Consider the following 122703-nt stretch of genomic DNA (forward strand, 5'->3'; position numbering starts at 1 on the left):
TTATAAATTAATAATCTTGGAACAATTTTGTTATGATTTGAGTTGGAATTTGAATTGGGATTTTAGGGTTTGAGTGTTTCTTGATTGGATTCTTGTTAAAGTTTTAATCTTAAACATGATCAAGCAAATTCTAAGTAAGGTTTCAAGAAAACAATCAAAATCATCCAAGAATCAAGAATCTTTAGGTACCCAAAACCCTAATTCATTCTTCAAGTTCAAAAAGAAGTGATTTAGCAAGTGGGAATAATTCAAGAAAGCTTGTGAATTCGGATATTTCGGCGCCATTAAACACTAGATTCAATCCGAACGAAACGCATTTTCGCAATGCGGGCCTGTAAGTGTTTCTTATGAATCTTTACCAAGTTTTCGAGATGTACCCACCTCTGAAAAACAGAATTTGTTCGTCAAGAAAGTGATTATGTGCTCGGTAATATTCGATTTCAACGGCCCGACGAAACACCTCAAAGAAAAAGAGATAAAGCGGCAAACTTTATTAGAATTAGTCGATTTTGTGGCGTCTAGCAACGTTAAGTTCACGGAATCCGTTATGCAAGAGTTTGTGAAAATGGTGTCTGCGAATTTGTTCGAGAGCTCACGCCGCAACCGTGTGACTGCAAAGTCTTGGAATCTTATGATGTAGAAGACGAAGAACCGTCAATGGACCCCATCATGGCCACATTTGCAAATCATTTACGAGCTTCTACTTCGGTTTATCGCATCACCCGAAGCCGACGCAAAAGTCGCAAAAAAGTTCATTGATCATTACTTTGTTCTCAAGTTACTAGACTTGTTTGATTCCGAAGATCCTCGAGAACGCGAGTATTTAAAAACGATTCTTCATAGAGTGTACGGTAAATTCATGGTTCACCGTCGTTTATTCGAAAGTCGTATGAACAATATTTTTTACCGATTTGTTTTAGAGACCGAGAAACATAATGGGATCGCTGAGCTTTTGGAGATTTTAGGAAGTATCGTTAACGGGTTCGCTTTGCCTTTAAAAGAAGAACACAAACTGTTTCTTGCTAGGGCGTTGATCCCGTTGCATAAACCGAAATGTTTAGCGATGTATCATCAGCAGTTATCGTATTGTATTACGCAGTTTGTTGAAAAGATTGCAAATTGGCTGATATGGTGATTAGGGGTTTGTTGAAGTATTGGCCGGTGACGAATAGTTCGAAAGAGATTATGTTTTTAGGTGAGTTGGAAGAGTTCTTGAAACAACGCAACAACCGAGTTTCATCGTGTATGGTGCCTTTGTTTAAGCAAATCGCGCGTTGCTTGAACAGTCTGCATTTTCAGGTAATTTTATTAATCTTTGGTACATATTATTGTTCTTTTTATAGGGAGTGTTTCAAAATCATTTTTGTTACTTGAGGATTATATGGTTAGTTGTTTAGAAGAAGGGATATTTTGGTAATTTTACACGTAGCTCAATAATTGGTTTTCGTTTTCTTGCTAAAACTGATATACCCTTTAGACAATAACTGGGCTCCCAATCTTTCCTACATTTGTTGATTCTGGTTTTGAAGATTATAGATTAGTAGGACTGTAAACGAACCGAACGAATACGAACAAGGGCATGTTCATGTTCGTGCATTTAGCTTAAAACGAACACGGACATGAATCTTAATCGAACACATATTTTGTGTCGTGTTCGTTTATTTAAAAAATGAACATGTTTGTGTTGGTTAATGTTCGTTAAACGAACATAACTGAACAAAGATAAACAAATATAAATGAACAAATCTAAATGGACACAAACAAACATGAATGAACATATATGAACACGCTTAAATGTACACATATGAACAAATATAAAACCATTAAGTATATAACTCTTTCGGATAATGTTTAATTACTTGCTATCAATATGTAAACGAACATAAATAAACGTACATAAATGAACATAAATAAATGAACATGAATGAACGTTCACGAACATAAATAAATGAACGAAACATGTGTTCATGTTTGTTCGCTTATTAACTAAACGAACTTTCTGTCGAACAGTTCACCGAACGTTCGGTTCGTTTACAGGCCTATAGATTAGTGATTGGTGGTGAGATCATCATATATCATGAAAAAAGTTGAAACTTTATTAGTGTTGTTGTGTTGCAGGGTAACGTTTGTTTTTTTTAACTTCTGCAAAATTTTTTGTTTAAGTGACTTTAAGATTTCTTGAATGATAGTAATAACTAATAAGTCCTCATTACCACAAATAAACTGTTGACGACTTGACGGTAGTTCTTGAAAAATTATAGAAGCTGACTTGTTGACGTTGTCCGGTTGAAGGGTAAATTTGGTATTTCTTATAGTCACATATAAATTTTTTTCTCAAGCAAATGCCTGTTCTGATTTCCCAAGTCAAGATTTCTTAAATCAATGCTTTTTATCGACTTGTGTTGTTTCTGGTGTTAAAAAATTATAGATTTATAATTGCTAAGAATACGGTCATTTCCCAAAATTTACCATGAGGGTAATTCTTGAAAAAATAAATAATATAAAAAATTAAAACTTTATTATATTGAAGGGTAGATTTGGTATTTCCTCATGACCACATAAATATTCTTGGTCAAATGCGTGTTCGAATGACTCATTTCAAGATTTTTTGATTCTGCCCCTACCCCAAAAATAAAACTGATTTTCGAGTTCAAATAAGTGAATACTTCTTTTTTTTATTTTTTTTTTAATAATTTTCCAGGTGGCAGAAAGAGCTCTTTTCTTTTGGAACAACGATCACATCGAGAGTTTGATCAGGCAAAACCGCAAAGTAATATTTACCATTAATCTTTCCTGCACTTGAAAGAAACGGGAGGCACCATTGGAACCCCGCAGTGCATAGTTTGACTTTAAACGTTCGGAAAATCTTCTTTGACCTTGACCCGGATTTGTTCAACGAGTGTTTACTCAACTTTCAAGAAGACGAAGCGAAGGAAGAAAAAGTCAACGCGAGACGTGAATCCACCTGGAAACGGTTAGAAGAAATCGCTGCAAATAAAGCTTCTAGTAATGAAGCGGTTCTTGTGAATTAGGAGTCGGGTTCGGGCAGAAATTGGGTAAAGATTCAAGCTTTTGTAATTCCAGTTAGAAAAGCTAAACATAGTTTTTGTATATTTATGTTGGTGTTTGTGTTTAGGGTGACAATGTGTTAATTTTAGTATGATGATAAACTAGCTAAAGTTTTTGGCTTTTTTGCTATGTTCAATCAGTCTTTTAATTTGATCATGTTTTTATTATTTTTGTGCGCGCGCGTGTGTGTGTGTTTTTTTTGGTGGGGGGGGGGGATGTAAGCGAGCCGCACCGATTTTTAAGCTCGATTATGTTTGGCTTGTTTAACTTTAAATAATTCAAGTTTAAGCTTAACTCATTTTCAGTCTTTGTATGTAAACTTGGCTTGTGAATTATTTAATGGGCTCAAGCTTGACTTGTTTACGATTAATTTTAAAAGGGTGATTTTATGATACATATTATGTATAATAATATATACTTTTTATCAATATTATGTACATTATTATTTTTCGTATTGTATCATATACGTGTTATTACGTTTACATTAGTAGCAAGTTTGTTTAGATCCGCGAGTCTATCGAATTTACGTTCGTGCTAGATAAATTTCAATTTAGACTAAATTTTATGCTAGGTTGAATTACGTTTTTAACGGGTAAAACTTATTTTTTTTTTAATTTATTCTTTTTAAAGAGTGACAGTTTATAGTTACATAAAAAGTAAAAAAGAAAAAAAAGACATAAAGCTACACATTAATAATACTTGTAGGAAGTTTAAATTTTAATTGATGATGGCTCCTAGATATATAAATAACTAGGTTATTGTCCCGTGGGCGCCACGGTGAAAATATAGAAATCGTCTAACAAACACATATAATTTCAAACGACAATATTTCCCGTCCTCGAAAGTAAGTTAATAGAACTTGTCTAAATTCTAAGGATAGACAAAGTCTATTAAATCGGATATTGGATATAATGAATTGTTAATTAGAAGATCATCGGAATTTGTACATTCATCTGTCGTCATTTGAATCCCCCCCCCAACATTCCCTTCACCTATATCCAATAGTCAATTCGTAAATTATTTTATCTCTTCAACATGTATGGATTGATATCTAACTGTGAGCCTCATGTTTTTTTGATAGTTTACGTACCTTGTGCTTTTACAAGGTGTAGGAAGAACTACTTGAAGTGTAATTTTAAAATAAACATGAAGAAAATTCTATGCAATTTAACTATTTATTTAACAAAAGTATCATAAATTTAGTATCTACAACTCCCTAAATACTTCCTTTTATATAAGGTTAATGCTTTAATTTGTAATTAATCAATTTAAAGGTCAAAATTAAATTAACTACGCAAATGATGAATATAAAGTAAGAAATTACATTGTATTCAAATTCCACTGTCAAGCTCCTGATATGTAATTATAATAAAAAAATAGTGTATAAAGCTTTCGATAAATAAAGTAAAAAACTTTATACAACAAACACCAAATAAATTGAGGTTTTTATCTAATACCCGATTAGAGATTAAGCATGAGATGATAGTTTATATAGCCTTTTGATATCTTATTTTCAATTAGTAAGATACTAATAATGTATTCATTTTTTAATACATACAAAAGATGAATAAAATAATTTTTAGTGGTTCTTAAATATTTAGTAGTAATTGAAGCTTACTATTGTATAATAGTATTATTCCTCCTAATCATTATACCTCCACATGGGGCGTCATCACCATAAAATTGCCTTAAAAAACTTTTAATAATTCTTACAAAAGTCAATATATAAATTTAAGTAAACATAATAAATAAATTAAATATGAAAATATGTTGTTAAGCTTGGTGCCAAATGTTGTGAAACTAAATCTCTTAATTTCTTAAATATAAAAAAACTCAACACATTTTCCCATTTATATAGAAAATAATTAGAGATTTTAATTACAATTAATTCATAAAACCGATGATTTTGCATAGTTATAGTAAATTGAATGATATGTGGTTTTGGTAATTGAATGTGATTTTAATCTGGTTATTCAAATGATTTTGAATTTTGGGATATTTAATGATATTAGAAAAGTTAGTCTCAACATTTTTATTATAGAAAGTAATTAATTTTGATAAATGACTATCATAAAGTAAATTTAGAAAACTATTAAATGATTCATCATAAAGTAAATTATCCCTTCTTTAATAAACATCATTTTAATAAAGAAATATAGTATATACATAGACTTAATTAATTGTATCATATCACGTACAATAAACATCCTTTGAAGTTAGTTTATACATTTATTTTTAATTAGTTGACTCGATTAAAATTTTCAATTTCATATCCCGTCTCTAGTAAAAATTACTTTAATATATAGGCTTAATTAGTATACATTATTTTTTTATAAAGCTAAACAAAGTTATATCCTAGGCTTAATTATTTATGTTATTGTTAACTGTGTCTAATTTTAGATGTATGGGAATAATTCATACCAGTTACCAAAATTCCTTTAATTGATATGATTAATTATATTAATGGTGTCAGTTACTAACTTATCTTGTACATTACTAATTTTATGCACTAGCTTGAAATATGGTGTAGATTTAAACATATCAATTTTAATTATATTGTAATTAATCGTGTTTAAAACATTATATCACCTAACCTAACTAAAACACGTATTATAAGAATCTTTATAAAAACGTGAATACATTAATTAATTAAAAAAAATAATTTATTGATTACGTTAATTAAAACACGATAATTAAAAAAATTATAATAAAGACATATTAAATTGGTCAAATGTATTAAAGATTCTATAATGTATGTGAGCACCGGATTATTAACTACATAACCAATTTTTGTAAGTGGTCAAGAATTCGAATTTCAAAATGATTTAAATAAATAATTTTTATTATTCACTTAAGGAATTTAGTTGAAATTGACATTAAATTCACAATAACTTAAATATTTAGAAGAAACTAATATTTTTTTTATTTAATGCATGAATATTGAATAATTATGAAATGAGTTTATATTTATGGATGGTATTCAAAAAAAATAAAAAGGGTTGAAAAAAATAGTCAAATTAGGAATGAAAATTATGTTTCAATATGTAAATTTTATTTAAACCTATTCAATATAAATGGTCAAATTGAGTCAAATCGTTAATTTATTCAAATTGTTGTTATTTAAACATATTTAATATAATCAAATATGTAAATGTTATTTAAACCTATTCAATATAATTGGACTTTGACCAACAACAACATAAGATTGATTATCTTACTATAGATAATTTAATGTACTATAAAATAATCAACTAAATTTCATTTCGGGATTATATAATAATCAATTAAATTACATAAATTGTGAAAAATAAATAATTACATGAATATAAACATAAAATATAGATCAATATTAAATAAAAATAAAAGACATCTTATCAAACAATTCTCAATCCATGAAATTAGCTATACCAAGTTGGGGACAATAACCTGAAATAATAAAATTAAATATTAATATCACATAATAAATATATTACAAATTATGAAAGATTTGAATCATGTGAAAAAAATGTAAAATTGATGTTATAACTTACAACCGGAAAATTTGAATCGCGTTACCGGAAAAAACGAAATAGTGAATATCTACATTGGATATTCGATTTTGATATATAACCTAAAAAGATTATAAGAAAAAATCATATAAATATTAATATAAATACAAACAAAAACGGAAAATTATCAGTTTAATCTTGGATTTTGATATAAAATCTAAAGATATTATAACAAAGTAATATAAAAATTAAAATAAATATAAAACCTTACCTGAAAACCGTAATAACTTCAACATATTAATTCAATATTGGATTTTGATTTACAACCTAAAGAGATTATAAAAAAATTATATAGCAATTAAAATAAATATAAAACATTACCGGAAATCTTACCGGAAACAATAGAACCTTACTGGAAAAACGTATAACAAAATTGGCCATTACCGGAATATAGGAGACAGTTAAGGAATAAATTGAGAGAGAGAGAGATTAAAATGGTTAGGGATTTGTTAGTGTAAGAAATACCGTATGAATGGACGCTATAAAAACAACACAAAATAAAAACCTTGGCACAAAGCTAATCGTGTTTGCTAAAGAGGGTTTGATGGTGTAAAAATTACCCTATCAAATGTACGTATTTATACGAAAAAAATTAGGGGAGACTAAATTATAGAAGGAATGCATACAGGTAATTGATTAGAAACAAAAATTAAGGAAATTTCAAAAATTTTCAAAAAAGTTATAGTAAGAACGAATAGAAGGGAAATCATAATTAATGCATTTTCAAATTTTGAATTATCTAAAATGCAATTTTACATAATTAGATTAGTATAAATGTAATATTATTTAATTCAAATTTAAATGTTGACTATATTTAAACATACCGAAATAAACTTATTAATGTAAAAATATAAGTTACCAATTAATTTATTTACAATAATATAATTAATCATCAATTATAACACCATATATTATGTAATGTAATTCATATAAGGTGTGAAAATAAAAGTTACTAATTTTGTTTTTATTTATTTACATTAAAAGAATTTGAATACAATGGAATACTAATTATCAAATCCAATATAATCAATTAGAATATTTAAAACCAGCGCCAATTATTTAAAATCAGCACCAATTATTTAAATCAGTCAATAGGTCAACATTTGTATTTATAGTAAATCTTAAGGATGGTTAATCAAATATTTAATCAATTGAGACATTAATGATTTGAATATTGTAATTGATATATATATATATATATATATATAAATATATGTAATTGGTTCCAACTTTATATTTATGTAAAAATTATTGGTTCTAATTTTATATTTATGTAAAAATAATGATTAATGTCTCGATTGATTGATACAACTTTTAAACATTGGATTTGTAACTCAATTGGTAAACAATAATAAGTCAATGTGTCAACATCCGTAATTACAGTAAAAATTAATGATTGTTAATTATAACAAATATAACAAATAATCAAATCAAAGAATATACAATAATTAATTCAAATTTAGAATTTCGTAATTAAACCATTTCTTTAATCAAATGGGTTAGTCTTTCCTAAATTTAACATGAATGGTACAAACCTTTACAATTTTATGAATTTGATAAATTTAAATAAATTTAATATTTAAACATATATACCAAAGTTAAATCGGTAATCTCTCTATATTATATATATTATCCGTAATCTCTATATTAAATCCGTAATCTCTTCTATTGATGAAATATCAAATAATTATCTAAATTATATATTATATACTATCTAAATTAACAAAGGTTGTGAATGAAATCAACCAAAAATAATAAAATATTCAAAATGAAATTTTGAATATTTGATTTTCGAAACTATTACTACGATTATAAAATATTACATTAATTAGAATATTCAAAATGAAGAAAATTAAACATTAAATGAAATATGAAAGAGAATAGTTTAATAGCATTGATGAATCTTATTTTAATATATTATTGATTTATTTTATTAAGATGAAAATTAGAGAAGCCATTGATATACATGGAAAGTATAATAACCAACCAATAGGAAGAGGGGATTTTGACATAAAGCCTATTACTTTAATAGTATAATTAGATAAATAAAGTTAATTAATATACATTCTGGTTTAAAGTATATTTTAGGTATATTTAACATGAAGTCAAACAAATATTTATTATTATTATTATTATTATTATTATTATTATTTATTCTCAAATTGAATTGATAATAACTATTATGAATTTATGATTATAAATATATGTTACATAGGATAACAATTTTTCTATAAAATAAATGCAAATCTTGACTTTTTCATGGTATAGGGATTATCGAGCCATTCAATTTGACATTTTGAAATTCATGTTCCTATGGATTATTAAAATGCATGGTGGTGTTCCAATTTGAGTTTTCTAATTACTATAGGTTCATCCTTGACTTTCTTTATTTTATACTTTTTAATATTGCCACATAATAAATAGGTTGTTTATAGGGTGTTGTTCATACTGGTATGATGTGGTGTATGATTTTGGGTTCACTAGTTGAACAAGTGAATTCGAACACGAGCCATATATTTAATCATGTCAAGAATATTAACTATAACATAGACATACTTCATATCATATCATGACTTGGATTAAACCGTTAAAATTCATATTCAAGTATAAGCAATACTTGGCTTGGTTAGAATTGAACAATTCTGTTTCTTGTATGTAAACTGGTAGTATATGAAAGAAAAATATATTCGATATAGCTGCATGAAGTTAGATATATGTTCATAAAAAATGCAAATCAGATTTTAATTATTCGAACGATCAATAATAATTTTTACTAACAAAGTAACCAAATAAACTCCAGCTTTTATATTGTAATCAAAGTGCCATCTCTAACATCTCTAGACATCAACTGAGCTCAACATGTCTTCCTTTCAGTATTAGTTTACACAACCCGATGATGACACGTGTCCTTATTAATTTATCATGTTGCCTAAACATGAATAGCCAGGCTGCACACTTACCTTGACTAACAAGAACAATACCCAACACGTTTGGCAAGGCACCCCCCTATTCTAAACCAGCCAAAAATCGAGCCAACTGCCCAAAACCGTCTCCAAATACAACAACTTGGCTACGACATTGCCTGGCAAAGCTGGTGTGGCTAAAACATTATCTAACCCCTTAGGCTATGGAGATACTAATAGTAGATGCATAGGCTCAACGAGTGCCCTGTTAGTTAGACAGTTAGTTAGGCTGTAATGTTGCCTGACTGCTATATAATAACTTAAATAAAATGGTAAATTATACGTAAAATTATCTGAAATTATAATTATTAGTTATTACATAAGATAATTTCAAAGTTTGATGATGCAAAGTTCCATCGATTTATTATTTTTCTAGGCAAAATACATGTATTATGTTTTTGTTTTTTAAACGTCGTTTATACTGTAATAATCGTAACTGATACTGATTGAATTTGCGTTGCCACGTCGTCGTAACACTTGGGTTTTACCAAAAAGGTTTGGATTTTACCAACAATGCCCGGTTTTTACTGATGTAACAAATAACCAATACCGACCGAATTCGTTTCAACTTACCGTCACAAAACGAATAAATTCATGGAAATCACTGGTTATAAATTATTACTATCATAGAAATTCAAATAATATTTATTTAGGCCAACAAGTATTCTATGTGGCACATGTTCGATTCCTACCACCAACATTTAGCTTCAGCTACATCAGGGTGATGATGGAAAACTCTGCGAGTATGTGACTTTCATCGGTTAGATTTTAGAACTGAACAAACTTTATCTCACCGCACTATCGTGTTTTCGAATGACTGTTCATGAACATTGCCCTTAGATGAAAGTTTTTCTCCGGATCAAAACACGAGTGTATCCAGATGTATGAATTTCTCCAGGAACCAATTTGAAGGATTTCATTTACCGTAGAGGCGTAAAATAGAAAATAAAAATAATAAGGTGAGCACTTGATGGTGCCACGTGTACAACATTCATTCATCAAAAACATAGTGGATAAGAATCATCCATCACATAGTATTCAGTTCAGATAGCAACTCAAAACTCAAACTCAAACAACAAACAATGGATGTTTGTATGTCTTTGAACTCACACACACTCTTTCCAACTCGAAATCTAAAACCAACCGATGACTCCAATTCAATCAGACAATCGTTGTTTTCTTCGTCGCAAATTCATCGCAAACAACAACCAACCAAGAGACTATTAGTGGCGGTTGAAGCTAAAGGCAAACGCGGCATGCAAAACCGTCAGTTTCAACGGCCCATGACGGCTTTGCCAAAGATTGAAGATGATGGGAATCCTAGATTCGTTATTTTTATCCGTATGGCTAATGTTAGTATTTATTTATTTATTTTTATTATTATAATCTCTTGTTAACTATATTTAATTGTTTCGGGTTGATTTGTTATTCGGGTTCGAGTTAGATTAGCCGTAGGGATGTAAACGAGCCCAGCCCAAGCTCGACCAGGCTTGTTTTTACTTATCCGGGCTCGAGCTTTGGCTCACTTATTATTTATGATTTTAGATGCAAATAAAATTAACATACTAAACATACAAATATTACTGGGGCGATTTTAAAAGCGATATGGGGGATTTTTGGAGTGAGCCACCCCCCCCCCCCCCCCCCCCCCCGACAATAGGGGCATTTGGGGGGGGGGCTTCTTTTTGTCGCCTGTTGTGTTTATGCGTTTATTATTATAATAATAGTATGTGTGTGTAATATATTGGGCTATAACACCATTACACTCCTAAAACAAAAACCCACTATTTGCTGACTGGGCGTCACATGACGCAAATCGCTCCATTTTGTAGCCCCTTCACTACACATAGCCTAAGGCCAAGTGTAGTAATTAAAGTTTTGAAGGAGTGTAATTATGTTATAAAAAATAATATAATATAGTGTAACTAATTATTACTTTAGTTCAAAAGTTATAATGCAATAATAATTACTTTATTTTTAACATAATTACTCTAGTTATTTGTACACTTCTCATGATAAATATCATTTGTATTTGATTCGTACACTATGTTATACGAGTTTAATTAATTTTATATATTTTAAGAAAAACCTTAAATGAGCCTAAACTCGGCTCAAGCCTGTGTAGTGCTTTTAACAAAGTGTTAAAATAATAAATTGATGTTAAAGAGAGGTAAACATTTAAATATACCCAAGGCTTAAGCTCGGGCTCGATAACTAAGTTAGTTTTATTTGAGGCTCGAGCTAAAAGAAGCTCAGCTCGTTTCAAGCTTTGTATCGATCTGATCAATTTGCTCATGAGCAGCTCGGCTCGTTTGCACCCCTTTGGACCCAAATCCAATTTGGTAGGGGTGTAGACGGGACAAGCTGAGCCTGAACTCGGCTTGTTTTGGCTTACAAGAGCTCGAGCTTGGGTCGTGAGATGCCTTTTCTAGCTCGGGCTCGACTCATTTATTATTTATTAATTATTTATATTAATAAATTGATGTACATTTTTAATTATCTTTATATACTTTTAAGGAAAATGTTAATGAGCCCAACCTGGGCTCGAGCTCGTGTACAAGACCTTAAACGAGCCAAAGCTCGGCTCGAGCTCGTATACATAAAAGTTGAAAAGAGTTGAAACCTAAAAACAAATTAGGCTCGTTAACACTTGACGACCCTAAATGATCTTCCCATACAAGACTCGAGCTCGGGCTCAATAACTAAACACGTTTTATTTAAGGTTCAGGCTCTGTTCGTTTCGAGCTTTTTATCAATCCAATCTCGACTAGCTAATTTGTACCCTTACAATTTGGTAGCCATAATATTGGACCTCTAGTTATGCACATATCGAAAAGAACAGAATTATTGTTTATTTAGCTACTATAATCCATTTGTTACCTGTTTGCATGTAATATTTTATCTTCATTTTGTGTAACAAACTTAAATATCACATTTAAACAACATACTTCATGAATGATACTTTTACATAATAAAATGCTCAAAAACATTGAACTTATTATGCAGGTTTATCTATGGTACCCTGTAAGTATTGTAGCAGGTGGCACAACAGCAAAGATCCTGATTTCAGCTAAAGATAATTTTCTTGGGAAATATATATACAAAGACACTCTAGCCAGAAATCTTGCAGGAGTGATTTATAAAGTAAGTTTTATATCTGAAACTTCGGTTTTTGAACTTTTGATAACCACTTGGTTTCGGTTTCAGTTTTTTCATTTTTGCTAGTTGAGCTTGAAAATTTTGAGCCAGAAAAAAAAATTCGGGCCAAAATAAGGAATTTGGGCATAGATAATTTTGGGCTAAAACTTTTGAGTTACATATTTATTAAATATTTATAAATTACATAATAAAAAATAAAAATGAAAATCTATAAATAAGTTTCGGTTTTTATTACATGCAAAACCAAAACCGAACCAAAAATTTGGTTTCTACAAAACATAAAACCAAACCGTCGGTTTTAGTTTAGTTTATGTTCGGTTTTTTCCAGTTTCATGCACTCCTCTAGTATCATAACAAAAATCATCTAAGTTTATGGAAGGTTTATTACATAAAAGCTTCGGTTTTTTAATTGAATTTTGAAAACAATTCGGTTTTAGTTTGGTTCGGTTTTTTTCAGTTTGCCATTTTAGCTTGAAAATTTTGAGCCGAAAAAAATGAAATTGGCCCAAAATAATGAATTCGTGAATAAATCATTTTGTTAGTTGATAACTGATTGATTATTACACACTTGAGCTAAAATATTTGAGTTACATATTTATTAAATCCTTAAATATATAAAAAAATAAAAATTTATAAATTCGGTTATGTTTTTTCGGTTTTTACTACATGCAAAACCTTGGTTTCTACAAAACATAAAACCAAACCATGGGTTTTATTTTAGTTTTGGTTCGGTTTCATGCACGGGATAGTATCATAACAACATGTAAGCTTATGGAAGGTTTATTACATAAAAATCTACTTCCTTAAAATTTGATGGCACTTGACATGTTACAATAGTTGAATAAAATGTAAAAAAAAGTTTCTCTTGATATCAATATATTTAGGACCTTTCTTTTATAGGATGAGAAGGAGGGTCAGAAGACAGCAATTCGACAACATCGTGTGTTGCGGTCAGCTACAGAATTCCGATACGGCTACAAAATCGTGGTACGTTATCGATAAACATATATACACATATATATATAGGGGCAGGTTCAAGAGGGAACTCTAAAAAGGTGGGGAACTGAGAACTCTTCATTTTACATGTAAAAAATAATATAAAGCTCGATTTCACATGTAAAAAAATAGTTTTAACATAAACTTTTTTGGACTTTATGTTTATAAATATATGTAGAAGACATTCCAATAAAAAAAAGTAATGTTGTAATTTTTTTTACCGTTTCTTAACTGAAAATTAAAAAATAAAAATAAAAATTTTGGAAACGGCTTCTACATGTGTTTATATGTAAAAAGGTCTAAAAAGATTATGTAAAAAATGTGTTTTTTACATGAAAAATGAATTTTTTTTAGTAATTTTTACATGTAAAATGAAGAGTTCTCCGGTTCCCCACTTTTTTTGAGTTCCCTCTAGAACATGTTCCTATATATATATATATATATATAGAACTAAAAATCTAACAACCTGTGATTTTTGTGCTTGTTTACCATAATGTGTCATGTTAATTTATATGTGGAATATGCAGGAAGGTACCAACATAAGAGCTGCACTTGCAAGCAATGATGTAATTGAGGTATTTATGATTATAACTCATTAATATTATTTTGTTTAACAAATATTTGTATTAAGTTAAGTTTCCGCCTGTTTAATCGATCTGAGATGTCGAATTCTTATCTTTTTTAAGCTCCCACAAAAAGACGAGCTGAAAACAGTGCTCGATAAAGTGGTGGATTTCTTCGGTGATGCCAAAGAGTCATTCGGAAAATTGACTGATATAAAGACTGAGGCCGAGTCTGAGGAAACTGCGAGTGACAAACCCAAGTGAGTTTCTGGTTAAAACATTTGTGTTCTCTTCTTTAAACACTTCTTTTATATAAATAATACTCCCTCCGTCCCGGTCAAAGTGTCATAGTTCTAAAAACACAAAGTTTAAGGTAGATTAAATTATTGTTTTCGTTGCTTACCAAATGACAATAATGCCCTTGGAAATTGGGTCCATCGATATTGTTTATTAATGTTAGTTGTGTGTGTTTAAGGGTAAACTTGGAAATTGGCTAATAAATTTTGAAAGTGGACATTTGTAATGTGACAGATAAAAAAGGAAATATGGACACTTTTAATGGGACGGAGGGAGTATGTACTATAAAGTATGTTGTATGCGTTAACTTTGACCCGTTTGACTCAAAAACTACTTTTACAAGAGGAAAAAATATCGCTTTTCGTCTTTAAACTAAAGAAATTACAAGAAACATCCTTTATGTTTACGTTTTTGTAGCGGATTTCTATAGACTAACGGGCGTTAAATTTGTTCGTTAAGACTTATCAGAAAAATTTAATGCCCGTTAGTCAAAAGTAGGGGTGCAAACGAGCCGAGATGCTTGCAAGCTACTCAGGCTCGGATCGATAGAAATCTCGAAATGAGCCTAGCTTTTTCGAGCCCGAGCCTCAAATAAAGCTCGCTTAGTTATCGACCCCGAGCTCGAGCTTTGTACGGCCGTATGAGAAGCTTGTTTAGGCTGGTCGGGCCTTAACGAGCGTTGTGTAGTTTTAAGTTTTACCTCTTTTGGACTTCTATATATTAAGTTTACACTGCGCAGTCGAGCTTAGGCCTGTTTTAAGGTTTTTCTCAAAATATATCAATAATAATAGTAGTAGTAGTAATAATAATAATAATAATAATCAGCATCAATTTTTGATGCTGATTATTATTATTATTATTATTATTATTAATAAATAATAACCAAGCCGAGCCCAAGCTAGAAAAGACAACTCACGACCCAAGCTCGAGCTCTCGGAAGTCAAAACCAGACAAGCCCGAGCCTAGGCGAGCTCGGGTTCGGCTTGTTTACACCCCTACTCAAAAAAGACGATATATGTTACAAAACGCAAACATAAAGGAAGTTACTCGTAACTTCTTTAGTTTAAGGACGAAAAGTAAAACTTTCAATATACATAAAGAACGAAAAGTGTAATTTACTCTTCACAAGTAAACGGTCAAAAACGTGTTTTTTTAACCGCCACTCGTTGATACTTGACAGGGTCAAAAGCTGAGTGTCAAAGGAGAAAGAAGGATATATATGGATTCAGTGTACCAGGTTATTAACAAAATATAAAAAAACAGGTTTTGAACCTGAAAATTTTCTGAATATTTTTGTGTTCATTGGACCAATGCTTGCAATTTATGTTCAATAGTACATAATCTTTGTTATGTCGCCGTTAAACGTCAAATCATTATTTCTTTCGTACAAGCGAATGTATACGAGACTAGTAGTTTATTCTTTTTTCTTTATTGCTGGTAAAAGTGGTAAAACTTTTAGGCCCCGAAAGATTGCACGCGCACTGTCATTCTTTTTATATGTTTAGCGGACACTTTACTAGAAAACTCACCGATCCCATCAATAAGGGGTGTGCAAGAAACCAAAAAAACATTCCGAAACCGAAAAAACTGAAACGAAACAAAAACCGACGGTTTGGTTTTATGTTTGTGTAAAAACTGAACTAACGGTTAGGTTTTGGTTTTCCATGTACTAAAAGCCGAAAAAACCGAATTCCTAAAATTTGTTTTTTTTTGTTATTTTAAGTAATTTATAAGAATTTAATAAATATGTAACTCAAATAATTTTGATCAAATGTATAATAGTCTATTAGTTAATAATGAATTTCAAAATTATTTATACTTAAAATTCATTATTTTTTGCTAACTTTTTTTTTCGACCTCAAATTTTCAAGCTCAAATGACAAAAACCGAAAAAACCGAACCGAAACCAAAATGAAAATCGAAAAACCGAAAAAACCGAAGTTTTGGTTTTCGGTTTGGTTTTAGCTTAAAACCGCACCATGCACACCGCTACCATCAGTATCTTACTAATGTTGCTTATTTTGGAGTTGATGTTGTTTATGTTCCTGCTACAAACATGTCATGTACAAACAATGTTGCATAAGGTACTACCTAGGATGCATAATATACAAATAGGCGCGTTTTCACGGTGTGCAGGACGGAAATCTTGAAGAATACTAGTTCGCTTTTGTTTGTTGTGATTTGCGAAGAACTATATTAAGGGGAAACTTAGCGAACACACGGGTTTGGAATTACAACAGAATTAGTAGCAACCGCAACTTATAATTAAACTGGTGTATTACCCAGCGCGTTGCGCTGGGAAAGTTCGGTAAAAAACGGACGACGATAAACCAATCGTTGACGGTCCCATGCATTGAGGCGATGAGTCGACGTGAATTTGGACATTATCGGTTACACTCGTTACGGTATAGACATTGTTAGTAAAACCTGAGCGTTTAAACCCAAAAAAAAAATCGTCAAAGTAACATATAAAAATATTAACATGTAAATAAACAAACTATTTGATGTTTATTTGGTCTGTAAAACCGAGCGGTGGTAAAACCCAAGCGTTGTTGGTTCCGGACATTGAGGCGGTAACTCGACATGAGTTTAGTCAGTTTCGTTTACTGTCGTTATGCAACCGGAGCTAAAAATCGGAAAAAAAAATATAAATTGAGGTGGACTAATGGGTGGTGTCGGTTGGTACACTCTGCCATGGGTAAATTTCGGAGCGATGTCGGTCCTGTGCGTTGAGGTTGTGAGTCTCCAAAAATTCGGTTCCATTATGTTCATTACAGTATTGGAATTCAAAAAACAAAATGACAACGACTAATACGGTGCTGCCAAGTGGCCCAATCGCCACTTAGTGGCACCTTAATTGTTATATATAATTATTTAAATTAATACGATCATCGTCTCTTGAAATCTTTGTACATCAAGCCATGACCACTTCTTTATATTTGTCCAGCGTCGATCGATATTGTCCAGAAATATGAACACCATGGATGGACGTGTTAAATAAAATGTGCCACCGTACTAGCGTACTATGTATGTGTATTTTGAGGATATAAGTGCAGTAAATCAGTAAGACGGCCGGTTCAATGTTTGATTCGGTTATGAAAACATTAGCATGACTAGACAAGGAAAAAGGAAAAGAATAATAATTTGATTATTGCAAGGTGTTACATGAACAACAATTAATATAAATCCACTAGCTAAAAAGTATATATATTAAAATTCAATGAACTAGAGTGGGATTAAACCATGCGCAGCTTGATACATATTTTTATTTTATCAATGATTAGTCTTAATTAAAATAATAACTTGTTTTGCAAATAAATACTCATCTAAAGGAATATTATTATAAAAAATTGATTAAAGTTTACCAAACTAAAAAAAAAATAATTAAAAAAAGGTTGCTCCCCATTCATGAAACTTGACAACTATATAAGGGGGCCTTTCAATTATGGAATCCATCCAATATTTTATTTGGAAAAGTTTATAAAATTGTATTAAATATAATAGAAATTTGGAATGTTACACAAGTCAAATTGAACATTTATATAGGGGTGCAAACAAGCAAAGTCGCTTGCAAGTCACTTAATATTGCATTGATAAAAAGCTTAAAACAAACCGAGTTTTTTTCGTGTCTGAGCCTCAAACAGCCGAGCTCAAACCAAGCTATGGCTCGTCTCGTTTCACGAGCTCGAGTCGAACTTAGGCTCATTTAATTTTTTATTCTTAATATAAAATAAATAGTAAAATTGTATATAAAATAATAAATACATACAATATGAGTCAATATAAAGCCGAACCCAAGCTTGAAAAAATGACTCACAGGCGAAGCTTTAAAAAAAGATGTTCGAAATGATACGAGTGAAGTCTGGTCAAGCTCGGACATGGCTCGTTTACACCTTACATATATGTCATACAGTCAAATAAATTTACTTTGAATGGACCTTATATGTTATGAGTTCTCAATGAGAGTAACCAAACAAATACATGCATAAACTTGTACTTATGTTAGTTTTAAAGATTTATATACTTTGCGTGTTACATTTGATTTTTCAAAATATATTCATATAAGGGGGTGTTTGGTACAGAGAAAAAGAATGGGAAGAAATGGAAATAGAAATGGGAGAGAAATGGAATTGGAGAGAAATAGAAATGGGTGGAGAATTGACAATCATTTCCTTTGTTTGGTACAATAGAGAAATGGGTGGAGAAACGGGAGCAGAGACGTGATTAGGGTTCCGCCTCGGCATCATCATGGTGGAGAAATGGTGGCTCAGAGACGCGTAGCAACACCGCGAACGGAGTAGAGCGTCATCATCATCGCCGCGCAACATCAACACCGCGATTTAGGGTTCCACCTCGCAACACCGCCTCACGATTTAGGGTTTCGTTTTGGCTCAGAGACGCGAACGGACGTGGCTGCGGCGTCGGCCGCCGTGCCGGACGTCGGCATCATCATCACCATCGCCGGTCGGAGCATCATCATCATCATACGCGAACGGAGTAGAGCAGAGACTCGATTTAGAAGCAGAGAGAATTCCATTTCTCTTCCAAATGGAGAGAATTGGATTTCTCTACTTTTTGCCTACACCCAATTCTCAGAGAAAACCAATTCTCCGCCCAATTCTCCGCCTAATTCTCCCAAACAAGAGAAACCTAATTCTCCACCCTCAAATAGAGGTGCACAAATCGGTTTTTTTGAAAAAACCGGTTCGGTTATTAACCGGACCGGTTTTTTTATCCAGAAAAAAACCGGTTCGGTTAATAACCGGACCGGTTATTAACCGGTTTTTGTCAATGAAAACTCAAACCGGCCAAACCGGTTTGGACCGGTTTAGAAACCGGTTAGAACCGGTTATTAAACCGGTTTTTTTACAACCGGTTTTTAATAACCGGTCTAACCGGTTAACCGGTTTTTTTTTTTTTTTTTTTTTTTTTTTTTTTTTTTTTTTTTTTGCTTTAGGGTTTAGGGTTTAGGGTTTCGTTGTTAGCATTCTTTGCTTGGAAGATTAAAAACACATAACTTTCATTTATAGCTTTTACATTAAAAATACAAACATTAAATCGTTATCGCATATTCGTAACTCAAAAATACAAACATTAAAGAATGCTTAGACACGATTACATTAACAAGTTGATGTTTGTTACTCATTTTCTTCGCTACCCGATCCCGAGCTATTCCTTAGGTAATCGTCGTACGCGGCTTCTTCATCGGTCATTGGTTGAGTGTGTCCTTGATTGACCTCGTCTTCATACAAGGCCGCCTCATACTCCATTTCCCCCTCGAGTGAGCGTTGATGTTGTGCCCTATCTAAAGAGTCCAAGTAATCCTTGTAGCAAATCGACATCTCTACAGCTGGTGGAGTGAGTCGAGTCCTCCTAATCGATATAACCCTGCCAGAAACAGAAAAAGCAGACTCCGAAGCTACCGTGGAAGCTTGGACCGTTAGTAAATCTTTGGCCATGGCGGCGAGGATCGGAAACTCATCCTCCTTACCTCTCCACCAAGCCAGCATATCAAGACTTCTAAATTCATCCGGAGTCATGTGTTTCACAAAGTTGGTACCACCATACCTTCCAAGTTCACTGCTTGGGGTGTTTACCCTTTGACGTTTACCGGCGTCTTCCCAAATCATGTAGTACATCCCCATTTCAAGGTCGGTTTGGGATTGGGATTGGGCAACAGCTCTTAACGAGTCATGAATTTGGGAAGACGACCCGTGTTTTGTAAGGTAAACATCATACATGTTTGCCAAGGTGGTGTTGAAAGCATTCTTTAAAGTTTGGTTATAATGGGGGTTTTGATCGTCGTTTAACTCTAGCTCATCACAAATTTTTTCTATTAAAGCTTCAACACCACCAACATTGATGCAAGGGTTTAACGCAGCCGCACAGGTCAAAACAGCGGGTAGTTGTTGAAAATATTTTCTAAATTTTTCTTTCATTTTTGCACCCATATCAAAATAAGGTGCACCCCTACAATGAATTTCAGTCAACTTTGTGCACATGACAGCAATTTTTGGTAAAGCAATGGGGCTTGTTGGATAGTAAACCCCGGATAAACTAGTTGTGCAAGATTTAAAAATTTGAAGAACCTCCGTAACGATCTCAATCAATAACCAGTTTCTAGGATCGTACGGTGCACATTTACCCCTATTTGACAAAATTTGATGAAACGCAATTAACGATTGTTTTTGTTGGATGGCTTTCTCAAACATTTCACAAGTCGAGTTCCATCTTGTTGGACAATCCCAATTAGGCCCCAACCATTGACAGTTAGCTTCTTCACAAAATTTTTTGTATCTTGAAAATGTTGAATTGTTGCTAAAAACATCTCGTAACATTCTTTTAAAATTGTTTCTTTGCGTTTCGATCACGTTTAACCCATCTTGCACGGCCAAGTTGATAATATGTGCAATGCATCGGCTATGAAAAAACGCTCCATCACAGATAGGTTTATACTTTAATTTTAAATGGCCAACCGCGGCCGTATTGTTGGACGCGTTATCAAACGATATTGAAAAGATTTTATCTTCAATCTTGTATTGTCGAATGACTTTATCCAAGAGTTTAAAAATATTTCTACCCGTGTGCGGGTAATCAAACAATTGAAACGCAACGGTTCGTTTCATCATTTGCCACGACCGGGGGTCAACCCAATGAGCCGTCACACAAATGTATGAGTCGGGCGAACCATTAGGTACCGACCACACATCCGTTGTTAAGTTCACACCAGTTTGTAAGTTTGAAAAGTATGAAATTAGTTCGGATTTAGCGTTTTTCCATGCTTTAAGACAATCTCTTCTAAGGGTCGAACGACTTACGTGTTGGTAGCGTGGTTGAACATACTTTTGCATCATCTCCGTGAATTGAGGGTTGTCGAAGTGGTTGAAAGGAAGTGATTGTTGAATCACAAAGTTGCCAAACTGTTGACGTACCGCTTCAAGGTCGTACGTAAACACCGTTCCTTGATTCGTCATCTCCGGCTGCGAACTACTTCCGGATTCGTCCTTCAAGACCTTGCAAGAGGGCTTTTCTACATGAGCTCTTAAACTGGAGTTTGCTTCTTTGTTATAAAACTTCAAACAATGTTTGCATCTAGCTTTTTGGGTTCCGTTAGACATTTCGCATAGGTCGAAATGTTGCCAAATATCTTGGTTTCGTTTCGTGGGGATGACCCGAACGACGGTTTCTCCCGTGTTCGAGGCACCCATGTTGACCGATGAAGCAGCACTTTGGGAGGCCATGATAATCGACTACGAATTAAGAGTGGTATACTCGAGTATGAAATAAACGACTACGAAAGAAGAGCGTTTGGAGTTGTATAATCGCGTATGAAATAAACGTTTAGAGCGTTTGGAGTTGTATAATCAAGTGTGATCTAACCAATACCCAACCTAAACTATATATAGATGTTTGTGGGGGTAAAATGGTAAAAAAACAAAAAAAAAACGGCTAAAAAACGGTCAAAAAAAAAAAAAAACGGCTATAAAGCCGTTTGGTAACGTTCGAAAACCGGTTTAACCGGTTAACCGGTTATTAAAAAACCGGTTAACCGGTTTTTTTTATAACGGTAATAAACCGGTTATTTTAAAAACCGGTTAACCGGTTTTTTAATAACCGGTTATTAAAAAAAACCGGTTATAAAAAAAACCGGTTATAAAACCGGTTTTGGCTCCAAAACGTATAACCGATACGTAAACCGGTTACGTAAACCGGTCAAACCGGTTTTTAAAAAAACCGGTTTTTAAAAAACCGGTTTCCGGTTGAACCGGCCAAACCGGTTCCGTAACCGGTTTTTTTGAACACCTCTACCCTCAAATCTCTCTACCAAACACCCCCTAAGTTTCTTGGTTTAGGACAACTTTAAATATTCTCTCTTAGAATTTTTAGATACCAAATAAATATATGATAGGAGAACTATCTCTATCAAGATTAAACCATGTTATTCGTACTATCATAAAGATCGATTGTAACAAGTCAAACACTCGATCGTGAGGTTTTAACTCGACTCTTAATGCCGGTGCTCGTTCATGAGTAGTTTTTCATGCAAGCTCAGCTAAACTCGTTTATTATCTATTAGTTAACTTATATAAATTTGGTTTATACATATTATTATGTATAACATATAATGTATTATTTAGTTATAATTGTCATAATTGTAACATGCGGTTCATTGCAAGGAGATGCCTGGGTTCAAATACCGACATGATTGGGTGCGGGACGTTCTTTGGGACATCTTAAGGCGGGCTGGGATATCAGCTAAAAAGGAAGCCCCCGTAAACTTCCTTACGGACCCCACGGAAGGGAGATCCACTCTACGACCGGCAGATTTGCTCGTCTTTGGTTGGGCCGGGGGAAAACACGTTTGTGTTGACCTCACATGGGTATCTCCTTTAGCTGGTTTGAGGGATAATGGGTTTGTAGCTGGGCAAGCAATGAAAAGGGCTGAAACAAAGAAGGTGAAGAAACATGCTAAAGCCTGCGAAGAGAACCAGCATGTTTTTGTCCATCAGGCCTTTGATACCTTTGGCTCCTTGGCACCGGAAGCTATCCGTTTCCTAACCAGGGTCCAACGGGTTGTGCATAGCAATGTGTCGACTCCAAAGGGGCAGGCGTATGTCTTTAGCAGGTTAGGGTTTGCAATTCAGAAAGGGGTGGCGGCACAGCTTGTTGCCCGCCTACCTGCTATGTTGATGTAATATCTTTGTTTTTATATAAAAAATCAAGATCAATATAAGCATCTAATAAGACAGAATAATTAATTAATTATTATAACTATATATTTGATATATTAAACACAAATCATATAAATAACATATTCATTTATTCTCACGAGTTTATTTGAGTTCAATAAGTAAAACTTTGGTCGAATCATTTATTAAATAAGTTTATTTTTAGGCCTGGCCCAAGCTCGAGCTCGTTGCTTGGCTCGATTCAAGATTTTTAGCGAGCTGATCTCGACATTTATTCCATGCTTAAATCCTTAGACTCATTGATTAGATAAGGTTTACATATTTTTTTAGTTTTGTTTCTAATGGAATACATAGAATATACATTGTACACATTATTATAGTGTTTTAAGTTAAGTAATGATTAATGGTATTTAATTAATCCAATTAACCCATTGATTTAATTAAGTTCACAAGACTTTTTTTGGGTTATTTGCTAGTAAGTTACTCATATTTTTTTTCTCCTTTGTTGATTACTTTTTAGGACAACAATGATTGATCATTATCAAAAAGATTATGAATCTTTAGTCATAAAGTTTGGTGCTTTCTTACTCAATCATGAGTTATGATAGTTGGCAGAATCATCCCTTTGAAACAAGTATGCAAATGACACAAGTTTCTATCCTCATTTAAATGTGTCTCATATATATATACACACACATACATATACATCACACATTTAACTTGTGTAGTTGTGTCACATTAATAGTTTTTCAAGTTCTTGATGAAATAAAGATGGGAAGACAGCCATGTTGTGAGAAAAATGGATTAAGAAGAGGACCATGGACTCTTGAAGAAGATCATAAACTCATGACTTTCATTCTCAACAATGGCATTCAATGTTGGCGGATTGTCCCGAAGCTCGCAGGTTTGAATTTCGTCTATGTTGTTTTAGAAGAACTTGACTGATTTGCGGCCTGATTTTTTATTTTATTTTTGATTTTATTTTTTTTGGCGGTGTTGCAGGGTTGATGAGATGCGGAAAGAGTTGTAGGCTCAGATGGATTAATTACTTGAGACCGGATCTTAAAAGAGGTGGTTTTACGGAAGCTGAGGAAGATATGATCATCCAACTCCATGCTCGTCTTGGCAATAGGTAATTGCTACAATATGTTCTCTTGACATCTGATTTTTAGGTTAAACTGTGAATCAAATATCCAGTAAAAACCAGACAATTGAAAAATATAATACGTTATTTATAATTAAATAAATTGATAAAGTAACATCAAAATAAAGAAATTATAATGCTCTATAGTTGCAACTTAAAAGACCAACTCACTATGTTGTATTGTTAAGCAAAGTTCAATCATGTGTATATTCCAACTTAAAATAATTAAAGGCGCGTGTAAAATATAAAAAGTTATATAACCCAAAATCTTACTCTTTGGTTTTTTTCTAACCGGTATTAAGTATAAACTATAAATCGAATGTTCAATACAGTTATAAATTTTCTAACCAATGATTTGTTTGGACGATTTCAAACTAAACCATGAACACTCCTAGAAAATATTGCCGTGTGTGTAATTATAAATTATTTCCACTTATAACAATTCTCGTTATATTAGGTGGTCGAAAATTGCGGCTCAATTTCCTGGGAGAACAGATAACGAGATCAAGAACCACTGGAACACTCGGATCAAGAAGAAAATGAAGTTCATGGGGTTAGATCCTCGTACGCACCATCCAGTTGGGCAACATCTTAATCTCGACCCAACTATAAAACAAGAGAGTGTTGAATCAACTTCTTCACATAACACATTTAATAATCACACGATCAAAGAAGAGAAACGCGACATGTTAAACGACAACATTCCGACAATTGAGGACATTGGATTGATGATGATGTCTCATAATAATCAAGTTGAATCTTTAAGCAATTCATTTGAAGAATTTGAGTTCCCACAAAATTGGAATGATAGCCCAGGATTCCAATGGGATGTGTTCAATGATCCAGGATTAGGTTTTAATTAATCCTGGATTAATTTGTATTTCTTTTGTTAAAATAAATATTGTGTTTAACCATGTAAGTTAGTATTTAAAATAAATTTACTTGTGTTAAAATGTTTACATTCTGCAGTTTAATTTGTGTTTTTTTTAATTGACACATTGGATGTTGATGTATAGTTAGCCCAAAGAAAATTATTGATAAATAGACAAGCGAAATCAGTAAAAATATGAATATACTTTTGGCGTAGTTCAGGGGTAGAAAATAAATGAATGTGTGTGTTGCCGTTAGAAAAAACAAAAATACTCTTGGTAGGTAAATACTTTTATGGTTCTGACCTATCTTGAGGGAAAAAAAAATTGATAATCTATGATTGAAATAAGTGCATAAATAAATTTGATGAATCAATAAATTCCAAGATTCATATGCTTTTATACAATAATAATGAAGTAAATGAAAATTGATAATTTTTGGACAAAACCATCATAAGATGTTTCCAAAATATTATCGCATTTGCCATATGATCCGACCCATTAAGATGTTTCCATAATATTATCCATTACTGACGAGTATGTAACTTTTAACATAACTGAATAACAATTAGACCGTTTAAGCTAGATTTTTTTCTCAAACATGTCCCGTTCATACAAGTTGGTTTGTGATGTCGCTCTCTAAATCTCTAATCTCAACCACCCCATGCTACGGACTTTTTCTCAAGCATGTCTCGTTCACTCGGTTCATACAAGTATACGAATAGATCATTTCATAAGATATTAATCGAGTGCAATAGAAAAGAAGAATTCAAACTTCTTTTCCCCAAAGCATCAAAATGGAATAAGCAAATAATCAAACACACAAAGGTAATGATTCATAAAAATGTATATATTAACTTATTAACATAAATAAATGACCTTAGTATTCTAGGATTTTGTATTTTGGTTATGTTGGAATTTGGATAATAAGATGACCAATAGAATTTATGTCAACTATAGTATATCAAATGAGTAAAGAGTTTAGTTAAAATTAAAACATATTAGTTAACATATTCTTATATTGAGGTAGATAAGGAAGAAGGGGTTCAAATTTAGAAATGGCATAACTTGGTCTATAGGTGGAATTACAGGGCCCACTACCAGTCAGTGGAAAGGTCTCGACGAGCCGGACCTTGCGACATTTGTTGCGGTGGGTTGACACAATTGCCAAGCCCAAATTCCATCATCTAGGCAAGACTTTTCCCTAAATTTCGCAGCATTCAGACATTTCCATAATTAATTTGACGTGTTTTCAGTTGATGTTTTTGTTAAATAAAAATTTTAGCAAACGTACCAAATTAGAAGATCCTTATATTATAGTTGTTCGTTTCCACCCTGCCTCATCATACATACTGGCATGTTAAATGTAATCTAAAAATATTTAAAATCTCACAACCTTTTAAATCATCTAATATATATGACTAGAGGTATACAAAAAAACCGGTTTGGGTTTAAAACCGGTTTCACCCAACCCTCCAGTTTCAGGACCGGTTCCCCTTAATATCTACCAAACGGGTTTGAGGAAAACCGGTTTAAAACCAGTCAAACTAGTTTATAAACCGGACCGAAGTGACCAGGCCGACCTATCTTGCTTCTAAACCGAACCGGTTTGAGTCAAACCATTTTTGACCAGCCGTTGACCAAATGGTTCAGTTTATAAACCGGTTCGGTTTAGGTTTCAAACCGGTTTTGTGCACCTCTATATATGACTATAAAATATAAATAACCCGAATTGGACTTTCTTCTTAGTCAATACTCAAAACATTCAATCTTGTTTCTGAGCCATGGGCCAATGGGCCTCCAGATCCTTTCATTTATGAGCCCAAAACTTTGAAGAAACATCTTCTTGTTTCCAGATCCATCGAGACATGCCCAAAAGATTACAAACAAAAAAATATCCAAAAGGATCATGTGGGCCCCATATCCAATTTCTCATCACTTCTAGAAATTTCCATTATTATCCTCTACTTATCTATATATACCAACCACCCCCTACACATTTTCATCAATCATCAAGAGTTTATTGATTGCACTAGAAAGCAAATAATAATAAAAATAAAGCATGGCTCTCTCATTATTCTCTCAAAGAATCATTACTCCTAAATCAAACCCTTCTTCATCTTTAATTTTGGTCCCAAATTCCCACAAAAAGAAGCAAAATTTAAACACCATCAAAGCAGAAAATGGAAATTTGGATCATTTTCAAAGAGCAAGCATCAAGACTCCACAACAAAAACAACCCACCAAGAAAAGAGTTGTCCAATCTTCACCAATTGGTAAGTTTCATTTCACCAAAAAAATAATTTATTTAGTACTTATTTATATATTTTACTTGGTTTTATGAAATGGGCATGCATGATTATTCACATAAGACCAAAACACCAATAAAAAACTAATATTAAATGTGCAAGGTTATGACTAAGTTTTTTTTAGACTGACAACTCACATATCTCTGATTTTACTTTTAAATCTGTACATTTTATCAATTAATGTACTTGAACCCTCACCAGTCAGTTTTTAACAAGTTATAAAACATTATTGTCTTGAATAAATTTGATATTTTTATGTCACACCAATTGCTAATATAGTAGTTTAGATTCAAGATTCAATTCCCATAAGTTTTTTTTTCTAGAATATGGGTATGCATAATTCCTTAATATAAGAACAAAAAAAAACAATCAAGACTCAATCTTTTTGTGTGCAAAGTTAAGTTATGCTACAGTAATACTTTCAGCTTTTTTCTTGAATTTTTTATATGGGTATGCATATTTCTTTGATATAAGATTTTTTTTATAAAAAAAGAAGAATCCAATATTCAATCTTTTTGTGTGCATAATTATGCCACCAATTGTAGTGTTCAATTCAAGATTCAAAATATTCAACTTTTTTCTTAAAATTTTGTGACATGGATATATATAATTCCTGAATATGTGGTGAACAATAAAAAAATATATATAAAAATATAGCCTTCAATTCAAGATATATTTTTCATTTTATCAAGAAAATTTCAATATGAATGTGCATAATTAATTAAGTCTCGTATATTCTTGTATATATAAAAAATATAGCCTATATATTTTTTTCAACCTTTTATCAAGAAAATTTTAATATGAATGTGTATAATTAATTAATTCTTGTATATAAAAAAATATAGCCTTATGTATTTTTTCAACCTTTTATCAAGAAAATTTCAATATGAATGTGCATAATTAATTAATTCTTGTATATAAGATCAAGATACTAATCAACATTCAATCTTTATTATTCCAGTGTTATGGGACAGATTCCCAACAGCAAGAACAGTCCAACAAATGATGGACACAATGGAAAGAATAATGGATGACCCGACACCATACCGCGTGTCACAAGTCGAACCCGCAAGCACCTATAGTAGAGGAAGAACACCATGGGAGATCAAAGAAGGTGAACAAGATTATAAAATGAGGTTTGACATGCCTGGAATGACTAAAGAAGATGTTAAAGTATGGGTTGAAGAAAAAATGTTGGTTTTAAAAGCAGAAAAATTAAAAAAAGATATTAATAATGAGAATATTAATGGTACTGAAATAAATGTGAAAGTAAGTGATGACGTGGAATGGAGTACTGAGAGTTACGGGAAGTATAGTTTTAGGATTGCGTTGCCTGAAAATATACAGTTTGAGAAGATTAAAGCAGAGGTTAAAGATGGAGTGTTGTATGTAACTATACCTAAGGCTCCAGTTGCTTCGAAGATTTTGGATATTAATGTACAATGATGAAACTCTAGGGACTAGAGTTGCAATTTCAAATGTTAAAATGATGTCATATTTCTTATATATTTTTGTTAAATATAGTTTTGTTTTTTTGTTAAAATTTTCAAATATACAAGTTAGAAAATCTGAGTCTAATGCACTATGATATATATTGTATATGACACACAATATTATTATAAGCTTATGTAGTCTTGGGTGTGAAGTAGTGTTTTTTAACGAGTGAGTTAGGTCGATCTAGTATTAACTAAGGCTCGAGCTTGAAGTTAAAAGAATTCGTTTGTGGGGCTGAAATTTGATTTCGAGCTTTGCTTGTAAAAGAACTTGGGTTGGCTTGTGAGTAGTCGAATATTAAAATATTCAGGTTAAAAATTTGGGTTTTGAAAGATGAAGTAACTCAGGCTCGAGCTTGAAGTTAAAAGAATTTGTTTGTGGGGCTGAAATTTGATTTCGAGCTTTACTTGTAAAAGAACTTGGGTTGGCTTGTGAGTAGTCGAATATTAATAATATATATTAAAATATTCAGGTTAAAAATTTGGGTTTTGAAAGACGAAGTAACTCAGGCTCGAGCTTGAAGTTAAAAGAATTCGTTTGTGGGGTTGAAATTTGATTTCGAGCTTTGCTTGTAAAAGAACTTGGGTTGGCTTGTGAGTAGTCGAATATTAAAATATATATTAAAATTTTCAGGTTAAAAATTTGGGTTTTGAAAGACGAAGTACGAAAGATATTTGGGGTTATAAATTATAACTTATAAACATTTAAATTTAAATGTATGCTTAATTTGAAAGAGACAACGACCAAGCTTGACTTGGCTTGCTTATTTTAATGAGCTTAATTTTGGCTAGAATCAGCTCGTGGCTTGACGAGCCACAACTTGTTTAATAATATTAAGGGGGTTGAGTTATAATAAGAAGATTAGTTTTCTCAGGAATGATAGGAAATAATCTTGTCCATTCATTTGAGAATTAAATGGTTGAGATTAGATTAGAGATATCAAGTGTAAAACAAGGGTGATGGCATAATAGGGATAACACATTTGTTGACTTTCTCTCTCCACATGCAAGGCACATGTCAAATTCTCCCGTCATTTTAAAACGTCCATAACTTTTTTATACGACATTTTTTTTTTCAAAACAATTTCACCATAAAAATGAGTATTTTTTTATCTTTTATATGAGTACCATATTGCTTTATAAAAATAAAATAAAAGTTTCGTGGGTTTTTACAAAGTGTGTTTTACCATAATTGTGTTTTACAAAATTTTGTTATACAATTGTGTTTTATTTTTTAATAGTGTTTTTTGCATTGGGTTTTTTATATTGTGTTATTTAATTGTGTTTTTGTCATTGTGTTTTTATTTTCATAGTGTTTTTTCCATTGTGTTTTTTACATTGTGTCTTTTTCATTGTGTTTTTCATAGTGTTTTATTTTCCGGCGAAATTTCCGAAGACTTTTCCGGCAAGGTGGTGGCTGTGGGTGGCGGTGGGCGGTGGTGGTTGTAGGAGATAAGTGAAAATTTAAGTGGGTTTTAATTAAGTGAGTTTTTGAAATTAAATTAAGTGGGTTTTCAATATTAAAGTATTAGACAAAAATACCCTCCTTCCTAGCCTTCTTAGAAAAATCAAACTTTTTATTTGATCTTTTCTCATATTAAGGTATACTTTTTGCATTTTTATACCAAACTTTAGTTCCAAACTATTTCAAACTACATAAACAATAATGACAAAGTATTTAAGATTCCTAAGGAGAATATGTTCGATTGATGTATTCATTTATTTAAGTTCTTTTAAATTAAAACCTTAATGCATAGGTATCTATGAATTTTTTATTTTGTATTATTCACTTTTGTTGAAGCATTCAAGAACTTACAATTATTTTATGTCACCTTTCTAATATTTATATGTGACAGAATTTTAACCGTCCCGATTATTTGACGTTTCAAGTTTCACTCGAAAACTCCTGTAGGCGGAAACCTCAACCACCGATAGATTATCGTTTTGTTGAGAACTTAACTTATTATAATAATGCAAAAAATAAGATGAATTTGATAAATTGTATAAAGATATAACAATATAAAGGATTACAAGATAATTATGTTAAGTTTGTATTAAATATTTATATCATTGATGTTGATGGTATTATTGTTTAATGTTAACAATTAAAATGTTGTTTTTTTAACTAACATTTTTTCTTAGACTATATGTGACAGAATTTTAACCGTCCCGGCTATTTAACGTTTCAGGTTTGACTCAAACCCCCCCCCCCCCCCCCCGTAGGCGGAAACCCCAACGACATATTACCGTTTGTTGAGAACTTAACTTGCTATGATACTAATGTAAAAAATAAGATGAATTTGATAAATTGTATAAAGATATAACAATATGAAGAAATAAAAGATATTTATGCTAAGTTTGGTATTATATATTAGTATCATTGAGGTTGATGGTATTATTGTTTAATGTTAATAATTAAAATGTAGGTGAAGGGCTATAAAACGCCACAAATCATGAGTTTATATCGTTGAACCATCCAAATAATGATTTATTCCAACTGCCCATATTTGTTTATTTCTATAATAATATTTTAAATATTTATTTTTAACAACCTATCATATTATTATTTATGTATATACACACACATTTGTGTAATGGAAATAGTAACTCTAACCGTCCAAATCGGTTCACGTTATGAAAATAGTAAAAAGATTGAATCGGGCAGTCTATACGATTCACGTTAAATTCTTCCAAACCCGTTATATTACAGGTAAGTCATGTTTATCGACGGGTTTGGTTAGACATTTGTTCAATCAAATTGATCATGCGATGCACACAAATAGAATTTATAATATTGAGAACAAACCGAGACTTCTCAAACTATTTTTGAAACCAGCTTGTTACATGTCGAAAGCGTGCACACCCGTTATATATAGTTGGTTAAAAGATTACAAGACAATTTGGTACTTCATCTCAAATTCGTTATGGGATTATTATAATTTGATATGGCAAATTAAGTCATTAACAATATTTGCAATGGATTGAACTAAATTGATCAACATGTCAAAAGGAATATGATAAATAAGCGGTAAAAATTAAATAAATAGATAATAATGATATTTTACCCACCCACCCAAATTGTTTGTTTCTTTATTCCTTAATTGTTTATTGGTATATATTTATTTCCCAACCTTATAATTATTTTTGTTAAAAGTATCAACTTGCAATAGTAAGCATCTTGACCTCCGTTTATGCGTTTAGACATACGTTTATGCATGCTAACGTTTGTTTATGTGTTTTGACTTTTGTTTATGCGTTTGATATCGCTTATGTGTTTTGACCCCTCGTTTATGTGATAAAATGCCGTTTATGCGTTTTGACCTCCTTTATGGGGTTTGACCTCCGTTTATGCGTTTTGACATTCGTTTATGCGTTTTGACATTCGTTTATGTGTTTTGACATTCGTTTTTGTGTTTTGACCTCCTTTATGGGCTTTGACCTCCGTTTATGCGTTTTGTCCTCCGTTTATGCGTTTTGAACTCCTTTATGTGTTTTGACCCCCGTTTATGTGATAAAATGCCCCGTTTATGCGTTTTGACCTCCTTTGTGATATTTGACCTCAGTTTATGCGTTTTGACTTCCGTTTATGCGTTTTGACCTTCGTATATGCGTTTTGACCTCCTTTATGCGCTTTGACATCCATTAATACGTTTGACCCTTGTTTATGCGTTTTGACCTTCTTTTATGCGTTTTGACATCCTTTATAGGTTTTGACCTTCCTTTATGGGTTTTGTCCTACGTTTATTTGTTTTGACCTCCGTTTATGCGTTTTGAGTTCTCAAATTGTCTATAAAACTAGCTCGCTACATGTCAAAAGCGTGCACGCCCATTATGTATAGTTGGTTAAAGGATTACAAGACAATTTGGTACTTCATCTCAATTTCGTTATGGGATTATTTTAATTTGACATGGCAAATTAAGTGACTAACACAACTTGCAATGGATTTGAGTAAATTGACCAACATGTCAAGAGGAATGTGATAAATGAGTGGTAAAAAATTAAAATAAATAGTAATAATAATAATAATAATAATAATAATAATAATAATAATTTTACCCACCCACCCAACTTGCTTGTTTATTGGTATAGATTTAGTTCCTAACCTTATATTTATTTTTGTTAATAGTACCAGCTTGCAACAGTAAGATATGTTCAGTGGTCAACTTAATTTGCTCGGTCTTTTTTATTTATCAAATAAAATCTGTAATAACAATGATATATCTTAGTATCTAGCTTTTCTTTATTGTTTTGAGAATAGGCTATAGCAAAACTTACGGAAATCTATATGAAGAAACGTGGATCTACTCACTGGTAGCAGATCTACTTTCCTCGGGTGTGATTATACTATTTCACCGATGGTTCTTCTGGATCAGTGTTCCTCCACCTACAAAATGAACAGCGCCGTTACTTACCCCTCAGAAAGGGACAGAGGGGTCCTCTTTGGGGTAACCCTCCGGCGTGAGAATAAGTATGTGTAGGAGAAGATAATAATGTGAGAGTAAGGGGATTGGGAGAGTATTGCTTAATAGCTGAATACTGTATGTTGCTCTGTATGATTATTCTGATTGTCTCTCTGTGTATGAGAAAGTAACTGACTAGGGCTGCCTGTCAGTGAATATAATTGAATATGCTTCAATGTGAATCAATGTGTCTGTAACTGTGTACGTTATGATGTATTTATAGTGCTAGGGTTTCCACTGATTGAGCTAAAACCAAATTAGGGTTTCGTTGGCCTCCTCCAATCGGTTTGCGCCACGTGTCCTTTGGGACACCTGGCGCTTTCTCGTTGGTTGAAATCACGTGGTAGCACATGTGTCATGCTGAGTTGTCGACCTTTCATTTGGCAGCTGTCAACATCAGCATATTCTCATTCCTTAAAAAGATACCTTCTGGAAGGTTGTCTGACGTGCACAATCAAAGTTGCCCTAATCCTGATTTGGATAAGGATGAGGTTGACTATGTGCATGTGTGATATGCACCCATCCTGAGGATGCGCGAGGTCTTCTCTTTATTCTCACGCGCAGATATTTCATGCGCAGATGCGATACGCACAAGCATGTAATACGCGTCACGCGCGGATGCCCCACGCGCAGCTGCGCCATGCTCAACTGTGATATGGGTGGGCATGTATGATGCGCGAGCATGTGATATGCGCCGCGCGCGGATGCGCCACGCACGATGTGATATGCATAAGCATATATTGTGACATCTGCCCCGATCCGACCCGACCCAGGTACCCGTTTCTCTGACCCGATCTCTTTCTTTTATGATTTAATATTTATTTATACTTACTTTATTTTTAATAATAATAATATACTTTTCCTTCCCGCCTCTTTCTCTCTCTTTCTTTCCGCCGTCCCGTCCCTCTCCTTCTCTCTTTCCGCCTTCTTTTCCCTCTTGTCGCCGTCCCGCCCTTACGCCTTGTTTCCCTCTTTTTCTTCTAACTCTTTGCTTGTCCTTTGTTCCTTCCCGCCTAAGGTTGTCTGCGCAGCTCCACGCGCCAGACTCCTTACAAGGAATCCTGCGTAAAGACCACCTGTTTCAGCGATACGCGAGACGAACTCTTCTCGCAGCGCGTTAAGAATTGTAATTCTTCTCGCAGTGCGCGAAGGACGGAAGTTCTTCCCGCGACGCGCTAAGGATTTGTAGTTCTTCTCGCAGCGCGCTAAGAATCGTAGTTCATCCCTCGACGCGCGAAGAATTATAGTTCTTCCCGCGGCGCGCTAGGAATTTTAGTTCCTCCCGCGGCGCGCTAAGAAATGTGACTCTTCCCGCGGCACGCTTAGAAATGTAGTTCTTTCCGCGACGCGTTAAGGTTAGTTCTGTCTGCCTTCGCGCTCGCGCTCTCTTGACCTTCTGTGTCTGCCTTCGCGCCTTAGCCTTCTCGCGCTGAATCCTTCGAGTTTTCTTCTGTTTAAGCTAGCCGTTGCTTTTGAGTTGTCTATCTTTTGAGCTGTTGACCTAATCTGCTTTATGTCTGAAAAGTTACTTTCGGCGCAGCATGCGCACCAACCCCATTGGTTGACAGAAAAAGTGACTGACATAATCTTTTGAGAATCTGCTTTTGCCATGCTTGACCAGTACTTTATCTGTCCTCTCCCATGCCTTTTTCTGAATCCTGTCAGCCTTTTTCTCTTTTTCCCTGCTACCATATCTTTTGATATCTTTGCTTTTCAGAACTTTTTACTGTTGATATCTTTTCTTTTACTTTTTGAGATCTTTTCCCCTTTTTCTAGGGTTTGTGTCCCCTAGGGTTTGCCTATATATAGTACTATTTTCTTAAACACTTCACACACTACACTTACTCTCTCCTGTTTTCCTTGCTCTCTGCCGCCTCCCTCTCTTGCCTCCGTCTTCCTCCCTGTTCTGCCCTGCTTTTCCGGTAATATATATTATATATAATAATTTACTTATTAATTATGCTAACTTATAATCAAGACTTGAAACAAATCATTAAAACAATAATCTTAATTATAGGTTAACTTGTGCTTGTTTAAAGTTGGTTCTTGCTTTATCTTACACCGCATCGTTTATCAAGTGAGTAATCTCGTACCTAATCCCTTTTTGCTTTTGATGTTTTGGGATGTTCATGTGTTCATACAAACTTAGAGTCTTAAACTTGTTTATGAACTTTAGTCGCGCAGTATCCCATGTGTTGAGGACGTAGACTTGGCTGTTTATTTGTATGTGTGGATCATTAACCGTCTTGTCGGTCTATTCCGCAGTTTTCATGGTACCATTAGATGAACACGGGAGAACTATCGTTTATGATTTTCTCTTTTGTTTACACATGCACAGTTAGTCTTGTTTGTGAGCTCAATTGTGAGCACTGGCAGTCTTATGAATCTTAGAGTTGGTCCCGATCAGATTACACCCTTGTTGAAAACCAGACATACACATGTTGCGCGCAGATTTTATTGTTATCTATGTATTGTATTAAACTTGATTTCTCACCAACACGCAAGTGTTTGACGTTTATTTTAACACATGTTCAGGTTTGCAGTAGCTGTTTTGGAGCTTGTGGACACATAGGAAGTTTTCTTTATTTTGGACCTAGATTAAAATGTATCAAGACAAGTTATTGCTGTTCGAATATTATGATTTATAATATATTGATTTATGATGATTTATGTTATCTACTTTTACCCTGCGCGTGCGCGAATGAATGTATTTATTAAATAATGACACCCAATAGTGTCACGAGTAATGAAACAATATGTGGCGCCCCGATGTATAATCCGCCTTTGGTCGGGGTGTTACAGATTGGTATCAGAGCTCGTTGACTTTAGGATAGGTGGTTAGACGTAACGGCCTAGAATACCTAAGAGTCCCTTCTCGCGCATGAGAGAAATCTCATGTTTGCGCGCTTATTGTTAATTACTCGTTATTTATGAATATGCTCGCGCTTGCGCAGTATATGATTTTATGTTTTATTTCGCGATATTTCGATTTTTGTTGAATTTCGATTTTTATTGATTTTACTTACATATTCGTTTGTGGGATTTGAAAATCCGAAAAGTCATGGTGATACATGAATAGTTGATTTTCAATTTCCATTTACGATTATGTTCTGAGGTTGGAGACTTGAAAAGTCATGGTGATACATGAATCGTCAACCTCCAATACTCGTTTACTCGTATATTTTAAATTGGGAATTCGGAAAGTCATGGTGATACATGAATTGTCGATTTCTGATTCGAATTTGTTACCTTTATTAAGTCTGCAATTAGGGTCATTCATTTTACTTTTAACTTTTGATAGCATCTAACCCCGTGAAACAAAGCTTTATAAGATTAAAACTTTGCGCTAAAACCAAGATATTAACTAAAATTAAAAATTTTTATAGAATGCCTCCGCTATCTCGCCGATTTCAGAGAAGAGAAGCCTCGCGCATGCGTAGACAGCAACGTTCCCAGGAAATGGCCGCCGCGATAGCCCAAGCCTTGAGCCAAAACAATACCAACACCTCTGGTTACAACATTAAATCCTTTAACGCGGGTAACCCTCCAAAGTTCACAGGTCTTGAAGGAGCCACCGTGATGCTCCAGTGGCTTGAGAAAATAGAAAACGCTTTCCTCCACACCCAATGCCCCTCAGACAGACGAACCCTATATGCTTCCAGTGTCCTGGAATCCAGAGCGCTTACATGGTGGAATGGAGTAGCTCATGCGCGTGGCGCAGAGGCTGCTTCTAGCATGACATGGGAGGAATTCAAGGAAATTCTTGCGCGAGAATTCTGCCCTCCCAACGAAGTTAAGCGCCTGGAGGAAGAATTTTGGAACCTGAAGCAATACAGTGGAGAAGCGCGCGAGTACGCGACGCGTTTCCACGAGCTAAGCTTACTGGTCCCTCACCTTGTTACCCCTTCACGCCGAGCCATAGAGAAATTCCTTGGGGGTCTCCCCATGGAAATTCAAGATTCTGTATGGGCCAGAAACCCAGTTACCCTCTCTGACGCCATTGAGTTGGCCGCTGTGCTCAGCGACAACCATGTCAGAGCAGGAACCCTGTTCCTGCGGGGAACTGAGAAGACCAAACTCACCAAGACTGCCCCTGAACCAACAGAAACCAAACCTGAACCCTCAAACCGTAACAACCTCAAGCGCAGGCGCAAGGCCTATGCGCTTACCAACACGCCCATTGTCCAGCAACCCATCTACCAACCCCCAGTTTACGCGCCTAACCCTCTGTCAGCCTACCCAACACCTCCTGTAGTCCACAACTATGCCTTAACCAATCCAGCACTCCCTGCCCCGCCAACTAAGAAACCTTACACAGGAAACCATCCCTTTTGCCCAACCTGTAGATTTCACCACCCAACCCAAACCCCGTGTCGACTTTGTACCCGATGTGGCCGTACTGGTCACACTGCTGAGAACTGTAGAGTCCTTCCCGCCAACCCAATTGCGCAAACACCACCAGTCTACCCGCAGAATCCACAACTAACCTACCAAAACCCACGACCCAGATCGTGCTTTAACTGCGGTGATCCCAGTCATTTCCGGAACGCGTGCCCAAGGCTACAAGTTCAGATTACACAAGCGAATCCGGTGAACCAGATTTCAAACCAAGTGACGCGTGGACGAGCTTTTAACATAACCGCGCACCAAGCGCAAGCGAATAATGACGTAGTTAATGGTACATTTTTGCTTAACGGATTTTATGCTTCTATACTTTTTGATACTGGCGCCGATCGAAGTTTTATCTCTCGCGCCTTCGAGCAGAAGCTTGCGCGACCGCGCGATAACTTAAAAGAAGATTTTTCAGTTGAATTGGCTAACGGTGAAACTGTTTTAATTAACTCGGTGATTAAAGATTGCACGCTTAACCTTAACGAAAACGATTTTCTGATCGACCTCATCCCTATGCCTCTTGGAAGCTTTGATGTTATCATTGGTATGGACTGGCTCTCGCATAATCGCGCCGAAGTTATTTGCGCCAAGAAGATGATTCGCATACCTCGAGAAAATGGTGATCTTCGTATTTACGGCGAAAAACCCTCCAGTGGTCTTAAACTTATGTCTTGCGCCGAAGCCCAAAGACTCATGCGGAAGAGGTGTATTGCATTCTTAGCTCATGTGGTTAAACCTGCTGAAGAAAAGAAGCTTCGCGATATCCCTGTTGTGCGTGATTTCCCTGAAGTTTTTCCTGATGATCTTCCTGGTATCCCTCCCGCTCGTGAAGTCGAGTTTCGTGTTGATCTTGTCCCTGGTGCTTCCCCCGTAGCTAAATCTCCTTACCGTCTTGCGCCCGCTGAGATGCAAGAATTGGCAAGCCAACTTCAAGAGTTGACTGCTAAAGGATTCATCCGCCCTAGCTCTTCGCCCTGGGGTGCTCCGGTGTTGTTCGTTAAAAAGAAAGATGGATCGTTTCGCATGTGTATAGATTACCGCGAGTTGAACAAACTCACCATTAAAAACCGGTATCCCTTACCGCGTATTGACGACCTCTTTGATCAACTCCAAGGTGCCTCTTGTTTTTCCAAGATTGATCTCCGCTCTGGTTATCACCAGTTGCGCATCCGCGATGAAGATGTTCCGAAAACTGCTTTTCGAACTCGTTATGGCCATTTTGAATTCTTGGTCATGTCCTTCGGTCTAACCAACGCACCCGCCGTTTTCATGGATCTAATGAATCGGGTGTGTAGGCCTTTCTTGGATAAATTCGTGATCGTGTTTATCGATGATGTTCTGGTGTATTCTAAGACCAAGGCCGAGCATGAGCAACATCTCCGATTGGTGTTGCAAAAGCTTCGAACCGAGCAACTCTATGCTAAGCTTTCCAAGTGTGAATTCTGGTCTGATGAAGTACAGTTTCTTGGTCATGTTGTAAACAAGATGGGTATTCATGTCGACCCATCCAAGATTGAAGCAATCAAGAACTGGATTACGCCATCCTCTCCTTCTGAGATCCGTTCCTTTCTGGGCTTAGCTGGTTACTACCGGCGTTTCATTTCGAACTTCTCGAAGATCGCTTTGCCTTTAACAGCTCTGACGCACAAAGGTAAACCGTATATTTGGGGCTCGAAGCAAGAAGAAGCCTTTCTAACGCTCAAGCGATTGTTGTGTGAAGCTCCTGTTCTTGCGCTACCTGAGGGTAATGATGATTTTGTCGTGTATTGCGATGCATCCAACCAAGGTCTCGGTTGTGTTCTTATGCAACGAGGCAAGGTTATCGCTTACGCATCAAGGCAACTTAAGGTTCATGAAAAGAATTATACAACTCACGACCTCGAACTTGGTGCAGTTGTTTTTGCCTTGAAGATCTGGAGACACTACCTTTATGGTACTAAGTGTATCCTCTACACTGACCATAAAAGCCTTCAGCATATCTTTGATCAAAAGGAACTTAACATGAGGCAACGCCGATGGAACGAACTCATCAGCGATTACGATTGTGAGATCCGGTATCATCCTGGTAAGGCTAATGTGGTAGCCGATGCGCTCAGCCGAAAACCCTGCCAACTCAACTGTATCTTGCCGCGCACCCAGCTTCACTTCGCGCCGATTCAAAGCAACCTTGAATCGCGTATTCGTGACGCGCAGCGCGCATCCATCAGTAATGGTAATCTTCGCGCCGAGTTAGCGTGTGGCGCGGAAGCACATTTTGTCCCTAATCTGAGTGGAATTCTCTGCTATCTCAATCGCATCTGGATTCCCTTTGATGAGAATCTTCGCGCTGATATCCTGAGTGAAGCGCACAAATCTCGATATTCCGTTCATCCTGGCGCTGATAAGATGTACAAGGATTTGCGCATTACTTATTGGTGGCCCGGTATGAAAAAGGATATTGCTGTGTTCGTAGCTAGATGTCTGACTTGTTCTAAAGTAAAAGCTGAACACCAACGCCCATCTGGTTTGCTCGAACAACCTGAAATTCCTACGTGGAAATGGGAATGTGTAGCGATGGACTTTATTACCAAGTTACCTTTGACAGCAAGCAAACATGATAGCATTTGGGTAATAGTGGATCGATTGACTAAGTCTGCTCACTTTCTGCCCATTCGTGAAAACTACCGTGTTGAGCAGCTCGCGCAGCTTTATGTCAAGGAAATTGTCTGCCGCCATGGTACTCCTTTGAGCATCATATCCGATCGCGATGGCCGTTTTATATCTCGCTTTTGGAAATCTCTCCAATCTGCGCTAGGAACTCGCTTGGACATGAGTACGGCATATCATCCTCAGACTGACGGTCAGTCTGAGCGAACTATTCAAACTCTTGAGGATATGCTCCGATCTTGTGTTCTTGATTTTGGAGGTAATTGGGATTCACACCTGCCTTTGATTGAGTTCTCTTATAATAACAGCTATCATTCCAGTATCGGTATGGCCCCATTTGAAGCACTTTACGGTCGTAAGTGCCGCTCCCCGATCTGTTGGAGCGAAGTGGGTGAAACTCAAATCACAGGACCCGAACTTGTTCAAGAGACAACCGATAAAATCGCCAAGATCCGTGATCATCTGCTGACTGCCAGAAGCCGACAGAAGAGTTACGCAGATCGCAGGCGAAAGCCTCTCGAATTTCAAGTTGGTGATCTTGTTCTCCTCAAAGTGTCGCCTTGGAAAGGTGTTGTCCGCTTTGGGAAGAAGGGTAAGCTTGCTCCTCGATATGTTGGACCATTTAAGATTCTCGCGCGTGTGGGAAAAGTTGCCTACAGACTTGACCTGCCGCCCGCGCTCAGTAATGTGCATCCAACGTTCCATGTATCCAATCTTAAGAAGTGTTTAGCTGACGAGAACCTTCACATCCCACTTGATGAAGTTCAAGTTGATGAATCTATGCATTTCGTTGAGAAGCCTGTTGAGATTATGGATCGCGAGGTTAAGCAAACCAAGCGCAGTCGTATCCCTATCGTGAAAGTTCGCTGGGAGTCCAAGCGCGGAGCCGAGTTTACATGGGAAAGGGAAGATCAAATGAAGATCAAGTACCCGCACCTGTTCTCTGCGCAACCTACTTCGAGATAAATTTCGGGACGAAATTTCTTAAAGTAGGGGAGACTGTGACATCTGCCCCGATCCGACCCGACCCAGGTACCCGTTTCTCTGACCCGATCTCTTTCTTTTATGATTTAATATTTATTTATACTTACTTTATTTTTAATAATAATAATATACTTTTCCTTCCCGCCTCTTTCTCTCTCTTTCTTTCCGCCGTCCCGTCCCTCTCCTTCTCTCTTTCCGCCTTCTTTTCCCTCTTGTCGCCGTCCCGCCCTTACGCCTTGTTTCCCTCTTTTTCTTCTAACTCTTTGCTTGTCCTTTGTTCCTTCCCGCCTAAGGTTGTCTGCGCAGCTCCACGCGCCAGACTCCTTACAAGGAATCCTGCGTAAAGACCACCTGTTTCAGCGATACGCGAGACGAACTCTTCTCGCAGCGCGTTAAGAATTGTAATTCTTCTCGCAGTGCGCGAAGGACGGAAGTTCTTCCCGCGACGCGCTAAGGATTTGTAGTTCTTCTCGCAGCGTGCTAAGAATCGTAGTTCATCCCTCGACGCGCGAAGAATTATAGTTCTTCCCGCGGCGCGCTAGGAATTTTAGTTCCTCCCGCGGCGCGCTAAGAAATGTGACTCTTCCCGCGGCACGCTTAGAAATGTAGTTCTTTCCGCGACGCGTTAAGGTTAGTTCTGTCTGCCTTCGCGCTCGCGCTCTCTTGACCTTCTGTGTCTGCCTTCGCGCCTTAGCCTTCTCGCGCTGAATCCTTCGAGTTTTCTTCTGTTTAAGCTAGCCGTTGCTTTTGAGTTGTCTATCTTTTGAGCTGTTGACCTAATCTGCTTTATGTCTGAAAAGTTACTTTCGGCGCAGCATGCGCACCAACCCCATTGGTTGACAGAAAAAGTGACTGACATAATCTTTTGAGAATCTGCTTTTGCCATGCTTGACCAGTACTTTATCTGTCCTCTCCCATGCCTTTTTCTGAATCCTGTCAGCCTTTTTCTCTTTTTCCCTGCTACCATATCTTTTGATATCTTTGCTTTTCAGAACTTTTTACTGTTGATATCTTTTCTTTTACTTTTTGAGATCTTTTCCCCTTTTTCTAGGGTTTGTGTCCCCTAGGGTTTGCCTATATATAGTACTATTTTCTTAAACACTTCACACACTACACTTACTCTCTCCTGTTTTCCTTGCTCTCTGCCGCCTCCCTCTCTTGCCTCCGTCTTCCTCCCTGTTCTGCCCTGCTTTTCCGGTAATATATATTATATATAAAAATTTACTTATTAATTATGCTAACTTATAATCAAGACTTGAAACAAATCATTAAAACAATAATCTTAATTATAGGTTAACTTGTGCTTGTTTAAAGTTGGTTCTTGCTTTATCTTACACCGCATCGTTTATCAAGTGAGTAATCTCGTACCTAATCCCTTTTTGCTTTTGATGTTTTGGGATGTTCATGTGTTCATACAAACTTAGAGTCTTAAACTTGTTTATGAACTTTAGTCGCGCAGTATCCCATGTGTTGAGGACGTAGACTTGGCTGTTTATTTGTATGTGTGGATCATTAACCGTCTTGTCGGTCTATTCCGCAGTTTTCATGGTACCATTAGATGAACACGGGAGAACTATCGTTTATGATTTTCTCTTTTGTTTACACATGCACAGTTAGTCTTGTTTGTGAGCTCAATTGTGAGCACTGGCAGTCTTATGAATCTTAGAGTTGGTCCCGATCAGATTACACCCTTGTTGAAAACCAGACATACACATGTTGCGCGCAGATTTTATTGTTATCTATGTATTGTATTAAACTTGATTTCTCACCAACACGCAAGTGTTTGACGTTTATTTTAACACATGTTCAGGTTTGCAGTAGCTGTTTTGGAGCTTGTGGACACATAGGAACTTTTCTTTATTTTGGACCTAGATTAAAATGTATCAAGACAAGTTATTGCTGTTCGAATATTATGATTTATAATATATTGATTTATGATGATTTATGTTATCTACTTTTACCCTGCGCGTGCGCGAATGAATGTATTTATTAAATAATGACACCCAATAGTGTCACGAGTAATGAAACAATATGTGGCGCCCCGATGTATAATCCGCCTTTGGTCGGGGTGTTACAGATTGGTATCAGAGCTCGTTGACTTTAGGATAGGTGGTTAGACGTAACGGCCTAGAATACCTAAGAGTCCCTTCTCGCGCATGAGAGAAATCTCATGTTTGCGCGCTTATTGTTAATTACTCGTTATTTATGAATATGCTCGCGCTTGCGCAGTATATGATTTTATGTTTTATTTCGCGATATTTCGATTTTTGTTGAATTTCGATTTTTATTGATTTTACTTACATATTCGTTTGTGGGATTTGAAAATCCGAAAAGTCATGGTGATACATGAATAGTTGATTTTCAATTTCCATTTACGATTATGTTCTGAGGTTGGAGACTTGAAAAGTCATGGTGATACATGAATCGTCAACCTCCAATACTCGTTTACTCGTATATTTTAAATTGGGAATTCGGAAAGTCATGGTGATACATGAATTGTCGATTTCTGATTCGAATTTGTTACCTTTATTAAGTCTGCAATTAGGGTCATTCATTTTACTTTTAACTTTTGATAGCATCTAACCCCGTGAAACAAAGCTTTATAAGATTAAAACTTTGCGCTAAAACCAAGATATTAACTAAAATTAAAAATTTTTATAGAATGCCTCCGCTATCTCGCCGATTTCAGAGAAGAGAAGCCTCGCGCATGCGTAGACAGCAACGTTCCCAGGAAATGGCCGCCGCGATAGCCCAAGCCTTGAGCCAAAACAATACCAACACCTCTGGTTACAACATTAAATCCTTTAACGCGGGTAACCCTCCAAAGTTCACAGGTCTTGAAGGAGCCACCGTGATGCTCCAGTGGCTTGAGAAAATAGAAAACGCTTTCCTCCACACCCAATGCCCCTCAGACAGACGAACCCTATATGCTTCCAGTGTCCTGGAATCCAGAGCGCTTACATGGTGGAATGGAGTAGCTCATGCGCGTGGCGCAGAGGCTGCTTCTAGCATGACATGGGAGGAATTCAAGGAAATTCTTGCGCGAGAATTCTGCCCTCCCAACGAAGTTAAGCGCCTGGAGGAAGAATTTTGGAACCTGAAGCAATACAGTGGAGAAGCGCGCGAGTACGCGACGCGTTTCCACGAGCTAAGCTTACTGGTCCCTCACCTTGTTACCCCTTCACGCCGAGCCATAGAGAAATTCCTTGGGGGTCTCCCCATGGAAATTCAAGATTCTGTATGGGCCAGAAACCCAGTTACCCTCTCTGACGCCATTGAGTTGGCCGCTGTGCTCAGCGACAACCATGTCAGAGCAGGAACCCTGTTCCTGCGGGGAACTGAGAAGACCAAACTCACCAAGACTGCCCCTGAACCAACAGAAACCAAACCTGAACCCTCAAACCGTAACAACCTCAAGCGCAGGCGCAAGGCCTATGCGCTTACCAACACGCCCATTGTCCAGCAACCCATCTACCAACCCCCAGTTTACGCGCCTAACCCTCTGTCAGCCTACCCAACACCTCCTGTAGTCCACAACTATGCCTTAACCAATCCAGCACTCCCTGCCCCGCCAACTAAGAAACCTTACACAGGAAACCATCCCTTTTGCCCAACCTGTAGATTTCACCACCCAACCCAAACCCCGTGTCGACTTTGTACCCGATGTGGCCGTACTGGTCACACTGCTGAGAACTGTAGAGTCCTTCCCGCCAACCCAATTGCGCAAACACCACCAGTCTACCCGCAGAATCCACAACTAACCTACCAAAACCCACGACCCAGATCGTGCTTTAACTGCGGTGATCCCAGTCATTTCCGGAACGCGTGCCCAAGGCTACAAGTTCAGATTACACAAGCGAATCCGGTGAACCAGATTTCAAACCAAGTGACGCGTGGACGAGCTTTTAACATAACCGCGCACCAAGCGCAAGCGAATAATGACGTAGTTAATGGTACATTTTTGCTTAACGGATTTTATGCTTCTATACTTTTTGATACTGGCGCCGATCGAAGTTTTATCTCTCGCGCCTTCGAGCAGAAGCTTGCGCGACCGCGCGATAACTTAAAAGAAGATTTTTCAGTTGAATTGGCTAACGGTGAAACTGTTTTAATTAACTCGGTGATTAAAGATTGCACGCTTAACCTTAACGAAAACGATTTTCTGATCGACCTCATCCCTATGCCTCTTGGAAGCTTTGATGTTATCATTGGTATGGACTGGCTCTCGCATAATCGCGCCGAAGTTATTTGCGCCAAGAAGATGATTCGCATACCTCGAGAAAATGGTGATCTTCGTATTTACGGCGAAAAACCCTCCAGTGGTCTTAAACTTATGTCTTGCGCCGAAGCCCAAAGACTCATGCGGAAGAGGTGTATTGCATTCTTAGCTCATGTGGTTAAACCTGCTGAAGAAAAGAAGCTTCGCGATATCCCTGTTGTGCGTGATTTCCCTGAAGTTTTTCCTGATGATCTTCCTGGTATCCCTCCCGCTCGTGAAGTCGAGTTTCGTGTTGATCTTGTCCCTGGTGCTTCCCCCGTAGCTAAATCTCCTTACCGTCTTGCGCCCGCTGAGATGCAAGAATTGGCAAGCCAACTTCAAGAGTTGACTGCTAAAGGATTCATCCGCCCTAGCTCTTCGCCCTGGGGTGCTCCGGTGTTGTTCGTTAAAAAGAAAGATGGATCGTTTCGCATGTGTATAGATTACCGCGAGTTGAACAAACTCACCATTAAAAACCGGTATCCCTTACCGCGTATTGACGACCTCTTTGATCAACTCCAAGGTGCCTCTTGTTTTTCCAAGATTGATCTCCGCTCTGGTTATCACCAGTTGCGCATCCGCGATGAAGATGTTCCGAAAACTGCTTTTCGAACTCGTTATGGCCATTTTGAATTCTTGGTCATGTCCTTCGGTCTAACCAACGCACCCGCCGTTTTCATGGATCTAATGAATCGGGTGTGTAGGCCTTTCTTGGATAAATTCGTGATCGTGTTTATCGATGATGTTCTGGTGTATTCTAAGACCAAGGCCGAGCATGAGCAACATCTCCGATTGGTGTTGCAAAAGCTTCGAACCGAGCAACTCTATGCTAAGCTTTCCAAGTGTGAATTCTGGTCTGATGAAGTACAGTTTCTTGGTCATGTTGTAAACAAGATGGGTATTCATGTCGACCCATCCAAGATTGAAGCAATCAAGAACTGGATTACGCCATCCTCTCCTTCTGAGATCCGTTCCTTTCTGGGCTTAGCTGGTTACTACCGGCGTTTCATTTCGAACTTCTCGAAGATCGCTTTGCCTTTAACAGCTCTGACGCACAAAGGTAAACCGTATATTTGGGGCTCGAAGCAAGAAGAAGCCTTTCTAACGCTCAAGCGATTGTTGTGTGAAGCTCCTGTTCTTGCGCTACCTGAGGGTAATGATGATTTTGTCGTGTATTGCGATGCATCCAACCAAGGTCTCGGTTGTGTTCTTATGCAACGAGGCAAGGTTATCGCTTACGCATCAAGGCAACTTAAGGTTCATGAAAAGAATTATACAACTCACGACCTCGAACTTGGTGCAGTTGTTTTTGCCTTGAAGATCTGGAGACACTACCTTTATGGTACTAAGTGTATCCTCTACACTGACCATAAAAGCCTTCAGCATATCTTTGATCAAAAGGAACTTAACATGAGGCAACGCCGATGGAACGAACTCATCAGCGATTACGATTGTGAGATCCGGTATCATCCTGGTAAGGCTAATGTGGTAGCCGATGCGCTCAGCCGAAAACCCTGCCAACTCAACTGTATCTTGCCGCGCACCCAGCTTCACTTCGCGCCGATTCAAAGCAACCTTGAATCGCGTATTCGTGACGCGCAGCGCGCATCCATCAGTAATGGTAATCTTCGCGCCGAGTTAGCGTGTGGCGCGGAAGCACATTTTGTCCCTAATCTGAGTGGAATTCTCTGCTATCTCAATCGCATCTGGATTCCCTTTGATGAGAATCTTCGCGCTGATATCCTGAGTGAAGCGCACAAATCTCGATATTCCGTTCATCCTGGCGCTGATAAGATGTACAAGGATTTGCGCATTACTTATTGGTGGCCGGTATGAAAAAGGATATTGCTGTGTTCGTAGCTAGATGTCTGACTTGTTCTAAAGTAAAAGCTGAACACCAACGCCCATCTGGTTTGCTCGAACAACCTGAAATTCCTACGTGGAAATGGGAATGTGTAGCGATGGACTTTATTACCAAGTTACCTTTGACAGCAAGCAAACATGATAGCATTTGGGTAATAGTGGATCGATTGACTAAGTCTGCTCACTTTCTGCCCATTCGTGAAAACTACCGTGTTGAGCAGCTCGCGCAGCTTTATGTCAAGGAAATTGTCTGCCGCCATGGTACTCCTTTGAGCATCATATCCGATCGCGATGGCCGTTTTATATCTCGCTTTTGGAAATCTCTCCAATCTGCGCTAGGAACTCGCTTGGACATGAGTACGGCATATCATCCTCAGACTGACGGTCAGTCTGAGCGAACTATTCAAACTCTTGAGGATATGCTCCGATCTTGTGTTCTTGATTTTGGAGGTAATTGGGATTCACACCTGCCTTTGATTGAGTTCTCTTATAATAACAGCTATCATTCCAGTATCGTCACGCGCGGATGCCCCACGCGCAGCTGCGCCATGCGCAACTGTGATATGGGTGGGCATGTATGATGCGCGAGCATATGATATGCGCCGCGCGCGGATGCGCCACGCACGATGTGATATGCATAAGCATATATGATGCGTGAGCATGTGAAACGCGCGAGCATATGTGATGCATGAGCACATGTGATGCGTGAGCATATGTGATGCTTGAGCATATGTGATATGTGCAAGCATGTGATGCTTGAGCATAAGTTTTGGCTTTGTGCCTTGATAATATCTTTGATTTCTAATGTCTTGTATATATCTTATGGGTTGACCCGCCCCGCTCGATGTTGAGGCGGGTACATACCTCTTCACTATATATACTTTACTAACAAATAAGATTAGATAAATAAAGTTTGCATTAAACACGTAATTTTCAAAAATACATAAATAAAAAAAAAACTATTGTAATTTGGATTTAATGATTTACTACCTTCTAGTGTGGATCCTTCGAAGGTTTCTCGTTGTCTAGTTTTATATGCACAAATTTTTATATCCATAAATATAATTATGTTAGTTGTTTAAACAAGTATTTAAAAATGGATAGCGACACAATTTATTGTCTGCTTACCTACCATTCTATTGTAATTGAATATTTTATTTAGTATTAAAAAAAGTTATAAACAACTTAACAAATCAAACCAATAATTAACTAAAAAATTGCTAATGTATTATAAGCAAAGTAATCATATTAAAAAAAAGGTGCATGCCAAATATGATTGCATTATTTATGGTTTGGATAATTTGGTGACTTGTATTCTTATTTTTAATCATTAAAAATTGAATAAAAAAATAGGTCACCCAAATACACCAACCGATTCTTTAGACTTTTAGATGCTATTTATTTTTATGTATTACAATATAAAAAAAACTCACAAGATTCTTGTATTATTTTTATTTATTGTTGTGTTAAAACCCGTTTGATTTGGTTGATATAAATACAAGATGAACCACTTGGTTAGGTGCTAAATTATTAAAGAATCTAATATCCAATAGTTATTAAATTAAATAACCAGTTTTAACTAACTAATAATCAATGAAAATAATTAAATTTCTCTCATTTTTTGTGTTTAATTTTAATTTATTGGATTTCACTCATTTTATGCTCATATTTTTTAAATTGAATTTGTAACATCCAACTTTTATGCCAACTCATATTTTCGAAATGGAAACATTTCAATTGATCACTAATCATGAGTTAACTAGTGTTTACTTAAACACGATTTAACCTGTAGTTTTACTTTCATCTACAAATACAATCGATACATAAAAAATAACATGATTTTTTTTAAATTCGTTATTCGTGTCTCCGATAATGTGGACCAATTTAGTTTTTTTTACCCTGTATAGGATTTTTGTAATAATAATTTTTCAATTTATATAATAAGTTTTATTTTTTTAATTAACAACAAATAAAAGGTCCGGCTACCCTAGATAACCCAATGACAAAATATGCCATGTACGTCAGCGACCGTAGACAACGTCGGTTAGCCCGTGCCCATCATCTTTTGTTCTACGCACCTGAAATATTATTCGAACTTAAGACCTTGCGATCTATGGATGAGCTCAGGACGGTATTGGTACCGATCCCAAAATCCCGATCTCAAAATTTTAATATATTTGGTACCGGTATCAGGTACGAAATGTTCGATTCAGATTATGTAGCGGCATTTCGTAAATTCGAGAAATACCAGTATAGTACCGTACCATACCAGTACTGAAAGAACTCAAAACTTGACACTAACAATACCAAATTCGGTACCAATACGGCGATACCGATATCAATCAACACCGCTACCGAAAACGCTCATCTCTGCTTTAATCTTCAGCCCAAATTTTCTCTTCCTCTAATTGCATAAATAAAACCTAAATGTAATAATAATAATAATAATAATAATAATAATAATAAACATTTAAAGATTAAGAATCTTTTTAACAAACCCAATCCCCAACCAACACCACCTAACCTCATTTTCAAGTCTTCAATTTTCAATTTGACCCCCAAATAATAATAATAATAATATTATACTTTTATCATCAACAACATATCAAACAAAGCAAAGGATAAGAACCCTTCTTTCTCTACCTTTTCTTCCACACTTTTATCACCATTTTCATCTATCAAATTAAATAAATAAATTGTTGCAAAAGATGGAGATGATGACGTATTACCCACTTGGAAGGTCTTCTTATGAAGACTCTTTGAAGGTTATTGAAGCTGATATACAACATGCTAATGCTTTGTAAGTTTAAAGTTTTAGTTTTTTTTTTCCAAGTTTTCGATTTTTTTTCATGGGTTTTAATTAAAAGATGAAAAATTAAATAAATTAATTTTTGTGGGTTTGGTTTGAGTTAAAATTTTTAGTTTTTTTTTTTATTTTTTTATCAAGTTTTGATTTTTTTTTTCATGGGGTTTTAATTAAAAGATGAAAATAAAATAAGTTAATTTTTGTGGGTTTGGTTTAAGTTACATTTTTTAAGCTTTTTTGATCAAGTTTTGACTTTTTTTAATTTAATGGGTTTTAATTAAAAGATGAAGATCAAATGAGTTAATTTTTGTGGGTTTGGTTAAGGTAATTATTTATTAGCTTTTTTGATCAAGTTTTGATTTTTTTTTATTTCATGAGTTAATTTTGTGGGTTTGGTTTAAGTTAAAAAATTTAGCTTATAATTTTTTTTTCATTGGTTTTAGTTTGAAGATGAAAATTAAATAAGTTAATTTTTGTGGGGTTGGTTAAGCTAATTTTTTTTAGCTTTTTTGATCAAGTTTTGTTTTTTATTTCATGGGTTTTGATGAGAAGATGAAAATCAAATAAGTTAATTTTTGTGGGTTTGGTTTAAGTTAAATCTTTTAGCTTTTTTGATCAAGTTTTGATTTTTTTTTCATGGGTTTTTAATAAGAAAATGAAAATTGAATAACTTGGTTTTTAAAGGGTTTGGGTTAAGTTTAATTTTTTAGCTTTTTTTGATCTTCTGGTTTGAAATCAAGTGTTGATTTTTTTTTCATGTGGTTTAAATAAGATGAATCTTGCAGAAAAGGACGATGAAAAACAAATAATTTGATTTTTGAGAGTTTGGTTTAAGTTAAATTTTTGAGTTTTTTTTTATCTTTTAGCATAAAGTTTTTATTTTTTCCATGGGGTTTTAATAAGAAGATGAATCTTGCAGAAAAAGATGATGAAAATGAAAAAAAATAAAAATGATTTTTTTGGGATTTGGTTCTTATCAAGATGCTAATGTTGGTTACTTGTTATAAATTCATGTGGAAATTTTGAATTTTTGTTGGCCTACTGAAATTGCTGCTTATTGTTTTTATTAAATAAGGTTTGAAATTTTGAGTCCAAGCTGTTGAACTCCTATGTTGTTCTTGGTTCAACTTTGACTTTTGACTTTTCATAGCTAAGTATTGTTAATAACTTAATATGTATAATGGGACTTAGAAAGACCGAGCCCTCCTTATGTATCTCTCAGTTAAAGCAAAAATTGGTTATGTATTGAACGACCCCTGTATATATGCGAGAATCACATAGACAATTATACTTATTGTTGTAGATTCGATACATAAGATGGTTTTTTGACCGACTCTTTCTCTTTCCATCAATGTTAGCCTTTTCAAAATACAGCATCTTTTTTTTTTTTTTTTTTTGTATTTCTGATTTTATGGTAGAACAATGTTAGTTTACAATGAAATGACAAGTATGATCCCCCCCCCCCCCCCCCCCGGTTGTCTTAGTCCAAGCTTCGCCACTGAATGTTCGGTCAAAAAGGAAGTTTAATCGGTTATCTTAAGCGGGACCAAGAAATGCAGGAAAATGACATAAACCAATGTCAAAATTTTAATTTTTTCTAAATTTTTATTTAATATTCTGATTATTTTTTCTGGTACTTCTTTAATTTGCAGGGCTGCTGCAATTCCTAGAGCCAAAGATGGCGCGCGGTTTCAAATGAAACTGGTACAAGATTCATTGACACCTTTAATTATGTTCTTGTTACAATGGATAGATTCTTCTTGCGCGTGTCTCCTGCCTAGATACTTAAATCTTTTCCATGTTATTGTTTACAAGGTTGGTTTTCGACTGAATCCCGTTTTACTAGTTATGTGAGCGCAGCACCTTATAACGCAAAAAAGTTGCCGTTTTTTTGAAGAAGTTATATTCATATATAATTTGTCAAATAAGCAAATGCCTTGCCTTATATAGGTATATACTGATGGGAGACCGAAGATTTCTAGACATGCACGGAAGGCAACTGTGAACGACTTTTATGGTTAGTAATTCTATCTCTATGGGCCAAATAGAAAATGGTTTGACCATGGTCAAACAGGCTATAAGTTGGCCAGAAAGTGTTTATAAAGCAAACCGTCTTAATGTCTAAAGATTTAAATTAATGTTGTAATAAGATTGCATTTTAGTCATAATTAAATAAAATTTGTCTTGACCAAAAAAAGTGTTTGCGGGTCAACTCAACATCGTATATCATCGTATTCAAAAATTTAGATTCTTATTGGAATAATACTGCTTTTTATAGACATAATAAACTCAACAAATCTTAATTTTTTTTTATTTGACCGAAAAAATGTGTTTGTGCTAACTACTTTGTTTAAATTAAATACGAGCAGCCGTCATACTACCTTCTCTTAGAAGGCTACATTATGACTTGGTGGAGCTCGATAACGGGCCTAAAGAAGAAAGAACAGAAATGCAGATATCGGGCCCGAAAAAACTAGACAAAGACGAAAAGTTCACGAATATTGATTTGGAACGAGAAGATGAATGTGGGATTTGCTTAGAACCTTGCACCAAAATCGTCTTGCCTAATTGCTGCCACGCAATGTGCATCAACTGCTACCGCGACTGGTAATATTATTATACATAAGTAACATAACATCATGCATCATTGATAGGGGTGTAAACGAGCCAAGCCGAGCTCATTTATGATCGAGCTCGGCTCATTTAGAGCTCTACTTTAAAAGCTCGAGCCCGGCTCATGCGTCATTTTTCATGCTCAGGCTCGGCTCATATATTAATTATTTAATTTGTACATTTTTCCAATTACTTTTTACATATATGTATAATTATAATTTTTGTATATAATGTAATACATATTATTTAATTATCTTTATCATAATTTAAGTATAATAATAATTTTATATAATAAATGCGTATTAAATGAATTAAATAAAAATTGTATAAATAAAAGGCTCGTTTAAGATTGTGATTTTGATCGAGCTCGATATTATGAATTAAATAAAAATTGTATAAATAAAAGGCTTGTTTAAGATCGTTATTTTGATTGAGCCTCAATAATCAACTTATTTAAGCTCGGCTCCGTTCGAGTTTTTATAGTACAACACTACAACACCACGTTCATCATTTAAATATCTTTCCAAATTTGCAGGAACTCGAGGTCAGCATCATGCCCGTTTTGTCGGGGAAATATTAAGAGAGTAAAGTCACGAGATTTATGGGTTCTCACGTGCAACGATGAAGTCATCGACGCGGATCTTGTTTCAAAAGAAGATTTGGTTCGTTTCTATTTATACATCAATAATCTCCCTAAAGATTCTTCGGACGCCTTTTTCTTCATGTTTTACGAGTATTTAATATAATTTCAACAAACTAGAGAGTTTGATGTATAGAGGGCAAAATGGTCAAAACACCACAAAAAAGCCGACCCTGAAAAAATGTAAATAGCGGTCGGTTTTAATTGCAAGTGTATATTTCTTCCAAATTGTTAACAGAAATAAATACAAACTTGTTCAATGCTATTTTACTCTATATCTTTGTACTGTGCAACTGTTCGGTCCGGGTCGGGTTGGGCCGGGCTGGGCCATATTGGGCCGGTCCGGTACGGGCTATGACGGTTTTTTTTTGTTTTTTGTGATCTCTTCAAATGGTGGATGACTAACACCATTTGAGGGCAAAATGGTCAAAACACCACAAAAAAGCCGACCCTTAAAAAATGTAAACACCATTTGAGGGCAAAATGGTCAAAACACCACAAAAAGCCCACCCTTATAAAATGTAAATAGCGGTCGGTTTTAATTATATTTCTTCCAAATTGTTAACATAAATAAATACAAACTTTTTAATGCTATTTTACTCTACATCTTTGTACTGTGCAACTATTCGGCCGGGCCTGGCCCGGCCCAATATGGCCCGGTCCGGGCTAGGCTATGACGGGCTTTTTTTGTTTTTCGTGATCTCGTCAAACGGAGGATGACAACACCCTTTATTAATAAACTGATCTGTCATGTGAGAGTTCATAGATTCGGTCGGATGAATTCCGTCCCAACTGATGTATAAACTCTGGTCATCGCATATTGAAGTACCCGACGACCCACACAACGACTGAATATTAAAGTTCATGTCTTCGGGCTTGATGCCGTACCCGCAACAAGTTTTATGAGTTTCTTGGATTTTGTATTTTTTCGGGTCGTTAACGATCGTGTAGTACGCTTTCCAAGAATCCGCGTATATGATTGTAACGTCCGGATGTGATTTCCGGTACATGTCTAGTTTGGCTTGCAGGATCTGGTTGTGGATCATTACTGCACCGTTCACGATTGCTGAACAGCCCGATTTGTCACGGATGTTTAATGGTGTCACCGAGATGTCGAGTGGAAGACAACCGACAGGCGGTAAACCTTGAACGACTACGTGCTTCGCACCGTTTTGTATTACTGTCTGTGTTGCAAGATATGTTTAGTTTTAAATAGTAGTAACCAAATAAAGTCGCTCAACTTTCATTAGTTAATCCGATCCTATATAACTTTATAAGTGAGACGTATTAAATACGCCTGTAAAAATGAATTGAACGTTCAGTGAAACGATCGTGAGCTGTTCCCCGTGAAGTTCGTTTAGTTAATAGACGAACACGAACAAAAAAATTTTGTTCGTTTAATTAAATGAACGAACATGAACACGTGTTTTGTTCGTTAATTTATATTTTATGTTCGTTTATTTATGTTTGTTTACATATTAATAGTAAATAATTAAACATTGTCTGAAAGTTTCCCAAATGTTTCACAAAAGTCGCTCAACTTTCATTAGTTATTCTGATCCTATATGACTTTATAAGTGAGACATATAAATATTAAATAGGCGAACTGAACGTTCAGTGAAGCGTTCGTGAACTGTTTGACGGGAAGTTCGTTTAATTAAATGAACGAACATGAACACATGTTTCGTTTGTTCATTTATGTTCGTGAGCGTTCGTTTATTTACGTCCATTTATTTATGTTTGTTTACTTATTAATAGCATATAATTAAATATTATCTGGAAGAGTTATCTACTTAGGTGTTCTATATTTGTTCATTGTGTTCATTTAAGTGTGTTCATATATGTTTGTTCATATTTGTTCGTGCTCGTTTACATTTGTTTATATATGTTAATTTAGGTTTGTTTATCTTTATCCAATTATGTTCATTTATGTTCGTGAAATGTTTGTTTAGATTTTAAACAAACGAACATAAACAAACACGAACATGTTCATTTTTTTAAATAAACAAACACGAACACAAAATATGTGTTCGATTAAATATTCGGATTCGTTCAGTTCGTTTGCAGGCCAGCGTATAAAACATACTTGCATATTATTTTTCTTTTCAAATAACTTGAAATATGATCCACTAAATAATAATCATAGTCAAGTTTCATAATTGTTAAGTTTTAGTTAAAATAGGAAAAAAGAAAAATAATCACTAAATAATAACCAAGATTCATTTATGTTTCATTTAACTCGCTTATTATTTAAAAAGTTTTATAAAATAGTTATATATGATTGGAACACCTAATGAAAGTCGAACAACTTTAGTGAAACATTTTTTGTAGGAACATTATTCCAATGCATACCTTCACGAGTTCCATCGTATGCGCGACCGCTGACTTGGCTATCAAGGGAAGTTGGATTGCCGATCCAACCGCACGCGAGTAATCGTTGATCCCGATTTCTCCGATCCAAAACAAAGCGGTTTTATGTTTATCCGCGCATGCTTTTTGATCCAACCCTTTACATAAATGTTCCGTTTGAAACTTTTTGTACCAATCCAACTGAGTCATAACTCCAATGGGCGTACCCTTCCATAAAAAAGCTCGAGCCAGCTTCGACAAAAGGTCGTTGCCTAGAGCCGTAGCTCCGGCTATAGCGAAGTTCACACCAAACGTGAAGTTAGCCGTGGTGGATTGGTAAGGTGATAAGATTGGTAAACCAAGGTAGTCGGTTATGTAATCGATAACCAACCGACCGTCACTTAACCGGTTGGAGCTTTTACCGAACGTGGTCGAGCCGTAGGGCGAGCTTAAAGAGCCCGAGAATGATGGGGTGAGACTACCCATGTATTGAGCGTTTCCGGTGTCGGTGTACGAGTCTCCGAAAGCGTAGACCGCTGTGAAATGGCCTTTGAATCGGTTATGGAATTGTGTCGGTGGCTGTAGTTCGTCTGGCGGTGGGGTTAGTATCAGGCTAGGAGAGGTTAGTTTCGGGTTTTGTGGTAGGTTGTGTTTCGGGAGTGGTGGCGGGCTTAGTTTCGGGTTTTGTGGTAGGTTGTGTTTGGGCAATGGTGGTGGATCTGTGGGACCCTTTTGCTCAGGGTCCTGCGACGGTGGGTCAGCCGGACCCTTTTTCTCTGGTTCCTGTGGCGGTGGATCCTTTTGTTTTGGGTCCTCTGGCGTTTGATTTGAATTATTTTCCGGAGGTTTTCTATTTGCAAATGTAGGGTAAAGAATTGAAAGCGACGAGAGGGAGAGAGACGCGTCTGGATTTCGTCATTGTTCGAGAATTTATAAATTTAAATCTAAAATCTTTATATGATGAAATCTTGTATTCTTTTTAAAGGAGTTAGTTTCTTGCTTTTAGGAAGAATAAAAGGTTAACATTGATTTGTTTAAAAATGGTTGATTGTTAATTACTTTAAATTTTACCAAATAGGTGGTGTGCATTATATATTGCTTACTATTATTGAAGATTTGGGTGATCATTCACTCTCCGTGACTCCGAATGTTTCACTGAGGCGTACTACTATTTCAGTCGTTTTACTGGTTTCAAAATCGGATGATATAATTAATTATTAAGAATGTAAATATATAGATTGGATAGTCATTCTTTCTTTCTATATATGGATTACTATTTATTTCATATATTGTTTTGTGATTTGAAAAAAAAAAGAGAAAACATAATAAATAATTATTTAATTAAATACAAATAAATATGAATAACCAGATGCATGAAGTAGAAAACCGATCCAAAAGTGAAAAAATCAAATAGAAATATAAACGACAATTTGATTTTATGTTTTTGTAAAAATCATAACTTAAGGTTCGGTTTTGATCTTATGTGCTATAAAAACCAAAAGAAACAGAGCCAAACTGTTTTATAGGTTTTTTCTTTTAAATATATTTTATAAAAATTTAATAAATACGTTACTTTGTGCAAAATTCTCTAGGTCAAAAATTTCCAATCTCAAATTTAAATGAAATATGTAAAAGCCGAAACTAACACGAACCGATATAAAAAACCGAAACAAAATGAATTGCTAAGACCGAAATTAACCCTTTGTTTATATATAAAAATATTTATTTATGTTTTTTTCCTTTTGAACGGGTAATGAATCCTCCAAATAGACTTTTGGTTAAATCCACCACATCGTGATACAATCGTCTTTCGATCTCGGGTAAAACTCTCACCTATGGCTGTTCAAAAAGCTCACAGCTCGTGACTCGCTCGATAAAAAAACTTGAATAAAACCAGCTAAAAAACCTTGATTTGAAACAACATGAACCGAGCTGACTCATTTCTGTAACCGACCCAAACTCGTCCCACGCCCAACCCGTCTCATAGCTCGATCTTAAACTCGTTTAACTTCAAAACCGAGCTCAAGCATAACTAAGCTTCCTCGTTTAATTTCCAGCTCGACTTGCTAACATGTACAATCTTACTCTTACCTAAACCAACACCGGTATACACTCGCTCAAAAACACAACAATATAGTAAAATAAAACCCGTTCAGTCCAAACAAATGACGATGATAATAATAATAATAATAACCATTTTTCAAATATCTTTTTCTATTAAGTGGGAAACCAACCCTTTTAAAACCCTACAAACAGTCAGTTACAAAATTGAGCAGCCAAATATTAATATTAATACAATAAGCCGGAAACTATGGCTCCGGCTGCCGGAAAAAAACGACGGAGATGCCAATCCGACCGCCGTCTTCATCGCCACCAGCCTCGATACTCGTTTTGCTACCACAGTTTCCTGTTCTCATACTGTATCCGATTTCAAAAGTAATAATAATATTCTTATATAGTTATATATATATATATATATATATATATATATATGTATTATTATGTATGTATCACTAATTAATTGATATTATTAATATACGTCGTCGTTTGATATATTCATTAATATGTTCATTTCCACTTTAGTTTTTAGCGCTTAAACTAAAAGTTTATATTAATTTATTTAATGTGTTTGTTTATGTTCGTTAATGTTTAGTTGTGTTTGTGAACATTCGATAATGTGTTCGTTCACGTTCATTTATGTTCGTCGATGTTTGTTTGTTTATGTTCGTGGGTTGTTCGGTGGGAAGTTTGTTTATGTTTGTTTGATTAAGTAAATGAACGAGCATGAACAGTGGCCGTGTTTCTTCGATTGTGTTTGTGGACGTTCGATAATGTGTTTGTTTACGTTCGTTTATGTTTGTTTATGACTTTATGTTTGTGAGTTGTTCGGAGGAGGTTCGTTTGTGTTTGCTTGATTAAGCAAATGTATGAACCTGAACAGATGCCTTGTTTGTTTAGTTGTGTGTGTGAATGTTTTATAATATGTTCGTTTACGTTCATTAATGTTTGCTTGTTTATGTTTCCTGAACTGTTTGGTAGAAAGTTTGTTCACGCTCGTTTGATTTAGTAAAGGAACGAACACGGACAGAGGCCGTGCTTGCTCAATTGTGTTTGTGGACGTTCGATAATGTGTTCCTTTATGTTTGTTAATGTTTTCTTTGTTTATGCTTTGTGAACTGTTTGGTAGGAAGTTTGTTTATGTTCGTTTGATTAAGTAAATGAACTGACACAAACAGAGGCCGTGTTTGTTCAATTGTGTCTGTGAACGATAATGTGTTCGTTTATGTTAATTAATGCTTGTTTGTTTGTGTTTGGTGATTGTTTAGCGCAACTTTGTTAATGTTCGTTTGATTAAGTAACAGAGGCTGTGTTCATTCAATTGTGTTCGTGAATGTAGTTTGATATGTATATCGCTATATAAGGTTTTTTTAGCGTAGCCTAAGAATGTATATGGATCTAACATTTTCGAGAAACAATTATTGAATAGGTTGAATTCCTTCACTGGTTAAAGGAACTAGTAATGGATTTTGCATTTGTAATGCCTAACTGTGGCATTATATCAAATTAGATTATATGTGTGCTATTTTAGGGTTGTAAACGAACTGAACGTTTGCCATCATTTCGTTAATCGAACGAAATTCTTTGTTAATGTTCGTTCATTTATTAAAAAAACGGACTTCTGCCAAACAGTTTACAAACATTCGTCTACAGCCGTAATAGTTTTGAAGTAAGCATCCGCTATTACATTTTCTAAAATATCACTGTGGTTTCTTTTTGCAGAGAAAATAATGGCAGAGCATCTCCAGTGTTTTCCTGCTATTGGAAATATAATAGTCCATAGTTTAAAGGTATATACATTCTATATTATTGGTTAAAAATATCATCTTTTTTTTTTCTTTTCGTGTACCTTTAACTATATTAATGTGGCAGGTTAAACGAAGAGGAATCTTATATCACTTATCAGACTCTATGCCTGTTAAGAGTGCGTTTGGGACGAAAAAAGGAAACTGGTTTGTGTCTGCAGATGCTTCTAGTGTAGAGCAAGATAATAATATTCTTCATGTTGATAAACATAAGGTTGAGAATGAATTAGCCTTACCTTGTGTAACACAAAAAATTTTACCATTTGAAAATCAGATTGTTTCTAACGTCAATGGTGATTCGTGTAAAGATGCTTCAAAAAGCCTTGAGGAAGATAAGTTATCTGGTGATAAACCGTTGGCTATCAGTAAGGATTTGAATTCCAAGAAACGAACGCGTGATGTGAGTGACGAGAATTTACTAAACGACCCGTCAGAGTGTGGACTTCCTGCGAAGAAAAAAAGGAAGACTCAAAGCGTAAAAAGCAATGTAAAAGCTTCAGAAGAAAAAATAGTTTTAACAAATGTCGATGATAATGTAAAAGACAGGGGAGTTAGCATGAACAATGAGAATACTTTTGAACTTAAGTCAAAAGATAACGGTGTGGTTGGTGAAAAAAGTTTTGATCAAGTAGCTGCTGCTGTTCCTTTAAGTCTTGAAGATGCTGGAAGAGAAACTGTTGCTGATGTGGCAATGGTAGCGGAAACGAATATTGAGCATGGAGTGTGTGAGAAAGAGAACGGAAATGAATCGGTTCAAAAGGCAGTTATGGAGAATGAAATACCTGCTTCATTAACAAGTAAGTAATCAAAGTATTTTTTAACCTGTATTTAGTGAACCGTTCGACGGGAAGTTCGTTTAACTAAACTGAATGAACATGAACACATGTCTGGTTGATTCATCTATGTTCGTGAACGTTCTTATATGTTTGTTCGTTTACATTTATTTATGTTCGTTAGGTTATATTCAAGCTTGTATTTAAATTTTTATGTTTTTTTGATTTTTGACATTAATCTGAAATTCATATAGGGACATCTGATTATGAACCTGATGCTGCTGTATTAACTGTTGTGGCTTCTCTGAAACGTGGTTCCAAACGTTCTGCCAAACATAAAGCCGCTAAAAAGGAAGTTTCTTCTGCATCTTTAATCAAAGAACTTCATAACATAAACACGGATGCTATTGACTCGTCACGACAAGACGTGGGATTCAACGGTCAGGATTTACGAGGTGACCAGATTGATAAACACGAGAAAGACGGTGAATTCTCACTGAAACAGGAACCTGAAGTGAAGCTTTCCGAGAGGAGAAAAAGGGTCAAGAAGTCTGCTGCGAAAATAAAAAATGAAACACTAGTGACACAGACGCGTGTTGATGATAATCCTGTAGGTGATGTTACTTCAACAGTTCTTGATCCAATTTTAGATGAGAATTTAGTTGTCAAAAATGAAGTTTTGGAGACAACATTAGTAGATGATGTTAAGAAAAACGATGAAATGATTGTGAAGATGGAAGTTTCAGAACCGACTAAGAGTCGTAGAAATCGGACGCGCGTGGAAAATATGGAGGAAAATTCAAAAAACAATTTAAAAGATAGAAGTAGAAGAAGGAAAAAAGATGTTGAGGAGACTGGTTTGAAAATTCACGAGGCGGTTGTGAAGCAACCCGATGATGTTGCAACATCAGTGGATGAGTGTGCTAGAAATGATGATATATTGATGAACCATGATGTTGAATTGTTAAGAACCTAGAATAAATTAATTGAAGTAAAGGTAGAAGACATTGATGATATTAAAACAGAAAAGGAGAATGAGAAGACGGATGTCGTAAAGAAAAACACAAGGAAAAAGAAAACCAAAAAATCTGTATCAAGAAACGAGGATGAGTCGATAACAAAGCGTGTTAAAGTTGAGATTTCTGATAATGTTAAGGAGGGTCCACAAGATCGCTTAAGTAAGCATCAATCTGCTGAAGTTGAGTTAGAATCGAAGAAAAGTCAAAGCATTGACCATGAAGACATCTCCAAGAATGTGACTGTACCTGAAGTTTCAAAGGGTGATAATAAAGTGGGAGATGAGGAGGAGAAGAAGTCGCTAACGGGCCCACAAGATCAGTTAAGTAAGCTTCAATCTACTGAAGTTGAGTTAGAGTCAAAGAAAAGTCAAAGTATTGACCATGGTGATCATTTGGAAGATACCTCCAAGAATGTGACTGTAGCTGAGGTTTCTAAGGTTAATGATGAAGTTGATATCACAAATGACGAATCTCGTGAACTTAACTTCGTGGACCATTTTGCCCCTGGTGACCAACTGAATAAAACTGCATCTATTGACAATCGGAAAGACACAAAGAAACCGAAGAAGAAAGCAAAAGATGATTCCAGGAATGATGGTGAGAAAATAATTTCAACAAATGAACGATTAGTCGGAAAGGCGAAGAAGAATAATAAATCTTTACTGACGGGCCCGCAAAATCGGTTAAGTAAGCTTCAATCTACTGAAGCTGAGTTGGAAATAAATAAAAGTCAAAGTTTCGATCACCATCATGATCCGGAAGATACCTCCCAGAATAAAGCTGGATCTCATGAAATAAACTTTATGGACTATTTCGCCCCTGGCCACCAACCGAATAATACTGCTTCTATTGACAACCAGAAAGACACAAAGAAACCAAAGAAAATAACTTCAAAAAATAAAAACAACAAAGTTGTAACAAGTCCAAAAACGACAAGAAACATTGATGCTGAATCGAGTTCAAGCTCACAAAGTTTTCGCATATCTTTTCACCATCAGAAGAACAACAAACAGCAGTCGGTTGTGGGGCCCGTGAAGAAAATTTTACCTGTTGTGCACAATTGGTTGAAAACACCTGCAAAAATATTTGGAGATTATGACAGTGACAAAAGTTCTGCTGATGATAATGCAACTGTAAATTCAGATTCCAGCACACGAACGCCGTCAAGAAATCCATCATCGTCGTCATCATCAGGGGATAGTGCTACTAGCATATACTTAAAAAGAAACAGTAAATTTTTTTAATATTTTTTTTGTAGTTTTTTTATATAGATATTTTGTCTAATGATTTATTATAAGGTTATAATAATTAATCTGAATATATCTCAGGGTCTAATGCCATGAAAAGAAAGGAAGATGGTGGAAAGAACAGTATGATGTCACAGTAAGTTTTCTGACACACAACTTTTTATTTTTGGCCATTTTTGTATTTCTTTTAACTGGTTAGTTATTTAAGAGTAAACTGCGGTTTTTGTCCCTATGGCTTGGTCAAATTGCTTTTTCAGTACAATAGTTTAAAATTTGTTTTTTCAGTCTCTAATCTTTCATTTTCGTTGCAATCTAACTCCATCCACTCGTTCCATTAAATTTGTATGAAATGACCATTTCACACAGAACTAACAGAATAAGTGGATGGAGTTTGATGGTTTGGAGTTACTCGCAACAAAAATGAGAGATCAGGGACTAAAAAGCAAACTTTAAACTATTAGACTGAAATAGCAATTTTGATCAAAGACGTGGACGGAATCGCAATTTAGGGGTGAGCAATAACTGAATAGTAACCGACATCGAACTGAAAGTCGGTTATTGGTTATTTTTTGTATCCTCGGTTAACTGAACTATTCATATATTTCATGTTTTATACAATCATTTCATGTATTTATACCTCTATTTCATATATTTATATGTATCCATTTCACGTAATGTCTAAGCAAAAACTTAGGTAAAGGTTGATTTTGATTATTAACCGAACCGAAAACAGCAAAACTAACCGAACCGAACCGAACCGAACCATGCACACCCCTGCTAATGTATTAATTGTTAGTTCTTGATTTACTGATAAACTGTTGACAGAAACAAGTTGAAGAAAAGCATGTCAATGTCTGACCTTTTAAGGAGTTCAAGTAGATTCAAGAAAGCTAAATTCACTGCATCACAAACGGAAGATACCGAAAGTCAACCTGTTGACTTTGTTCCAGATAGTCAACCTTTGGCTTAAAGATAAGTTTAACTTATAATGTTATACAATTATTATTCTTTTGGCTCCCCTTAAGTATTAATAGTATAGTATTTGGTTTGGAAGACTTTATTTTTACAAATGAATTTAGGGGGGCAATTTTGGGCGAGTTTGACCGGTTTTTGGTCACTTATTTTTGGAGCGTTATGTCGAGAGATACGTTCGGTTTTGATCTTGTTATTGTCAAGTAATGCCAATGATCAACAGTTTTAAGTTTTTGACTTTATTTTTCTTTCATAATATTATTTCACAAGAAGTTATATTTATGTGTTATATCATACGAGTTGAAATCTTGTCTTATTTCGTGTGAATTTTTAAAATAATACAACACTCTATATTGTACGTTATAAGTCTTTTTTATAAATGTGGGATGATTGTTAGATAAATTGATACGATTAATGAAAGTTAGATGGTACTTTTTTTGGTTAATGTTAGGTAGGGATGTCAATCGTGTTGATATGTGCAACCCAGATCGCACCTATTACACATATTATTGTTCGTGTAAAAGATTTCAACCCTAATCTGCAGGCACTTGAAATCGGGTTGACCTGAAAACGACTTGCTTAACCCATTAATCAAAAAAAAAAATAGAAGACATTTTTAAAAATAAAATGGATACAATTTAGAGTCGTTAGAGCAAATAATTTGAGTTTATTTTTATAGAAATACTAAAAATCTTGAAACTGGATTCCAATTCGGAAATTGCAAGAGTATATTTAGAAAGTCTGTCATATGTCGGCTTTTCAAAGTGTTTTATTGCTAAGTATAGTCGTGTTTTTTTCTATAAATATGTCTGTTAACAAATAAATGAAAAACAAAATAAAAAGTTTTTCTTTAAAATACTTAAAGGGGTAATTACAGGTCAACCCTTGAGTTGTGTTTCAGGTCGAATCAACAGTTGTCGCCCGTAATGTTAGGTATAACATTCAAGAGAGTTGTAATTTGTGAACCTGTCCTCAAGTGTGGTTCATCTAGTAAACAGTTTTATGACATGTTTTAATTGCTACTATATTATTATAAAAGTACCTACTAAATCTTTTTAGTAGTAAGATGCATGATACTCAATTTTTATCCCTTCTAATCTTCTTCCTTGATTCTAACACGTCTTAATCTTGTAGTTATGCAATTGCACAACATGACAACAATGACTCATAATGTGAAATAATATTATGGTGCACAAATCACCTTCTAAATAAACCATACAACATAATATCACAAATCAACTACAAGATTATGTGTAGTGAAGAATAGTGAAGAAAATATGGGCATCAAGAGAGTGCCACTCACTCTTTAACCTATTGAACACCCTTACATTACATATACGTCAAAGATTTAATCTCTAAAGCTTTCACAAAAACAAAATTGAGGATGTGGGCCAACTCAAAACCAACTATTCAAACTTTTTATTTATATTTATATTGTTTTCTTTAATTTACTTATTTTGTTAAAATTACTACACCTGAAATAATAGTTTAGTTAAAGTCTAGACTTTAACAATGGTGAAAACATCAGTATGACACTATAATAACATATTGTAAAAGAGTCAAACGTACTGACCGGCCCATTATTTTCTCAACCTATTCCCCTCCAACCGGTCGTAACCGAAGTTCTAGGATTCATCATTGTTGACAATGTTTTGGGCAAAATATTGAGCTTGTTTATTATTTTTTTTATTTAATTATATTTTCTTTTTGTATTTTTAATGAGTATATTGTTAGCTAGTTTAAACTTTAAACAAGTTTTAGTTAAGCAATGATGATGTCTTGAATTTGTGCTTAATATGTGAAGTATAGTATAATAGTCAAATTGATATATTATCTTTATATAATATAGTTTTTCGGTTACACAACACACACTTGGTCACTTTATAAGGATTTGCTGCCATCGTATCCAATTTTTAATACCATTTTTTCAAAGTGGTTTCTTTCGGTAATATTGGTATGGGTTTTGAAATACATTTAATCAAAAAGCATAAACAACTTAAAAATATATGTTTGTTTAATATGGTGTAATGGTAGGAAGTTTGAGTTTTTTTAACAGAGATTCGGTTTAATCTTCAAATACAACACTTTGGGAGTGTATAGGTTGCTCAATGAAGGAAGACTTAAATATTTTGATCTCTAGTTCGATACTAAGGGCGTCCAGATTTTTCACAAGTGGACATTTAGGCGGATGAGTTTTCCCAGAACTGGAGATAACTTGGAGGCGCTTAATTGCTCCGTATAGCTAGTTTGGACCCACTGACGGTGACCTTGTCTCCCCGTATGAAGTACCTAGACATTCTACGTTTGTTTGCCATTAAAAAAAAACAAAAGGGGAAAAAATCAACCATGAAATCAAACATATAACCGGTTTTACAGTTTCAAACCGAACAATAAACATCATTAAACTTGCTACATGATTAAGGCCTGCGTTTCCGCCGTATCGCGTAGACACCCTCTTAACTAGGGGTGCAAACGAGCCGAGCCCGAGCTCGACCAGGCTCGAGCTCGGCTCGTTTAACTTACACAGAGCTCGAGCTCGGCTCGTTTCGAGCTCTATTTCCAAAGCTCGAGCTCGGCTCGTGAGTAGATTTTCAAGCTCGAGCTCGGCTCGGGCTCGGCTCGTTTACCATTTATTTGTTATTTTTAAATGATATAATTATTTTTATATATTATTTTCTATTATAATTTTCTGTATAAAATAATATATATATATATATATATTATGGGGATGGATCTTGCGAGAAGTAGGCTTAGAACGAGAACTGCGAGAAGTAAATCACAACCATTGATTACAAAGATCAATGGTGTATGTTAGAAGATGGCATTCTAGTAAATAAAAAGAACTTGTAACTAGATTATAATGGCTTGAGAGGGCATACTAGTAATATTTGTGTAGCTATTAAAAAGGAATTGGTTTTATGATCCCTTATTTCACTCTGTAACTGATACACAATAAACGATGCGTGAACTATTCCACCCAATTTCAACATATACAATCTGTTGAATTGTATTATGCCTACACATATATCGATGCACCAAATCATCTTGTATATCGAAGTTATTTTCACAATCCAGTTACACATTACTCGAGCCAGGAAATCCTCTTCGATATCAAATCGAGTTACACAATCGATTGAATTAAAGGTTTGGATTCCAATCGTGTTAGTATAAGAAGCGACCTGTTCATCAGTTGTTTGCTCTTGTAGTTGAAGTCAGATTGGGGTTTATCAGATGCTATTCGGATCAAAACCTACACAAGGTGTCGAAGGTATGTTCATCAATTTTTGATGTAGTTGTTGGTGTTTTAATGTGGTTAGATGTAGCTTATGAGATTGATGATGTATGCTCTGTTAATGAAATATCATTGGATTTTCCGTATATGAGAAATTCACAACTCTACTTTCAGTCGTATTCTACCTTAATAAAAGAAAGATGATTACATCTACATTGACTAGTAAATTTAGTTGTTGTGAGCAATTAAAGCCTTTGTTAACCGTTTATATGGATTATGCTTGTTATGAATTATTAGGTGTTGTGCAAATGGGTGTACGATGTAGTTATGTTTGTTGTATTGCGTTGTCGGTACTTTTTTTTAAGTTTGTGTAGTTACAATTTAGTGGTGGTCAGACACGGTGTACATAAATTTTTACTGTGTAGATACAAGTTAGTGGGAGAAACATGTTGGTATCCTTAGGAAAACCTCAAGTTCATAATGAGTAGTTACTCCTGAATATTCTGTGTAGATGTGTATGGTAGTGCAGTCTATGGTTTGTGGTGCATTTGACAATGCAACTTTGCAGTTTGTGTCATATGATATCTTGTGTGTAGTTACTGGTAATATTTGACTTGGTAGTGTTGTGTATGTGTATCAAATTACCGTGCAGGTGATAAAAATCTAAAAAATAAAATTGACAGTAGGTTATGTGTTGCAGGTGATAAGCGGAAAAAATTGAGTTTAACGATGTCGACAAGTAAGTTGTGGATGTTCATGGGTGGGGTGAATTGTTGTTGTGGAATAGGGGATGTGTCGATGAAAAATAAAAAGGTGTTACTCGGCTTAAGGGTAAAGTACATAGCCAAGATCCTACTTTCTGCCATAAACAAGCATAAAGGGATTATCGATGAAGCGCTGATTAATGAAGAATGAATGTCAACCTGAAGGCTAGTACCACAGTTTTAATGGTTTTATGTTTTATGATTTTATGTTTTATGGTTTTATGTCATTAGTTCCTTTTGGTTAAACAGTTAAACTATGCTTTGTTTGAGCTAGATAAACAGATGTGATATGATGTGTAGTCGTTTATGATGTTTCAGCCATTTATCAAGGCTGGGTTTTGTGTTTGGGTAATGTAATGGGATTTAAGTAACCTTATGAAGTTAGTATGTTAGCAACAGTTTTATGTTTTGTCAAATGTAGTTGCAAAGTGGTTAAACTAATTTTCGCATATGGTTTTTACTTGCCAGCAATAGATAATTACGGGTCATGTGTTCGGAATTTAATGGAAGCATGTCAAAAACTAGTGGATATAACGGTTAGATGGGAAAATGAATTTGATGTAGATAGTTAGAAATTCGTTAAATCTAGATTAGCTGTTGTGTGTTAAAACAAAGTTGAATGCGTATATCATATGGATCATCGGTATGAAAAAAAACTTGGCATTAATGTGTAGGCACCGACGTACGTACATAATAAGATAGTAAAGTTAAGACATAGTATAAATCCATAATTATGCTAATGACAACACACCAACTCACAAATCTCAAATAGCAATATGTAAGAAATAATTGATAGTAGTAAAACTGATCTTACGAGTGTGTGAACTTGGATGTGTGTTTATGTTTAAAAATCGGTGCATGCGCGTGTTGTATCATAACATATGCGCCTATGAACATACAAAACCTACACAGACACCACTCCAACATATGTGCCTACATAACGAGCCGCTTGCACATGTGTTAGTAGATACCTGCTAGCCCATGTTAGTGGCCACACGAATACATGTACACCCCAATAGATACATGTTAAACGTGACTGCGTAACAAATGTGTGTTGATTCGCGTGCTTACAAAGTCGGACCAGCATACATAGAGACACGTGCGTGCCTGAATGATTGAAGTACTTCCAAAAGTCAAATGATATGAGCTAACACACAAGCAATACCATGATGCATACAAACAAAGATATGTGTGTACGTTGATAGCTACTGACATATCTGCGTACGAGCATGAACGTTATTATATGGACGTACGTACCCACGAATGTAAGTGCATGAATGTGAGGATACAGGCATACTCGCGTACGAAGAGACTGAGAACACGCGTATGGATAAGTATGTATGTACATGTTCATAGAGTTACCGACAAACGTAGGCACGGGTGTACATATGGACGTACGTACACACGAGAGTTAGTGCAGGAGTATTTTGTGTATGTTCGTGAACACGTGTGTTCATATGTGCATACAACCATATGTACAAAAAGACCTATATAAGAACATACACAATATGCCCGCAACTGAAATCCAGCTATACTATATGTTATGTGAATGCATTTGTTGGCGCCTACCGCTGACGTGGCCTGATATACATGCAGAATTGAATATATATTGCGACGTACATACGATTATAAGAGCATACATGAAGTTTATATAAATTGTTTATCATATATACACAACTAGCTATACACGTACACACATAAAAATTCAAAAGCAAAGTATATAGACATTGTTAAACACACTGTTCCTTGGTTCATACATTCATTGTTAACAACAGGTGTTCATGAAGCAATAGGAATCGAGACACATGCGAGTTATAAGCATTTGTGAACCTTTTGATTGATTAGTTATGCACATATCCTTAAGATGAATCCGTTTCAGATGTGTAAACGGTCTCGTCGCTTTCCACATATTCCCTACCTTGTTTGTCCATCATTGCTACTTTATCTTTTCTCATTTGGTCCCTTTCTTTTCGCCTTTGCTCTCTATCTTTTTCCTCAAATACATCAAAACCAACTTTAGTAGCATATGCCTTGTACATATCAAAATCATCTTCCCGGGTTTTAAAATGTAGCCCGACAAAAGCTTTCTCATCAGCTGCAACATTTGGAATCCAATTTTTGGTCCCGTCAGATGTGTATAAAAATTTAAGATGCACATCATGCTCGTATTCTGTATCTAATATAAATTGAAAAATCAAATTAAAAACTAATAAATTGAGTATGATAACAAAATTTTAATTAAAGAAACTAGGAATACATTACACTTTATTAAATATTACATACATGGTTGATAATCTGTCAAACACTCGACTGCCCGAATAATGTCTATGGTTTGTATATCAGGAACATCGTTAGTTTTAATTTATGGGACCACGGTTTCATTCTCTGTGAACATGGTATCTTTCTCAGGAGCATGACTATTTGTTGTTAACATAGGAGTAAACGCATGTAAAAAAAATTATACACAAAAAAATTAACAAAAATAAGGAAGCTAATGTAGCAAGAAAAACAAAAATACCATATACATGCGTACATATATATAGACATACAAACAAATATATATAGATACATACCGACAAACAAACGATGCCTCACATGAATACAAACGTAAATAAACACATACACACATACATACGCACATACACACATAAATGCAAACATACGAAAATACAGAACATTCATAAATAGACATACATACATGAAAACGTACAGACAATCGTACATAAATACGTATATAATAACAAACTTATGTACATCTAATTATAAGAAACGACATACACACAGAATGGGAAAAATCCTCCCACCATATCCTCACAATGGGAAAAATTAATACAACAAAGTCCGATGGATGTTTAAGATAATAAAATGAATATGTCTATAATCATGATAAGAATAAGCTGTCGAGAAACTTACCGACATGATCATCAACACGTACACTGCTTGAGTGAGCATCGTGTGTATTTGATCCAATTTCCATTGCACCTATTTTAATATTAAATTTGAGAAAACCAGAGAAATAAAACATTCAAATTAGAGGAACAATTATACTAGGATATTATTTACCTGTTTTGTGGAATACAAAGTGAACAATGAAGATGTGGGGATGATAAGTTAAGGAAAATCAAAAGTTTTATAATGATATATGGTTGTAGTATATTCAGTTAATCATCTAAAAGTTAATTAATTTGATCTTTCACAAATAAAAACAAAAATTCAAACACATATTGATATACATAAACCAATGAAAAAAAAATCAACACTAAAATTAAATAGAAATCACGTTAATTTTTTAGTAATTGAAAATCATTACATAAAATCAGAATATGTTTGGGAATAATATCCAATCTGTTTGATGGAACCCTAATAAATAAAATCATCCTACTTCACATAATGGGGAAAATAATGAATGTTCAAAATTGAAATTGATATAAAGATCTTGAGTTAAACCTGATCTTGCTGATAGAGAATAGATTTATCCTCATGTTGACCTTCAATCGATCTTGATTTATGGCTGAATAATAATCGAGAATAGATTTATGGATCTCATAATTGAAATTGACGTAATCTTTAACAAAAAATCTGTAGTAGATATATGATTAGGTTAATGTGTAGCTATTTGTCTAGAATTTGAATGTCGTGATATTGATGAACGATGGTGAAGATAATATTTAATTAAAGCTGGTAATATTTAATAAAAATGGTTGCATATTATAAGTTGTTACCATTAATAAAAGAAGAATAAAATGACCACTATAACCCTGCATATAATTAAATCAAAATAATAAAAGAAAAAATATGATTGGTTAATATTACTCCTCGCACTTCTCGCTGTAAATTTACTTCTGAAAAGAACCAATACCTGTATATTATTTAGTTATTTTTATTTATTTTTTTATAAAAATATATATTAACTATATATATATTAATTAATAATTATTAAATATATAATTTAAAAAATTATATAAATTGCAGGCTCGTTTAGGTTCGCGAGCCGGCTCGAGCTCGATAGGTGAAGCTCGGGCTCGGGCTCGTTTATTAAACGAGCTTACTTTTAGGCTTGAGCTCGGGCTCGGGCTCGATTAAGCTCGGCTCGTTCGAGCTTTTTAACGAGCCGATCCCGAGTAGCTCGTGAGCAGCTCGGCTCGTTTGCACCCCTACTCTTAACCGACCATATGATAAAATTAAAAATTAAAAATAGAATTTAAATATCATCCACCTAATTTTAAGGAAACAAAAAATGGATATTATTTAAACCTTGCACTCAACTTCCACATGAACAACAAACAACAAACACATCCTCCATTTCTTCATCAAAAATCCTAATAATAATAACAATAATAATAATAATCCCTTGTTTCTAAATCCCAAAACTAAACACACCCATCAATCATTCAATCCCAGTTTCCCAAACCAAAAATCTTGAAAAAAAAACCCCTAATTTTCAAGATTTTCAATAAAAATGCCCAATTCAATATCTTTCGGGTCAAGTTCCATACTTTACCCGTTTCCGGATCCTACCAGATCAAGACCCACAAACCCTTTAATCCAAAGACCCCAATTTGGTCATTTTTGCAAGAATCATAAACTCTATGGAACCCTAGCACTGACCCGGGTCGGGTCGGGTCAGGTCCAGTTTCCTGACCCGGAGAGTTTTAAGGAGTTGGTTGGTAGAGCTGAAGGGTTGTTGTATACTATTGCTGATGCTGTTGTGGCTGCTAGTAATGAGTCTGGTGTTAGTGATAATGTTGGGACTAAACAGAGTAGTGATTGGTTGTCTGGGATTACTAATTACATGGAAACTGTTTTGAAGGTTTGGTGGTTTTTTAATTTTTTTTTTATAATTATTGTTATTTTTGTTAGTGTTGGGGTGGTTAATTACATGGAAACTGTTTTGAAGGGTTTTATTATTATTGTTATTATTATGTTAGTGTTGGGGAGGTAAATTACAAGGAAACTGTTTTGAAGGGTTTATATATATATATATATATATAATTATTGGGGGTGTTTGGCCTAGCTTTTATTTTTTGGGTTATGCTTATATTTTAAAGTAGCTTATAGCTTGTTTTCTATTATTTGATAAGCTGTTTTTAAGTGATTGGATTAGCTTATATTCTACAAGTTGATTATGCGTCTTAATAAGTTGTTAAATCCACCATTCTTTAATTTGTTATAGTAATAAGTTGCTTCAGTAATTATTAATCCATCACCATTTGAGGGCAACTGAGTAACTTACACCCTTACACAAATAAACTTCTTCAAATAAGCTAAAAAACCATCTTCAGATAAGCTTCTTCAAATTAGCTTATAAGCATAAGCTTAAAAAGCTAAACCAAACACCAAATTAAGCTTATTTTGTAAAGAAAAGCTATGAGCTTTATTGTTTTTGTTAGTGTTGGGGAGGTAAATTACATGGAAACTGTTTTGAAGGTTTAATTTTTTTTTTTATTTTGTTAGTGTTGGGGTGATTAATTACATGGAAACGGTTTAGAAGGTTTGTATTTAAAAAAAATAATAAAAAATTGTGTTTTAATTTGGGGATAATTGTTTTTAAAGATTATCATGTTTGTTAATAGGGATATATGTGAGAATAGGAATGTAAAAGAACCGAACCGAACAATGCCTTGTTCATGTCCATCTGTTAAGTTTTTATTGAACATGTGGATGGTTCATGAACAGCTAAGCGAACGAAAATTTTTGATCATGTTCGTTCATTAAGGAAATGAACTTGTTTATTAGCAGTTCAGGAACAAGAATTAACGTACTCAAACACCGGCTACCGAGTCTGTGTTGGTGTTTCTTTTTAACATTTATACTCATGTTAATTTTACCTACAAATTATCACATAATACTCATATATAATTTAGCTTTGTTAATAATTCTTTTTGAATACTATATGATAAGATTAGAAAATTATTAAAAATCTTTAATGAACAAGCATTGACAAACAAACAACATAAACAGACATAAAGAACTAGGAAGCGTGTGTTAATTTGGGAGAAAGTTTTTTTTGTCATATTTCAATTGTGAATATATATTTACTTTTTGTTTCAGTTTTTGAAAAATGGGCTCTCTACACTCCATGTTCCGTATGCATACGGCTTTGCGATTATACTTTTGACGGTTCTTGTGAAGGCTGCAACATTTCCTTTGTCAAAGAAGCAGGTTTGTTTTGATTCAACATAGCATGATGATACGGTGCTATACACTCATAGTTTATAATTTAAAAAGATGCTTGCATTAATTTTTTGGAATTATAAATCTGTAATCCCAGGTGGAATCTGCAATGGCTATGCGGTCTTTGCAGCCACAAATAAAAGCTATTCAGGAACGGTATGCTGGTGATCAGGTTACATATTTTTCTTATCCTTTAGAACTAATTCTTCAAATTTTAGAAAAAGTATATTGGTTACATTAGATTCATTCACATATACTATTATAAGGAAAATACGGAATAATTAGAAAATATTTCCACCTTATTCTTGAATATTGAATATTGAAAGAAGTATATTTCGTCTCTGATTAACTTTAATAGTTTTTTCATTATTACTTATTGAACAGGGAATAAAATTTCGTTTTAAATATTCGTTTTACTTTAATATATTTTTCATTGTTTGCAGGAGCGGCTTCAGCTTGAAACTGCAAGATTATACAAATTGGCGGGAATAAATCCTTTGGCAGGTACTTAATAGATATATGTGTGTATTGACATCTATATATATATATACACACACACACTTTTACATTAGGTCTATTAATAGATATTCAAATTTGTGATTTAACAAAATTGTTCATAATTATAATCGATATATTTCTTTTAACAGGATGCCTGCCTACCCTAGCCACAATACCTGTGTGGATCGGTCTTTATAGAGCCCTTTCAAATGTTGCGGATGAGGTAATTTTTATGATGTTTTTTCTTTTTAATTTTATACTATATATGTTAATAAAATCATATAGTATAATGGCGTTTTTTTAATGATATTCACAGGGACTTTTGGCTGAAGGGTTCTTCTGGATACCATCTCTTGCGGGTCCCACAACGATTGCAGCTCGCCAGAGTGGCAGTGGAATATCTTGGCTCTTTCCTTTTGTAGTAAGCATTATTATTAATATTATTATTATTATTATTTGTTTATTTGAACCATTTCGTAGATCGTGTACTGGACTTTAAATGACAATTATGCCCTTTACAGGACGGTCAACCTCCACTCGGATGGTCAGACACATTTGCGTATCTCGTGTTGCCCGTTCTCCTTGTGGTTTCTCAGTACATATCGGTTCAGATCATGCAGTCATCGCAGCCACAGGTTAGTTCTTTAATTATTTTATGAATTATAAGTATTGCGTTAATGATGTAAAAATAACAACTTTATCATTACATTGTTAATCTTAATCTTTTATAAGGTCGTAATAGTAAGTTGTATACTCATACGCTTAAATTTTCAGAGCAACGATCCAAATATGAAGACTTCTCAAACGATAACCAAATTCCTGCCATTGATGATTGGTTATTTTGCACTTTCGGTACCTTCTGGGCTAAGTCTTTACTGGTAAGTCAACTTTGACTAGACTTATTATTACTTGTCTTCTTTGACTTTGAATGCCAAACTTTAATAATCCAAATTTGAGATCACTACATATTTCAGTAATACTTTTACCATTGTTTTTTTTACGCAAGTAGTTCTTTTTCATGTGGTTATCAATCTTCCTCGAAAATATAAAAAATGAATAAATAATAAAATAAACACGACTGTCCTAGTTTTAAAGTAGTTAGTTTGACAGTCAGGGACGGGTGGTCCACGGACCCCGGCCCGACACCCCGATAGGCCCGCTTTTTAAAAAAAGAACTATATATTTTTCGAAAAAAAAAATTTATTGTTAATGTTAAACCCAATCACTTAACTAATTTAAGGCCCAAATTTTTTTTCGCGTTCGAACCAAATTTTTTTCACGATTCTTGGAGACGGCCCTGTTGACAGTTAAAGTCAAAAGGGATAGTTAGGGTCAAAATACATGATTTTTTTTTCTTATAAATACATATACATGTCTTGCAGGCTGACAAACAATATATTAAGTTCAGCACAACAAATATGGCTTCAAAAGATGGGTGGTGCTAATAATCCCGCAAAGAAAATTAACTTTGAAATGCTTAAGGAAGATCAACCCAAAGCTAAGGAATCTGTGTTTAAAACTACAGCGGTTAAAGAACCACCTAAAATTGAAAAACCGGACGCACAAGGGTATCGTCCTGGTGAGAGGTCAGTAATAAATATTTTCCTAAAGCTGAGATATGATATTAGGTGGAGGTAGTGGTGCACAAACCGGTTAACCTGTTAGTTGAAAACCGGTTAGTGGTCAACGGTCAAATAAGTGGTTAGACCGGTTAATCGGGTCGGGTACCAACCGGTTTTGAGACAAGAAACCCCTAACCGTTATAACCTGTTTCTGCTATAACCGATCCGGTTAACAGGAAAAATACCGGTTTTAAAAAATAAAAAATAAATAATCGGTTTGTAACCGGTTTCAGAGATCAATAATATAAACCGGTTAGTGGTGGACCGGTTACTAACCGGTTAGGATTTGGAACCGGTTAACCGGATTGGCTGTGCACCTCTAGGTGGAGGTGATAAAATGGATGGTCAGTTGGGTAATGGGTCAAACGGGTCAGTTTGTATGGATTGATATGGGCTCGACCGGGTCGACCCAAAATCCTTTTTGTCAATAGAGTTTAAAATTTTTAAATAAATAAATTGTTTGCCATATATAATTACTAAAATTATATTGGTTCAATATTTAATCTTTTTGAATAAATTTATTTAGGAGGTTTTGCGCATCAACTTGTTTGTCCCGTTTAACCTGTTTACTTTTATGTTAGTTTTTATTACCAACCCGTTTATTTTTCTTAAGAGTCAGAATTAATAGCGGTAACAATATTGAATGTCTTGTTTGTTTTTTTTAAATATTATTTTCATGGCTTTCAGATTTAAACAACTAAAAGAACAAGAAGCTAAGAGGAAACAGCAAAAAGCGACAGAAGAAGCTAAAAAGATTTCGTTAACAAATGAAGCAGACATTAAAGTTGACCATAAACTTGATACTGATTCCGTGAATTCTGTTAACGGAGATCCGTCATCTTCAGATTCCAGTCAAGTGGATAAAACTTTGAATTCCAAAATGGAAAATGGCGAAGATTCGGTTCGGTATAATAACCGAATAGATCTGCAGCAGAGTCTTGATGAAAATCTTGAGAAGGTATTTTTTAAACCTTTTAACAATGCGTTTTTTTAAACATATTCCATGTTCTCTAGAAGTGGCAAAAATGAGCGGGTTGGGTAACATATTTTTGTATTAACAAATGAAACAAAACACCTTTCAAATAATTAATGTGCAAATATGGTTACAATTTAAAACGCTAGTACGCTAGGGGCTCAATATGATTTAAAAAGTTGCATCGTTACAATAATGTACTATTTCTCTGAGTTTCTAGTAACGGGCCTACGTCTACTTGGCAGGAAAAAACCACGGTACCCACAGCGAAAGATGAAAACCAAGAAGAATGAACATGGATAAACAAGCGGAAAAAAACAATGTGGGAGTACAAAAAAGAACATGTTTTGAGGCTTATGAACACAAGGACATACGCGCATGCGTACTGTCAAGTTCAGTTTGATTATACAAAGATGCAGTGTAGATACATTTTCTATTCACAAGTATGATGATAAGCTTTGGTGAGAGGGTATATACAATATGTGTAGGTTACCAGAACTTAGTTTTCGGGTTTCGAAATATGTTCCGAAATTTGCTTAGACTTTTATAATACCTTCTTTTTGTGTTCATCTCTGTTTTAAGTCAATTACCTTAGTGGCAAAAGCCTTATTTTGTGAACCAGACAGCATATAAATATAGTCTATTATATAAATAAAAATGATATTTTCAACTAATTTACTTACATAAGATTAGCTTATAATATAATGTTAAGACTGGCCTATGTGGTGGGGAGCATCGAAGGTGGGGAGCATCGAAGCCCCTCTACCGTGTCACGTCAGGGCCAAATGAGCACTGGGACCATCGAAGCCCTTCTTTATAACGCCCCGTTGTGGTTTAAACTTTAAAGCCTTTTGGGCGACCCAATATATATACATATATATGTATGTGTGTGTATGAGAGGGAGGCCCACACATGGCCCCACCACCACTACTTTAGGCGCCCATTGTCCAGAGTCCGGACCATGCTCCCTCACCGTGCCCCCATCAAAGGCACCTCTTGACGGTGTTCAGCGCCCCAAAAAGCAATCCCTTCCGCGCCCATAGCGAAGAGTCTAAATGGCCAAAGTAGTAGAAAGTTGTACAAAACGAGCTTGAGCCAGACGCACATCTGTGGATTAACCTTGTGAAAGTTGAAGACTCACGGACGTTTGAAAGAGAACGACGAGGTTTAGATACAAATTACAAAGTGTGTACCTATTTTTTCTCTTTCGACCCATTACCCGAACCGTCTCTTTTGTCCCTTCTAACTGAAAGCACACGGTATAAGTCTATAAACGCTGCATGAACTGATGCAGATAAAAGTGTGTGTAAAACATTTCCTTGGTAGTGTACAAAAATCTGAGCAAAATGTGCGTGTAAAACATTTCTTTGGTAGTGTACAATTATGACGATTTCGCACAACAAATACAAAAAATGGTGCCGGAGAATGAGCTGTTTGCCAAACAATTGATTTGGATTTAAATACAAAACACTCACTTAAGAATAAGATTTCAAAATTTCACATGACCCGTAGTTCATATTCGCCTGCCATTGTTATGTATCTCACCCACGGTAGAGCCTGGTAACCGCTTTTCTCAATGATTTTTAGGTAACGGACCTATAAAACCCAAAAAGAATGTAAACTTTAGACTGTTTTGGATTATGTTTTATCTCTAACGGGTCAAACAAGTTAAACTAAACGATTCAAAACCCAACCCGTTTACCCGTGTCGAGATGCGCTTGAAAATCACAAGACATGAAGATATACAAGTAAAAGGATTACCTGAATTCCTGAAATTGTAAAATATGGTATTTCGAATTTCACACGAATAGGAGCTTTTCTCTCGGGAACCGCTTCTTCGGCAGTGATACTGGGAAGTTTGAACTCTGCTCTCAACATGTATTCCTAAAAATCAAAACACGCGCCAGAATTTTGACTTTGACTTGGTCAACGCATGAAATTGCCAATTAAAGATGGATGTGATATAAATTATAAAGAACCTTACCTTGCCACCTGGAAATGATTTTATTTTCCAACTAAGGCCGTCGCTTTCGGGTGTATAGGCAGCTGAACCCATGGATGTACGAATATTCGGATTAGTTGCGTCAGCAGGTACAGGCAATTCAATCTCAACATTTGTTGCAGTGCTAGTAAGTCACACAGTCAAACCATAAGTTCATACTCATGAGTCAAAGTCAATGTTCCTATTATGGGTGTAAACGAGCCGAGCCGCTCGTGAGCTACTCAAGATTGGCCCGTTATCAGCTTGACTCAAGCCGAGCTTAAACGCGTTCGAGCCCTGGCTGGCTGGCTCGAGCCTGATCTTGAGCTTCATATACCAAACTCGGCTAGGCTCGCGAGCCTATTATTTATACAATATAATAAGTTTTATATACCTGCGCTCCTTAAATTGGCTCCGAGCTTTCACGGTTATTTCCATGCGGCTTCTAGAATGCCTTTCAATTTGAGCTTCTACCCAAATCAGAGGCTTTACCTAAAAGATTTCATCGAATTTCAAAGTATTCAGAAATCAGGGAGAAAATTATTTGTTTGGATATCCGACGATGGCACTACAATTACCTGAGTACTAAGTCGGTAGGTCATAAGATCAAAAGCTCCGTCTGGAGGTACGAAGGATATCGTCCGATCATTTTCAAAACGAGCCAAACGCACACACCTGAACCAAAATCACGCATTGGTTGAAAACTAGCAGCATATACTTATTATTTATAAACGAAACCAAAAGAAAACCATGTGCAGAAAAACGAGTAGTATTTTATCCATGGGGCGAGTTTATCTTAGGAAGATTTGAGAAACTTACTGATGAAACTTGATGTCATCCAAGTCTATAGCTTTTCCCTTAGATGATCGACCTTGTGCTTCCAACAACACTCTATCATTCAGCCCGAGTTTACACTCAGGCATGCCACTGAAAGTAACAAACATCATTTATTAGTTGCCAAAGATTTACATGTTTCTCTTTCATGTTTAAGTGGTCATGTAAGAGTACAAGATATATAGTGTGCAAAAATTAGTCCACACCAACAAAATTGAGAAACCGAACCAGGATAGAGAGACTGTTTGGTTCGATTAGGTTAGGTTGAGTCTAAAACCAGAAGCAAATCGGTCTTATATTATAAAATCCCAAATTTGTATTCGCTTCATAAAGAGCTGCTCTTTTATATTTGCATGATTCAAAATATCATACAGCATGCATTGCTTATTATTCTAAGTATTACACCATCAAAGAACAAGAAAGCCAAGCTCCCTTTGGCTGGATTAGGTAGATGTTTGGTATTTTCCACTGGTCAATTACTAATTTGACACGGCTTGATGCTTATTATTAGAGTTATTTAAGGGGAAATTAATGGAACACGTCATGGGATGATAAGTTCATCCGTGATATACAACATTGATGATTATGAAGAGTGTGACTCATACCAAAAAGAGGGTGTTAGAAGTGGTAGTGGCAGACAATAGTCCAATTTAATACAAGTAGTGAAAATGGAATTGACTGTGGTTATCAATACACGGTTTTTGACGAGATGCTAAAGTACTAACCAAGAAACAAAACAACCTAGACCTAACTATACATTTGAATGGAAGTTACAACGTATAATTGTAAACAAAACAAAAAACATGAATTAGTTACAGATTAACAGCTAGTAAAATGATAGGATAGCATAATTTATCTAGCAAAAGAACAAATATTAATCAATTTACCTCAAATAAGTCCTCATTTTCAACGCCCCAACAACCTCTGACCTAACTATTTGACCATTACTGTTGACGAGTATATTCACACTCTCCACAACATCCAAAAACACCTGAAAATGGCTTCCAAGTTTTATTTTACTTTCTGTAATTTCATAATCACAGTTACCTACTTCAAACAAGAACACTTACCTCATTCTTCTTGTATCTTATCCCTTCACTACGCCACGATACTGCATTTGTGACAGCCATGGGAGGCCTCTGTGTAACTTCCATCCTGTAAGCATCGGTCTTGATAAACTCACTGAGAATTTTAGCTTCAGTGAATTGAGGGTAACCAAAGTCCATCATTTCATCAAGCAATTCATACTGCAAAACATCATGCGGATTCCATGTTTTATCCCTCTTATAGTTGCATGTTTAGTAATATATACATAGTAAAACAGACATACCACTACAACAAAGTTATCTCTAAGTGATTCTTCCTCTAGCTCCTCAAAGTAATGCTTAAATACCTGTTGCCATAAACACGAACCAGATGAAATTTTACATCTTCTACAAGTCATATTAAAATTTCCAGCTAAAAGAAAGATTTTCTGGAAGGTTTGTAAAAGGGGAACAATTTTTTATTTATTTTTTAATTATGTTTGAAAAGTTCATGGGACGAAATGTGACATTATCATTATTAAGTTGCATACAAAGAAATGTAAGCTGTTTCATCAAATTACCAAATAGTTCTTACATCAACTACACGGTGGAGAAACAGGAGGAGGCTAGCTGCATTACAGTTCTGCCTTGATGCAATCATTAGATATATATTGTTGTGTTGCACGAACATATAGGTGACACCATTATCATATACAACAGGATCTTGTGCCACTTCATCACCCTGGGGTTCATGAGTTCATCAACACATCATAAACAGAGATCTACTCATATACATATACACTCATTTTCAATTTCATGCATACAAATGATACAATATTAAAACCTGAAGGTGCACGGTCACTTGGATACAGACATACAGTACTTCAAATTTACTGTTCTTCTAGCTGTTACTACACTGTATACAGTACTAAAATTAGGGGCGCAAATTAGCCGAGCCGGCTCGTGAGCTACTCAAGATCGGCTCGTTAAAAGCTCGAACTGAGCCGAGCATTAAAATAAGCTTGTTTCATAAACGAGCCCGAGGCCAAGCTTCACCTATCAAGCTCGAGCCGGCTTGCGAGCCTATTATTTACATAACTCCTATTCAATCTATTAAATATATATTAATATAATAATGTTTATTATATATAAAATATGATAAAAAAAATAACAGAATAGTGTGTGTGTTATGATATATATAAAAACTATAATTAAAAAATATATAAAAATAACTAAAGATGTTTATAAACGAATTACAAAAGAATAAATGAGCCAAGCGCAAGCCTAGTCGAGCTCAGGCTCGGCTCATTTGCACCACTAAATAAAATGCAGCAACATACAATCAAATATAAGCGGAATAAACTTGAAGAAACATGTTGTAATTTGCACAACTTCCTATACATATTAAGCAACCTAATTAAACATAATTCAGCTCAACAATCTGCAAAATTTATCTTAGCAATCAATATTAACTGATTTCATTCCTTAAAACCTAACAATTCACACATAACATAACATATCAAATTACTGAATTTAACCTCTTTCTCTAAGAGCATAGTGAAAAACCGTTTGGCCTGAACTGCAGATACATATAATAAAAATAAATAAATAGTATACATATTAAATATATGTTATATATAAAAATTACAAAAAATATTATACAAAATAATTAAAAATATTTATAGAATAATTAAAAATAAATAAACAAGCCGATCTCAAGCTTGAAAACATGTCTCACGAGCTTGAAAAAACGTCTCACGAGCTGAGCTCGAGCTTGGAAAAAGTCTCACGGCCGCGTACGAGCTCGAGAAAACGTCTCACGAGCTTGAAAAAACGTCTCACGGCCGCGCACGAGCAAGAGAAAACGTCTCACGAGCTTGAAAAAACGTCTCACGGCCGCCCACGAACTCGAAAAAACGTCTCACGAGATTGAAAAAAGTCTCACGGCCACGCACGAGCTTGAAAAAACATCTCACGAGCCGATCTCAAGCTTGAAAAAACGTCTCACGAGCCAATCTCAAGCTTGAAAACACGTTTCATGAACCGAGCTCGAGCTCTCGTAACTAACTTAATTTCTTAAACCACTAATCATCACCTCAAACAAACTCAAAACCTAACAATTCACACATAACATAACAATAACATAACATAACATAAATTATAAAATTACTGAATTAACCTCTTTCTCTAAGAGCTTAGTGAAAAACCGTTCAGCCTGAACTGCAGACACGTCACCACGGTAGTCACGCCACACCAGAACACGGCCTTTGATGTCCAGAAGAAACAGTGCTGAGGCCGCTCCGGCCATTAATTACTTGAACCGGTGGATCCGAATTCAGATCCGTATATATATATATATGTGTGTGTGTGTGTGTAATTTTGATTCGGTTTGAGATCTGGTTTCTGATTGATGTAAGTGTGTAAACCTAATGCTGAATTGATGAATCTGTGGAAATGAATAGTGAAATTGATGTGTGATTATTATTATTATTATGATTATGTTTTGAGATCTGGTTTCTGATTGGTGTCATTGTAATGCTGAATTGATGAATTTGTGAACATGATTATATGAATGAACATCAAAGTGACTAAATGAATGAATGTATGATTTTGTTCTGGTTACGTGCGTGTAGTAATGATTCGATTTAGGGGTTGTTGGGATTCCATATTTTTAGCTTCCTTATTTTTAGCTTCTTATAACTTACTAATTTTTGTAAGTTAAAATAATATTTGGGTAATGGGACTTTTTTGAGGATTTAAAGAAGAAAAAAGGAGTTTTGATAATATCAAAAACTCCTTTTATAAGTGAAAGTGAGGTGTATATAAGGAATCCCAAACATAGCCTTAGTCTCCACAACGAGGTGTAAGACCAAATTAGCTGATTTCGACAAGATTCCGGCCAAAATGAATGGGTGTATATAAAACTTAAAATTACATATAAAAATATGTGTGTGTAAAACTAAAAATTATGTATTAAAATCCTATCCGATTAATCTCAATTAATCCTGACTAATCGCTAATCTTCACCCTACCGCCCGACTAGCGATTTCTACAACACTGGTTATGTGTTACGGTATGGTCTGTGGCTCGCTCGATAAAAGCTCAAATAAAACTAACTAAAATAATTTGATTTGAAACAACTTGAGTTGAATTTATTATTTTTTTGTAATCGACTCAAACCCATCCCAAGCTCCGCTTGGGTCATGGCTCGTTCTTAGGCTCGTTTAACTTCAAATCGAGCCCAAGCTTAATTGAGTAGCCTAGTTTAGTTTTGAGTTCGAGCCACCCAAGCTTGATTCGGGCTTGACTCATGAACAACCCTATTCGGTATTAATAGTGTAGGATTCTATTTGTAATTTATGGATAGTCAAGGGTTCTATTTGTAATTGATGAATTATTAAGGGTTATTGTGCAATAATTAGATATCATAGTTGTACCTAAACGAACTGATGATTGAGATATGGGTAGCGAATTGATTTGAAATTTTTTTTCTCCGGTGTTATTCAAGGGTGAACACGGTTATTGCAGTCATTTCACTTAGTATGGTAAAATTTCGAGATTTTGTCAGAAAATTTGTATAGGTATTGTCATTGAGCACGGTCATCTTCAAGGTATTAGATCCGTAACTTCAATAATCACTGTGAGTATGGGACTAAGCCCAAGTTTCGCCACTAGTGTTCTTCTTCTCTTAATCTTTTTCACTCACTAAGCTTGATTAACATTTTTGTTCGTAACATTATGAAGTCATTACTTTTCCAATGCCTTGTTCGTAGTGGGCTGCCAGTTATTGGGTTTGGGTAGCTTTATGAAAAAAATGCTTTACAAAAATCACAAACATATTTTCTTGTTATGTTCACAAACATATTTTCTTGTTATGTTCATGTATTAAGAAATTTTGTTGTCAGTGTTTGTTTATGTCTGTTCTGTTCCATTAGGCTATATTTAATTAACTCATATACTGCCCAAAGCAACGTTCCACACCATGTGAAAGGGTTCACTAGCATTACCTCACACTCTTATTTAAATTTTCGAGCCAATCACAAGCAATCACATTCCACCTTCAAAAAAGCCTTCAAAAAAGGAAAGATTATTTATTATTATTTTTTTTTAATTTAACGACATTACAATTTACACACTTTAACGTTAGTGAGTGTGAAACAGAAGCTCATTTAGCCTACGTCACATTGACGCGACAACACTTTTTACTCACTTAAATTGTCTTCAACGCTTTCCAACGTGGCCTAATGAGTTGGACAAAAGAGAGAGCTTTCGGCATGTAGATGAGAGAGATTGTGATAAAGACATGAATATGTGGGCCATGGCTTCAACGTAAGTTGTAGAGAATGAGAAGTATAGACAGGTGATCTGAGATAACACCAAACATAATTTTTACCTGTTAAAAACAACATTATTTTAACCATTACATGTAGCCTTCAAATAACAAAAGCAGCCGTAAACAAATAAAAATATACTCATGTTCATCATTTGATTATGTAAAAAATTATCATCACTATTCATTTTTTTACTAAGTAAACCAACTTTTCATCCAACAATAATCACACGTCACTATCTCGTTATCTTTTTTTACATTTTATATAACGGCAATAATAAGTCACTATCAATAATATATCCGCATATTGAAAAGTATCTATATTAAAAAAAACAAAAAGAGTAAATTATGCAAATAGTGCACAATTTGCATACACAATATCCCATCATCTTCTTTGCTTGCATAACATTGACATGCCCGCCTTAATTATTCCAATTTCAATTGATTTTCGCATTGGCAATCTCAAATTCCAAAAAAAAATAAATAAAATAAACGAACCTTAAGTTCGGTTTTTATAAAACATAAAACCAAATCGTTGGTTTTTGTTTTGATTCAACCTTTTCGGTTAATACTACATGCAAAATCAAAATCAAACTGTAATTTCGATTATTGTAAAAACATAAATCGAAACCGTCGGTTTTATACATATCTCTTAAAGCTTGCACATTAAGTAAAAAATATATGCATATCCCTAAACTAATGGAAAAAATGGATAAACTAATTGATTGATTACAAATAGCGTGCTTTAAAAACATTAAACATGCGAATCGCCAAGCAAGGAAAAAAAAGAAATTTGAATGAAAATGATGAGACTGGGCAAGCCTAATAGACGAAAATGATAATTTATTAATAATATTTAGCTTAGTTCAAAATGCTTGTCGCCCGCTCAAAAAATGGCCAAAATATCTCATTCGATTTCGGCTCAGTTTGATTTGCAAATGATCAAAGCATGACCAAAAGTACGGTTGCTTCATTTAAATTGACTTGAATTATATGATATAAAAATTCTCAAAGCAAAAAACATAAAAAGTAACGCTCAAAACCCGTTCGATTTCAATCAAAAAAATTTTTATTCGATTTTGACTTGCTCAGTAAATGAGCCGATCAGCTCATGTCAGTTTATAACCGAACCAAAAACGAGCAACCCTTCGGTTTGATTCGGCACGTAAACCAAGTTTTCACCCCCACTATCCATAACTCCAAACAATAAATAATAATAATAATAATAATAATAATAATAATAATATTCAGTCATCTTCTTTGCTTAACAATAACATTGACATATCCATCTCAGTTAAATCTTCAAATATTCAACTGATTTTCATGCAATTTCAACAAACTTTCAAATCTCACAATGAAATCAATACTCCACAACACATCAATCTCAATTCACCACTCAAATCACCTCAAAACCTCACTAACGGTTACAATTAACCGTCAGAATATTCAATTTCCACCTAATTACGCTCAAAACCGGCAGTTAAAAGTAGTAAAATCGGTGTTAGATTCAGCTGCAATCGATCAGTATTTCGGACTGACGGAATCAGACGCACGTAATCCGACTCTGTCAACTTCGTTTCGGACTCCGAGGCTTCGGAAACCGAACCAGACGGTGTTGGAAGCTCAGGCTAGGGTTTGTACTGGTCCTACGCAGACGAAGCCGCTTACGGAAGAACAGGCGTTGAAGGTTTTGGATACGATACTCAGATCTGGTAGTATATTATTATTATTATTATTCACTGTTTTAATTGATTTGAGGATGTGTATATTATTATTATTATTATTATCATTATAATTACTACTATTAGATTAGATTATAGCAATTAGTTTCCAGCTGATAGCTAGTTTTTACTTTTATTATTATTATTATTATTATTATTATTATTATTATTATTATTATTATTATTATTAACTGTTTTAATTGATTTGAGGATGTGTATATTGTAGTTCCTGGAGGTTTTTAGATTAGATAAGTTCAAATTAAGCGAGTAGTTTCCGGCTGATAGCTAGGTTATTATTATTATTCACTGTTTTAATTGATTTGATGAGATGATGTGCATATTGTTATTATTATTGTTATTGTTATTGTTATTGTTATTGTTATTGTTAGATTAAATTATAGCAATTAGTTTGCAGCTGATAGCTAGTTTTCACTTTAGAGTCTAGTATACATACATGCCAAATATCAAAGTATCATAAGTTTACTAATAGTTCTAACAAAATAGTGAAATACTTGATTATCAAATTATTATTATTGTTATTATTATTATTATTATTATTATTCACTGTTTTAATTGATTTGACGATGTGTATATTGTAGTTCCTGTAGGTTTTTAGTGTAGTTTAGATTAAATTATAGCAAATAGTTTCATGATGATAGCTAGTTTTCATTTTAGAGTCGATTATATTACATAATACGTATATTATACATAATACGTATATGTCAGATATCATAAGTTTACTGATAGTTCTAACAAAATATGTGAATATCAAATTATTATTATTATTATTGATGCTGATCACAAGTCTAGGAGTAACACTTCTGCATTATAACCTGTTGAAAGGTTCAGTACGTTGTGTTAAGTAATGCATTTAATTTGTTTAATTAGTTGTAAAATGTGTTGGTGAATTAGCATATTATGATATAACACCTAAGCAAACCCGAGTCGATCAGTTAGCAATTAAGATGCAAAAGTTGCTTTTGTTACATTTAGCTACTACTCTACTAGTTCTAACTGTTACATAGAATATATTAGGTAGGTTTAGACAGAGTATATCATTTAAGATTTATTATGTAGAATTGTAGATAAGGTTTATTGTAATTATGAGTCATTGTTATGAGTCACAGTTGATTAGGTTTCCTTTGTAATCATCCTTATGTAATCCCATAAATAGTTGACCAATAATACACAATATCTTAAGGGGTTTTTACTTAGAAGAAATGAAGATTTTAATAGTATATGAGTCATGTCACTCTCATTTATAGAACAATTCCTTCATAACTGATTAAAAGTTTTGATGTTGATCAGTCTGAAAAGAAGCAAACGTTTTTGTGTTCGTTAAATAATTTTTTGAATTGTTTTGTTTTCACCAGTTAGACGAGTGATTGGCTTTTTGAATCATTGCACTTGACTTTTTATTGTAAAGTAACAATATATTTGCAATAATGCCAAAAAACACCAGAGTTTTCAAATATGTGACAATTTTTGATAATATTTAATTTCAGCCAAAGGAGAACTGAAAGATGAAGAAGAGGTATCAAAGGCGCAACTTGGAGCATTTTTTGCAGCTATGACAATCCGTGCGAATGCATTTCCAGAACCAACTCAATGGAGTGAAGGTGAAAGGCGCGCAATAGATGCATACTGGCCACATTTAATTCGGGCCCTACCTTCTGATATAATCTTTTTAGCTGATCCGGAAGGTTCTATAATGAGACTTGGGAATTCAATTGGCCCACAATATGTTGGTAATGGGAGTTATGAAATGAGACTCGTGGGTGCCTTGAGGGAAATTTTAGCCGGTGGTCATCTTGGTTATGAAGAAGTTCAAGGTGTATTGAAAGATGTTCTTCCTTTGAAACCGGAACAGGGTACAGGTGGCACTGTAAGCGAGTCACTGTTGTCAGCATTTTTGATTGGTCAACGAATGAACCGGGAAACAGACCGTGAGCTAAAAGCATATTGCCTTGCATTTGACGATGAGCTTGGTACTGGTTAATAAAGTGCGTAACTGAAAAAATATTAGAAGTAGAGGTGGCAAAAAGGCGGGTTGGGTGCGTCCGGGATTGGGTCAACTGGTTCTGGTCAGAATGGATAGTGTTTTGTGTTGGTCGGTTAGGATTGGGTTGATTGCCTTTCAAATATAAATGCAAAATAAAGTATTATTTTAAAAATAATGTACTCTTATTTTTTTTTAAATTATTATTAATTGGCGGTTCATGCATTTTAAGCTAATATTTTCGATTGATTTCCTAAAACATAACCTAAATTGACCGATAGTAAGTTAATGGGTCGAAATTGCCAACTCTAATTGGAAATGTATATTTTTTTTATCTTTGATTTTGTGATTTCATGTATAATTAGGTCCTCTGCCGGTAGCTGATGTTAGATCATTGACTCATTATGGTGAACCTTATGATGGAAACACACGATTCTTCAGAAGCATGCTGTTTGTTGCTGCTGTTAGATCCTGTTACAATGAGGCATGCCTTCTCCATGGTGTTGATTGGATGCCACCGAAGGTATTTTCTGAATTACAAATATAATGTAAAATTAACCATTACTATAGTTATGGCATCCGTTAAAATAACAAATTAATAAGAATAAGTTATAGACACACAAGTATACTTTTTATTTAATCTATACACAATGAGAAGACGGTTTCTATAGTCAAGGGATTAAAGAAACTAGATTATCAAGAATGGCAATTATTGTAATTTTCTTGATTATAGATTACAATTTAAGAATACATGTTTACACTATTTTAAATTCTTATTTTAAGAAAAAAGATTCCCATTTGATCACTTTTAGCAGTGGCGGACGCGACACGCAAATTGACTACCTTTTGATGAGATAAGGAGACAGACGTTGGTGGAAAGACTGCAAAGTCATACCTGGGAATTCAATAAGCTAATTGTTCGAGAGAAGAAAGGTACACCTAGAATTCGATGGGGAAGCTTGAAGGATGAAAATCTCTTACTGTTTAGGGATAAAACTAATAAGGCAGACACGAGCTAGACTAAATGAGGACTCAACTAATATATGGGAAGCTATGGCAACAAACATTATCCAAGTAGCAAAGGAGACTCTCGGGGTAACAACAGGAAAGGCAGGTGGGCATAAGGAGTCTTGGTGGTGCAATGAGGCCGTACAAGACAAGATAAGGGACAAACAACAATGTTTTAGGGAGCTTATGAGGTGCACGAATGAGGAGCGAGTGGAATTGAGGGAGTCCTACAAAACGACCAAGAGAGAGGCGAAGAAGGCAGTGGCGGAAGCAAAGAACGCGACCTATAGACGGATGTATGAAAGTTTAGAAACAAAAAAGGGGGAACATGCTATGTTTAAGATTGCCAAAGCTAGGGAGCGTAGAAGGCAAGATCTAGGACCTGTGAAGTTCATAAAGGATACAGATGGACATGTACTGGTCAAGGAGCAGGACATCAAGCAAAGATGGCAAACCTACTTCCACAATCTTTTTAACAATGGGAGAGCTTACCAAGAACATGACAACACAACCTTCCAAAGACAACAACCGAATTACTGTTACTGCCGACGGATAACACAAGAAGAGGTGCAGACTGCACCTAGGAAGATGGGAAGGGCTAAGGCGGTTGGCCCAGATAACATACCCATCGAGGTGTGGAAGTGTCTGGGAGAGGAAGGAGTCATGTGGTTAACTAATCTCTTCAATATTTTTCTCAAATCTGGTAAGATGCCAGACCAGTGGAGGAGCAGCGTCGTAGTTCCTATCTATAAGAACAAAGGAGATGCCCAATGTTGTGGTAACTACCGAGGAATCAAATTACTAAGCCATACTATGAAGCTATGGGAAAGAGTGATTGAGGTTAGACTTAGACGGGAAACCCAGGTTACAGTGAACCAATTTGGCTTCATGCCGGGGCGCTCCACCACAGAGGCAATACACCTCATAAGAAGATTGATGGAAAAGTATAGGGAGAAGAAACGTCACCTGCATATGGTGTTTATTGACCTTGAAAAGGCATACGACAGTGTGCCAAGACAGGTGCTTTGGGAGTGCTTGGAGGGTAGAGGAGTACCGAGGAAATATATAGAGATAATTATGGATATGTATACCAGGAGCGCAACAAGTGTGCGTGCGCCCATGGGGGATACTGAGTTCTTTCCCGTAGAGGTAGGACTTCACCAGGGGTCAGCGTTGAGTCCGTTTCTTTTTGCAGTAGTCTTGGATGAGTTGTCAAAGTCGATTCAGGGGACGCTATCATGGTGCATGATGTTCGCAGACGATATTGTGTTACTCGCGTAGACAAAACAAGATCTAAACATGAGGTTAGAGGAGTGGCGATCAGAGACAAAAGGTTTAAGGATTAGTCGCTCTAAGAGGGAGTACCTCCACTGTGATTTTGGGGGAGTAAATGACAATGATGACACACAGATCACCATTGAAGGGCAGGTGGTACCGCAGGTAACGAAGTTCAAGTATTTAGGATCTTTTGTTCATAGCGATGGGGAATTAGACAGTGATGTGACCCATCGAGTCCAGGTAGGATGGTGTAGATGGAAAGCAGCCACAGGTATATTATGCGACAAGAGTTTCCCAACTAAACTAAAGGGAAAATTTTATAGGGTTGCAGTTAGACCTGCAATACTATATGGAACAGATTGCTGGGCCATCAAGAAGGCACAAGTGCGGAAGATGGAGGTAGCAGAAATGAGAATGCTACGAGGGATGTGTGGGCACACAAGGTTAGACCGAATACGAAATGTTGTGTTTCGGAAGAGATTAGGGGTAGCGAACATATCAGACAAGATAAGAGAGTGGAGATTGAGATGGTTTGGACATGTGAAGAGAAGACATTCGACGAATCCTGTTAGATCCGTAGAAAACATGACTATAGAGGGGAGGAGGGGTAGAGGACGACCTAAATTGACTTGGGATGAGAGGATTAGGCGTGATTTGATAGACCTAAACCTCTCCGAGGACATGGTTGGAGATAGGAATTCTTGGAGAAGTAGGATTAAAGTTAAAGATTTTTAGGGAGAAATGAGCACCTTAAGGCTTCTATTTACCTTAATTTAGTATGTGTATTATTACTATTTTATTATTACTATTATTGTTTTTATTATTATTATTATTATTATTATGTCATTTACTTTATATTGCATCATACATATGTATTACAGAGCTGAGGGTCTCTCTGGAAGCCACCTCTTTATCCCGTTGGATAGAGGTACGGTGTGCCTACATCCCACCCTCCCCAGACCCTGCCTCTTAATCCCGTTGGATAGAGGTACGGTGTGCCTACATCCCACCCTCCCCAGACCCTACTTATTGCTTTGTTGTTGGTGGGACTTAACTGGGTATGATTAATTGATTGATTGATGTTTACACTATTTTGGTATGGTACTATGGTGTATGCCTTTAAGATTTCAGTTTATATCAGCTAAAGTCCACAGGAAGTTGTCAACAATTTCCCTTTAAAGACTAAACATGCCGTTTTTCACAACTTTGTGCAAATGATTGGACCGGGCTTTGTACAGGGTGGCATAACTGAGGAGCAGATGCTAAAATTCATGGGAGCAAATACCAACATAACACCATTACAGGCTAAAACGCTTCTTGAGGTCATTTTTATGTCCATTTTATTTTCAGTGTCACTCTTTCTCTATTTTTCATGATTTAATACTTTAAAGTAATTTTCTTTCAGGATGAAGCAGTTGGTTTTGCTTATGTGAGTCAACGGGAAGCTCGCCCCTCTTTGTAAGTAGACATTTTGTTTACTATATAACATGGCAAATCATTGAATTTAACATACTTATGTGAAGTTTTTTTTATAATGTCAATCATCTATATGATTTTTACAGATATTCATTGATTGAGATGCGAGAACATATAAAGAAACGCCCGCCATTAGCAACATCCGAAAAGGTTCAGCAATATGTGAGGGTAAGCTTGCATTTAGTTTAATGCTTAAATGTTGTAAAATCATGTAGAAAAACAGATATATGTACATTTGATGCTGTAATATTTTGTAAAAACACACTGTGTTATAAATTGTATACAGGCCACGGGTAAAGAAGCAATTGTTGCAGGATTCTACCATGAAGGTTACGAAGAACCACTTCTAATGCTCATGAAACGTAGAGGAGTTCATGCTGGTTTGGTGGTTAAGGTATGAACATTTTGGTAGTTATCTAAAGGCGGAAATTTTTGCCCATTATTTTAAAATGAGAATCGGGTCAATTTGGGTTATATTGTGTCTCCAACGAGTCAGATGGGCAATAAACTTATTTAAAACTAAAAGTTGATTACATTATTAAATGTAGGGCGAAGAAGGAGCACTTTCAATGACAATTAAATCAAAATCCGTAAGTGCATCAAAAGAACTGCCTGTTAACTACTGTTCTGGTTTTCGCTCGCTCAACACCTCACCCGCTTATGATGTTGGCGGTGCGTACAGTGAGAACCACTTCACCAGCTTATGTTGATGAGAATTTTTTACTTTATAAACTTTTTACTTACTATTCTATGGTATTTACAGGAGTGTCGCATGAGAACTTTTCATTTGTAGTGGATGCAAAAGAATACGGTTTTGAACCCTCCGACACTCCAAGAACTGATAAATCGGTATGTTTTTTTGGCTTTTGTTATGATCTTTTTACAAAGCACTATCCAATTGGTGGAAATTTTGACCCGTTTACTTATCAATGGGTCAATTCGGGGTTTGTTTTTTCCTAACTTTTTAAACTTTAAACAGATCATAAAAAGGTTTTCCAACGTTTATTCGTATTACATAAAACAAACCTTCTGTATCATTTTAGAGTATTTACTTATCTTCTTATTTTTAGTGTAAATGATTTATTTTAAACTGTTTTTATGTGTTACTGTTTTAAAGTTCATAATTGAGCTTCGATACTATAACGGAAAAAATTTCAATTGAAACAAAAGGAAAAAAACTACATTGATAACCGACAGTTAGCCGTACGGGTGTGCATGGTGTGGTTCGGTGCGGTTTTGGTTAAAACCGAACCGAAAACCAAAACTTCGGTGTTTGGAGTATTTGAAACCGTTCGATTTCGGTTTTTTCGGTTTCGGTTTTCATTTTTTTTTCAGTTCGGTTTTTTCGGTTTTTGCCATTTGATCTTGAAAATTTTAGGTCAAAAGAAAGTTTTCAAAAAATAATTAATTTATGTATAAATAATTTTGTTAAATGTAAAATAATAGACTATTAAACATTTTACCAAAAATATATTTGAGTTACATATTTATTAAATTCTTATAAATTACTTAATATAAAATATAAAATAACAAAAATTTAGGAATTCGGTTCGGTAAAACCAAATTCGGTTTTTACAAAAACATAAAACCAAACCGTCGGGTTTTGTTTCGGTTCGGTTTTTTCGGTTTGGATTTTTCGGTTTTTTTGGTTCTGGATTGGTTTGAACCGAAACTGACCCATAGCCGACAGTTAACCGAAAGCGGCCCATAACCGACAGTTAACCATATGGTTAAGCAATCTTCCATAACCGAAGCTTGGTTATAGCTATGGTTATGGTTAAGCCCCCATAACTGAGCCACCTTTGCACACCTCTAGTCAAACTTGACCGAAAATAAAACCTGTTACCCAACTCGACCATTTGTTACGTGTATAATGCTTTTGGAATTTTCAGGTTTCAAAGAACATAGAACTCGGCTTAGCAGCTCTACAGGGAGAAAAGGGCCCCGCATATGACCGGATCGTATTAAACGCTGGGATGGCTGATCACTTACTCGGATGTACATGTGCAGAAGATGTATCAACCGCACTTGATCGGGCTCGGGAAGCCATCGACAGCGGGGCCGCATTGAACCGACTCTTGAATTACATAAAGATTTCACATAAAGTCAAATGAACATGTAAGTATTCTGGTGTGACACTTTAGTTTTTGCCAAAATGAATTTTTTTTTGTACTACATGTTAAAAAGTTAGGATACTGTAAAAACATAAATACACCTTTTTGTTTTTTTAATTCTCATATAATCGGCAAACACTGCTACGCTACGCTCTCTGCTATGCTATGCCTAAATGGAATTAAGTAAAAAAAATTCTATTACCGGAGACAAAGATTTAACTAACGTACTTGAAAAAATGGAGAAAGGTTCTGGAGCTCGACTCTCTTTTTAGCCATTCATCTGAAAGGCTTACGCTTTCTCCATAAAAGGCGTTCAGTTCAATGCCACTACGTTTCCTGGTACTAATGGATTTGTGCGTTGCATCTTGAAATAGACGACTTATTTGATGGATTGCGTGCATCTGGTGATTGTGTTGTTTCAGACGATAATAAAAATTATACTTAAATTGTTATAATAAATAATTATTTGTTTGTGTCATGTTTGTCAACTACAATTTTCTCAAACCTCGAACTTTAATACATGGAAATTGGTTTTTAAACCTAAGAATACAATTATTAATAGAAATCACACCCAAAGAATGTAAGAAATACATAAAATGAAATTTAAATTAGCTAAGGAAACCCTTCGTCGATGGTGTCAAAGTCGTCCAAATGTTGAAATTCAGATAACATTTGTGAAGGTCCATTTGTTTTCTTAGGTTGTGGTGTGAGTTCTATGTAGTTGGTATTGCTGTTGAATGGTCTCTTCACATATTTGATTATTTTGAAATAAAACGGGTTCTAGACTTCCGAGAAGTAGGTTCCATTCGTCGCTTGAACTGCAACAGTGGGTTTGCCGTGCGAAAATCCATGACCGCGGGTGGTACTAGTAAATATAGAACAACCACATATAAGACGAAGTTGTGTTCTTGGAGCTATATTTTTCTTATTTTTGGCTTTATAAACCTTGTATATCTTCTTCTGGTTGGGTGAAGAATAGTGGTTCGTATATTGATCACTTTCATTTGCCCACTCTGAGTCCCTCGTTCCCCTCTTTACGTAGTGCAAGTATGAGGTCCCTACACCTGGGTTACATAAAATGATAGTTGGTATTAGCCGGTTCACCATATTTCATATTGGCAATCCAGTTTTTCTATGCCCCAATTAATTGCTTAAAATGCTAAGTGATTGTAGTGGGACGTCATCTATGACATTATAATCTGCGTCATTATAGAAAAAAACAATGATTAAAATCCATATGACCCATTATATAATTATGTTTCTCTAATGATCTTGCCCAATATGTCAACGATTATGAAAAATTTAGTTAAAATTATTTTTAGCAATGAATATTTTTTTATATAAAGCTTTATAAAAACTACAAAAATTACTAACAAACATTATAAATGAGCCAAAAATAACTCATACATTGATTATATAAAAAAAACTCAAAACTATTCATAAAATGGATGAGTAAGCCCAACCCAGTTAACATCTTTAATTAAACAAAATACCTAAATAAGAAAAAAAAAATCAAAAAGAACGATGATCAATTTATGTTTCTATCAACCAGAGTCGAGATGTCATCTACTTGTCTTCAAATCTTCGCCAGTTCGCCTTAAGGCTTCAACCATCGCCTACGCTATGTGAAGATCGCTAACAACACTCGGATTGTTTGAGAGTAATACTGTAAGAAAAACAAGCAGAAATAATACGCTACGCTACACAATGCTTAATGGTTTCACAGAAATAGGTTTTTATTAACATGAAACGGCAATAAATAATGTAAAATTCAGGTCGCTTTGGAGCCAAATCTCTCTATAAATCCAAAATCAAAAAAATAAATAAACTTTCGGTCGTTATATTTGCAGGGTAGCTGCTATGGAACTAGCAAGACTCAGGACTTCAAATGGAGCTTTATTCTTCACTTCCTTCACCGTCAGAGGACACGAGTCCGTTATCCAAAAGAACGTCAACCCGTTATCTGGTTGTCCTGTAATGTTATTAAAATAAAACTCTTTCAGTTGAATCCTTTATAAATGTAAATTAAAGAAAATAATAATATGTACCTCCTGTATCATGTTTAAACCGCTCCCATGACCGCTTAGGAAAAACACCATGGGTCACATATGCACTCACTTTTTTTGCTCCATGTTTGGCCAACATTTTCTACAAGAAACAGATAAAAATATTATTAGTTATGGGTGTGCAAGAAACTAAAAAAACCGATCCAAAACCGAAAACAACGAAAAAACCGAACCGAAACCGAAATCGATGGTTTGGTTGCATGTAATAAAAACCAAAAAAACCGAACCGAATTCCTAGATTTTTATTTTTTATTCAAGTAATATAAATTTAATAAATATGTAACTCACATATTTTTTGTCAAATATATAATAGTCGAACAACATTTTTTTTTCGGTCTAAAATTCTCAAGCTCAAATCGCAAAAACCTAAGAAACCGAAACCGAACCGTAACAAAAAGAAAACGAAACAGAACGGTTTCAAAATATTCAAAAACTGAATTTTTGGTTTTCGGTTTGGTATTAACCCAAAACCGCACCGAACCGAACCGAACCGCACCACACATACCCCTATTATTAGTATTATTGAAATAAAAGAATAAATTTTAAATTAATTTCTTGTTGATTTTGTTGTCCTCACCTGGCATTCAATCAGAGTTCCACCTGACTGAACAAGATCATCAACTATCACAACGTGACGGCCTTTAGGGTCTCCCTCTTTTATGCGTACAATTCGTTGGTCGCCTTCCCTAACTTTTGCACAAATGATCTGCACATAAAAATAATATTATTTCAATAAGATACATAAAATTGATATAATAATTTAATTGAGTTTTATGCATTAAAATACTTTTTGGTGACTTTCGATCCGTTCGAAATGTTTCCTTTTTAGCTATCTTCTACATTTTTATCGGTTTGATTAGTAATATTCAATATGAGAACATATATTTTGAGTTATTATAGTGTTGTAATAACATTATTCTATTTCATACAACATTTAGTTTTGATTAGAATATATATTCTATCAATTCACAATACTTATCAAGCAAATGATACTTACTCAGTACTAGACCATAAAGAAGGTTAAAACGGTAATTTTCTATCATTCAGATGGTTCATTGAGAACATTTATTATGTGTGATCAAACACGCCTTACGAAATATACGAAACATAAGTAAAGGAAAACATAAGAATGTATCACATACCACTGGAAAGTGCTGTAGCTGTTTGTGAAACCGTTTCCAAGCCCCATCATCCGGAAAAGCAATCGATATCTATTTTTCCATGACGTTGAAGAAATAAAAGTGTTCTTAGACTCTTAGTAATTAGTATGGTGATTCTAAAAAACATCAAGCTTCAACAAATAAAACAAGAAATAATATGCAGCTTACACTTTATAATCGCAGAGACACAGTTGAAAGAGGAAGAATGGTATCAAACTCGGTAATTCATAATTGACTACTTTACTATCTTAAACCGCAGTTGCTTGGAATTAATGTTAAGTTAGGCTCAAGAGTGTATCAAGTTCAACTTTATAAAAATCTTGCATTTCACATTGATTAATATAGTTCCTTTTGCATTTCTCACGAAGCAAATATAAATAAAAGAACACTGGAGAATTGGACACCTACCTAGGCCAATAAACGAACCCAACGTTTGGTGAACTGTTCGTCGGGAAGTTCGTTTATGTTTGTTTATTTAAACATAGATATGCTCAAGAATATACAAGCATCGAACCAAACAGTAAAATAAAATGTTAAATATGGAAAGTAACATTACATTGTCAGAGTCAGGAAGCTGTTGAAGCCTGCTTTTCAGCAAAGGGATCCCACTCTCGAAACATGGTAATACATTATCATCAAAGTAGAATCTTTCCTGCAGGAATCCATTAATGGCAAAAGGTTATATAACTAACAAAATCTTACATCCAAATGGATGATGTAGAATACAAAGAAACAAATTGTTTATCTCTAACGGGTCAAACAGTTAAATATAAAAAGAATAGCTTAAAAAAGGATAATGAAACAATATTATATGGCACCAACCTGCAAGGCATGGATATCATAAATTACCACACTAGTAGGTCCACCCCTTGATATTGGAATGTTGGACAAGAATCTTGCAAGAGTGAAAGCGGTTGCAATGTCCCCTTCGTCTTCCATGCGCTCAGAAGTCCCGGTCGGGAAGAACGGAAGGACTAAAGTGAAAGATGAAATGAAGAGTTTTGGTAATGCATAACTGATTGATAGTTGCTCAAAGATAACTCCAGGAGAACTAAATGATGCAAGGAAAGCAACATGTTCTCCTCTTATTCCATGTGCATTAGGTATTGACAAGTTTGGAAATCCATCCTCAAATTTCCTGAAATTCCAATTATTTTAATTTGCTTCAGTTCAATAATACATTATAATCACAAACTCACAATAGTCACATAATCAGGTCTGTAAACGAACCAGACACGTTTAACTTTAGCTGAATGCGGACACTTAAACAAACCAAACTCGTTTAACTTTATGTTCTAAACGAACACTTCACAAACACAAATGGACATAATTGAACATAAACTTTATGTTCTAAATGAACGCTTCACAAACACAAATGGACATAATTGAACATAAATTAACGAAAATAGACCAACACGAATTAAAAGTAAATGTGAATATCAAATTAAAATGTATAATACCATCACCATTCACATTATCAAATTAAAATGTATAATACCATCACCATCACATCAAACATTTCAAAAGCCCTTGCACAAAATTGTGATAGGAACTGGAAATCTAAATTACTAAAACTAACATAACTAGCCAAATTCGAGATAGGCTTGATCTCCGATTAGCCAATTCGAGATGGCAATTCTCCAAATACAAGGTTAAGAAACCCTAATTTTATAATAATAAACATCGACATTGATTACAAGGAAAAGTGAAACTATTAATACTTATTTTCTACAGTTACTAAAATAACTGACCCACTATTCTACTTCCTACAAATTAGCCTCAACTAAAAGGACAGGTTCGTATCAATACTTCCAGCCCGGAAAATCGACTTGTCCTCAAGTCGGAAAGAAGGGAATTGTAGCGCCAAGCAATGAGCCATTCTATCTTGGATTGACGGTGTTCCTGCAACCCTTGATTGTCTTGAACTGAATAGAACTGAAGATCACTTTTCCCATCTTTAATAATAGGCAGGAGACTTTTCTGGACCCATCGGTTGACGTGACCTGGATTCGTAACAGCAAAAGTCAATTTACTTTGCTTTAAGTAGGCCTGGATTTGGATGGGATTCTGGGCGCTTCCCAAATCTACAATACCCTCTCCAACCTGCAATTTAGCACCCTCTCCAATCTGCAATTGAACACCATTGTCAATCTTCAAATGACTACCCAAGACATGCTCAAGTCGATCTTCATCATCATTACTATTAGGGCAATCATCTGGGTCTTCCTCTTTAGCCAGATGCGGTTGTGGGTTGTGATGTTCTTCATGAGATTCTTTGTCATTCCACATAAGCTTGATCTCTGCAATATCCTCTTTTAGTGCTTCCAATTGGGTTACAATAATTGCTAATTGAGCAGCTAGATCAACCGAGTAATTTGGTAACGGTGGAATCAGAGTGGTTTTCGTGGTTAATTGGGTAGACATTTGGACATAGGTAGTGTCGCTACCCTTAATTTCATTCTTCATGGACTCCAATGATTCCAAATTTCCATCCAAAGAAGCTGATTGTGTGGCAATCAGATCTGATGGGTTACCCCCATGGTAACTACCAGAGCCTTCCTCATAACGTCCTCTTCTAAAGATAGATTTATCATCTTCTGTTGAACTGCTCCGAGTCTTTACATAAAAACAAACATAAACTATAGTACACAAATTTGACTAGAAGTTGGTTCGTTTACAGGCCTACACATAATCACTTCTAAATAAAACCTAAACTACCATACAGACTCCAAACCTAAACAACAATCACATCAAATAACAGTATAATTCACCTCCAACTAAACAAATATAACCAAACGTAAACGTATCATACACAGACTTAACTAAACGTTCGGTTCGTTTACATGCCTAAACATAATCACTTCTAAAATTAAACCTAAAACACCACACACGCTCAATTCACGCACATTAATCAACAATCACATCAAACAAAACCATAATTTACCTCCAATTGATACTCCTCAGCTCAATCGCATTGAATAAGCATAATTCACCATTTCACTTCCAACTGAACAAATATACATGAACATAAACGAACTGACACATTCGTTCATGCTCATACACAGATTTGACTGAAAGTTCTGCTCGTTAACAGGCCTACACATAATCACCTCCAAATTAAACCTAAAATTATAATCATATTAAATAAGAGTATAATTAACCTTCAATTGAACAAATCTATATCAAACCTAAACGTATCATACACAAATTCGACTCAACTTTCGGTTCATTTACATGCCTAAACACAATCACTTCTAAATTAAACCTAAAACTCCATAAACACTCAATTCACACACATTAAACAATAATCACATCAAATAAAAGCATAATTCACCTCCAACTGAACAAATATAACCAAACAAAAACCTATAATAAATAAATTTAACTAAACATTCGGTTCGTTTACAGGCCTAAACATAATCACTTCTAAATAATTAAACCTAAAACTACATATTCGTGTTGTATAAGAGTATAATTCACCTCTGATTGAACAAATATAAACGAACAAACCGAGACATTCGTTCATGCTCTCTTCTAAATTAAACCTAAAATTCCATATACAGTCCGAACCTAAATCAAACCTAAACAATAATCACAGGCCTGCACATAATCACTTCTAAATCAAACCTAAAACTCCCTAGTCCCTACACACTCAATTCACACACATTAAACAACAATCACATCAATTAAAACACCATACACGCTCAATTCACATCAAATTCACACATATTAAACACTAATCACATCAAATAACATCATAATTCACCTCCAATTAATACTCCTCGGCTCAATCGCATCCGACTGCGCCACAATGAAACAAATATAAACAAAAGTAAACGTATAATACACGAATTCAACTAAACATTCGGTTCATTTACAGACCTAAACATAATCACCACTAAAACAAACCTAAAACACCATAAACACTCAATCACATCAAATAACAGCATATTTCACATCCAATCGATACTCCTCAACTCAATCACATCAAATAAAAGCATAATTCACCTCCAATTGAACAGATATAAATGAACATAAACATACGTAAACTATAATACACAAAAATAACATGCCTAAACATAATCACTTCTATACTAAACCTAAAATTCACAGAAATTAAACTCATAATTCACCTCCAATTAATACGCCTCAGCTCTATCGCATCCGACTGCGCCACAATTAAACAAATATAAACAAACGTAAACGTATAATACACAAATTTAACTAAACGTTCGGTTCATTTACAGGCCTAAACATAATCACCACTAAATCAAACCTAAAACACCATACACACTCAATCAAATCAAATAACAGCATAATTCACCTCCAGTTGATACTCCTCAACTCAATCACATTAAAAAAACACAATTCACCTCCAATTGAACAAATATAAATGAACATAAACATACTTAAACTATAATACACAAAAATAACATGCCTAAACATAATCACTTCTAAATCAAACCTAAAATTCACACACATTAAACACTAATCACATCAAATAACATCATAATTCACCTCCAATTAATACTCCTGAGCTCAATCGCATCCAACTACACGGCAATTGAATGAATATAAAACACCATACACACTCAATTCACATCAAATTCACATTCATTAAACACTAATCACATCAAATAAGAGCATAAATCACCCCCAGTTAATACTCCTGAGCTCAATCGCATCCGACTGCGCAGCAATCCGCTTCGCTAGAGCTTCCATTTCCGCCGCGTAGAACAAACACACCTTCTTCGAGCTTTTCAATCCGGAACTCATCGAAGCAGTTGTTGCCGTTGCCGTCGTCATCACCGGCGGCTTAAGTATAATGTGAATCGGATCACTTCCTGCCACGCAGTCCACCGTCCACTGCTGCTTCTGTTGCTGTGGATGAGTGCCGTTGTCGTGTTGACAGTAGACACGGTGACGGTTGATGTTGTTAATGGATCGGCGAGTGAGAAGAGATGAAGGAGTAAATGTAGGTGTGAGTTTGTTAGGGTTTGGTGATGTGTACGGATGTGGTGGTTGTTGAGTGGTGGCCATGTGGTGGTGGTGATATGACGGAGTGAGTTTGTTGGTGGCGAATAATTCGGTTGGGATATCGGTGGGTTAGTTGTTGGAACGGTTTTTGGGATAGAGTTTGTGTGGGTGTACGTTGTGCATTGGAATGTGTACTTTATTATTGTATAAAGTAGGATTAGAGTGTTCACACAGCCTTTGACTTGATATTATGTCACGTTTATTATTATTTTTTTTTAAACGAACAACTAAGTAACGTCGGGTACTCCGTAGGTCGGCCTCATTGGTTAAAGGTAACCCGAGCTGGTCACGATTCCGGACGAACGAAGCCCCTAGCGGTCCACCTATTGAGGGATTTCTTGGATAAAACTCGACTCTCACTCACACGACAACGAGGAGTCGGTAAAACCGGGTGAGATCAGAACTCGAACCCTGACAAGCCATGGTCATTCCTCATATCTCTCATATAAATTGGTGAAATTAAAAAGTTGTTAATACACTTTAACAAAAAAACATTCTCAACCAATTAATCAAATTTTATGAGAGAGTGAGAAAATATTGTAATTTTTTTGTATTTAAAAAGTTTCTATAGCATCCTAACATTTTTTAATTTGTTTAAAGTGGTTGTGGGTAAATGAGATAGAAAATGTACTGATAAAGTTATCGAAAAACATTATTTAATTGAATAATAGAGAGAAATAAAGTAATTTTAGTTTAGTTTTAAATTTAGAGATAAATGATTGGATATGAATGTTATGATAGATGATACTGAAATAATATTATCCTCGCGTTTTGGATGATAAAAGTAGAAATGAAGAAAAAATAAAAGTAATACATGGTAAAAAAATGAATTCCTTTATTATAAAAAAAATGCGTGGCATGTTTGGTAGGCTATTAATAGGCTATCTTTTAATAGTTTATAACATTTTAATGGTTAAGAGGTAGCCATAAGTCTAAATGAATAAGAGGTAATCATTAAGACAAGGTTGTTTGATAGCATTTTATTGGTCATTAAGAGGCTATCTCTTAATAATTCATAACCTCTTAATAAACAGACATAAACGAACGTTCATGAACATAAATGAACACAAATTTTTTGTTCACGTCCGTTCGTTTATTAAGTAAAGTAAACGAATTTCTCGCCGAATAATCACCGAACGTTCAGTTCGTTTACAAGTCTAGTCTTGAGGTTTCAATTTTGTAATAAGTTTAAGGAAAATACCAAAATACTCTTTTGACTTTTTTATAAGGTGACTATTTTGTGTAATTAACTATATCTAAAGACTGTATTTGTGTGATTAACTATATCTAAACGTGACATAAAACACAAAAAATATAAAACCAACAACCCATATTTTGAGTCTGACGATCACCCGAAAAAACCTCAATCACATTTGTCAATCACTAGACGACCAGGCAACTCACCCAAACCCTTCACTATTATCTTATCTCCAATGGCGACATCGTCTCTTATCTGATCTTATCCCTTCGTCCTCACCGCACAACAACCAAACCTATGTATGTGTTTTTAAAGTAAGGGGTATCTTGGTCATTTTTCCCATAAATACATATAATAGTTAAATGAAAGTCAGTCTTAGACCATTGTTACAAAGTTGAAACCTCATATCTTAAAGTTATTAATTTTAGACTTTAGACCCAACAAGTGTTACTCTGCTCAAATATCACTTTGCGTAACCAACTCCTTTAGGTAAGGGTAGAATATCAAAATGACGGTAATATAATACGTAAAAAAATAACTCATTTAACACCTGACATAAATTGTGACTTATAACATATTTAGTAAGAGGCCAGGCGAACCCCCTTAAAGGCAATGGAGTCAGGTGACCGTTTTTGTGACAAGATTTTAACACTATACCTATGCTAAAACGTTCAAACATTTTGTTTTAAGACATGTTAACAAAAAGATACGTTAAAACGTTCAAACATTTTGTTTATATTTTGCTCATGAACAGAACACATGAATGTTTTGGGTTACAAACTTACAATAGATTAATATAACGGCCCATAAGTTTGAGCCCATATCTCCACCCAATCCAATTATGTTCAAATTCAATCCTATTCCTAGGAATAATTCAGGCCCATGTGATGGTAGATTTTCACAAGGCCCATAATGTATTGATGTTCCACTCTTATAACAGTCGGTCATAGCCGGATCTTAAACACGTAATATAGGTGGACCGGAAGGTCTTGAATAATAATTTGGGTGAGCCGGACTCAACCTATATATATATATATATATATCTTTTTTAATTTTTCACAAAAAATTACATTGCTGAGCGAAAAAAAACTAGGTGGGCCACAGCCCGGCCTGATCAACACAAAGATCCACCCCTGAGTCTTAACACATCTAAACAGCCCGATATTACAAAAAATCGAGTAGGTGTATATGCCAATTATAGATGTATACATCTGGAAACACAAATCATTCGTTGAAAATTGAAATTGAACCAAACCAAATTATTACTATACTGGTTTTCGATATCAGGTTTTCATAACATCTACCAAGAACGAGAAGTTATGATTTGTGAAATTCAATTATGAAATTAGACAAATTAATTTTCGTATACATGTATCTAATAGACAAAGGCTAGAGTGAAAAAGTCGCAATATTACATAAACAGTTACGAAAACTTGGGTGTAACTGTTGTAGTTCCATTCGGTATCAAAACCTATAATCCAGTAGCAATCCCAAAAACTACCGAAGTTCCAAATCTCTACCGACCTTCAATTCATTAATGAAGTTCAAAATCACTATCTATATTCAACCTGACTACCTACCTTTAGTTTACTACCGAATGGCATTAACTTTCAAAGATCATTTCCAGCGTGACACTGTCCTAGAGTTACATGTTAAACCCCACAAAGAATCAACCTGAGGGCGTTGCCTCGAACTTGCCCTTTAAAAGTCTGAACCCATCATGATAACAAAGCCTTAAAGATCCTCTAGTATCAATATATATATCATTTAGTTTATAAGTAAATTCCAATCATCATCCATATAGTCTAGTAAGATTAAAATGACCTAACAAGAACCACTCACTCATAACTTGATAAACACATGACTCCACTCCAATTCATTCCATTCCACTTTTATGTTTGATAATAATCTCTTGTCTCTCATCTAAAAAGTATACACATCTTTGTCCACTTACCATTATTAGACAATGGCAATATTTGCTACAAAACTTCAAAGTAAACGACAATGTAACAAGATTGAAGATGGTGAGAACCAATATGAACCATATTTTCATACTTTCAACTCACACCACAGTATTATAGTTATCTTATCATTTATCCCAAAACAAGTAAACCCCCAAATAATAATCCATCCAACTTACTCCCATTCAGTGGCTCACACTCTTCTTGTTATAATATTTTGCCACGTCACCACACTCCATCATCTTTTTATTATTATACGTATACTCATTTCACACTCGTTCAGTTCAGTTCATCTCCTAGGGTTTCATCAGAACCCGAATTCGTCAATCGGACTCAATCTATTGCTTCAATTGAGGTACTGTAGATCTTAAATTGATGATAAATTGATGATCATGATGATCGTAACACTATGATTGTGTAATCGTTATGAGTTGCGGTTGCTTATATTACTTCAATTTGTTTCAGATGCGTTGAGTTTGTCGTGTAGTGTAAGTGTGTAATGACTATGTGTTTTTAGCTTCGTGAATACTATCGGTTTAGGTAGAATATAATATAATCGAATTTGAGCTAATTGAGTATTGATCATCGGTTTGTTGTAATAGTCAATTAGTCAAACATAATAAGTTTTCTGATACAGTGCTGATATTAGCTTTTAAATTTCGTTGCAAAGCGGAACGTTAACGTGCAAATTAAAAAAGCGGCGTGCTAACTGTTCGAATCAAGTAGTGTAATTGTATATACAACATAGTGTAATTATAGTGTAGTGTAATTACACTACGATGTAATTACATAGTTACACTACTTGTATATATAATTACACTACTTGATTCGAACAGTTAGCACGCTCCTTTTTTAATTTGTACGTTAAAGTTCCACTCTGCAACAAAATTTAAAAGCTAATATCAATACTGTGTCAGAAACTTATTATGTTTGATTGTGTAATCGTTATGAGTTGCCGTTGTTTATATTGCTTCAATTGAATTCAGACGCGTGAATATTGTCGTGTAGTGTAACGACTCTGTGTTTTTAGCTTCGTGAATCTGATCGGTTTACGAAACTTTTGTTGTGTTGTTTAGAGGTTGAATTAAGGCAAATTGTGATTGAATTTGGGCTAATTGAGTATTAATCGTCGATTTGTTGTAACAGTGAAACACACTTCGTGTTTTGAAGTCAAACTTAGTAGTTTTTAGATACAAGCAGTGTTGTAGAACTCGCTAGGCGCTAGTAGAGCGGTAATTAATAGGAATTAATCGGATTGGAATTTATATGTAAATTTTCAAAGTTATACACACAAGTTTTCAAAATTTTATATATTATTTTCCAAGCTTATAAATCGGATTGGATTAATATGAATTTTACTGATTTTGGCCAATTTTGACTGAATTGGACCAGATATCGGTAGCATAGCGATTAATCAATGATTAATCGGTGACTAATTGTGATTTTTACAACACACTGCTATTTTCTGAAATTGAAAGTTGAAAATTAGGCTGACTGACTGAATTAATGAAAAGTCAAGGTGTATCTATCTAAGTATACTAAAAGTCAAAGTTGAGAACTATGATGTATTTCTATGTAACGTGGATACTTCTGGATTCGTGTTGGACACTTGTCAGTCGAGTATTATTCGGTATGCCATAAATTGGTTGATGATGAAATATGCGTGCTTATGTAACTTCTAACATACGTGCACCAACTGATTTTTAAACAATTTCAGACTAACAACTGGTTTATAATCACTAGTGATTTAACCAAGAATCATGTCGCGCAAGGCATTGGACTATGATCAGATTAATGAAAATGTGAAGAAAGCCCAGTATGCTGTAAGGGGTGAGCTGTATCTTCGTGCTTCTGAGCTTCAAAAGGAAGGCAAGAAGGTTAGTTAGTTAGTTAGTTAGTTATTAGTTTTATTCATTTAGCTTAAGTATTTGTCTGCGCGTTAGTTATTGACAATCATTTGTTGGCCCTTTAGTTGCAAGAAACAAGAAAACAAAATCAAACACAAAGCATTTTCTTGGCTCAGCAATTTGCCTATAAAAATTACTATTTACTATGAATAGTGTAACTGATGGGAAGAAGGTATTTACTTTCTAAATCAACCCAAATTACAACTTTTGGGGGCTTTTATGCTGTATATGGAGTATATGTTATTGTTTAATATGTGATAAAGCAAGTTATTATACCAGTTAAACTTTTAGGGGCCTTTATGTTCTTTGTTGATGATGCTTACTTCAATTTGTATTCTTATATTTTGTGGGCCTCATACTCTCATTCAGTCCTCACATTAAGTGAAATGGGCCCCACAATTATCTTCTTTCTCCTCACACCATGTAATATAAGGACTATTTCAAATATAAACTTCTAAAAGTTCAAAGTTTCATATATATTCTTCTAAATATTATAATATTAATTTTACCCTTTAAAAACACTAAAAATATCACATTTTACTCATTCTACAGTAAATAACACAGTTACTTATAACCTGAAATGTAATAAAATGTTAGGATATTTAATGTTCTACCTGAAATGTCGATAAAACCATTTTTTTTAAATAGCTTAATATTTTTTTACAGATTATCTTCACCAATGTGGGCAATCCTCATGCTTTGGGACAGAAACCTCTAACATTCCCTCGTCAGGTTTGTGATACTTAAAGTTTTCTGGTAAATTTTTATATTGCTAATTAAAATATATTTTTTGACACAAATTTCATATATCTAATAAATCAAAAATATACATTGTTGCAGGTGGTTGCTCTTTGCCAGGCTCCATTTCTTCTTGATGATCCAAATGTCGGGCTCATATTCCCAGCTGATGCAATTGCAAAAGCAAAACTATACCTTTCTTACACATCAGGGGGTCTAGGTATTTTTTAAACACACCCTTTTAATAACTTATAGATGTTCTATTTTTCTTATAACCTTTTGTATTAGAAAAGTTATTAATAAACGATGTCTTATTGATTCGTTAGGTGCTTATAGTGATTCCCGTGGTCTTCCTGGAATAAGGAAAGAAGTTGCTGAATTCATTGGCAGGCGTGATGGATATCCAAGGTCATAAACATATAATTTTAAAAAACTTTGTACCTTTTTTAAGCTTTTTATTTTAAATTATGAATTCGTGTTTTGCACCAAAACTAAGATTCATTTGTGTAATTGGTGACAGTGATCCAGAACTCATATATCTCACTGATGGTGCTAGTAAAGGAGTGATGCAGATCTTGCAAACAGTTATCCGTGGTCAAGGTGATGGGGTATGTAGTTTCATGTCCAAAAATGCTATCTTTTGCTAAAAAAACTAAGAGTTATTTTAATATGTAAATAACCACAAGGAGGCCTGAGTTCGAACACCGGCTCAACCCTTTTCTAGGCGTTTACTATGAGTGGGATTTTATTGGGTACGTTTGTTTATGTAAATAACCACATAATTGTTATTAGCAATCACAACTTACAATGCATTTACAATACATAAATATCTTATATCCTCCTTTCTTGACTACACATTCTAAAAGAATATGTTAGGATTGAATGAAACTCGTTAGGTAGCTAAACTTGATGAGTTTGAGAAAAGACTCAAAAGAGTTATCAATAAAGAAAAACCATATGGTTGTAGTTGATTTTTTCAATTAGAAGTCTGATACGGGAGAATGTGTCTCCTTATGTCTATTCTATTTTGTTTTTCTTCATATCATATTCATTAGAAGTCTAAAAAGAGTCATGATTAGGTATATCTGCTTAACTTTGTATATATGCTTTTACATAGCTCCAATTTTCATGTTTTAAAATTTTAGTTCTTTGTCTTTTTTTTTTAGATTCTGGTTCCAGTCCCTCAGTATCCACTATACTCAGCTGCAATCTCTCTGTTTGGTGGTTCACTTGTACCATATTTCCTTGAAGAAAATGCTAATTGGGGTCTAGATATCAACAACCTACGCCAATCAGTCGCAGAAGCACGTTACAAAGGAATAACCGTAAGTTTTCAGTTATTTACCCAATTTATTACATTTGTCATTAGGGATTAGAATGTGTTTTGATGTTTTAAGTTTATAATTAATTCATTATGATTAGGTAAGGGCAATGGTGATTATAAACCCTGGAAACCCAACCGGACAATGTCTTAGCATCGATAATCTGAAGGAAATACTGAGATTTTGTTACCAAGAGAATTTGGTCTTGCTTGGAGATGAAGTTTATCAGCAAAACGTTTATCAGGATGAACGCCCGTTTATCAGTTCCCGAAAGGTAATTATTATTAATTCCTGTTAGTTTTTGATATTTGGATTTTTTTAATCTTAATATATGTTGCACTTTGAAGGTGTTGCTGGACATGGGCGGACCAATTAGCAAAGAACTCCAGCTTGTTTCGTTCCACACCGTGTCAAAAGGTTTCTTAGGTGAATGCGGACAACGTGGTGGTTACTTTGAGATGACAAACATTCCTCCGGAGGTTTAGTTCTTAAATTAAATATTTATTTTCAAATAAAATACTGATTAGCGTAAGACAAATAGACAATATGAGTATCTTACTGAATGTTTAATCTGATGTTACAGTCGGTTGATGAGATATACAAAGTTGCATCGATTTCACTCAGTCCCAATGTTCCCGGGCAGATATTTGTAAGTTGAATTTTAATAATATAATTGATAAGTTTTAATATTATTCCTAAATTAATCATTTTTAAACTCATTATAGATGGGATGCATGGTTAGCCCTCCACAACCTGGTGATATCTCATATGCCCAGTATATTAGAGAGAGGTATGAACTGATCATTTATATTTTGATCTATATAATCACTTTTTTGTCATCCTTAAAGGTTATATTAGTCATTCCATAGTTAAATAATACTCTGGATACAACATTATGTTGTCAATATCAAAGGGTATGTTAGAGATTTAGTTGTCTTAAAGTTTGCAACAATTACTTTTATACCCCATTGGCGTTACTTTGGTTTGGAATTAATCTATTATTGTCGTTGGAGGGTATTTTAGTCATTTTTTTTTGGTAAATTAATGCAGCACGGGCATCCTTGAATCGTTAAGGAAGAGAGCTCACATGATGACAGATGGATTCAACAGTTGCAAAAATATTGTTTGTAATTTCACAGAAGGTAAGCCATTTTCTTAAATAACTACCCATCTTATCTTTCTACGGTTGCAAGCGAGTCGAGCCACTCGAGACTGGATCAATAAAAAGCTCGAAACGAGCCGGGCCTCAAATAAAACTCTTTTGGTTATCGAGCCCGAGCTTGAGCCTTGTGTATAATTATGTGATAACTCTTTTGGGCTCCTACGTATTAAGTTCACACTGCACACACAGAGCTTTGGCTCGTTGAGCCAAGCTTAGGCTCGTTTGAGGTTTTTCTCAACATATAAAATTATTAAAAATGTATATGGATTAATTATAAAACAACGAGCCGAGCTGAGATCGAGCTTAAAAAACGACTCACGAACCGAGCTCTAGCTCTCGTAAATCCAAACAAGCCTAGTGGAGTTCGGGCTCGACTCGGCTCTTTATACCCATATATTTTTCTTAAATCAATCTTTTTTAAATTTTAAAAAAATTATTTTTTTTGGTTATGTGAAATTGTGAATTAGGTGCTATGTATTCATTTCCACAAGTTAAATTGCCTCCAAAAGCAATCGAAGCTGCAAAACAAGCCGGAAAGGTTCCCGATGTTTTCTACTGCCTGAAGCTCCTAGAAGCCACCGGCATTTCAACCGTCCCCGGTTCAGGGTTTGGTCAAAAGGAAGGGTAAGCTACTTTTTGTTAGGGGTGTGCAATAACCCGAAAAAAACCGATCCGAAACCGAAAAGACCGAAAAAACCAAACCGAAACATAAACCGACGGTTTGGTTTTATGTTTTTGTAAATACCGCACTAATGGTTCGGTTTTGGTTTTGCATGTAATAAAAACCGAAAAAACCGAACCGAACCGAACCAAATTCCTAATTTTTTATTAAGTAATTTATAAGAATTTAATAAATATGTAACTCCAATATTTTTTATCAAATGTATAATAGTCAATTATTTTACAATTAACAAAATTATTTATACCTAAGTTCATTATTTTTTGCCAACTTTTTTTTCGGCCTAAAACTTTCAAGCTCAAATGACAAAAACCGAAAAAACCGAAACCAAAACGAAAACCGAAAAAACCGAAGCCGAACGGTTTCAAAAACTCTAAAAACCGAAGTTTTTGGTTTTCGGTTTGGTTTTAGCCAAAAACCGCACTGAACTGCACCACGCACACCCCTGCTTTTTGTAACTGTTAATCCATTCATTATGAATTTATGATTATTAAACTATGTTGTTACAATAATAATAATAATAATAATAATAATAATATTTATTAAAAAATTAGGGTTTTCCACTTGAGGACAACTATCTTGCCAGCTGAGGAGGACATGCCTGCAATTATGGACAGTTTCAAGAAATTCAATGATGCATTCATGGATCAATATGAAGGCTATTCAGGGTACTCGAGGATGTAAGTTGTGCATGTTTTATCGGTATATTATATATATGCGTGTATAGCTCACCCGAACTTGTTATCGGCTACTTGTTATTATTGTTACTCAACTTTCAACGTTTCGTATTATCTGTTGATGTGTACTCCCTCAAGTATGTTATTCACATCCTTTATTAACCAAGTTCTGGTTTCTTTATCGTGTATTAATCACTTTTTATGGCATTAATTTGGTAGTTTTACACTTGTACCGTTATACTCGATACTTGGTTTATTAAAAAGTAGTGTTTATATCGGAAAGTGGGTTTCAATGGTGTCTTGGCTCGTTAAATATACTTTTTGAAATGGGCTACTTGGTAAATTAGTTTTGGTATTTTAGTCGTAATCTACCTCATTAACAGGAGCTTGACCAAACGCGGCTTGTTTTGACTTACAAGAGCTGGAGCATGAGCTCTGCTTGTTTCAAGCTCTTTTTATAAAGCTAAAGCTTGCCTTGTGAGTCGTTTTTTGAAGCTCGAGCTTTGCTCAGGCTCGGCTTGTTTAGTAACATTTTTATCATCTTTATATATTATGAGAAAAATCTTTACGCGCCTTAGCTCAGCTTGAGCTCGTGTTCAGGGCCTTAAACAAGCCAAATAAGCTTTGGCTAAAGCTCTGCTGTGTTGTGTGAAGTTAGTACATAGAAGTTGAAAATAGATATATTAGGCACGTTAAAGCTCAATGAGGCTAAACAATCTTCCCATACAAGGCTCGAGCTCTAGATTGATAACCACATGTGCTTTATTTGAGGCTCGGGCTTAATAAGGTTTGGCTTTTCTCGAGCCTTTTATCGATATGATCTCGAGTAGCTCATGAGCGGCTCGACTCATTTGCACTCGTACGTATTAGAAAGAAATGACACGTAAGCAAGAAATTGGTCATCGGATGACTTATAATTTGTTATTAAGACTTAAATATTTTTTTTCTGTTGGACGACTTGTAGAGGCGGATAAGGGTCCTTACTCCGTCCCACACAATGTATTATTGTATTACTATCGGCCCGGCCCTACAAGAGAACATCTAAATAGAAAACTAAGGAGGTACTAAACTACAAACAAGAGTACATCAACTACAAATTAGATATGATAAACTATATGTGGTTAGGTAAAACTTCACATTTTAAGCTATAGTTTATTGTGTGTATATATACTTTAATTGGTTTTAAATCTATATGTTGAATAGCTATTAGCTTCCAAAGTACTTCAAAATTTGTTTTTTTTAATGGCATTCTTTGAATATTATGATGTACTATATAGTATTGTGGAGGCTAATTTCATAAAGAAGAAGAAAATTAGATTTTCCAAGTATGAAAATTCCATAAAAATAACATAAGATGGTAAAAACTTTAAAATAAACATTGAATTTCAACTCCCATCAGATAAACTTTTATTTTTTCCTTTTCGTGCATGAATGTCGGCCACCTGACGATGTTTGTATGAAACCATTAGTGTGATGCAACGTGTCAATTTGGAATTAAAATGTCTCTTCGTGGTACAAAATGTTCTGACAACTGTTGACAGACTTGTAAATATTTCAGTAACCGCTAATGATTTATATAAAAAACTTTAAGAAAATGAAAACAAAAGGGGAATTCTTGAGGGTGTTCATATGGAAACCACATATGCTTCTCATCGCATAAAAAAGTATAAAATAAATATAGAAATAAAAACAATATTTAAAAATTATGAAAAGACAAACGTACTGGTTTAAAAAAATAATCCACAAATATGAAATCGATCTTTTATGATTCCTGTTGCTTTTATGTGTTATGAAAATGGTGAAAACACTATAAGCTGATTTAGTTGTACACTGAAATAGCAAGCATTCGACATAGACGTCCCATAACTTCATCAAGAAACCACCGAAAACCATATTATCTACATAGGTCGAAAAGGTTTATGAAACAAACTATTTTTTCTTAATAACAAAGACCCGAACTCTTGGAATCACTCTTTTCTTCCCAAAGAACAGATCATGGTGAGTTGGTGACAACCCATAATCTAACCTTAAGCAAATTGTTTTAGACGAGACTCAAACTCATAAACACATATAACATATAAAGAAAGATATGAAACTATCATAAGACAAGTTTGCTTTTGGTATAAAACAAAATGTCTAATTATTAAAGTAAAAGCATTATCAAGGGTTTGGGAATATTACGTCAAGCTAATAAAAGTCAAATATTAATAGTGTAACTAGACAATAATATAGCATAAACTTATGATAACGACATTACTATTTACTAATATTCTTTCTCTTGAAACAGTATAATATATTCTCTTGACTAATCAAAATATTAAATTAATCAGTTAAGGGAAAATTCGTGGAAGGTCTCTTTTACGTTAATAAGATTCCATCTATGTCCTTACAAATCAAGAGTATTAAAAACATCCCTTTCAAACACGTCGTTATCGACATATTTTTAAGACGAACCAACGGGTTTGTTTATATGACCAATAATAAGTACAATGTGTTATCAATAACTCAATGGACTACCTATTTTTTCAACAAAATTCATATAAATGACTTGTTTCTTCAACAAACTCGTTTGGACAACCTGTTTTGTTCACCAAACTTGTTTGTGACAACCTGTTTGAGGCCAGCTTTTAGTTAGACGACGACGAGGATGGCTACATGGCATTTCTGGAACTCTTGATTTATGAGCACTGTTGCAAAAATCCCGATTAATCCCCGATTAATCGCTAGTCTCCACTTCACTGATTAATTTTAGGCTAATATGTACTGGTCAAATCCGGCCAAAATCAAGATTAGTTGGGCTTAATCGGTTTTTGTGACGCGCGTATGGCCAAAATTTGTGGTTTCTAGCGAGACTTCACCTAAAATCAGTGGTTTTTAGCAGTGTTGTAAAACTCGCTAGTCGGGCGGTGGGGTGGGATGAGGACTAGCGATTAATCAGAATTAATCGAATCTGACTTTAATGTATATTTTTCAGGTTTATATATACACGCACACATTTTTATATGTAATTTTCAGTTTTATATATACACAAACATATTTTAGCCGGAAATTGACTGTAATCTCGCATGAAACCGCTGATTTTAATCGGAATCTCGTGGGAAAGCGCTGATTTTGGTTGGAATCTCACCGAAAAACGTTGATTTGGTCGAAACCGATTAATTGGCTGACTAGCCCAAAATTAATTACGGAAATGAGGACTAGCGATTAAGTAATGCCTAGTCATGACACTGGTTTTCAGTGAGATTCTAACCAATTTTTGGTCAAAATACGTGTGTACGTACAAAACTAAAAATTATATATAAAAATATGTATGTGTACAACGTATATATAAAACAAAAAATTATTCGTTTAACTATGATCCGATTAATCCACCCTAATCACTAGTTTTCATCCCACCGCCCGATTAACTTTTATATCACACATTTTAAGAACTTCCCCAAACATTTAAACCCCCCTTTGTCCAATTGTCCCTCCCATCACGCATCACTCCCTCACCCACTTATTATTATTATTATTATTATTATTATTATTATTATTATTACAACCGTCTCCTCCGTAACCGTCAACTCTTTCTCCCAGCTACCACCACCTCACGCCACCACAAATTAGGGTTCCACCAACCATGACCACCGACCGGACCTGGCCGCACCGGTCGGAAACCTCTCACTTCTCCACCATCCCGTTTCCGGTAAAAATTCCGTCTCGAAAACCTTCAAACCGTCAATTCCGCACACCGTCATCGATGACGTCATCATCATCCTCACGTCGTACGGACAGTCACTACCGCGACTTCGCGGCGTTACCGAACGACGTGCTGACGAAGATAGCTGCGAACTTCAGCTTACCGAATTTGCAAACGGCGTCGTTAGTGTGTAAGGCGTGGAGAGATGGATTACGGCCGTTGCGTGAGGCGATGTTGTTTTTAAGGTGGGGGAAGAGGTTTAAGCATGGGCGTGGTGGAGTGAAGGTGAGTTTAGAGAAGGCGTTGGACTCGTTTTTGAAAGGCGCGGCGCGTGGATCGACGCTTGCGATGGTGGATGCAGGTAGTGGTTTGTTTAGTGAATTGAATTGAATTATTTGATATTTTGAAGTTGGATTAGAATTTAATTAGAATTAGAATTAGAAATATGATTTAAATCATTAGAAGCCTGTTTCACACACACATAATCTACGCTCGCTATGGTGGATGCATGTAGTGGTGTTTAGTGAATTGAGTTTCGAATATCGGAATTGAGTTATTTGAATTTTGAGTTTTTGATGCTGGTGTTTAGATGTATATGTATATATGTGTGTGTGTGTGTATGTGAAGGTGAGCTTACAGAAGGCATTGGATTCGTTTTTGAAAGGTATCACGCGTGGATCTACGCTCGCCATGGTGGATGCAGGTAGTGGTTGTTTGGCAAATCGATTCGAATATCGGAATTGAGTTATTTGAATTTTGATATTTTGAAGTTGGATTCGAATTCAATTTGAATTAGATTAGGTTTGGATTCAAACTAGAAATATGATTAAATCATTAGAGCATGTTTCATATATATATGCGTGCGTATGTGTTTGTGTATGTGGGTGCTTCCATCTTCACTTCATATATTTAAAATCTGGTTAGTAAATTGAGCTTCGAGTTTTTTGAGTCTGTATACTGAACACTGCTAGATGCAGGGCTGGTGTATTGGGAGATGGGGAAGAAAGAGGAAGGTGTGGCTTTGTATAGGAGAGCTGCTGAGCTTGGGGATCCGGCTGGACAGTGCAATTTGGGGATTTCATATCTTCAAGGTAACGATAATGAGGCTTGTGTATTTTTAAGTTGACTTCTATCTATTAATTTCACACCACACAACCAGCTTAAACCGAGCTTTGGCTCATTTTAAGTTTTTTTTTTTCTTAAAATTATAAAAATAATTATAAATGTATATAAATTCGTTAATGAATAATAAACGAGCTGAGCTCGTGCTTGAAAATAGGACTCACGACCTCGAGCTTCAGAAAAGAATATTGAAATGAGCTGAGATCGAGCCCTTGTAAATCTAAACGAGATGTACAAAGCTGGAGCTCCGGCTCAATAACTAAATGCGTTTTATCTGAGGCTCAAGCTCAGATAAACCACTGTGTATGCAATTAGGTTAATTGTATTAAATTTCATGAGATATCATCAGTATTATATGGGTTTTCTAATGGCAATTTGTGGATAACCATGCAAATAGACAAATTATTACACACACACACACACACAACTAATAACACAAACATCAAGGTGCTTAATAGGCTTTGCTCATGGGTTGGTTGTTATATTCTTGTGTATTATGGATTAGTCTTTTGGCAATCATAAGAAGTAAGGGGTTTAAATTCACATGTATATGCTTAGATTAGTTGTACTGTAATATTTGCTATCTTGAAGCTACTACTTGGGTTTTCTAGTTGTTGAGCTTGTGGATAACAAAATGTAATGATTAATGATACATGATCACACACGCAACAAATAATAGCATATGAGTGTTCATGTGCCTATTCTGCTTTGTTCATGGCTTCATGATTTGATTTCTATATTCTTCTGTATTAGGGATTAGGGTCTGGGAAATCATAAGAAATTAGGGTGTTTTAGTAGCAGTGCATATGCAATTAAAATGGACCTGGCTTTCTGCTATCCCATAATTATCACTTGGTTTTCTAGTAGTTGAGCTAGAGGATAACCAACAAAAATATAATTGATCACACACGCACAACAATGCCACAAGTCTTTGTGTTTTTTCCATTATTTTCAAATAGTTATCTTCATTTTCTATCAAAGGGTTAAATTTTAGAGCTATAAATTTTGACATGTTTCATTTCAACAAATGCAGCTGAACCGCCAAACGTGAAGGAGGCAGTTAAATGGTTATATCAAGCTTCTGTTGCTGGCTATGTTCGTGGACAGTACCAGCTTGCCCTTTGTTTGCATAGGGGGATCGGAACAGACCAGAATCTGTCAGAAGCGGTAAGATGCTATATGGTAATACTGTATACTTCATATGTATGCATGATCAATACTGTATACTTAATATATTTGCATGATCAATGTCTTTGTTATAAAAAAAGTCTAATTTCTCTGGCTTGAAAACTGACATGTTCTTAATTTCTAGAAGGAAGTTGAATTTATATTGTTTTGTATGTTTTTAACAGGCGAAATGGTATTTACGGGCTGCAGGGGGTGGATATGTGCGCGCTATGTATAATGTATCATTATGTTACTCTTTAGGCAAGGGTTTTATGCAAAACCACAGACAATCAAGAAAATGGATGAAGCTTGCTGCTGATCATGGACATAATAAAGCTCAGTTTGAGCATGGGCTCACCCTTTTTTCGGTAATTACTACTACAAATAAATAATACTTCAATATTTTATATTACTTTGGAAAAAAGTCAACACTGCCTTTGTAAAGTACTATACATTCTCCTACGCCATGAGGTTAAAAAAATGTTTGACAATTCTTTAAATGCAAAACTCATAAAAAGGTAAAAGACTTTTGTCTGATTTGTGTTCTAGCTAGGGGTGTTATCGAGCCAAGCCAAGCATGAGCTCAACTAGGCTCGAGCTCGGCTCGTTTTGACTTACAAGAGATCGAGCATGACTCATTTCGAGCTCTTTTTCCAAATCTCGAGTTCGGCTCGTGAACCGTTATTTAAGCTTGGGCTCAGATCTTTATTATTTGTTAGTTAATTTATATACGTTTTTAATTATTTTTATATATTTAGAGAGAAATCTTAAACTAGCCCATGCTTGAGTCAAGCTTGTGTAGTATCTTAAACCAAGCCAAAGTTCAGCTCGAGCTCGGCTCGTTTTGACTTACAAGAGATCGAGCATGGCTCGTTTCAAGCTCTTTTTCCAAATATCGAGCTCGGCTCGTGAGTTGTTGTTTAAGCTTGGGCTCGGATTTTTATTATTTGTTAGTTAATTTATATACGTTTTTAATTATTTTTATATTTTTAGAGAGAAATCTTAAACGAGCCCAAGCTCGAGTCAAGCTTGTGTAATACCTTAAAGCAAGCCAAAGTTAGGCTCGAGCTCGGCTGTGTAGTGTGAAGCTAATACATTAAAATCCAAAAGAGGTAAAACTTAAAAATACACAAGGCTCGACAAGCCTAAACGAGCTTTATTTGAGGCCTGGACTTGGCTCGAACTCGAAAAAGCTCGGCTTTTTTCAAGCTTTTATCATTCCGATCTCGAGTAGCTTGCTAGCAGCTCGTTTTACAGTTCTGACCGTTTTGCGTGTTTTTGAAACTGTTTTTTTTACAGGCTAATAATGAGACTGTTGTACTTGATTAACAGGAAGGGCAGATGATGAAGGCTGTAGTGTACTTGGAACTTGCGGGTCGTGGTGGTGAGACAGGGGCTGTTCATGTGAAGAATGTTATACTTCAACAACTCTCACCATCTTCTCGAGAACGTGCTCTCACTCTCGCTGACAACTGGCGCGCTCTTCCGTCATCCCGTTGACCGGCATTATCCGTCTGTATGCTTGGAGAAACTATCTTATATACAAAAACCATACCTTTTACATTAAAATGTATCTTTGTGGTGTTGAACTTCATCAACACGAGAACAGACGAGAGCAGTTGAATGGTGTTTTAAGATCTACGCAAGTAGATGATGCGGCCACCATGGTCAAGGTTTGTTCTTTCTGTTTTTATGTTGCGTTTTTATGATACGCGAGTCTGTATATTGTATTATTGTGTTAAGTTTTTATCTTTTTCGTCTATAAATCAAATCAAGAACTCTTGTTATTCTAGCCACTTACAACCTATGGCCGTCGTCTCAAATATACAGCCGCATCCAGGGGCGGACCCACATAGTGTGGATCGGGGTCCCGGGACACCAATGTTTTTTAAAAATTTATTAGAAGCGGTATATTAAATTTTTTGAGGACCCCATAAGATTTAATACTTGGAACCCATACTATTAATGTTGATGTGGTCTGGTGGAAAGTCCCTTAGTTTATCTTTGAAAGGTCATGGGTTCAAGTCTTACAAGGCTCAGTTTTTGGTTTTTTGTGTTAATTTTTAGTGTTAATCAATCATTTGATTGCTAATGTTGCAATGATAACTTTGGAAACATTCAAACACCTCTAAAATACATATCATTGTTTTCAACTTTATGCATGGTTTTCTTTAGAAACATTCAAACACTTTAAAATATCAGTTTTATTTTTCACTAGTTTAAGTTAATGGTTTTCAACACATGCTTATGAAAGGGTGGATCTAGGTTCTATCTCAAAAATGTTTAAGAAAGGGAAAACAAAGTGTTTATGTGTCAACCCGGCCCATTTTGACCCGTTCAGGTAGTGATGATTGAAAAGAAAGTTTTATTATGATATTGTTTTTTATTATGTTCTTCGCCTCGACCCGACCTGAACAACGACCGACCCGAAAAATTTGAACACCGAAAATATGGGACCCAATTGGCAAAAAATCCTGGGTCCGCCACTGGCCGCATCCAGCTAGAGGTGTGCGAGTCATGCGACATTTTTAGACTGAACCGAACGGGAATTTCTAGAAAAGCAAAACCAAGAACCGAACCGTATGGGGCGGGCCAAATTGTCTTTTCGAGTTGGGCCTGGTCTCGGACTGGTCCATGACTAAATACAAATTAAGACGGGAATCAAATCGAATTATTACTCGGATTAGTCTTATGCCGGGTATCTGGGTCACTTGGCCCGACCCATGAAAGGGATAACGTATTGACATGCATATATCTCATTTAAGTTGGACCAGTCTCTTTCGGGGTTCAGCGTTTACATACCTTGAAACTGCATACTGCAACAAACCGAGTTATAGAGCAAAATCTAAAAAGTAATAGTTAAAACAGTTTTGAGATTCATTTATCATTTATCAACGTAATTTTTCTTCCGTTTATATTTATTTTAATAATTTGTTTAGTTGCGTTAATCGTCACGATTGTTTAACACATCCACTTCATGTTCTGAGAAATATTTATCATCTGAAAAGAGGAATTAAACAAAGTCTTTGTCTATATAAATGTGTTAACTTGTTAACAAGATGGTGCTCATTCAACTATCTTAAAATTGGAACTTGTACCATTTCATAACCAAGGCATCTTGATGTTGAAAGTGAATCGCATTCCATGAAGATAATAATTAATAAATGTCTAGTATGATGCATGGAATACCATAGCTTTGAAGTATTTCTATTGATCGGTCATGTCATATTTGCGTCAATTAAATATTATGTTGCTTCAATTTGAATTATGTCTAGACGATGTAGAATATTTGCACTTGTAAATTTAATTGCATGGTTAGTTGATGATGACAATGTCAAGAATCTCGAAAAGAGTTCACCCGAATAAATTTTCACTTACGTGGGGCTTATTTTTGAACCTATTTACTTGTGTTTGTTTTATTCATACCCAAAAACCTTGTCTTGATTGTGCATTTGGTTATATATTCATGTGTTGCGATAAAACTTATATATCTTTTGTCATCTTCTACAAGTTCGTCTTCAAGCCAATTGCATGTCTTGACACAAACAACGACTTGGAAGCGCAGAAAGTGGTCCAACAAGACACGAACAACAATCGTTCTTGAGTTAGTTACTTATGAGTTTCGGGTTTTTATTTTAGGGCGCAGTTTAGAAGTTCATCGTTTGGATACTTTAGACCATTACATGGTCATTGGTTTTGGTTAATCATTATTATCTACAAATTTAATCCCATAAACTCTAATGTATTTTATAATTTTATTAATGTGTCTATTGTTTCTGGTTGCTATGGAATTTTGTAAAAGGTGATATC

At 35.0% G+C, this 122703-nt stretch overlaps 11 protein-coding genes and 2 pseudogenes across 18 annotated transcripts; 10 read left to right on the plus strand and 3 right to left on the minus strand.

Annotated features, from left to right (window-relative positions):
• The first annotated feature begins 115 nt into the window (after positions 1–115).
• Positions 116–3174, plus strand: LOC143573061 (serine/threonine protein phosphatase 2A 57 kDa regulatory subunit B' theta isoform-like; annotated as a pseudogene). Its single transcript, XR_013142361.1, has 2 exons — positions 116–1299; positions 2702–3174. The product of XR_013142361.1 is annotated as a serine/threonine protein phosphatase 2A 57 kDa regulatory subunit B' theta isoform-like (transcript).
• A 7488-nt stretch (positions 3175–10662) lies between these two features.
• Positions 10663–15884, plus strand: LOC143573062 (protein HHL1, chloroplastic-like). Of its 2 annotated transcripts, none has more exons than XM_077058039.1 (6): positions 10663–10932; positions 12587–12724; positions 13640–13726; positions 14263–14310; positions 14422–14583; positions 15805–15884. In XM_077058039.1, the coding sequence occupies exons 1-5, from the start codon at positions 10663–10665 to the stop codon at positions 14560–14562; spliced, it is 684 nt and encodes a 227-aa protein (XP_076914154.1). In that variant the 3' UTR covers positions 14563–14583; positions 15805–15884. The 2 variants fall into 2 exon arrangements, with proteins under 2 accessions (XP_076914154.1, XP_076914155.1); XM_077058040.1 differs by having other exon boundaries at positions 10665–10932; positions 14422–14558; positions 15776–15823.
• Positions 15885–24006: 8122 nt separating this feature from the next.
• LOC143573054 (MYB-like transcription factor ODO1) lies at positions 24007–25388 on the plus strand. The gene is made up of 3 exons (XM_077058034.1): positions 24007–24189; positions 24288–24417; positions 24887–25388. Exons 1-3 carry the CDS (start codon positions 24057–24059, stop codon positions 25290–25292), a joined length of 669 nt encoding a protein of 222 aa, XP_076914149.1. The 5' UTR covers positions 24007–24056; the 3' UTR covers positions 25293–25388.
• Positions 25389–27196: 1808 nt separating this feature from the next.
• On the plus strand, positions 27197–29066 carry LOC143573068 (small heat shock protein, chloroplastic-like). Its single transcript, XM_077058048.1, has 2 exons — positions 27197–27574; positions 28569–29066. The coding sequence occupies exons 1-2, from the start codon at positions 27361–27363 to the stop codon at positions 29051–29053; spliced, it is 699 nt and encodes a 232-aa protein (XP_076914163.1). The 5' UTR covers positions 27197–27360; the 3' UTR covers positions 29054–29066.
• Positions 28752–83647, minus strand: LOC143573067 (AP-1 complex subunit mu-2-like). The gene is made up of 12 exons (XM_077058047.1): positions 83269–83647; positions 81685–81831; positions 81395–81457; positions 81135–81311; positions 80952–81055; positions 80050–80157; positions 79809–79905; positions 79625–79722; positions 79234–79375; positions 79011–79133; positions 78741–78845; positions 28752–28761 (listed from the first exon to the last, which is right to left on the minus strand). Exons 1-11 carry the CDS (start codon positions 83395–83397, stop codon positions 78747–78749), a joined length of 1287 nt encoding a protein of 428 aa, XP_076914162.1. The 5' UTR covers positions 83398–83647; the 3' UTR covers positions 28752–28761; positions 78741–78746.
• LOC143573064 (E3 ubiquitin-protein ligase AIRP2-like) lies at positions 50315–54059 on the plus strand. The gene is made up of 5 exons (XM_077058041.1): positions 50315–50504; positions 52163–52325; positions 52461–52527; positions 52880–53117; positions 53659–54059. Exons 1-5 carry the CDS (start codon positions 50413–50415, stop codon positions 53867–53869), a joined length of 771 nt encoding a protein of 256 aa, XP_076914156.1. The 5' UTR covers positions 50315–50412; the 3' UTR covers positions 53870–54059.
• Positions 54435–54809, minus strand: LOC143573060 (GDSL esterase/lipase At3g48460 pseudogene; annotated as a pseudogene).
• Positions 58301–61731, plus strand: LOC143573065 (uncharacterized). The gene is made up of 4 exons (XM_077058042.1): positions 58301–58548; positions 59893–59960; positions 60043–60772; positions 61003–61731. Exons 2-4 carry the CDS (start codon positions 59901–59903, stop codon positions 61722–61724), a joined length of 1512 nt encoding a protein of 503 aa, XP_076914157.1. The 5' UTR covers positions 58301–58548; positions 59893–59900; the 3' UTR covers positions 61725–61731.
• On the plus strand, positions 72174–77802 carry LOC143573066 (ALBINO3-like protein 1, chloroplastic). Of its 3 annotated transcripts, none has more exons than XM_077058043.1 (11): positions 72184–72792; positions 74034–74144; positions 74254–74328; positions 74600–74660; positions 74804–74877; positions 74971–75075; positions 75176–75289; positions 75429–75532; positions 76037–76240; positions 76964–77234; positions 77495–77802. In XM_077058043.1, the coding sequence occupies exons 1-11, from the start codon at positions 72442–72444 to the stop codon at positions 77540–77542; spliced, it is 1518 nt and encodes a 505-aa protein (XP_076914158.1). In that variant the 5' UTR covers positions 72184–72441; the 3' UTR covers positions 77543–77802. The 3 variants fall into 3 exon arrangements, with proteins under 3 accessions (XP_076914159.1, XP_076914158.1, XP_076914161.1); XM_077058046.1 differs by lacking the exon at positions 72184–72792 and adding an exon at positions 73343–73409 and having other exon boundaries at positions 77495–77801; XM_077058044.1 differs by lacking the exons at positions 76964–77234; positions 77495–77802 and adding an exon at positions 76600–76687 and having other exon boundaries at positions 72174–72792; positions 76037–76282.
• A 2996-nt stretch (positions 83648–86643) lies between the features above and the next one.
• LOC143573069 (uncharacterized) lies at positions 86644–97045 on the plus strand. Its single transcript, XM_077058049.1, has 11 exons — positions 86644–87131; positions 88646–89128; positions 89505–89662; positions 92664–92747; positions 92831–92883; positions 92988–93069; positions 93188–93295; positions 93450–93573; positions 93665–93750; positions 94794–95019; positions 96866–97045. Exons 1-10 carry the CDS (start codon positions 86774–86776, stop codon positions 95013–95015), a joined length of 1758 nt encoding a protein of 585 aa, XP_076914164.1. The 5' UTR covers positions 86644–86773; the 3' UTR covers positions 95016–95019; positions 96866–97045.
• LOC143573070 (ribose-phosphate pyrophosphokinase 4-like) lies at positions 96720–103281 on the minus strand. The gene is made up of 7 exons (XM_077058050.1): positions 102896–103281; positions 99064–99379; positions 98798–98893; positions 98224–98292; positions 97659–97787; positions 97064–97163; positions 96720–96987 (listed from the first exon to the last, which is right to left on the minus strand). Exons 1-7 carry the CDS (start codon positions 103279–103281, stop codon positions 96854–96856), a joined length of 1230 nt encoding a protein of 409 aa, XP_076914165.1. The 3' UTR covers positions 96720–96853.
• A 3301-nt stretch (positions 103282–106582) lies between these two features.
• Positions 106583–113103, plus strand: LOC143573071 (glutamate--glyoxylate aminotransferase 2). Of its 4 annotated transcripts, none has more exons than XM_077058053.1 (14): positions 106583–106792; positions 108155–108314; positions 109011–109076; positions 109185–109302; positions 109409–109490; positions 109603–109690; positions 110249–110407; positions 110505–110678; positions 110752–110883; positions 110988–111053; positions 111130–111194; positions 111455–111546; positions 112034–112190; positions 112800–113103. In XM_077058053.1, the coding sequence occupies exons 2-14, from the start codon at positions 108198–108200 to the stop codon at positions 112927–112929; spliced, it is 1446 nt and encodes a 481-aa protein (XP_076914168.1). In that variant the 5' UTR covers positions 106583–106792; positions 108155–108197; the 3' UTR covers positions 112930–113103. The 4 variants fall into 4 exon arrangements, with proteins under 4 accessions (XP_076914168.1, XP_076914166.1, XP_076914169.1 ...); XM_077058051.1 differs by having other exon boundaries at positions 108181–108314; XM_077058054.1 differs by having other exon boundaries at positions 106583–106789; positions 108153–108314.
• Positions 113104–116451: 3348 nt separating this feature from the next.
• On the plus strand, positions 116452–120680 carry LOC143573055 (F-box protein At1g70590-like). Its single transcript, XM_077058035.1, has 5 exons — positions 116452–116965; positions 117582–117695; positions 118760–118893; positions 119079–119261; positions 120226–120680. The coding sequence occupies exons 1-5, from the start codon at positions 116545–116547 to the stop codon at positions 120391–120393; spliced, it is 1020 nt and encodes a 339-aa protein (XP_076914150.1). The 5' UTR covers positions 116452–116544; the 3' UTR covers positions 120394–120680.
• The last annotated feature ends 2023 nt before the right edge of the window (positions 120681–122703 follow it).

Source organism: Bidens hawaiensis, unplaced genomic scaffold (genome assembly GCF_021521415.1).
Source record: "Bidens hawaiensis isolate Kalapana, Puna unplaced genomic scaffold, B.hawaiensis_p1.1 tig00026193_1, whole genome shotgun sequence".
Taxonomy (NCBI): domain Eukaryota; kingdom Viridiplantae; phylum Streptophyta; class Magnoliopsida; order Asterales; family Asteraceae; genus Bidens; species Bidens hawaiensis.

What these genes read in the sequence shown, in the direction of transcription:
- LOC143573062 (XM_077058039.1), top strand. Translation starts at nt 10,663, where the DNA reads ATGGATGTTTGTATGTCTTTGAACTCACACACACTCTTTCCAACTCGA. An exon ending in TTTTTATCCGTATGGCTAAT is followed by an intron (nt 10,933 to 12,586) that starts GTTAGTATTTAT and finishes CTTATTATGCAG; the next exon opens with GTTTATCTATGGTACCCTGT. An exon ending in GATACGGCTACAAAATCGTG is followed by an intron (nt 13,727 to 14,262) that starts GTACGTTATCGA and finishes TGGAATATGCAG; the next exon opens with GAAGGTACCAACATAAGAGC.
- LOC143573054 (XM_077058034.1), top strand. Translation starts at nt 24,057, where the DNA reads ATGGGAAGACAGCCATGTTGTGAGAAAAATGGATTAAGAAGAGGACCA. An exon ending in GATTGTCCCGAAGCTCGCAG is followed by an intron (nt 24,190 to 24,287) that starts GTTTGAATTTCG and finishes GCGGTGTTGCAG; the next exon opens with GGTTGATGAGATGCGGAAAG. An exon ending in CATGCTCGTCTTGGCAATAG is followed by an intron (nt 24,418 to 24,886) that starts GTAATTGCTACA and finishes TCGTTATATTAG; the next exon opens with GTGGTCGAAAATTGCGGCTC.
- LOC143573068 (XM_077058048.1), top strand. Translation starts at nt 27,361, where the DNA reads ATGGCTCTCTCATTATTCTCTCAAAGAATCATTACTCCTAAATCAAAC. An exon ending in TGTCCAATCTTCACCAATTG is followed by an intron (nt 27,575 to 28,568) that starts GTAAGTTTCATT and finishes TTATTATTCCAG; the next exon opens with TGTTATGGGACAGATTCCCA.
- LOC143573064 (XM_077058041.1), top strand. Translation starts at nt 50,413, where the DNA reads ATGGAGATGATGACGTATTACCCACTTGGAAGGTCTTCTTATGAAGAC. An exon ending in ATACAACATGCTAATGCTTT is followed by an intron (nt 50,505 to 52,162) that starts GTAAGTTTAAAG and finishes TTTAATTTGCAG; the next exon opens with GGCTGCTGCAATTCCTAGAG. An exon ending in AACTGTGAACGACTTTTATG is followed by an intron (nt 52,528 to 52,879) that starts GTTAGTAATTCT and finishes AAATACGAGCAG; the next exon opens with CCGTCATACTACCTTCTCTT.
- LOC143573065 (XM_077058042.1), top strand. Translation starts at nt 59,901, where the DNA reads ATGGCAGAGCATCTCCAGTGTTTTCCTGCTATTGGAAATATAATAGTC. An exon ending in TAATAGTCCATAGTTTAAAG is followed by an intron (nt 59,961 to 60,042) that starts GTATATACATTC and finishes TTAATGTGGCAG; the next exon opens with GTTAAACGAAGAGGAATCTT. An exon ending in AATACCTGCTTCATTAACAA is followed by an intron (nt 60,773 to 61,002) that starts GTAAGTAATCAA and finishes AAATTCATATAG; the next exon opens with GGACATCTGATTATGAACCT.
- LOC143573066 (XM_077058043.1), top strand. Translation starts at nt 72,442, where the DNA reads ATGCCCAATTCAATATCTTTCGGGTCAAGTTCCATACTTTACCCGTTT. An exon ending in GGGAATAAATCCTTTGGCAG is followed by an intron (nt 74,661 to 74,803) that starts GTACTTAATAGA and finishes TTCTTTTAACAG; the next exon opens with GATGCCTGCCTACCCTAGCC. An exon ending in GGGTATCGTCCTGGTGAGAG is followed by an intron (nt 76,241 to 76,963) that starts GTCAGTAATAAA and finishes CATGGCTTTCAG; the next exon opens with ATTTAAACAACTAAAAGAAC.
- LOC143573067 (XM_077058047.1), bottom strand. Translation starts at nt 83,397, where the DNA reads ATGGCCGGAGCGGCCTCAGCACTGTTTCTTCTGGACATCAAAGGCCGT. An exon ending in GATGACATCAAGTTTCATCA is followed by an intron (nt 79,906 to 80,049) that starts GTAAGTTTCTCA and finishes ATTTTGGTTCAG; the next exon opens with GTGTGTGCGTTTGGCTCGTT. An exon ending in CCTACCGACTTAGTACTCAG is followed by an intron (nt 79,723 to 79,808) that starts GTAATTGTAGTG and finishes GAAATCTTTTAG; the next exon opens with GTAAAGCCTCTGATTTGGGT.
- LOC143573069 (XM_077058049.1), top strand. Translation starts at nt 86,774, where the DNA reads ATGAAATCAATACTCCACAACACATCAATCTCAATTCACCACTCAAAT. An exon ending in GGATACGATACTCAGATCTG is followed by an intron (nt 87,132 to 88,645) that starts GTAGTATATTAT and finishes ATTTAATTTCAG; the next exon opens with CCAAAGGAGAACTGAAAGAT. An exon ending in CGGGAAGCTCGCCCCTCTTT is followed by an intron (nt 92,884 to 92,987) that starts GTAAGTAGACAT and finishes TGATTTTTACAG; the next exon opens with ATATTCATTGATTGAGATGC.
- LOC143573070 (XM_077058050.1), bottom strand. Translation starts at nt 103,281, where the DNA reads ATGGCCACCACTCAACAACCACCACATCCGTACACATCACCAAACCCT. An exon ending in GAACTCTGATTGAATGCCAG is followed by an intron (nt 97,164 to 97,658) that starts GTGAGGACAACA and finishes TGTTTCTTGTAG; the next exon opens with AAAATGTTGGCCAAACATGG. An exon ending in GTTTAAACATGATACAGGAG is followed by an intron (nt 96,988 to 97,063) that starts GTACATATTATT and finishes ATAACATTACAG; the next exon opens with GACAACCAGATAACGGGTTG.
- LOC143573071 (XM_077058053.1), top strand. Translation starts at nt 108,198, where the DNA reads ATGTCGCGCAAGGCATTGGACTATGATCAGATTAATGAAAATGTGAAG. An exon ending in ATGTTCCCGGGCAGATATTT is followed by an intron (nt 111,054 to 111,129) that starts GTAAGTTGAATT and finishes AACTCATTATAG; the next exon opens with ATGGGATGCATGGTTAGCCC. An exon ending in TGTTTGTAATTTCACAGAAG is followed by an intron (nt 111,547 to 112,033) that starts GTAAGCCATTTT and finishes ATTGTGAATTAG; the next exon opens with GTGCTATGTATTCATTTCCA.
- LOC143573055 (XM_077058035.1), top strand. Translation starts at nt 116,545, where the DNA reads ATGACCACCGACCGGACCTGGCCGCACCGGTCGGAAACCTCTCACTTC. An exon ending in GCTTGCGATGGTGGATGCAG is followed by an intron (nt 116,966 to 117,581) that starts GTAGTGGTTTGT and finishes TGCTAGATGCAG; the next exon opens with GGCTGGTGTATTGGGAGATG. An exon ending in GGGGATTTCATATCTTCAAG is followed by an intron (nt 117,696 to 118,759) that starts GTAACGATAATG and finishes CAACAAATGCAG; the next exon opens with CTGAACCGCCAAACGTGAAG.